The sequence below is a fragment of the Ceratotherium simum genome, chromosome 35, assembly GCF_057802395.1.
Source record: "Ceratotherium simum simum isolate JZ-2026a chromosome 35, ASM5780239v1, whole genome shotgun sequence".
NCBI lineage: Eukaryota > Metazoa > Chordata > Mammalia > Perissodactyla > Rhinocerotidae > Ceratotherium > Ceratotherium simum.
In genome coordinates, this window is record NC_141934.1 from 9108586 (window position 1) to 9220856 (window position 112271).

General features: G+C 46.8%; 3 protein-coding genes across 8 annotated transcripts; 1 reads left to right on the top strand and 2 right to left on the bottom strand.

The window, feature by feature from the left end:
- Positions 1-2060: 2060 nt before the first annotated feature.
- On the bottom strand, positions 2061-83257 carry NF2 (NF2, moesin-ezrin-radixin like (MERLIN) tumor suppressor). Of its 6 annotated transcripts, none has more exons than XM_087423987.1 (17): positions 82734-83254; positions 55076-55201; positions 53020-53142; positions 50891-50974; positions 42270-42338; positions 41315-41397; positions 38841-38916; positions 35866-36000; positions 32335-32409; positions 30225-30338; positions 27603-27725; positions 26633-26850; positions 25647-25752; positions 22325-22452; positions 20289-20454; positions 18822-18866; positions 3049-3087 (listed from the first exon to the last, which is right to left on the bottom strand). In XM_087423987.1, exons 1-16 carry the CDS (start codon positions 82845-82847, stop codon positions 18831-18833), a joined length of 1776 nt encoding a protein of 591 aa, XP_087280113.1. In that variant the 5' UTR covers positions 82848-83254; the 3' UTR covers positions 3049-3087; positions 18822-18830. The 6 variants fall into 6 exon arrangements, with proteins under 6 accessions (XP_087280112.1, XP_087280113.1, XP_014642492.1 ...); XM_014787006.2 differs by lacking the exon at positions 3049-3087 and adding an exon at positions 4841-7767; XM_087423986.1 differs by lacking the exon at positions 18822-18866 and having other exon boundaries at positions 2061-3087; positions 82734-83257.
- Positions 59410-59971, bottom strand: LOC106801718 (costars family protein ABRACL). The gene has a single exon (XM_014787008.2). It carries the CDS (start codon positions 59868-59870, stop codon positions 59625-59627), a length of 246 nt encoding a protein of 81 aa, XP_014642494.1. The 5' UTR covers positions 59871-59971; the 3' UTR covers positions 59410-59624.
- A 12823-nt stretch (positions 83258-96080) lies between the features above and the next one.
- Positions 96081-111766, top strand: NIPSNAP1 (nipsnap homolog 1). Its single transcript, XM_004429813.3, has 10 exons — positions 96081-96197; positions 102830-102957; positions 103132-103177; positions 103417-103511; positions 106868-106938; positions 107085-107225; positions 107550-107581; positions 107941-108035; positions 109197-109280; positions 110600-111766. The coding sequence occupies exons 1-10, from the start codon at positions 96100-96102 to the stop codon at positions 110662-110664; spliced, it is 855 nt and encodes a 284-aa protein (XP_004429870.1). The 5' UTR covers positions 96081-96099; the 3' UTR covers positions 110665-111766.
- Positions 111767-112271: the final 505 nt, after the last annotated feature.

Sequence of the window (112271 nt, forward strand, 5' to 3'; positions counted from 1 at the left end):
AGGGGAAGACACTCGCTCCATCTGGGAGCTGCTCCTTGCTTCCCCTTCTCAGTGTTTCCGGGGACCTTCCTGAGGCGGGGGAGCCCTGGTATCCCCAGCCGCTCTCCCCCTTTCATGGGAAAAGAGGAGGAGGAGAGAAAAGCCGTATTAATAAAAAAAAAAAATAGGATACTGCGATGAACTCCACAGCGTGTGCAGCTCAGAATAGCAATGTGCTTTCTCAAGGCAAACAGAACTCCCCAGGTGTTAATGCAAATTCACTCCAGTTAAGAAGAAAGAGGGTTGTTTCCCCCTTTGCTGGCTAATATGAAGGACTTAATAGATTCTGCCTCAGGAACTCGCTGGGGGCGGAAGGCTGGGGGAGGGATGCGGGCGTGGGCAAAGGGAGGTCCCCCGGGGCTTTAGGGCAGAACAACTGTCACGGCAGGCCTGGCTGACGTGCACCTCCTGCCACCCCATCCTCTACCTGGGCTGACGGGAGCTGCTCAGGAGGCGGCCGTGAAGCCGAGTGGCCACACCAGCCCCCTGCCCTGGTGCCTTCATGTTAACTCGGGGGCTGGCACAACTGGCCCTCCCCAATTTGTGCCAGAGGAGCGTGGGGCTAGGAGAAGGGATGGGGTGAGGCTGGCTGTCCATCAGGGCGCCTGGGTCAGTCCAGCTCGGGCCATGGCTGTCCCCGTGGGTTCCTGGGCCACTCACTCCTCTTTCGGCTTCCTGGAGAGTGAAACTGTTTTGACAGGGCGTGGGGAGACCAGCCTGAGGAATTCCTTTAGAAACATGACATTCCAAGACTGTTGGAACTGGAAGTGGCCTCAGAGTTCCTCTGGTCCAAACCCAACCTTCTGCAGCGGAGGACACAGAAGCCCAGAGTGGAAGGGACTTCCTCAAGCCCACTTAGCTGGAAGCAGGGAGCTGGAGGAACCAGAACCCAAGGCCCGCTCTCCTGAGTACAGGCTGGACACCTCAGTGGCCCTCTGTGGGACAGACAGTCGCGTCTGCCAGCCATGGCCCCTTCCTCCCATGGGGGGAGCCCTTCTTCATCCCAGGGCCCCCGGGCCAAGCTGCCAATTCCAAACCGCTCAGATTTTGCACCTATTTCCCTCAGAATTGTCCTCCACTGAAAATTACTCAGGGCCCAAGCTGGGCCATTGCTGGGGACCAGGGGGGACACCACGCGTGGACTGGGCTGTGGCAGGTATGTGCCGGGGGCCCCAGGAAGGTGGCTCGGGGTTCAGCTGGGGATAAAGGCAGACTTCAGGGAAATCCAGGGGGAATGTGGGCGGGAGTGAGGCTGTCCCCATCGGTCCACTTCACGGGTCTGAATTTAACTCCTCGCTCAGGGTAAACGGCACAGCAGGTGCCCGCAAAGACACCTCCTCAGACTTCGCTTTTGTTTACTGACTTAATTCCTTTAGATCAAAGGCTGCCCCTTCTTCCCGGAGCAGGCAGGCGGGGGAATTACATTATTTATATTGGAAATGGGCAAGACTCCACGGGGACTTCCTCCTTGTGCCTGATAAGAGAAAATCAGGTCATCGCCGTGCCTCCCTGGTGTCTGTCATTGGGTTTTTACAGCCCAGGTACCCACGGGCTCAGGGAAGAGCTGCAAGTGGAGAGCCCAGTGCTGCCCACCCAGACCCTCTCCCACCCTGAGCCTCCGGTAAATTATTGACCCATGCGGCGGGTATTAATGTGACAAAACCAGAACATCCTTTCCAGGCAGGCCCAGCCTGGGTTATCTATCATCTCCTGGGCTTTGCAGCTGGCACTGGGCAAACACAGCAAGGACAAACAGGCCAGATGCAGGTTCATTAAGCAACTGGTGCAGGTGGAGGTGATGGGGCCCACGGGGGGCGGGCCGCTGGCGGGCTTGGGCCCTCTGAGCCAGGGCTTCCTCTGGGTCACCACTGCTCTTTTCTCTGCTTCCTTCTGCCCCCTCCCCCGCCACATGCCCCTTCCCCAAAGGAAGCATCCAGAGAGCCACCCTCCCTGAGCAGCACTGTGCTGAGAGCTTTTGGGCATTATTAATCCCCACAAAACCTTATAAAACTCCTCTTTTAAGATTTTATTTATTTATTTTTTCCCCCAAAGCCCCAGTAGATAGTTGTATGTCATAGCTACACATCCTTCTAGTTTCTGTATGTGGGACACGGCCTCAGCATGGCCGGAGAAGTGGTGCGTCGGTGCATGCCCGGGATCCGAACCCGGGCCGCCAGCAGCGGAGCGCGCGCACTTAACCGCTAAGCCACGGGGCCGGCCCAAAACTCCTCTTTTAGATGAAGAAATCGCAGTGCCCAAAGCTTAGGTCACTTGCTGAGGATCACACAGCTGGCAAGTGGCTGAGCAGGGATATGAACCGAGGACTTTCTGAGCTCCAAGTCGGGAAGGGCCCTGTGCCCCTCACCTATGTGGTTTCCTCAGCCACCCCATGGCTGAGTGCAAAGAAAAGATTTCATGTATCTTCGCGAGGGCTTCTTCTATTACTTGTAAATAACGCTGCAAATTCTCACCCCTTTTTTCTTAGAAATCTGAGTACTTTTTGCATCTATTCTTCACGTTATCCTGACAACATTCCAGAGGTACTCAGAGGCATTACTGTCAACCCTCTTTACAGAGGGGGAAACAGATTTCAGGAAGCAAAGCGTCTGGCCCTGCAGGGAAGGGGAGCCAGGTGGCCCAGAGCAAGTGCAGCTTAGCGGAGGGCAAGGCGGGCTCTCGCTGCTCCAACTGTGGAGCACTTCGGGAGAGGTCTTGATTTCCTCAGCTCAGAAGCAACACACCAGGTGCTATTTTGGGGCTACCACCCCAGTGAGAAATGGGCATCAAGTGGTAATCGGCAGAGGAACAGTGGGGGTTCCTCTCTGAGTCAGCTCGGGTCCTCACGGTGCTGAAGAGCGGGCCGAGCTGTGTCCGTGTGAGCGAGCTCCGGACTCCCTAGCGGAGCTGGGACCTTGGCCGCAGCATCCTGCCGTAATGCAGTAATGACAGGCTGCCAGGGAGCCCCGCCGTGGCCGGGAGGGGAGAGGCATCTTGGCTGCCTGGGCTGTCTGAGGAGACAGAATACGCGGATGGCTTGACTTCTCTTCCCTAGACGTGCAAGAAATTGGATTAGACATGGTTGCAGCAATCTTCTAACCAATACCTTTCCCCTTGGAGTCCTGCTGCCAACTTGGCATTATACGAGGGTGGCTCCCCATCCGCTCCTCCAAAGCGAAGGCTTCTGGGGTGGGCAGCCCTGGGAACAGCTGCCAGGCACTCAGCTCTCAGGCGAGGGCCACAGGCAAAGGACGAAGTGCTAGCAGAGGCCAGAAGGAGCTACTCAGGGATCCCATGGGACCAGGCTGCAAACGCCACAATGAAGTGCTCAGGTCTGGCCAGCAGCTCTGAGTTTCCAGCACGGTCAAAACAAACTTAAAAGAAAGCAGAGGAGAACTCATCTGATCCCCAAATACCAGGCAGTATCATTAATTCTAATCCCACTGAATGGAGGCCTTGGGATCCACATGAGCATATTACTATCTTTTGGGGGTTGGGGGTTGGCTTTAAAAAGAAAAAGTCAGGTAAAAATATTGTCTGGACAGCTTCAAATGACCAGTATTTATGAAGTACTTTCTCTGGCTCACACTACGTAGAAAATCAAACGATTTCCAATCACTGAAAATAACACAATCTTGGGCCGGCCCCGTGGCTTAGCGGTTAAGTGTGCGCACTCCGCTGCTGGAGGCCCGGGTTCGGATCCCGGGTACGCACCGACGCACCGCTTCTCCGGCCATGCTGAGGCTGCGTCCCACATACAGCAACTAGAAGGATGTGCAACTATGACATACAACTATCTACTGGGGCTTTGGGGGAAAAATAGATAAATAAAATTATAAAAAAAAAATTAAAAAAAAAAGAAAATAACACAATCTACATTTAAGAAATGAAGCAGTTTCATATTTTATTTACCTAATAAAAATTAGTCTAGTTACTAATTCTATGAATTTAATACTAACAAAATATTGTTTACAAATTTTACAATTTTCTAATTTACCACTTCAAACATATCTTTCCAAAATATATAAAAAACTAGTTATAGTTAACTCAAACTCTTTTGGAGAATTTTGTGTATTTTGACAGTATTTTATTTTGCGTTATGTTCCTTATTGGCTTATAGAATGGAGATCTGAAATGTATTCTGACACGTGGCAGGCAGCACTGTGGTCCCTCAGAAGTCCTGATGACACATTGTGCCACCTGAATCTCTGATGTTTTAGGCGGCGTGATGTGGGGTAGAGTTGGCCTATAGTAATAGTTTTGGTTTTAATAAAGGACTTTTATCGATTAAAAACATAGAAACAAAATCAAAACCCATAAGCTCTGCAGCGGTTGTTCCCGACTTTAAGAGCGAATGTTGTGTGGCCCTGTGACAACAGCTGTACCTCATTTGTCCTGCAGACAGTGCCGGGGGCCCCAGTGGCCCCCGCACCCTCCAGCTCAGAATGAGGCAAAAACGCCTGGAGGGATTGCCCAGTCCGGCGCCCTAGTTTTCAGGTCAGAGGGTGTGAAGAGGAAACAGAGGCACCTGGACCTGGTCAGGGTCCTTTCCATGACCCCGTGTGCCCCCCAGGAAGAGGGAAGGGAGTTCCTAGGTGAGGGCATAGTAAGGGGTGCTATCATCAGCCCAGAAAAGGTGATCCTTTTACTACCAAAGACAGGGGGTTAGAGTTGAAGTCTGGGGCAGTCAAGGAGGGCAGAGACTCCATTTCCTCACAGAACCCACAAGAGGTGGCCGCACCACCCCGCCCGTCTTACTACCTCAATGGCCTGAGCAACAAGCAAACTGTGGAAGCCCAAGACAAACATTTTACAGCTTAAAATTTTTATTAAAACAATCACTTAAATTACAACAATCCCCCAGAATAGAAAATAGCCTTCCATGGTCCAGCCCTGACAGGAGACAGGACTTGGGCCCCAGAGAAGAAGTGCGGTTTGACATCTTTGAAAACAGATGGTGCTTCGCTGGAAGCCCAGGAGGGGCTCGGCCTGCCCCCTCCAGGGGCTGCGAGGCCCCAGCCCTGTCAGCAGCAACACTTAGTCACCGTCGCTGGTTGTCAGCCTCTGGACTTGCTGTTGTGATTTGAAAAAGAAAAGAGAGGGAGGGAGAGAAACCTGTCCCCGAGATTACAAAACACAGTCACTCAAGAAGTGTCCTATAATGCCACAGGGTGTTGTCTAGCAGGGCCTGGTGGGTACATGAATAATTGAGCAGATAGTACAGGTCAGAGCGCTGCTGGGGCCGAGGTGGGGCCTCGATCAGGATGAACGAGGTTGTGTTGGAACAGCTAAAGGCCAATGGCGCAGCCTCATGGAGTGTCACTAGCATGGTGCTTCTGCCCAAGAACCGTCAGACACGCATGTAATGAAATAATCACGGCCAGGGCCCTGCTTTCAATGGAGTTCAGAGGCTTCCGTACTTGATAAGCTCCCATGCCCTAAAAATGTTCACTTGAAAAGAACACAGTCATCTCAGCCACAGGAACAAGCCTCTGAAAACCAAGCTCTTCTTTCCTTCTTTCTCCTTCCAGTGGGGCTCAGGACCTTTCTAAGGGCCACCATCCTCTCCACCTATCCGACTTTGGGAGGTACCCGCCAGCTCTTGCCTCTAAGGAGCGCTGGAGTGATGCTGGCTGAGTGAGGTTCTGCCGGCCCTCTCGAGTCTGCTCCCCAGGCCTAAGGGTGCTCTTGCCATGGCTCAGACGCCAGCTGGCTCCCTTGTGGCCACACGGCTTGGCATTTCTCAGACTGCAGACATACCCACAGCAATTAAATAATAAAAAAACAAAGCCCAACAATGTTTTTATAAACCACCACCATGCTCCTGTGCCCACAGTCACTGTTACAGGTTGGGAGGAATGGAACTCGTCGTGGAAATTCAGGGATGGGTGGTGAGCCCGAGGAGACAGAGCCTCAACACCAGAGCCAGACCTCACATTATAACACCTAAGGACTGCTCCCCACCCATCACACTGAGACCACAGCTCAGGGGAAGAGGCCTTTGAGGAACAGGGAGACACAAGGGAACTCTCAGTCACAGCCATCCACGCTTAGTGTCCAGATGTGGAGTCCCACCCTACATGTCCTAAGGGGCTGGGGTGACACAGAGGGTTGGCTTCTGTGGGGCAAGGTGGCCTAAGAAGGTGATGGCAAGCCTGGGGCACTGTTTGTTGGGTCAGCCTGACCATGGAAAAAGGCAGCATCTCTGTGAGCCTTTCAGAGCCACACAGGATCACCAGAGACACCTCTGCTCTCAGGAGACCCCAGGCCCTCACACGTCTTCACGTAATAGGCATCTTTTCATGGGTTAAGACTTATCACTTGCCCTGCCTAACAGCCCCACTGGAAGGATCTGAGTAGCCCAGTAGGTCACAGCAGCACCACCAGCCATGGAGAAAAGAAAGGACAAGACAGTGGCCCCAAACCAAGGAGCGAGTGTGAGCCGTGGGTGGTCTGTGACCTGCTGCTGCCCAGCATGGTGGGGAGTCATGTGCCAGCCGGTGCAGAGCGGCAACTGTGACACCTGCAACTAGCTCGGAGGGGGAGGGCATGAAGGGACCCCACAAAGCCCACAAGGGGATACAAAATAAAGGGCCCTCTGGTGGATGAGGGCAACAGCAAAAGGAGGCCCAGGTACAATAAAGGGTTAGGAGGGTCTTGCTGGCACGTGGCCAGCAGGAAAGGTGATTCAGATCAGCAGCGCAGGCTGGGGCCAGTGGAGCTCGGTGTTCAGGCCAGAGAGAAGTACCTGTGGGGCCTCAGAGCCCTACGGAGCCCCCAGTCATGGCCGGGCTACCAGGTGCCAACTACAGCATGACTAGGGAGTCCCAGCCCGCCAGAGGCAGGGGAGGCTAAGGCTAAAAGGGGGTGGGAGAAACACGTGGGTCCCGCCTGCCACCCGGACCCTAGTCTGGGGCGGCAGGAGGAGGGCAGCTAGTGTTCTGTATGGAGCAGATTCCTACACGGCTGTACTGGCCTCCCAGCCCTTCTGCTGGCAGCCAGCCCTTCATCACAGCTTCTGCCTAGTCTTCCCCCAGTCAGAGCTGCCTTCCCCATTCCTACCAGCTGGCAGCAAGAGTGCTGCCTCGGGGGTGCCTGGGCCGAAGACCCGTCACTTGTCTTGTCATGAGCCGTGGGCAGGCTCTCCGATGATATGCAGCAGGCAGGCTGGCCACTCTGGGCCTGGGCTCGGGCAGGCCATGCTTCTCTGCATGCCAGTTCCTCACCAGAGGAGGAGATGAATGTTCTGGAGCCCTGGGGGATGAGGGTGGTGGCACCAGGCTCCTGGTCTCCAGGGGGCCTATGCACTTCATCCCTACAACCACTTCCCAGCCTGGGCTGGGGGGGTCAGGGCTGGACAGTAAGACACATACCCCAGGGTTCCTTTGACGAAGGAAGTATGGGATCCCACATTAGACAAGGAAAGACAAATACTTCTTAAAAAATGTAAAGACTCAGGTCAGGAGAACTAGAACCCCAGCAGAGAAATCTCTGCAGGGTCATAGTTCAAGGCAATTGCACATGAAGGGGGTTGGGCTCTCCACTCAGCTACGGAAAGTTCCAGAGCTCCCAGGGAAGCTCCCAGCCAGCCCACCTACGGATGGCTCCCACGGTGTCTGACCCATCCTGCTGGTGCTGGGAGCAGCAGAAGTGGCAGATCCTGGGTGGCTGGGTCACCTGCTAGAGCTCTTCAAAGAAGGCCACTCGGGACTTGGCGCTCTGCAAGGTGAGCTGCAAGGAAGCAGAGAAGAGGTTGAAAGAAGGACTAGATTTCTGTCTGTCACAACAGGATGCCCTCCTGCCTTGCGGACCAACCTCAAAGGTGGTTTGGAGTGAAAGGGAAGACAGTTCAAATAGATGTTCAAGAAGCTGGTGGGAAATCCCAAATAAGTTCCCAGATTTGCCCAAGAACTCAAATTAGGAGGTGACAAATGAGGACATGCCAGGAGGGATGGCCAGTGGGCAGAAGCATGTCAGCAAGAAGATGTCATCAATGTCACCTTTTCACAGAAGGCAGGAGATCCCCAGACATTTTAACAGTTCTCACATTCCCAGCTACAAGAGTCTAAGACGCCTCTGTGGTATGCTGTCTGCGTTGGTGCCAGCCTGGGGTGCGCATCCCCTCCAGGGCTCAGAGGACCAGCCTGCCAGCGCAAGCAACTCAGTCCTCATGCCCTGGGGATGCCACTGAGGCAAGGTGACACGGCCTCAGGCAAGGCAGGCCTGTGTCAGATGAGAAAGAGCTTGTCCCTCCCACTCCTGGTTCCCCAGGTGGCCTCAAAGCAGACTTGCCCATGGCAGCTGAGAGGGGACTTCCATCCATGAGCTGGGAGGCAACAGGCTTTCTAGGTGGGGCTGGTTCGGGCAGGGAGGACAGTGCACACGGGGCAGTACTCTGTCCAGAAACTGGAAGGCCTTCCCGGGGAGAACGGTGCCCTGAGAAGCACAGGGCTGGGAAGACGTGGGACGGAGAGGGAGGATCAGGGATCAAGCTCTTGGCATGGCAGAGAAGGCACTAGAGTTTGTGACCTCCTGGACTGCTGAACCCCAATTCCCCGACTCTGTGGGCCATTTCCCAGGAGATCAACAGACAGAAGCATCTGGCACAGGCACCCTCCAGTGCCCCGCTCCCTGCGCTACTTCTGAAATCAACCACATGGACGAGACCGTATGTTCCACATGCAGCTCTGGGACTTTGCAAAGGAGCGTTTTCAGGGAAGGGAGACACGGGGGACATACTGTTCATCTTCATATCCCCCAAACCACTTAGCTTAGTGCTTTGCACCTAGTAAGAGCTCAAACAACGTTGAGTGAATAAGCTATAGGCTAAAATGATAACAAAATGGTGAGATTCGTGGGAAAGGAAAAAGCTCCACACGGGGCTGAGAAGGCCTGGGCACTAATTCTGCTCTGTCACCAGTTTGCTGTGTGGCCTCAGTGGACACCCTTGACCTCTCTGAGCCTCTTTCCTCTGGAGTTAGACCATGGGGGCAGGCTAGATGCTCTGGCCCACTCCCTCAACCTCTGGCAGTCTCTGAAGCCAAAAAGTCCTCTGTACCATCCACGGCTCTCCAAAGGGCGGGGGAGGAAGACTGCAAACCGACCACTTCAGGATCAAAGACAGCCGGCATCAGTGTGCTCAAAATGAGACAGCTTGAGAGCCGGCTCTTTAAATCCTGCCAAATCTTTTGGCCTTGAAGTTCCCGACTAACAAGCTGAATGCAGGGAGGCATCTGAGCTGTTTTCTTCAGTAGAACCACTTTCAGAAGCCCTTTGGAAAGCCCCACTCTAATGTGAACGGAGAGAGCTTTCATTTCTTCACTGAAATGGAACTCCCTCTAGAAGGGAGCAGAGTTTGGATGGGCTTCTCCCTAAATGCAATCAGAGGAGAAGGGCCAGGAGTTACGTGCTCTGTGATAACGGGAACCAGGACGATGACTGGGAAATAAAGAAGAAAGAGAAGCACTGGAACAAAAATCCTCTTAAGGGAGAGTTTAAATCAGAGGGTGTGAAACCCGATGTCTCCGGTCAGGTTTCTCCCACACTCCCAGAGCAGACCTCAGGCGGGCTCCTCAGGGGACAGGTGACCTGCAGGGGACAGGGCCCTGCCCATAGCCCTTCCAAGCACTGAGTCACACACAGGCACAGCCAGACCGCCTGCCCTGAAGCCTCTCTGGGCCTCTGACCAGCTGGGTGGTCCTGGGCAGGTCACTTACTCACTCTGGCCTCAGTTCCCCACCATGAAGTAGGGGTGGTGGTGGCCCCTTCCTCACAGGGTGATGTGCAGCGTAACTGGGAAACACTGTGAAGCACTCAGCACTGTGCCGGGCACGTGATGAGAACTCAACAGCTGCTATTACTAATAGCAGCATCCCGCGTCATCCCCTTCCCCCAGCTCTGGCTCCTCTCCTTCCAGTCGGGGAGCAGGACAGAGTGCAGGCCAGAAGGGGGTGTAGGCGAAGGAAGGGTCACGTGCTGCGCTGGCCTTCACGGCCTCTGAGGCAGGGTGAGCAGATGCCCCCAAGAGGCCTGGCCACTTCCCCAGGCAGAAAGCCTGGGCTGAGGGGGCCTCCAAGAGCCTCCTGCCCATTTGTACAACGTTGGCTCCAAGAATTCCTGGATCCTCTACCCAAGCCGTGTGCTGGCTGTCCCCTCGAGGTGCCAGGGGAGGGTTTTGGCAGCTCTGGCAGCGCCAGATTTCAGTTACTTGAGCATGTGCTCATTGGGATGCAAAGCCCTCGTCAGGTGGGCAGGATGCTTCCCAGACCCCTACCCCACGCTGCACGGCAGCAGCTCAGCCTGACCTCTTATCTTGCAAGAGCAGAAGTTGTACGTCAGCCCAAGGAAAGGTGTGGAGCGAAGTCAAATACTCTGGCCATGCAGAAGGAGGAAAGCACCACAGCCTCGACAAGAGGAGAGAGTACCATGTCTTCTAAAATGGACTAGGCTGGGGGTTGGCCTGGTGGCACAGTGGTTGAGGTGGCTCAGCGGTTGAGTTTGCTCTGAGCTTCGGCAGCCCGGGGTTCAGGGGTTCGGATCCCCGGGGCAAACCTACACACCGCTCATCACGCCATGGTGTGGTAGCGTCCCATATACAAAGTAAAGGAAGACTGGCACAGATGTTAGCTCAGGGCCAATCTTCCTCACCAAAAAAATAATAACAATAATAAAAGGCACTAGGCTGTTAGAGGGACAGGCAGACCCACCGGAGGTGGCCAACATGGCCAAGAGCACTGGGAGCCTTCGGCCAGGGCCCTGCAGGCAGACCTGGCTGCCACCGCCCCCACCTTTTACCCATACTGTACATTTCTGGCGGTTCCAATTCCATTAGGAATCCTGTTGTCAGAGGAAATTGCTGCACGAGCTGACTGGCGGCAGCTGGAACCCTTCCAGTCACCACCACAGCCTCTGCCCGCATCCACCTCAGCAGCGCCCTTTATCTTAGACATCAAAATGTCCTCCTCCTGAGCTAGCCAGCGCTCCCTGTGCTCGTGCTGGAGAGCAGGCAGGGGAGGCAGGCAGTGAGAGGAGGGTCTGCAAAGGGAAGCCTTGGGCGTCTTCCCTCCAGGAGGGGACTCAGAAGCTCAGGAGCAGGGAGGTTTCCTAAAGAGAGGTCAGGGGATCCTCCCCTCGGGGCACTGCTGACAGCATCTGCCAGTTGTGCTCTGGCCTCTGCTCGGCCTCACACACCCACTGGGCAGGCTCCCCTCACCTGTGGGATCCTTTACCACCTGCTGAGTCTAGAAAGTTCACTGACTGTCACATTTACGGTACAGCTACAGGCGGGAGGTAGTCATAATAGAGAAGGCGAAATGGCACAAAGCTGGCCCTTCATAAAGTAAACTGCCTCTGTGGGTCTTCTTTATATACTCATGAAAATCAGCTAACATGTGTCCTGGTTTCCCCACCACCCTCCCACAGCCTAAGTGTACAAGCCCAGGTCAGTGTTTGGTCTGTCTTCTTGCTCAGTGACCGGCCTGGCTCTCTCTGCACTGCACAGCAAAGGGCCCACAGAGATGACCCGGCTAAGGCCCTCCCTCCTGCGATGTCACACTGTGAGAACTGAAGCCAGTCTCGTGAGTCCCACCCACCACCCTGCATTCCCTTTGGTGATCCAGCAATCTCCCTCTGCGCCCCTCAGCCTGACCTGCTGGGGGGTGGGGGCAGTACCTCCTGGAGGGAGAGAACTCCCCAAGTGCAGGGGGTGTGGGCTCTACAAACATACTGCCATGGCGTATCTCCAAGGTTGTCCAGGAAGAGGTCTCCTCTGAATTTCAGTAAGTGGTGAAGCAGAAAAGCCTTAGGACGCGGTAGACAAGCAGGGCTTCGCCGACAACGGCTGCATCATTCTGGGACCTGCCGAATCTGCTCCACCTTCTCTGAATCCTTCTGAGGACAAGTGGGCAGAGTTCTGCCCCAATGTGACTGGTGACTACATCTGCCATGCACTGTCCAAAATTCACACTGAATCCAGACCAGGGCCAACCACGGAGTCCTAGCTGTCGTGCCGGCTCCTGCAGGACGCGATAAACCCCATGGGCCCTGTGCAAAGCCTCCACCCCCAGTGCTCGTGCCAGTTCCCTAGGATGACTAAAAGAACACAAAGTTTGCTCATCAGGCACTGGGCTGACCCGCTTCTCTCTTCCAGCTGTCTGTTCACATCTGATTAAAATCAGCCGTGTGAATAATTCAGGAGGAATTAAGTTCTCTCTTGACTGAACCGGCTGTTCAAGTCTGTCACTAATCCAACTCCATTCTGAGGAAACAAACTTCCTTCTCTTTCTCTGCTGCGGAACTATATGGCTTGGTTTTTATCTTATGGGGGTTCTGATCCACCTGTTGGGCCTGGCCCCTTCTTCCTGCCCAGCATCAACAGATGCAGGCCTGGCAGAGCCACCTCTCCTGCTGCCCATTTCTCCATCAAACTGCCAGTTGTTTGTGACAGCCACCAGGCTGTGAAAGGGCAGGAGAGGGAGCCACTTGGCAGAGATAGACATCCTCATGCCACCCAACCTGTGTGTGGTGTGACCAAACGGACACATCCACCCAATCTGAGCTAGTTCAGATTTGGGAGACACATCTGTCTCCCGAAAAAGACAGGAGGCTGGCTCCTCTCAACCCTAGGAAGAAGCTGTATCCAGCAGGTGCTCCCTAACCCAAGTGTGCATGCAATATGCAGACTTAACTGGCTGCTGCTCACGGGGTGAGCACTTCACGTAGCCCACTGAGACACAAGGATCTGGCACCTGCCCACTCCTTGGCTCCAGGTCTAGAGACAGCACTCCTGGGAGGTACCTGTGCAAGCATGGGGCCCCCAATCCCTCCGGGCCTGCCCTGCGCTGGAAGGTTTCCAGCTGCAAGGGTCCTCCAGCATCATCCCCAGGAGTACCCCCTGCTGGGAAAACACAGCATGAGGCGGCTGCCAAAACTCGCTCCTTCCTGCTCTCCTCTAAAAGTCCTTTTGGGGGGATCGTTTCCCAAAGTGATGGGAGGGTAACTAAATGTATTCTGGCACAGAGCCTGCAGCAGCAAGGCTGCTTGATTAAGAATGAATTACACTTTCATCAGCACATAGAGAAAATTGATTCACAAGGCCGCATTGTGATAATCTTGTTCCTGAAGCAAATGGGGTGGTGTGGGGGTGGGCAGGACACAGAGCTACTTCGGCTATCAATGGCGAGAGAAAGGAAGCTCTACAATTAAGCTGAGCGAACGAAACTAATCAGAGAGCCAGGATTCCTCCGACTAGTCTCAGGGGGCCTCGCCTCAATCCACTCATCCCGAGGGAGAAGAAAGGAAGGTGGGAGGGGGCCATCTAATTCATCTTAAACAATAAGACCCATAACACCGAACCCATTTTAGATACTAACCTAATAACTCCAGGCACTGAGACTCTGCTTGTCCCATAAAAATGCAGTGGAATTGAAATGCAAGCCCTAAAATCATGTTATACTTCCTCCCCGCCACTACATATTGAAATGAAGGAGCGGGGGAGGGGGCAGATACAAAAGGACATGCAGATTCTCTGGCGCTGGGATCCACCGGGAGAAAGCCAGAAAGCCGACTCTGGAGCAGAAAGGTGCCAGCCAAATCCAGCAGCAGCAAATTCCCCCAGAATCTTTGGTTTGGAGTGTGATAAACATCCCCCCTTCCAAACCAGAGCCGAGGGGGCAGGGCCAGAGAAGGGGGATAGCCAGATGAGGCGTCTCGCCGTCTTGCTAGCGACAGCTTGCACCCAAATGCCACCTGGTGATGTGCACAGGGAGAGAGCTGTCCACATATTTATCCCTAAACAGAGGTGCGATGAAAGGCCAAGTCCATCCCAATTAACAAATCCGGTTTCATATTAGCTACTTTATCTGCTCTACAGAGAAATCTGCCAGGGAAAACCCAGAGGGTCCCTTTTGCATATTAATTCTTTTTTTTTAAATTTTATTTATTTATTTTTTCCCCCAAAGCCCCAGTAGATAGTTGTATGTCACAGCTGCACATCCTTCTAGTTGCTGTATGTGGGACGCGGCCTCAGCATGGCCAGAGAAGCGGAGCGTCGGTGCACGGCCGGGATCCAAACCCGGGCCGCCAGCAGCGGAGCGCACGCACTTAACCACTAAGCCACGGGGCCGCCCCTTGCATATTAATTCTTTAGGGACCCAAAACAGCAGAAAGATGCCTGGAAACTGATGTCTGCCCGTGTCTCGAGCTGCCTGTGTGATGCTGGCAGGGCCCTTTGCTACTCCGTTCCTCCACCTGGAAAATGGACTAACTGGCCTGATTCACCTCACTGAGCAGGTGGAGGCTAACTGACAGCTGCAGAGCACTCGGAGTGGCACCTTAGGAAGAAGGTGCAGATGTACTGATGGCGTTTTCAAACTACCAATATCAGCAGGGAAATCATGGCGAGGATCATAAGAGCAGGACCTCCCGCCCGCAGAATGAGTTTGCATCTCGGCTCTTCCCTCCCACTGTTGCAGGAACGAATCAGGTGCTGGGGGGAGAGCTGCACTGACACACATCTTCAGCGCTGAGGGATCAAATGGGATGTTTTACTGCATCCAACAAGGCCCAGGAATGTCCTCAGGCACTTCCAAATGGTCGTAAAATATCCTAGGAGGGCAGGCAGGTTTTGTAGGCTCCTCAGCGCCTCCCAAAGGGCAACTGCCTCACCGGGTGAGGTCTCCCAATCGAAAAGAGGGACAAAGAGGGACTGGGGTGTGGTCTTTTGGAAAAGAGGCTAGTAGAATCTTCTGTCTAGAGAGCTATGAAAAAGAAGAAAATGGTAAGCTCTCAACAGTTAAGAGGCACCTGGACACATAGTTTGAGTAAGGTAGGAGTGGCCTCAGGGAGGAGCCCAGGCGTCACACCCAGGAGAAGCGCTCCCTGAGACCAGCCATGCCTCCCGATGCCTTCCCTGTGCTCCCAGAGCCTGGGAAGAGCTTCTCTTTTGTGTGCTCTATGTCCACATCTGGTGCCCGTGCTGCTCCTTGCTAATCCTTGCTCCCCAGCCCACTCCCATTCCCCTTTCCTCTCCTCTCTCCCACCTCTGCCAAGTTCCAACACAACAAAGAGAAGGTTCTGGAGCCAGGGAGCCAGTGCACTGCCTTTTATGTCAGGGCAGAGGATGCTCCAACAAACAACGCCCAGTTTTCAAAGCAGGCAGAGCCACACGGGACCCGTAACCGGGGTCATGGGAGGGCTGAACACAGTAGCCACACACGCAGCATGAACTGTGCAGCAGCCCTCTTCAGGCAGGCAGTGCAGACCAGAGGGCACCAGGCACACTCTGGCCGTTTGCTTTAATTGCAGGAGCCGCCTTCCGCACATATTCAATCTCACCCTGTGATCTATCACTTGCCCAGGTGTTTTAAGTGTTCTACTTCATTTCGACAGCCCTGCATCTCCAAGGGAAGTCCGTGCAAACTGAAGATGACATTGGACTTTTATGTCTTCCTGATCCAAGACAGGTGGCTAGAGCTTCAGATAAACGTCAAGGCTCCTCATTCCTGTTCCTCCATCAGCGGAAACCACAGCTGGACCTTGATGGTTCAAACCATTTACTAATAAAACAAGCTTTCTAAGCTCTACGACCTCCATGATTCTCATCTGTCGATTTCCTTTGAAATCCCGTGCTCCCTCGGAGACCACAGGCACACAGATGACAAGTTAGCTGGCACTCAGACCAGCTCAGGTTTGGGAGTGAAATCTGTCCCTTGGGAGGGGATGAAAGCAAGACCCTGAAGGGCGCATGCTCCAGGACCCCACGTTCACCTCCAGAGTGCTGCACAGCTAAGCCACACCAGGCCACCGCTCACCTCACCAGCACAGTGGCTCTGAAGGCAAGAAGCCTGAGCCCAAGACACGCAGGCCCTCCTCACCCCAGCCCCACTGTCAGACCTCTCTCTCTCACTCAAAAGACTCAGATGCCAGGAACACACTTCGCTGTCGCTCCCCCTGAGAATGAAATGAATCCAGGTTCCCTAGGGCAGCGTTTGATCTTTTGATCGCTAGTGCCGCTCTGATTCAGATGCAAATGCCAAACCAGTTGCACTGATTATCGATTGGGGAAAAAAACAAAATGTGGGGAGTTAAGATTAGCAGGAGGAGGAAAATATACCCTTGCAAACCCAAATCAGATAGTAGAAGGAAACAGTGAAGTTAATTCTGGCCTTTTTAAAGTTTTTACCTCTAAACACAAGGAAATTAACACGATTAGTGGATATGCTTATCACAAATTGTGTACATAAATGTGGTGCGTCCCTCGCCACAGGCTCACAGGCAGATTTGTTTCTCTCTATATTTTTAAGCCCTTGCTGAGCTCTCACGGTGAACCAAGCGTTTCCTGGGCATTAACCCATTGAATCCTTATAGCAGTCCTGGGGAGTAAGGAGTATTTTTATTCACCTTTTACAGGTGAGGACACTGAGCCTTAAGAGAAAGTAAGAATTAGAGAGAGAGTAAGTGGCAGGGCAGCGGTAACCTCAGTTAACTGGACTGGACTGCCTCTCGGCATTCCCAAGGGAACATGGTAACCCCTGGAAACCCCAGGGTAAACCCTTGGCATTAGCTTAAGTGTCACTCAGCCCCCGAGGGTACGGCTCAGTCTGGTCAGACACTGAGACCTCTCCGGGGGCAGACTACTGAAAGCAAGGAGGAGGAATACGCCAGGGTCACGATAGGTAGGAGAATCATTCTTTCCTTGAAGAAATCTATGATCAAAAGACATTAAAAACAAAACAAAAATCAATGCAGGCTGGTTTGAACCAAGATTAATGAGCTTTCAGGACACTGGAAACTCTCCAGTTCACCACCAGCCTTTGCATCTCTCCTCCTGACTTTCTAGATGGAAGCCAGGTGCCCACACTTCCTAAGCCTGCAGGGGTTTCTCTTCAGGTAGGCTGACTCTGGCCCAGACTGCAGCAGGCACAACCCCAGAGCCACCCCAGCACAGGCAGGTGGCTGGTGGCCAGTCCTGGTCACTGGCCACAAGGACCACCAGAGGCTAGAAAATAGTAAGTGCATCAAACTTCACATGTAGCAAAAACTACCACTATTTAATGGAGTGAGGCTGCGGTGACTCTAGTCGATTAAAAGCCAAGTCCATGCTTTTATTAACCCTTGATTAATCAGAATTCTTGATTAACTGGAGCCTGGCAGCCTGCTTTGAAAACAAGTTCACATCAAGACACTAAAAAGAAAGGCTTCTGTATATGTTCTAGGAACAGGACAAATTTGACTACAAATCAAATCTCATTTGCCTATAATAACAGCTCAGTGAGAACTGACGGTCAAAATCAGGCCCCTGAAGAATTTAAATTTCAGACTCATTACAGAAAGAAGAGAGATGAAATCACATCAAGGTGGAACAGTACAGTCACAGGTAGGGAATATCTGACAGCGCAGGCTGAAACAAGGGATTTTCTGCTTGCCCCTGTGCTAGCCACAAAGTCCAGGAAACTAAAGTAGATCCATCCCGGGGTCCTCTGGGTGCCACTGGGTCACTGCTTGAGCAGATGATCCACCAGGCCTGCTCATTCTGATGCTGGCCATAACTGCCCTGCTCAGAGCATGCACAGCTCAGTGTTGGGATGTTCAATACCCACGTGTGGTCTGGAAGCTGAAGAAATAGGAGTCTGCTAAACAAAAGTGTCATGCACAAATTGGGGTTCATGCCATGGGTTCTTAGAACCACTGACAGCTCAAATCCATCTTATAACGAGATCCTTCTGGGACTTTAATAGCTAACCTCTCTTGCTTGGATAACAAGCACAAATATGATCTATCTCAAGCCAGATCTCACTTTTTGATAGAAAGCCTCCAATGAGCTTATTTATTCTAGTAGCAGAAACCATGGCAAGGACTCCAAAGGACACGTCCTCTGTGACTGTCGAGTGTTGGTGGCCTCACTGGCTTGGGTACTACTGGGGATTAGGCGAAGAGCAGAGGCAGGATGTTATGTTATTATTGGGCATAATAGACTCCACTGCCTAGGCATGTTGGGAGAATAATGAGCTGTTGCAGAAGGAAAACAGCAATCATTCAATTAATTCACTCAACAACCACTGACTGCCCATCTCCTGGGTGCCCGCGACTGCACCGTCCCAACGTGAGTTCACTCCAACCACAGCTCTGCCCCAGGCTGTGCAGGAGCTGAAGCAGAGACATCAGCTGAAGCTGACAGACAGACGGTCCACTGAGACTGACTACAAATCGGACCCCTGTGCTATTTATTTGCTTTACTTGAGAAGAAAATGGATGTGTACAGAAGGGGGAGACTGTAAAGGAAAATGAGCGAGCACGGGCAGCCCCTTAGAAGCTGCCAGGTATGCCCATGGGTCTTCAGAGGCTACCACCACATGAAAGGTATTGATCTTGAGTTAAAGACATCAGTCTTAAAAACACCCAAATTTACCCTGTTTCCATGCTAGGGTTATTCACCTAAGGAGTATACCACCAAGACAAAGGACTTTTAGACAAACCTGACTGGACAAGAAGCCATGACCTTCCCCAGCCCAACAATGACATGAGATGTGAAGGATGACCAGTCCTACAGCCCCGTGTACATGCTCTTCAGAATGAGGCAGCCTGCCAGACCCCTGGAGGCTGGTCTGGCCCCACACGGTAGACGCCTGCTCTCAGACTCAAAGCATGCTGCGGCCAGTACCCAGGTGCCACCTGCCCTCAGGAAGGCTTGGCATGGCCCAGGGACAGAGACAGGCAAGCTCATGCATGGGTTAGTATCACAGAGGGCAGTACCATCACCACATACAGAGTACCTGGGAATAACCTACTTTGAGGGCTCAAATGCAGATAGGTCTTCTGCCTTGGGCTTGAGGCTAAACCAGCAAAATAAAATGAAGAAAAACAAAAACATACCCTGTGATATCAACAATGCCACGTGTGCCATTTGCAAAACGCTCAGACAGGCCTGAAATTGTGACAAGTGACTTCATTTGTTTGTTTTTATGGCTTGGAAACGGGTCTTTCCAGCTTTCAGCACTCCAGGTGCCTGTGGCTGAGGGCCCAGCTCCCTGCAGCAGGGGCAGAGATGAAGCTGCTCTCAGTGCCCACGAGTCAGTGGGGGCCGGGGGGGCGGGGCCGAGGCAGCTCCTCCCAGGGCTGACTGGCTCACTGGCCCCGTCACCATCTTCCTCTCTGCTCACTGGCTGAGGCCTCACTTCAGCTCCCCCTTCGCTAACTGTTTAATAATTTGGTTTTGGAAGGGAAACTCAGTAAAGTACAGAAGCCAGAGCAAAGAAGAATGCGGAATGCGGAAAGATCTTTCCTTCTAGGTTATGCTATTAAAAGGAATTCTCTACCCGGTGCCAAGACAAACTGGAGTCAAGAGAGAGAATTCGGGGCTCCCAACTGTCCCATCAATGATGGCAGGTGGACACCGATCCCTGAGAGTTTTCAGATACAGCTTAACCACTGACAACAGATATTCCTTAAACTGGGAGACCATTTTAAAGACTAAGGTAAAGAGTAAAAATTAAACATACCTAAATGATCATTATTTAAACTCAATGAACCATCTTATCTTAATGACACCGATTTTACAGGTGTTAACCTGATCCGGGGCTATCAGTTTGGAGCAGACATCAACTGGCAACAGAGGACCTTTCTGCTTTGCCCAACATAACAGAAGAATACTCTGGGGCTGATATTTAGTACAGAATTTAACTTCCTCTAAAATGCTGAAACCTCAAAATATAAGTGGAGAGAGATGTGAACTGTTAGCAACATAAATGAAGTCATCTTTTAAAACATTAATGTTCTTCTAGATACTTCCTTTTAAGTATGAAAAAGTTAAAAATTCAGAATTTGGTTTCTAAATCAAGAACAGAATTATATGGTCCTTGCCACTTAAAAACACAAAGAGGCTAGAGGGAGAGTCCATTCTCGACAGCCTCCTTTTCATTTTGCTTTCTCATTAAGTAAGGCAGCTCCCTGGGCATAACTCCCCTTGGCCTAAAAGACAGAACTGCTTTACTGCTAAATGATGGATCAAAACCCGTCCTGTAACAGTGATTCATTTCATCAGAGCTTTTAACACAAGCTCCCCTTCCATCAAGCCAATGGGTTCATAGTCACTGGCAGATTAAATTCCCTTGCTGGCAGGAGTCAAAAAATTTCCTCAACTAAGTACACATAAAAAATGACAATAGTCTAATGATTCGGCTACCGAGGAAACCAGATGCCAACGTCACATTTCATTAATGACTGTCCTGATCAGCAAAAGATAAGAGACTTAGTACCTTTTTAATGGTATTGTGCTTGCTGCTGGTGCCGCCCCGGTCAGAGTTCTCGTTGTGCAGAATATCCAAGGCCGTCTCCCTCTCTTTGAGTTTCAAGGCCTCGATCTCAGTCTTGAGTTCATTGAGCTGCTCCTGCAGGTGCTTGCTCTTCTCCATATACTCCACTCTGTTGGCAAGAGGATACACGGCTTGGGCCAATAGTGAGACATATCAGAACTGAGATGCTCCAGACCCACAAGCTGCTCAGTGTGGGACCCAGGCTCTGAAGCCAGGGGTACGCGTCTTGACTCTGCCGCTCATGGGTCCTGCAGCTTGGGCCAGTCACTTAACTGCTCTGACTAAATCTGTTTCTTCATCCATAAAATAGGGATAATGATCACAGGGCTATGTAGGAAAGCCCTCTGTAAACCCTCATAAAGTGCTCTACAAATACCAGTTGTAACAGACAGCTCGTAGTTCTATACAAAAAACAACACATGAAACAAGCTTCCTGGCATCCAAAACAATCTCCTTGTCTCAATCCTTCTCGAAGAATTACCTCCATTCAAGTGACCTCTTCTGATAGGCCGTGGCCACACCTCTACTTGTTTTGGGACATCATCTCCTAAAGATGACAGAAGCTCACCCTGCCAACACCAGGAAGAAAAAGACCCCCAGTACCACCTGCAAGTAGATACACTGTATCTATGATGGTGAAGAGCTGGAGACCACCCTCAAAGCGTCCAACTACAAGGGCTTGGCCAGGCAAACCATGCAACACAAATGCCAAGGAACATTCTATAGTAATTTCCATGGCTACATGTGTATGGGTCATAAGTAAGAAAATACAAACTATAAAAAAGCAGGACACAGAATAGAGTGTGGCCTCACCCTGATCACAGCCACATAACACTTACTATGCCTGGACAGTGGTAAAAGGCTGGAAGGGGAACTCAGACAGCAGATATGACGGACAGCGACTCTGGCTCACTGGCTACTTATCTATACCCTCAGTATGCGAGCCCAAAGAGACACACAGCTCGACTCATGGTTGCCCACGCTGGGCTCTAAGAAGACACTTCCCCGAGAGGGTTATCCCAGGGTGCTAAACAAGGTGAAAGCACACAGGCTATAGAGTCAGCAAGGCGAGAGGCTGAACCCCCGCTCAGGTCTGTCCCTCATCAGCTGTGGGATGCTGGGTGAGTTCCTTAAATGCTCTAAATCTGGGTTTTCATTTATAAATGGAAACACTAAAACCTACCTTTCATGTCAGTCTGATGTTAGCTGGTGGGAATGAAATGAGACAAAAGCTGAAAAACCCTGGTGCCGAGGCACTCAGTACATGCCAGCTACTGTGATTCTCCTCTGGCAAGCCACAGCACAGCTGGTCGATTTCCCTATGGCTCTGAATTAGGGGACCTCGGTTAAACGTCCTCTGCAGTGGGATGCCTTTTCATCACGGATCCACTTCCAGTGACCACAAAACGAAGGAAGAAGACAGCTCAGCAAAAGCTGCTGTGAACAGGGCGTGCTGGGCTCAGCTCAGTGCTACTACATGCAGCGGGGCTGGCTCAGCTCGGCTGTTGCCCTGGCTGTTTGCTTTCCTCAGCCTCGAGCCTGAGTTTCTTCTCCTCCACCTTCATTCTAGACACAGGAACCACCACAGACCTCAGCCGCCAGAGAACACAACTAGGAAACATGTTCTATTACCAGCTTAGAACATTATCACATGCTCTATTACCATGTGAACAGCAGTCTGGCTGACTCGAGGACCCCTGACAATCAGTCTTATACTTTAGGTGAGGTTTTTGCGCCACTATAAACTCCAGGTCACCAATCAAGCATCATTTTTGTCCTGGAAGATTGAAAGCTGGTCTGTTGTCCTTCATTTCTGATTAGGAAATTCTTCCTCCAGTGGGTGAGAACAGAGCAAACCTTTGCAGGAGCTAGCGACAGGCTGCTGCGGCAACCCTCCACTTTCCCCAGATAAGATAGACTCACTCTAGTTCACCGCCTGCCCAAGCAGGGCACAGGGGAGGATGAAGGAGGCTACGTACTTTTCTTTCTCTATCTCCATGGAAAGCCGCTTCATGTCAGTATCTTTGAAGTCGAAAGACAGGCTGTCACCAATGAGGTTGAAGCTTGGTATGTCAGGAGGCAACGGCGCTGGAAGTGGGTTCATGGGCTATGAACGAGAAATCGATTAGGAGGTTCTGATTCTACAAGAACAGAGGGGCACTGCTGTGTTAGCACTGACCTTCCAACAGACGCAAAGGCAATAGGCATAGTGTGAGCCCTGTCTCCCAGTACCACCATGGGCTCCCGTCACAACTGTCACCCCTGTGTCTCCTCTCTTTAATCTTTCTATACTCGCTGCTGCCAGGTGATCAGCCCCAAAGATCCCAAATCCAGGCAAATCATTCCTCTCCCTTCAAGCCTCTAACTGTTCTTCACGCTCAGCCAAACTAAACACAACACCCACTCACTTCTTCACGAGGAAATACCCGGGCCCCATGCTAGGTAGGAGCTGGAGAGGCAGAGAACAAGACTGGGTCCCTGGCTCTGAGCAGCTGAAAGTCTTTTTCAGTAAACAGATGCATTTGCAGATCATCACAATTAAACAGGTAAACACTGTAGCCAGGGAGTGAACAGAGGCCGAGAAAGCTGGAAAAGGTATGCTAGAAGAGATGCTGCTTCTGGTGACATCCGAGGACATGCCAGAGGAGAAGGCTTGCCAGGCAAGAGGCTGGCACTGGGCAGCGCAGAGGGTGCTCGGCGAGAATGCCGAGTGCCTGCAGTGTCAGTGTGGAGAGGCAGGTGGGAGACTGGACTGGACCATAAAGAGCTCCCCTGAATGCTGAGGGGCTTGGATTCAGAAGATCAAGCCAGAGTGTGGCCTGAAGCAGAGGGTGAAGCAATTAGATTTGTTTTGAGGACTTTCTCATCCCAGAACAAAGTCATCTAAAATATGGCCCCAAACTACTCCTCCAGCTTCTTCCTCCATTTGCCCCACAAAATCGTCAATGTATCATTTGTTACCCCTTGGATCACTCTGCTGTCCCATCTCTGTCCCTTTGCTTAAACCATGCCTCCTCCCTATCCTCCATCTCTCTTCCAAGGTGCTTCTCAAATACTACGATTCCGCACCAAAACCTTTCTGGATCCGTCTTGGCCAGACGGCAACTCTTTTCTTTGCTGTGCATTAACACTGTGTTTCCGGTTCTGCAATGGCACTTCTCTAATGCCACCCCGTAAAAGAATCCTTTTTGGCTGTGTCTTCATCTTTCTACTGTTAGCAAGTTTCCTGAGGGCAGGATCTGCTTCTATTTCATCCTTGGATCCTTTACTGAGTCTAGGACAGTGTCTGGGAAAGAGCAGAGGCTCAGAGCATGCACTTGAGACAATAACAAGCCTGAGGCAGACTGCCTGTGTGGGTATCAAAGGTGGTGCTGAGAGGGGGCTTCTGGGGTACTACAACATTCTGTTTTCTGATCTGAGTGCTGGGTACATGGGTGTGTTAAGTCTGTGAAAATTCATCACGCTGTATAGTTACAATTTGGACACTTCTCTGTATGTATGTTATACATCATAAAAATGTCCGGAAAGGTGAGTGCCAGGTGCTGCACTACCTGAGAGCAGGCACTGGTATGACCTCTGTGGAGACCATCAGAATGGAAAATCTGACCATACAGCTCTATCTGTGAGAATTTACTCTACTATATCCACATGGACATGCAAAGATTTGTGTTCAGAGATGTTCAGAGCCGTTTTGTTCATAACTGCAAAAGAAAACAGACTAAACACCCATCCACAGGGGACTGGTTAGATGAATTATGATCCACCCATACAACGGAATATGATTAAAAAGCTGATATGGATGATCTCCTCCAGGATTGATTTATTGTTAGAACAATGTATAAAGTTTGCTGCAATGTATGTTTTCAAAACACACACATCTTGGGTGTCCAGCCCAAATGAGCCCTCGGATGATTCCAGTCCAGCTGCCATCTGCCTGCAACAGCCTCAAAGATCCTGAGGAAGGACCATCAGCCCAATCAACCCACCAAGCCATGAGAGAGAATAACAAATGGTTGTTTTGAGCTGCCTGGCTGGCTTGGGGTGGCTTGTCACACGGTAATAGATAACCAGAACAGATGACAATAGCAAACTGCTCACATTTCCCTCCATCTCAAACCCTGAGCTTATGCCTCTGTGCCCTGGGTGCCTCTTTACTGTGTGCATGTCTGTGTTGTGTGTGTGAACGTGCCGTGCGTGCATTTGTGCTGAGTGCACATTGGTGCACTTGCCTAGAATACCCTGTACCCTATCATCGCTTTCCCACCTGGCTAGTTCCTAGTCTCCCTTCAAGAGTCAGCTCAGGCACCATCCTGAGCCTCTCCTGCCCCTCAAGGCTGAGCTAAGGTCTCCTCTAGGCATCTGTACACCTGTCGATACAAAGGCTCTGCATCTGCCTGGTATTATATAGAACAGAACAGGTATGCAAAAATGTCTGCTGAACTGAACGCACAGAGGAAAGGAAGAGAAGAGGCTTCTCTATTCATTTTGTGACCCTATTTATTTATTTTTATTTATTTATTTTTTTGTGTGAGGAAGATCAGCCCTGAGCTAACATCCATGCTAATCCTCCTCTTTTTGCTGAGGAAGATGGGCTCTGAGCTAACATCTATTGCCAATCCTCCTCCTTTTTTCCCCAAAGCCCCAGTAGATAGTTGTATGTCATAGCTGCACATCCTGCTAGTTGCTGTATGTGGGATGTGGCCTCAGCGTGGCGGGAGAAGCGGTGCGTCGGTGCGCGCCCGGGGTCCGAACCCGGGCCGCCAGCAGCAGAGCGCGCGCACTTAACCGCTAAGCCACGGGGCCGGCCCCTGTGACCCTATTTAATCGAAGTTGGCCTCCTTGTCCCAAAATTGAGGTTGGAAGCTGGTTCATGCACGGCAGTAGTTCACTCTGAGTACACAGGCTGTCCCTGCCCAGAACTACAATGATGGCATATGGTATATACCAGTAGTTGAAGATTACATTCAGCTTGGCCTTGAGACGCTAGAGAGCAAATTCTCTTGAGGATAACTTGGGACTCTATTACTTACTTAGAATAACAAAAACATTTCAGAGCTGGAAAAGGCCCTGTTGCCTGTTCCCTCTGAAATCAGAGAGGTGACTAACTAGCCCAAGGCCAAATGGCAGACCAGGTGTTCTACCCAGTCCCTAACTGCAGGCTCTCTGCATCACTCATTGCACCATGTGTCTGCTTGAAGAGTCACCCTGAAGGCACCGCCAGGTGAACCGAAGGGCTGGGAGGAAAGGGAAGGTTATCAGGTCTTGAGCAGCTGCAGGCTGGTGGCCCCTACCCAGGCTCACCGGGTATGTGGGCTTGGTGGTGATTTCCAGGAGCTTTTGCTTGGCTCTTCGCTCGGCCTCGCGGGCTTCCTGCAGGTCCTGCTTCAGCTGATCTGCCTCCTTGGCCCTGCAAGGAAAGGAGTAGCTGTCAGCTCCACTGAAGATGACAGGTGGAAGAAAGAGACCCCTCTTCTCCCTTACGTACCTAGAGAGGAGGGACCCGGGTTAACCCTGAGGATGGCACCAGACCAAGCAAACAAGGATGGTGGAGGGCAAGGGGGACATTTACATGAAATCAGAACTTCCAAGCAAGGACAACATTCCCAGGTATTGTTCATTTAAACAGAGCCAAATGCTGTGGGGAATGTGCCAGTGTTTATCTGAAGGCCGCAGGACCAGAACAATCCAGAGCCTAGAGTAGTCTTTAAAAAGTACAGACTACAGGTCCATCCTTCAACCTGGTCGTGAGCTGGGGCCTCCTGGCCATAGAGAGAATCCTAGCCCTCCCCTCCCATCTGCCTCAGGAGCCTCAGCACCAAGGAAGGGCTGCAGGGAAGAGGGTGCCTAGTTTCTACTTTAAAGGTAAATAGCTGCTGTCTTCCCACAGGGCCCCTAAACAAAAAGGGAAAAGAACCACATATTTTAAATGTAAGAAGAGCCTTCTTACATCTCCTCAGCTAAAAGCAGCCTGTGGACATGCTTGAAGGTTTTCCTACAAACACAGCCATCAGAGGGACAGGGGCTTATCACAAAGGCACACGCGTGACCAGAGGTCCACTCGACAAGAGAACTGTGTTCCTGTGTCCTTCTGCAGGCTCCAGCCGCCAAACCAGATTAAGCACCAGTCCCCACCAACCTGTCAAAGGAGCCTCTCCCTTGCCCCAGAAGATGGAGAAGCAGCCTGAGGACAGCTGCAGTCAAGCTCTGCCTCAGGGCAGGGTTAGGACCAAGCGGCCCCTTGCCCTGGCCCCAGTGCCCAGGACCCCTACCTTCCCCCCATTTCTGACCTCCTCTCTGACTCCTCGGCCATCTTCAGTGCCAGCACCTCGGCCTCTAGCACCTTCTGCTCCATCAGGCGCTTCTCTTCCTCCGTGCGAATGGCTGTGGCCTTGATGCGCTGCATTTCCTGTTCGGCCTCTGCGGCCTTCTGTGCCAGGAGTTTTGCCTCCTCCTCAGTGATTTGGGCTTTTTCTGCCAACAGGTCAGCCGTCTCCTCAGACCGCATCTGGGGAGAAGAGTGCTGTCAGCTGGAACGGGGATCACGTGCCTGTTACCCCGCCCAGATCTGGCCTCAGACACTCAGGTCAGCAAGAAACAGAGTCTTGGGCTCCTTGGGGGCCCTGCCACTGAGTGTCCCCTCAGATGACACTCTGGCAACAGATGACAAGCCACACCCCTCAACTTTTCAGAAGGGCCCTTCAGGTTCCATTCATGGGAAGCAACAAGAAAGCACCTTTTTTACATACCCACCTGAGCTGAGGCTTATGCTTTATGAGGGAGAAAACCAACTTAACCGTTCTTCTTTCCCTTTAAATCAGCGGTTCAAAACCAGAGGAGAGTTTGCCCCCTGGGGGACATAGAACAATGTCTGGAGACCTTTTTTATTGTCACAAACTGGGGGGTGAGGTGGTGCTACTGGTGTCTAGTGGGCAGAGGCCAGGGACACTGCTAAACATCCTTCAATGCACAGGACAGCTCCTCCCACAAAGGATGATCTGACCCCGGTGTCTGTCGTGCCGAGGTTGAGGAGCCCTGCTTTAGAGGCAGCCACGGTGAAAGTGGATTCTGGCTGCACAAGAACTCAACCCAAATCTGCTTCTGCCAACACAGGGGGAAGAAAAGGCACTGATTTTTTTTTAAGCCGATATAAAGTGTCAAAGCAAATGTTGCTAATTCGTGGTCCTCAGGAGGCCTAACTCCAGAAAACTGAGGAAGTCCCCGTGTAGCTTCCTGAGACGCAGACCCCTCAAAAATCACCAGTGCTTCGTTGGCCATTGTTGCTTCTTCCTTCATCTGCAGCAGCCTCCTCTCCAACTCGTCCCTTGTGCGTTCAGCCTCCTCCCTCATCTGCTTCTCTCGAGCGAGGCGCTGCCGCTCCATCTGCGGGGGAACGAGAGCAGTCAGTCCCAGGGCTCAGGGCCTCTGGTGCCACAGGGATCCAAGAACGCTCCCCTTTGGAGACCCTTGTTTCTCTTTACTTTAAGTAGCCAGTGTCATTCTTGTCGCCACCACCCTCTGTCCTAAACCAGCTGTAGAGTTGAAAGCTGTGCTCCCTGAAAAAACAGCTAGTGGTGAATGAACAAACAACAAAAAACCAAGCCCAGTCTCTACTGGATTGAAGGAGGCATTCTCACACACTGTGCTGAAACGGCTACCTTGCCAATACGCCTTTTTGTTGGGAGACCTCACGTGACTCTGCCCTGTGGCTGACAGGACACAATGCAGGTTCCTTCTCCCTGAGATGGAGCCCCAGAAACACAGAGCTTTCTCATCTGGGTGGATGAGCCACCTTGCCATTTCTAATCCACATGGACCCCTCCCACATCTCTCATTTCATCAACAATAGCTCCCTTCTTGCCTCTGACCCACAGAGAAGATGGAATCATTCTGTGTGACGCATCAGTAGTTCACACATTGTGTTTTGCAGGGGGAAGCTGCAGCAGCCACAGCACAGACTCTCACAGCCTCACACGGAGGCAACTCCTGAGCCAGGCCTGCAACAAGAGGGAGCCAGGCAGGGAACACAGCCCACCGTCCTTAAGGCACCAGTAGAAAGCAGCCACCACCTCTCTTGCCTTCTGGATCACTGTATTAATTGGACCACATGCTGAGCTTAATAAGGGACACAAGCACAGGACAAGTGCTATTCTCTGTGATCCGAGGGTACTAACTGAGTTCAGAAAGCAGAAGCCAGAAGTGTCCACTGCACTACTTTCTTCCTTAAATAATTAAAGCACATTTAATTACTTATTTCTTGCTTCAATCTTCTCCCAAACAAAAGGTTTCTATGACTGTTGCTTTTTCTAAATACTAAGCCAAAAACAAATGCATTGAGACTCGAAGGAATAATGCAAAGAGAAGCAATAAAATAGCGTAAATTCTTCTTCAATTTTCCTCTTGCAGGTCAATGAAAAGCTTAGCCAATTTGTTCTCTAATTTCCATCATATTAAGATTTCCATTAGGTGGATTACTATAGCTCCATTATTCTCTGCTTGAAAAAAGTGCAGGCAATTCCCTTCTGTTCCCAGCATTGCACTTTCCCTGAGACCTCCACCCCAAGTAAAACGGACCTCCCGTCTGCCAAGTGGTTTAAGCTTACAGAGACTTTCGGGTACAACGTGTCCTTTGATCTGAGACAGAGAAGAGGTATGATTAGCTCCACTTGACAGATGAAAAAACTGAGCTCTGGAAGGTAAGCCATTCACTAACGTCACATACCAAGTGTGGCATCTGGCTCTAAGATCAGGGTCTGCACCACAGGCCCAACAGAGCCCCTGACCTGCGGTCTGCAGATGCTCGGGATGGCCTCTGCTGTTCTACAGGCAGTGCAGTTCTGGGCTGTGCTCATGCTACTGTCTGCCACAGCCCAAAGGCCTACACGCTCCTTGCTGTTTTCGGATCTCTCACTTCTAAGCTTTGCTCTCCTGAAAAGAAGTCAAAGAGGGCTCTTCTTTTAAGTTGCCATTATGACCCCATGCTGGCTCAGGACCATTTCTCTGTCCAACATAATCCGTTCCATCACCCCCAAATCATCCAAAGAGCACATCTATGGCCCACCGTCTCGGAAAGCAAAGAGATGGAGAGCTGAAAGCATACTGGATCAAACTGCACGTTTCATTCTAAGTCTCGGAGTACCCAAATCAGAGAGCTGCACACAGTCTAATTATTACACCTCTGGGCCTGCGAGTCCTGAGGGCAGCAGACTGCAGTTGCTGCCATTCTCTCTAGTGGTTCATCCAAAACCACAACTGATATTCTCAGCAGCGAGGCTCAGATTAGTTGTGTGGATTTCGGTGAGTCGAAAAGGTCTGTGAGTAGAAAACAATGATGCAGACCGTCTAGTCTGCTGATACGCGCTCCCCGCCCCTCCCGCTGCGGGCGACGTGTGGCTTGGGCTGACCTGCAGCAGGAAGTGCGGCCGGAGTCTAATTAGCATTCCAGCAGCGAGCACTGAAATGCCGCCATGCATTCCATCACCATCTAATTAGAAAAGGAGAAGGCCGGGCAAAGGAGACGGGAAGGCAAAAAGAGAGAAAGCCAGCTAGATGGACGAGAGGTGGATGGATGGATGGATGGATACACGCATGCTTGGCTATCTCTTCCCAAACCTGCATTCATCACACTTGACTTACTTCACTTAAGTGGAGAAATAACTAGACATGCTGCTTTTAGATATGGCCTTAGAGTTTACTCCTCATTTCCAGAGCTGACACCTCGCCAGCTGGGCATCAGCCAATAAAGACGCAACAGGGATAAAATAAGAGCAGGCATATCCATGGCCAAATGACTCCTGTCAGCCCATGACCACTCCCTACCTCCCCTCCCAGGCCAAAGCCCACAGACTGCTAACAACAGAAGTTCCAACACATCTTGCTCACCTGCTTTCTAGCCTTCTCCTCCCTGGCCTGGGCTTTCATCTGCTGAACTTCCAAAGAATCAGCCTTCCTTCTCCTCATAAAAAGGTCATGGTTCCCGATACATAGCTGGAGAATCTGTGGTCACAGAGGCAAGAGGTGTTAAGCTCACAAATTTACTTCACTGCCTATCAGCTGACCAGCACTACAGCATTTTGGTCTGAGGGCTCTTGTGGGCAACAGGAAATCTGAAGAGGAAAGCATGGAGGGAAACCCCAAAGCCCCGCCAATGGCCTCGAGTGCTCTCGGCTCTGGAGACAGGCAAAATGAGGGAGTCTCTGATGTGCCAAGCAGCAAAAAACACAAGCGAAGAGAGAAATTGATGAAACTTCAGCATGTCTTCCAGATGCACCTCCCTCTCCTAAGTCAGGAGGTGGCTCTGCAGAGCAGGGAGGAGAGGAAAGTTCATTCAATAGGTTGGGCTGGGTCAAGAGGTTATTCATGTGGAAAAAATAAAGCATATCCCTCCCTTATACCATATGCACAAATCAATTCCAGAAGGATGAAAGACTTAAATGTGAAGATCAAGCCCTTGAAACTTTTAGAAGAGAATATAGAATATCTTTATGATATAGGATAAGGAAAGATGGCAAGACACAAAAACCACCAATGATTAAGGAAAAGATATATACATTTGTCAACATTGAAATTAAAAATTTTTTGTTTGTCAAAACATTATAAAAAAGAGGAAAAATAAGCCACAAACTGGGAGAAGATATCACCAATACAGAAAACAACCAACCCAAGAGAAAAATAGCTAAAAGACATAAAATAAGTATTTGACAGAAGAGACAACAAGACTTGCCAATAAACATACAAAAAGGTGTTCAACCTCATTAGTAAATATAAAGATGCAAATTTAATATGACACTGAGATACCACTTTATATGCACAAGATTGGCAAAAAATTTAAAAAGCTGATAATACAATTGTGGAGGATATAAAGCAAAAGGAAGTCTCACTCCCCTACTGTTGGATCTGTAAATTAATTCACTTTCTTTGGAAAATGATGTGGCATCATCCTGAATTTGGACATATACTATAGCCCTGCACTTGCAGGGCTGTGTGTATATATTCTCTAAACTCTAGAGAAACTATTGCCCATGAACCAGGAGGCAGATACGAGAATGTTCGTAACAGCCTTTTTAAAATGGCACAAAATGGGCCGGCCCCGTGGCTTAGCGGGTAAGTGCGCACGCTCCACTGCAGGCAGCCCGGGTTCGATCCCGGGCGCGCACCGACGCACTGCTTCTCCTGCCATGCTGAGGCCGCGTCCCACATACAGCAACTAGAAGGATGTGCAGCTATGACCTACAACTATCTGCTGGGGCTTTGGGGGGAAATAAATAAATAAAATTAAAAATAAAATAAAATAAAATGGCACAGAAGTGGAAAGCACTTATGTCCATTAATAGGAGAATGAAAAAATACACACACACACATATATATCCATACAATGGAATACTATACAGCAGTGAAAATGAAGGGATCATATCTTTAAGAATCAACATAGATCTCAAAAAATAATGTGTGAAAAAGGCAAGTAATGAAAGAATACAGTTGACAGCACTTATACATAAATTTCAAAAACATACAAAACTTTATAGCATATTTTTTTTGCCATATATGAAATCAAGTTCTGATGAAAAGCAAGAGGATAATAAATATGCAGCATAGAATAATGATCCCCCTCAGGGAGGTGTGAGGGGAGAGAGCAGGGTGCCTACATGAGGGGTTTCAACAGTATTGGAAGCGTGCTATTTCTTAAAGCTGGGTAGTGGGCACATAGCTATTTATTTTTGTCATTCTTTATACCTTATACATAATCATACTTATCCTTTTATATATATGAAGTACTCCAATAAAAACAATTTTTAACAATTCCTCATCACAAAATTTAGGTTTGACTCTTTAGGTTAAGTCAAGAGAAGAGTCTTTCAAGGCCTATTGGAAAAGTGCGTACCAAGTGAGCTGTCATCTCACAAGATGTCATTCTCATACTCTTTCAGAAAGGGCATTCAACTTCTCAAAAGAAGTACAGTTATCAGTAATAAAAATCAGGGTCTCAACTTACCAGCTTATTAACACGAAGCTTTGAGGAATTAAATTTGAAGACATCAATTTTCTTATCCAATGGTTTAATAGTAAACTGAAAGAAGGAAGCAGAACAGTTTCAGTCTGACAGCCTAGAACGTTACCACCAACTGGGAGATTCCACAAAAGCAGCAACCACGCTGGCAGAGATCCAGCACAAGGCACAGTCTTGTCCTGCCTTCCTGGTGCCCAGGCACTAAACCATGGTGAATTATAAGTGTCTGTGTGTGCCACGTCTGGGGCTGTGGAAGTTCAGGATCCTGGAAGGTGTACTCTCAGCACCACCTTAGGCTTGGAAACCTGAAACAAGAACCCTTGACAGGCCCAACCTTGATGCCAACATTGTAGTGTCTAAGGCACAGCCCTGCCTTCAGGAAGCTCACAACCCAGCTGGAACTAGACTAACAACAGTCAATCACTCAAGAATTATATCATATAGTAGCACTCCATTGGTGGCACAAATCACTCATGTCCTGGGTGTTCAAAGCAGGTCTTGTAGTAGGAGGGGACTTCAGCTGGTATTAGACAAAGAATATGACAGAGAAGCTAAAAGGTAGGATGGAGGGGCATTCTGGACAGGGAGAGAAATAGAAATAAGGCAGAGACGGGGAAATGAGCACTGAGTGTCTGTGTGCGGGTTTGTTTAGCTCTTTGATGACTAAGACGATATCATGAGTTTAGACTTGGAGGAAGGCAAGGGTGGCTGGGGGTGGACAGTCAGAAGGGTTTAGATTTGATGTGACAGCATACAGGGAGTCATCACTCCAGATTTCTGAACATGGGGATTATTTGATGAAAGCTGTTAATAGAAGGAAGAAAGTAAAGTGTAAAGAAGAACAAACTAGAGCAGAAGAGGAAAACATAGTTCCTGAAATCAAAGGGAAGAGAAAGCGAATGGTAAGGATGGGGTGGTAGCTTAGTAGGAGAACCAGGGCCAGACCACTAGGCAGGGAAGCATATTAAGAACAAATGGCAACTGATGTTCCCAACCATTCCTGAGGAGACCAGCAGATCCTAGACTGCAAAGATGCACTTTAAGAAGGGATATCCAGGGCTGGCCCAGTGGTGCAGTGGTTAAGTTCGCACATTCCGCTCTGGAGGCCCAGGGTTCGCCGGTTCGGATCCTGGGCACAGACCTACGCAACACTCATCAAGCCGTGCTGAGGCGGCGTCCCACACAGAAGAGCTACAACTCTACAACTATGATACACAACTATGTACTGGGGCTTTGGGGAGAAAAAATAAATAAATAAATAATGATTACAAAATAAAAAGGGATATCCATTCCCAAGAAAGACCTGCTAAGCAGATAAATGTTTGGGAAGTTATATTCTTGGATATTTCTTTCACATGTTATATTGCCCAACAAGGAGTTAGCACACCAAGGACAGAAAATGATCCTTTGTTTAGCTTTTGGTCAAGTTAACTTAGAAGCAGTACTGTTCTTGTGTAGGCCGCTATTTGTGAATTTCGTGATCTTATTTTTGGCCTTGCTGTCAAACCCCAGAGCTGTCAGTGGGAAACCACAAGTAGTGGGGAAACCACAGGCTCTGCGCCATGCCAGGGCACACACACAAAGAATCAATGGATCACTTAAAATAAACCAACATTTCTGTTTTGACAGCACGGCTGTCATGCATAACTACCAAGACAACTTCCTATTATGTCAAGTCAGCTTGGGGCCCTCTTACAGCGTGAGTTATTGACATGATGCAACATGATGGCGCCTTGCCACAGGAGAGGGTATATGAGAGTTTATTGTGTCTAGGGGAGACTTTAATCCTTGGGTTCTGTGAATAACGAGTGTTTTGGGAACCTTTAGCACACAAATATGTGGATGTGCAGTAAACAGACTTTATGAAATTAGGGATGAAAAACTGCTGTACCGTGGCACACCTACTGCTTTAAGTCATGTGGAGCTTTCAATGGAAGTATTTTTTTTTATTTAATTTAATTTAATTTTATTTTTTCCCCCCAAAGCCCCAGTAGATAGTTCTATGTCATAGCTGCACATCCTTCCAGTTGCTGCATGTGGGATGTGGCCTCAGGATGGCCGGACAAGCGGTGCGTTGGTGCGCGCCCAGGATCCAAACCCGGGCCGCCAGCAGCGGTGCGCGCGCACTTAACAGCCAAGCCACCGGGTCGGCCCTCAACCGAAGTACTTTAAAAAAGAAATACCTAATCCTCATCTCCTGGGCTCCTTACAAAAATTTGAAAGCCAGAATGTTTTGAATTAAGAAACTCAATCTGTCTCATCAAGCATGGCAGAGTAGATCTCAACCACGTGTTGGAAACCAGGGGCCTGGTGTTCCTTTCCTTGAGTTGCTACGAGGAAAGAGAAAACAGGAAATCTGCTCAGGGGTGGGGGCTCTGCAGACAACAACATGAGCTGTCCCTGCCACTCCACACTCGGCGTCCCGGCTGTGCAGGCACCAGCGCATCGCTGAGGACCGTCCAGGCCTGCTCTCTCTCCCCGGTACCCTGTGCTCTCAGGGCTCATCCTCTGCGCCCCTCAGAAAAGCAGGAATGTGGCTTCAGGGAACCTGGAGCTCAGCCCCTGCTATTCCCCTCACTGATCACAGGTCACTTGATCCCTCTGCATCTCCGTCTTCTGATGTGACACAGAGACAACCAAAACAGGGCCCCTCCTCTTACAGCAGTGTTTTTGTGAAGACCGAATCATAAGCGGTGAAAGTGCTTGTAAGTGGAAAAGCACTATATCACCATCCTCCTCACCATCAGTCCCTTCCACTGCAGTTATGCATTACAGCAGCTGAAGTGTTACCTGACTCCAACTTCCTTGAGGGCTGAGACTGGATTTTCTAAATCTTTATTTCCCCTACGAAACCTAACACAAAGCAGATGCTCAACAATTCCTTTACAATTAACAAAGAATGAATGAATGAATGAATGAATGAATGAATACAGGGTTACAGCATTTGGGAAAGGTCACCATCCTGTATAGAAATATCTGAATTCTAGTACAGTGTTCACCCTAAATTATTCAAACTTTATTCTCAAATTCTTGTAAGCAGGTTAGCCTGATACCCTTATATCATTGCTGAGACACACACACACACACATATATATGGATATATATATATATATATATCCCCATCACACGTATCAAGCACTGGACAGAGGGAGAGGGTTTAACATATACCACACTTAAAATACAAAGAAAATTTCTCAACAGAAATAGAAAGCCAAGCAATAAGAAAATGTTACTTTCTGGTTTGTTTACACTTCCTTGGGGTTTAGTACTGACAAGTTGAACTTCCCAGCCTCTTGTTAGTCAGCAGGGGGGTTTAGTGAGGCTATTTGAAAATAGGATGCCCATACTGTTCTGTAAATACTATAAAAACCAACAACCAAAAAATCCAAAGCCTGAGAATTAAAGGATTTCATTGATAACAAGGAGAAGTCTGGCTGGGGATTGCTCCAGCAAGGAGAGATGGGGAAAGTCCTTCTGCTGGACCACTGGTGCATCTGCAGTACAGACATGTCCTACCTCCTTGTCACTGTATGAGATGTTTCGGATTTCATTCCACGGGAAGGAGATCTTGGGGGTCAGCCTGTTCTCAGGGTCATAGATGTGAAGCCCCAGAGCATCCACTCCAAGCAGCAGTTCTGTGCCCTTTTTATTCTGTAGATCCGATAAAGAACAGCCTCTGTCAGCTCCAGCTGAGGTTTGGGATTTGATCCAGCTTCCCAAAGAACCTGGCACACACCGTTACATATGACAAGTTTCAACAGGTCCCAACAGAAGTCACAGCTGTCTTGTAACCCAGGGGGCCTCCAGCTTCCTGAAGTGGGGCAGGCAGGGGCACAACCGTACTATTCTTGCGACTCATGTGTCCCGTAGAGGGATCCCTGAAGGCTTCTGTCACTGGCTTGATGGCTAATGCAGCAGCAATCTAGGCACTGTTATCTCTAATTAAGTAACCAGGTTTTCATGGATGTAGAATAAAAACCCGTAGGATTAAACGTTTCTTATGTTAAAAGCAAAGGCTGTTGGACTGCCAGAAAGAAACCTCTAAGTGCTGGGATCAGGTGGTCTTATTTTATGTTAAAATGTAGTCTCAATGTGATAAAGCAAGTATAGTAAAATGTTAACTGTAGAATCTAGGCAGTGGGTATATATGGGTATTCGCTGTAAAATTCTTTCAATCTTCCTGTATGTTTGAAACTTTTTATAATAAATTAAGAAAAAAAAATCAAAATAAATTGTATATAAATTATACCTCAATAGAGCTGTTTAAGAATTTAACCAATTAACCGTACGTGTGCTGTGGTTCTGACAGCGGTCCTGGTCAGCAGTCAAAGCAGCAAGAGGACAGAGCGCCAGGGGCCCCATGTCACTGACCCAGCTGTGGACCTGGAGGCCACATCCTTGCGCTGCAGGCCCATCCGCCTGCACTGGGGTCTGGCCCTTGTATGACAGTGGGAGGAAGCTCCCCGCACGAGGACCTGCAGCATCTGACCCCGTGTTGACAACAAGGAAATTGAACCAAGACTCAAGGGCAGGAAAACAGATCTGCAAACGGAGACGGTGGTCGGACTGTGATGAGAAGTACCAATCTAACAGCAGGCGTCAGATGGAGAAGTGAGCGCTCTGAGATAAATCTTTTTATTCCTTCTAACACTCCGAAGTCAGGTGCTATTATCAAACCATGAGAGAGATTCCTCTGTTCATCTGCAAAGCTCTTAATACTACCGCATTAACACAAATGAGGCTTTGTACTTTTAAAACCTATAGTACATTTTGGAAAACGAGATATTTCATTACGTTTCTGACTATCTAGTTTAAATTTTAAAAAGAAGTATGACCCAAGTGATTTCCCTTCATCCTCCTTTGAGGATGTTATTGTCTTCCTATCCCTGTCCTTGTCAACTACACGTGCTGCCACCTCTAACCCACCATCATTGGGACACAAGGATCCCAGGTTTTTTTCATTCTAAGACTTGACATTTTTTTAATCTCATTTTTTTATTAGGCATTTGGTCACCCAATCGCCATCTAGTTTTCACAGCTGCCTTCACGCCTCATATCGAACAAAATCATGCATTACTTAACCACTATATACGTCCACACCAGATTCTATCTTCACCCCAAATTCTCCTGCTCATAAATAAATAATGTAGAAACATCACATTCCCATCACAAATTTCAACATTTCCAGTTAAAAAAAAAGGTAGGGGGGTCCACACTCTGCCTCCTATCATTATGACTCCAACACTTCTAGAGAATAAACAGAGAGAGGTGGGGACTCAAGCAGCCCCTTCCAAACTGTTTTAAGCACATATCTTCCTTAGTTAATGGTGATATTTCAGGAACTTTAACACAAAGACACTAAAATATTCATTGTGCAATATAAGAAACACACACACAAAATAGTAGATTTTAGTCTGACTACTCTAGAAATATTTCCTAATAAACTGTCTTTCGAGGATTGTAGAACACTACTTTTCTAGAATCTAGGAGGTGGCATGTGGGGCAAGAACAGTTGTGTTCACAAAACCACAGAAATGTGTTAAATGTCTGACCTTAAAGAAACCAAACAATTAGCAAATACAAATTAATAAAACTTTAGAAAATAACCATCTGCATTATTATAGAAAATCTTCTAGGCACTTGTTTACTACAGGACATAACATAACTTGTCAGTGTGCCTTATTTTATGCAAAGTAATCCATTAAAAAATCTGTATTTAGAAAACAAATAAATATAAAGCTATCCTAGAATATTTAAAATGTTTCAATTTACCCAAATTCAATACAAAATTTATAGGAACCCCCAAAAGGAAAGAAAATCATAATTATGATAATAAAGGTGGACCACTGTGGATGGTTCTTTTAACATCTACTTATCCACAGTCTGGAACCAGCAATGAAATACGTTAATCATGTGAATTCCTTTGGAAGGAGCTACCCCTGCACTACATCCAGCAGCAGACCCTTGGGTGAAAGACGCTGGAAAGGCCAGACCAAAATAAGCGCCTGTCTGGTGCAGAAGCAGCCGGTTCCCAGAGGACAGTGGACTATTAATGGTCTGAATAGAAAAGCAATTAGCCTGCTATCGAGAACAAGAGTCCCCACCCAAACAAATCAGTAATCTATAAAAGCAGTTTTACTCTCCTTGTGCCCTGGGGCAAGAAAGTATTTACAGGTGCTCCCTGTGGGCTGAGATCTCAGAGAGCCAGAAATAATCAAACATTACTCTCAGAGCATTCAAACAGGTCTCTGCTGAGCACAGGACCAGACCCAAGTCCCCCGAGGCTCAACTGATACACAATTACCTAGGATCTAATTGAAGTCCAAAAATAGAAAATGAGGCTATAAGACCCTCTCCCCTTTCTCTTCTCTTCTTTACCACTGAACTGTTAAAGAGCCTACCACCCCGGAATGAAGAAGTAACCCATTTTAGTATTCTGCTCCTGATTCAGGCTGTTGATACACAGGGAACTTGGAGAGGGTTTAACATACCCGGATTGCAAAGTAGTTCACACCGTACATCTCCAGGTCTTGAGCTATCTTCAAATATTCCATTTCAGCTTCATCCCTGTGAGAAGAATGAAAGACACTGTCACTGGAGCGCAGGCACAGGCCAAGCTGAACGTTCGAACCTGCCAGAAGACGCAAGCCAGAGTAGATACCAGCAAAGCTCTTCCCAACCCCGAGTCTATTAAACACACCGAGGTCAAGCAGAATTTCCCATCCCCATAAAAAACAAGAGAACAGATTCATTACAGTGTCTCTTAGCTTCAATTTCATGCTTTGTCCTTGGTAAATGGTGACACCCGTCTCAAGTAATTCAAGAAAAGCAAGTGGTATGTCATCTTTTCTCAAATGGATTTTGATGTTCAAATTTTATTTAAGTTGTCGCTTTATAAACGTGTACTTCCTTCACCTAGAAGGTTTTGGTAACGAAACAACTCTCTCTGCAAGCTATCGGAGAGCTAGCTGCCTGATGTTATTTCTTCAGGTGTTGCTGGAGGTTAGGGCAAGAGCTATCTGGGCTGTAAAACCAAAGCCAGGTCACCTACTTCTAAGTTATGAGTCAAATTTAAAGTAAGCTCTTGAAGCAGCAATGACTTGCAGAAAACTCCTGAATAGGTATAGTATGGAAATATTTTAACTCAAGTTTCCCTATGACCTTGCCTTCTTCCCTCTCTTGGATCTCAAAATGCTCTCAAATGGATCTAAAAAATTTAACCTGAAAGAATGCCAAGTGCTGGCAAGCGGGTGGAGCAACTGGAAATCATACACAAGCTGTTATAAATTGGTACAATTACTCTGGAAAATTGTTTGACATTTTTTGTTGTTGTTTTTTTTTTTGGTGACGAAGATCGGCCCTGAGCTAACATCTGCCAATCCTCCTCTTTTTGCTGAGGAAGACCAGCCCTGGGCTAACATCCATGCCCATCTTCCTCTACTTCATATGGGATGCCGCCACAGCATGGCTTCACAAGCAGTGCGTCAGTGTGCGCCCAGGATCCGACCAGGCGATCCCCGGGCCGCTGCAGCAGAGCGTGCGCCACCGGGCCGGCCCCTGCTTGACATTATTTTTAAGAGTAAAAACCACGAGATGACCCGACAATCAAAATGTCCATCAATAGTAGAATACATAAATAATCTGTGGTTATTAATATGGTGGAATTCTCCATAGCAATGAAAATGGAAAAACTACCACTACACACCACAAACCCAAATCTCACAATATGATGCTGAGTAAAGGAAGTGAGACACAAAATACAGAAACTGTCTCATTGCTTTTATATAAAGTTTAAGACAGGCAACGCTAATCTATGGAGTTAGAAATCAGGAGAGTGGTTACCTTTGGGGAGCAAGAAGGGGGAGTGTGGGGGTCATGCGGTGTTTTGTCACCTGGTGTTACATGGTGCTTTCACTTTGTGATAATTTATCCAGCAGTATACTTATAACTTGTCCATTTTTCGGTATATATGTTATACTTTTTTAAAAATTGAAAAAAAAAGCATGTGACGAAGTTGATTTTTTTTTTTTTTTTGTGAGGAAGATCAGCCCTGTGCTAACATCTGCCAATCCTCCTCTTATTTTTGCTGAGGAAGACTGGCCGTGGGCTAACATCAATGCCCATCTTCCTCCACTTTATATGGGACACCACCACGGCATGGCTTGCCAAGCGGTGCGTTGGTGTGTGCCCGGGATCCGAACTGGCGAACCCTGGGCCGCCACAGCGGAGCACGCACCCAACCGCTTGTGCCACCGGGGCGGCCCCTGACGAAGTTGATTTAAAGAAGAGAAAAAAAGTTTAAAGGCTAATGAAAAGATGATCAATTCCTAAAATGATCCAGGAAATGCTAATTAATATTTAATACAAATTTTCACCTTTTAGATTACAAAAATTAGATTGATAAATACAAGTGTTGGGGAGAAAAGGGCGGGAAAGATACTCTCATACACTGCAGATGGGTATGTAAATAGGTACAACCTTTTTGGAGGGCAACTTGGTGGCACCTGTCAAAATGCAAAATGCTCACATCCTTTCACTTAGCAACTCTTCTAAAGAATCTACCCTCAGAACTACTCATGCAATTATATAACGATATAAGATTGCACACTGCAGAACATTTTGTAAAAGTGAAAAACCTGTAGCTACTCCAAATGCCATCAACAGAGGAATGGAGCAAAAGCTATGGGACTGCCACACAACAGAACTCTTAAAATGAAACTAAATTACCAGTGAATGCAGTAGGTCTGCACATCCTGACAGGCAGTAACTATCATGCCCACTTTATACCACATGCACTAGAAAAAGGACACACACAAAATTGAAGACCAGCATTACTCCCAGCTCCCCCCTTTTCTTTTTTATACGTCAGTACTGCATCTTGTTCAACAAGCACGTCCTAGTTTACAGTTCTGTTTTTTAAAAAAAGCTCATGAAGAAACATAAACCAATAACGAAGCAGCCTCACCTGGCTCGGCCTCGGTGCTCTGCGTACCAGGCTGTAATTCTCTCCTCCCACATTTCTGGAGTCATTTGATACAGATTTATTACCTACCAAAAAGTAGAGCAAAATAAAAAACCCCTACACAAAGACAGTTTTGGTATCGTTTGCCATTTTTATAATTATGCATCATTTTTACAAAACAGCAAAGCTATTTTTAAAAAGCCACATACAGGGAGCCAGTCACATGCAAAGGTGGACATGTAAACAAACATCATTCAATTTGAGTCTCAACTCGGAAAGCTGCACCATTACTTAGGCCCAGGTGTGCCCCTCGCCTGGCAGGGGCCCCTTTTTCCTGGGCTGTGAGACCCAGAGGAAGAGCTCAGTCAGGAGCAGTGCTCACTAATCCTGGGCGGGGCAGCCGGGCCAGGCTGTGCACGCTGCTGCCTTCGCTGCACAGAAGCTGTCAAATGAGCAGGTCAAGTCAGGGAAAGGTGAGGAGCAAGCCTTTATTACACATGACAGATGAGTGCAGCTATAAAATCGGAAGCAGCAAAAGGGAGGGAGGGCCTGCTTCTGCGGCTAATGAACAAGATGAACAACACCAAGGATTAAAAACTACAATGCCCACCCCCAACCCATCACTATCCACCCCTCACAGCTGCCAACAGCTCAGTTCCCCCGGCTGAACACACGCTGCTCCAAACTCCTCCCTGGGAATCACTGCAGCTCACCCATCTTTAAAGAAACAATCATTTACAGGCCATGCTAGTCCTGGCAACCCCAAACTAATTCCACGAACTTTTGCGTTTTAATATTCTTAACAGAGATTCCACACTCTTTACTCAAGATTGATTACAAAATATTTGTAAAAATGTTCTTGCCATATATTTCCAATATTCCTGCAAGTCCTTCAATTAGTTTTCTTGTAGACTACATATCTGCTATGTCTTCCCAAACAGGGAATTTGGTTTCTTACCCTTTTTGGAAGCAATTCCTCTTGGGCCAAAAATCCCCGCTTGTGAACAGAGGGGTCATAGTCCCCATACTGAAAGGAGAAGAAGGGGAGAGCAAGCGATTGAGATTCTCAAGAAAACTGCCATTTCTGAACCGGCTTGACTCAGTCTCATTCCCTCCCAGCTCTGGGGAGCAATTCAATTCTGATGACAAGTCAAGATTTCAACCTTGCTAGTTTGTTATCCTTGAATGAAAATACAAAGCTGATTACATCTATGAACAGAGCTGCATAATCTCCTAAGTGATGGATGGGTGATGCGCTAATAAGACTTTGACATTTATATAGAAATGTGGCTGAGTTTTCTAACTCTCAAAGAAAGCAGTCACTACCAAAACATTAGCTTTTGAAATGAAACAACACACACATCTGTGAAAGTTGTGATTAGCAACGTGTGATAAGAGTCCTACCTACAAATGCTTCTAAGTGGCTGGTAATTGGAGCTAACTGCTAGGTGGGAGCTGGGAATAATGCAGATAATATTTTTAATACCTTTCATTCAAGGCTCTGAAAAATGCTTTGGAAAAATCGGATGCCAACATTGTCATTCCTATTGTACAGACAAGGAAACGAGTAAAAGGTTAACTGATTTTCCTAAAGCCACAGAGCAAGTCACCAATGGGACCAGAAATGGGCCCTGCATTTTAATGCGTTCATTCAGGGACAACAATTTGGAAATTTATTTTATGATTTAAGAAAAAATATCCCTTTCTTTCCTAGAAAACTTACATCTGACCAGGAAATAATCAAAAATGATGGAATTTTTTAAAAGAAACTAACCATAAAACATATAGAACATAAAATCAAAGCCTATCTCTTGTCAATTAGAATCCAGGGGCTTTTCTTTTGATCAAAGCTCAGTATTTTGGTATAATCTTCTATAAACATTTATCCTTTTAGCTACTAACATTGAAAAAACAAAAGAACGGTCATGCACAAGGCTACTGGCTCTATGTACCACCAAATCGGGTCAGGACATGGCCCACTCTCTCATTTCCAAAAAGCCTCAAGTTAGATTTCTGGTGTGTTTTCCAACAGACACTCATGGGACCGAAAGGAGATGTTCATCATAAACTTGACATCATGTCTTATTCCCATACCACCATGCCTCATGAATTGATATTTTTTATGAATCTCATAATTATCTTGTGGATAGCAGAATTATATTGTACTGTTTTTTGAGCGTTAAAGGAATTAGTCAAATTTAAACATTTAAAATATGCCACAGTTTTTGTAACCCTGTCTAACTTGAAGGAGCTGGTTTCTCCTGATCTCTGAAAGGCCAGGGGATGCAATAAGGCAGCAACTGGTCTGAGCTTTGCCGGTGCTCTCTCGGAGGCAGCTGCAGAGCATAGGGAGAAGCCTGGCTCTGGAGGCCAGCTACTTAAGGTTCAGTCCCAGCTCTTTCACTTATTAGCTACAACCCTGAAAATTTTTGTCTCAGTTTTCTCAGCTGTAAAATGGGGATAATAACAGTATTCATCTTATAGGACTCTTGTGGAGATTAAATTAAATAATACCCATAAAATTTAAAAAACTATGCTTGACACAGAGCACTCAATACAACCTGATGTCAAAAGATAAAAACGCAGGTCGTGTCACCTCTCTCAGTCTGTTTTCTGATTTGTCAAATCAGAGCATTGGTCTTAGAGGATTTTGAAAGGAGTGGGGGGCTCTGGAATATCCCCGGAAGCCTTGAGTAAGGCACCCTCTCTCTAAACCTCAGCTTCCTCATTTGGAAAGCAAGGGTCACAATAGTGCCTGCCTCATAGCGGGTGATGAGTGTGGAGTGAGACAATCCAGGTAAGCATTTTGCATAAAGCCTGGCTCATAGTGAATGTCAAGTATTATTGTTACCCTCTGCGTTATTTATAATGACACTTGTCACTGTTTGCCTCTCTGATTTTTGAAGGGGTAGGCTGCTAAAGAAAGCCCTGTTAGTTGCATTTGCAAACCTTTCTACAGTGCTGACCAAACTAACGCAAAGGTAGGCAGATATGCAAAGTTGAAGTTGTAAATTCAGGTTCCAAAAGCTTGCAAAATTAACGATCCACATTATCACACTGAGCTCCCAGCTACTCCACTGATCAAATATGTTACATCTGAGCAATGCAGAGGCAGCAAAGACCCTGCTGAAAGCACTTCTCCACTGGACTAACTCCACTTACAACATAAAAGCCACCTTGATGTATATGTCTGCACTTAAATGTCTCTTTAAAAAAGAAAAGATGAAGAAAATCCTTCAGTTGTGGCAGTTGGTGAATATACGAGCAAGTCAGACCACTCCATAAATGGAGACGGCTGTTCGCGTCCTTTTATGTACAGATGCATTCTCATAATATAACCAGGGAGTGGATCTACTGTGAAGCTAATGAAGCCTGGGTTTCAGGTCTCTGCACCTGCATGGGCCAGTACTTAATTTATATTCATAATTTGGTATTCTTGCATTAAAAAGAACCCCCTAAGTTATATAAACTTCAGGCCCCACAAAACCTGGATCCACCCCTGATATAAACTAATTGAATTTAAATTCAAGGAGGAAGTTCACCACTTAGAAAACTCTTGGAGTCAATTCTTAGGTTAAACAGAGGCTCCTTCTGGATATTAAATACTTTCCTCTGCCTATACATATGGAAAATTAGACCAAATGCTCTGAACTGGATTTCACAAAACATTAATATTTGATCAATACATATATAGAATAAATAGTTAGATCCCTACCACATACCAGTCACTAAATTCCAGATGGATTAAAGACTTAAACCTGTGAATGAAAATCCATAAAAATAGCATAACAAAATATAGCAGAACATGTGTATAATAAAGGTGGGTGAAGCTATTCTAAAAGTCACTCAAAATATAAAAAGAAAAAAATTGACAGGGGCCGGCCCCGTGGCTTAGCGGTTAAGTGCGCGCGCTCCGCTACTGGCGGCCCGGGTTTGGATCCCGGGCACGCACCAACGCACCGCTTCTCCGGCCATGCTGAGGCCGCGTCCCACATACAGCAACTAGAAGGATGTGCAACTATGACATACAACTATCTACTGGGGCTTTGGGGAAAAAAAAAACGAGGAGGATTGGCAATAGATGTTAGCTCAGAGCCGGTCTTCCTCAGCAAAAAGAGGAGGATTAGCATGGATGTTAGCTCAGGGCTGACCTTCCTCACACACACCCAAAAAAAAAAAAAAAGAAAAAGATTGACAAGTCTGACATGTAAAAAATAGATAAAAGGTTAATATTCATAATATTCAAAGCTCCTATAAATTAATTAGAAAAAGATAACAATATAGTAGAAAAATGAGCAAGTTGTAAACACCTGATTCCCAGAGCAAAGAAATCCAAATGGCTAGTAAATCTAAGAAAAGATGCTCAGCCCCAATGGTAATCAAGGAAATGAAAACTTTTAAAAATCTATTTTTCTGTCAGATTAGCAAAAATTTAAAAGACTGATAGCATCCACTGTTGACGAAGATGTGGAAAAACAGGTATTCTCATACACTATTCTTAGAAGTTAAATTAGGATGACACTTTTGGAGGGCAATTTGGTCATATCTATTTAATTTTTTTATTTAGATAAAATTTACATACATAAAATTCACCACTTTAAACATATATCTCAGGGGGCTGGCTCTGTGGCGTAGCGGTTAAGTGTGTGCGCTCCACTGCTGGCACCCCAGGTTTGGATCCCGGGCGCCCACGGACACACCGCTTGTCAGGCCATGCTGTGGCGGCGTCCCATATAAAGTGGAGGAAGATGGGCACGGATATTAGCTCAGGGCCAGTCTTCCTCAGCAAAAAAGAGGAGGATTGGCACGGATATTAGTTGAGGGCTGATCTTCCTCACACACACACACTAAATAAATAAACAAAATTTAAAAATAAATAAATAAATAAACATATACTTCAGTGGTTTTTAGTATACTCAGTATACTAAGTATACTTTAGTATACCACTACCCAATTCCAGAATACTTTCATCACTCCAAAAAGAAATCCCATACACATTAGCAGTAACTCCTAATTTCCTCCTCCATCCATCCCCTAGCAACCACTAAATCTACTTTCTGTGTCTATGGATTTGCCTATTCCGGACATTCCACATAAATGGAATCACACAATATGCGGTCTTTTGTGTCTGGCTTCTTTCACTTAGCATTATTTAAATTTTAAATGTTCTTATCCTTCAATCCATTTATGCCATTTCTTGGTATCTATCATAGAGAAATACTGTTCACATATGCCCAAACAGGCATATTCAAGGATGTTCACTGCATCCATTTAAATTCTAGAAAAATAACAGAAAGAAAAACAAACCTGAATATCTACCAATAAAGAGGTATTTAAATAACCACAATCCCTCCTTTCTATGAAATATTGTTCAGTAGTTTAAAAAGATGAGGTGCGTCTATCTGACAGTTTCAAGTGAAAAGGGCGTGTTGTGCAGGGGTTCCTCTGGAGTAGCCACCCAGAAGTGGAATTTCAGGGACTCAGGGATTGTGTCTCCTTACCTGACTGGCCCCTACCACACCCATCACTCCCCAGAGGTTATGCCAACTCACAGTCCCTTCCAGCAAGTAAATGAGCTCAAACAGTGCTCCCATCCGATTCACTAATCCCTGTCAATCTTGTGGGTTTGAAATGTTACCTTATTCTTGCTATAACTTTTCTTTTTCTTGATTACTAGTGAGATTGAGCATCTTTTTGTATTTACTGACCATTCTTGTTTTCTCTTCTATAAAGTGCTTGTTGTTAGTACCCTGTGCACCATTTTTCTCCTGTCTTTTTCTTATAAACTTAAGAGTTCTTTATATTCAGGGATATATCTGCAATTCTACTTCTAGAAATCTACCTTAAGGGGAAAAAGCTTTTTGCACATGTACACAAGGAATCATATAAATGGATTTTCAGTAAAGCTCAGTTTATAATAAGGAAAAAGTAGAAACTAAACCTATCTCTCTCTCAGAAGGGGGATAGATAAATTAGGTTTATTCATCAATAGCTACCATACAGCAGTTAGAATCAATGAGCTACATCTACACATACAACATGATACATCTCAAAATTGATGTTGACTGAGAAAAAATATCAATTTGTAAAAGGATAACCCAAAGGGGGGGGGCATATGCAGAGTATAGCACCATTTATATCAACTTTAGCCTCCTGGATATTTTTAAGTCAGTGTCTTCCCATCTAACTGACCACTGCCTGAGGCATGAACCTCATAGTCTCTCACCAGGATGACCATCACAGCCTTCTAATAGGTCTCCCTGTTTCCAAACTCATCTTACTCCAATCTGTCCTTCACACAGCCACAAAAGGATCTGTCTAAAATACAAACCCTTCACTGGCTCTGCATAAAGTTAAGATCCTTTATGATCTGGTCCTCTGCAGACCTCTTCAGCCTCAACTTTTGCCACTCTCTACCTCTGCGGTACATATATCCAACTTCTTAACTAAATTGCCTTTTGACACTCTGTCCCTAATTTGCATCAAACAGTACTAAGAAGCACTAAGCCTCTCTCTCCCACTATTCTTTTCTCTCTCTGAACACTACAAGTTTGCTGGCCAGCACAGCAAGATTGGTAAATTACAAGCCATTCTCTCCCAAAGTCTTTTTTTTTTTTTTTTGTGAGGAAGATCAGTCCTGAGCTAACATCCATGCCAATCTTCCTGTTTTTGCTGAGGAAGACCAGCCCTGAGCTAACATCTATTGCCAATCCTCCTCCTTTTTTTCCCCAAAGCCCCAGTAGATAGTTGTATGTCATAGTTGCACATCCTCCTAGTTGCTGTATGTGGGATGCCGCCTCAGCGTGGCCGGAGAAGCGGTGCGTCAGTGCACGCCCAGGATCGGAATCCGAGCCACCAGTAGTGGAGCGCGGGCACTTAACCGCTAAGCCACGGGGCCGGCCCCCCTAAGTCATTTTTAATAAGAACACATTTCAAACACCAAATTGTCAATATAAAATCCAACAGGTGGCTTAAAATATTGCAAGATGGTTTGGCATGTCATGTGACTGGACAAAAAAACCCCAGCCCATACTTTTGATTCAAACATTACTTAAACTCCAACCAAGAAATATGGTTCTTGTTAACTGAACCATGTGATTAATATTTGTATTTATACTTCGAGGGTAATTGTTTCTTTATGCTTTGGAATTAACTGTGTCTGTATCATTCAAACAGCTGAAATCCTGTAATGAATACATTTGTGCATAATTACATTCCATGTGTTAATGAGCTCAATTCGCTTTCCCCTCCACACTTCTAAAGTTCCTTTCTGTTTCAGAAAGGTTGTGGAAGAAAACAAACTGAATATGATGGAAGGAACCAGTATGATTTACTGAAAAGTCTGATTAACATGGCCATTCATTCATTAAATGAATCTGGAATTTAGTAAGAGGCCGTGCGTGCTACCCACAGACCTCCCTCACCCGCTGGACAGCGAGGGGCAAGAGCAAAGTGCTGGGTTAGGCAACCAGACCCTAGGTTCTCATTCCCACTCTGCTCTCCAGTTCCGTTCTGCTTCAAGTCCCGTCCATCAAGAGGTAGCTACAAAATTCCACAAAAGAATTAACATAGAGTATTGTGACCATAGACAAATTACCAATCCTTTCTGAGCCTTAAATTCTTCATCTGCAAAACAGGCATATACTCTCAAGCCTTGGCTTACGGAACAGACTACACCGAGTATTGCACAAAATGATCATACATGAGCTTTGTAAAACAGTAAAAAACTACAGGCATGTAAGATCTTATTAATATTGTAATCAGAGATATCCTTTTAATATTAACCTAGAAACTAGAAACATGTTCTAATAATCCTTAGTTTCCCAAATGCAGACTTGAAGCCATAGATTACCTTTATTTGTAAGATCCTGAAAATTTACACCGGAAAAAACAGTTAGAACATCCTCCTCCATATGAACCACATATGCTGTCTGTGAATCACTTTCATCTCTAAATTAGTAGGGTCCAAATTAGTAGGGCTTTCCTACAGTGAAATCCGTTTAAGCAAACATCTGCTTGTTCCCTGAAAAGTTATTTTTTTCCACAAGTGGCCTTTGAATTTGTGGCGCAAAATCCATGCAAAGAAAATGTAGCCTTTGAGACTGAAGCCCTTCAAAGAGAGGTAGTGTCCTTGAGAGCCTGGGTCTCCTCTCAGCTGGGGAGAAAGCTGCTAAAAAGCAACTCGGTTCTGGGCCAGGAAGGGCTCGGATTTAATGAAAGTGACAACGACTGCTTCATCACTGTCAGGGCGATACTGACTGAAAGGACACGTTTTTCCTGTTATTAATATTCTTAATCAAAGCATAAAAGGAAGCATATGCTTTAGCTGAATCAAGGCCCATTTTCTGTTTTTTCAATTACTCATTTTTCTGGGCAGTGGAAAAGGGGAGGCACAAAATTCAATCCTAAAGCCATGAATTCTGCCCTTAGCTTTACCCAAGACTGTCCGGATGACCTTGGGCAAACTGCTGACAGCGGATACTCACTTTAGTGTCTGTATCTGTGACAGAGTCAACAACCCCCTCCCCAGGCCTGGTGTATACTGAGCAAATATTAGACGAGTCATCAAATGATTAAATTGATTCTGGTGCTTCTGTTAGTCTGATCAGCATGAATGGACTTTTTTTTTCTCTCCAAACGACAGGCCAATTACTTCCTGGCTTTGATCTGAACATGTATTAAGCTACCAAAAAAAGTGGGAGTATCTTATTAATTTTTATAACACTACAGGGAAATGGCTTTATGGACACCTTTAATTAAAAAGGAAAATAATAACTGGAAAGATTATGAAAAATAACTAAAGTAATGAAGATGTCTCAATTCTGAGGACATCTTCTTATGCTGCAGTGAAAGGGAGGAAGCAGAGGGACCAAGAGAAGGCGGTATGTGATCGAAGTGGGATCTCTGAGGGACATGAAGCACCCTGGGCCGTCTCTGTAGTTGGTCTTGTAAGAACACAGAAGACAAAAACACAAGACCAGTGGTCTCCCTCTCCACCACTGCCAATCCGCAGTGATTTCCCTGTGAATGACTTTCAGCTCACCAGACAGCTCAAGTGGGCTCAGTGGACAAAAGAGCCTGCAGTGCCCAGCCGTCAGCACTGCTAGCACACTCATCAGGGATGAATGAAGCGGAGTATTCTCTAGGGTGTGGCGTGGTCCCCACACAAGGGCCTGCTGGTCCTCAGAAGATGAGTTTGGAATGAGGACTGGGCCTTTCTGACCTAAAGGCCATGTCTCGCCAAAACTGAAGACCATAAGTTCATTTTTCCTGATTAATAAGAAAAGAGGTTGGTCCAGTGAATGTATTAACCACATGTGCACAACGAGATTACACAGAAAATTCATCAAGCTGTACACTTATCATTTGTATACACACACACACACACTCTCTCACACAAGATTATACAGAATCTGGGACAGTGATAGTGGTTCCGCCAGTCCACAAGTCCCACAACATCTCACTTTCTGGTGAAAATCTCTCTGCAGCCTAGAAAATTCAAAGAAACAGACGACTGGAGCAATCCCGTGACATGTATTTAATGCCCAGGAAGAATGCATTTTTCTTCTTTGAGCCTACCTTGGCCTGGACGGCATAGGAAGCCAGGAGCACAGAAGCCTCGGGAGGGCAGTAGATCTTCTCATCTAGAATCTGCTTCTTTACCTGAAAGGGGCAACAAGGGAGACATGACACCGTGTGCGTGGAAGTGAGCTGTGCAGGCTGGTCACAGCAGATGGCTGCAGGGTATTCTAATGAGGGCTGCCAAACCAGCCTGTTAATCATTTTCTGACACAGGGTACAATTTTTTTTACTGCTGCAGACAGGTTGGGAGTTCAGTCACTGGGAAGTTCCTGGTAAGATGACTGTGCATAAAAAACCCTTATCTCTTCTGTTCATGATCAGATGCTGAAGAGGAAAAACAATCTTCATGGTTAAACCAGAGACTGACATCTGGACTGTGACAGAACAGAGCTGTGAACTCGAGAAGTGTCAGGAGCAACTCTGGTGGTGATTGCAGCCTTGGCCCCTGCTGAGTACATGCAGCACTTGAGGAAATGCAGTCTACTTTCAAGTCTTAACACAAGATAACAAGTCAGCAAGGCCACTGAGTTATGACTGTAGAAAAAAACCATTACTTTCAATATGCTTGCTCTAAGGGAAAAGGAAGCAATAAAGTTTGATCGATTAAACTTTTAAGTACACGTGAGGTCCAGGAAATATAATTCTTAAGCCATAATGTTGAATTAACATGTCATTGCATTTAATTTCTTAGAACGGTGCGGGGTGTGACGTTTCAGACATAGAGGCAAGAGAGCCTTGTGAAGTGGGGGCTCACTGAAGTAAACATAGCAGGAAAGCCAACTCTCTTTTCACAGATGTCAACAGTCACCAGATTCATACAAGTAGTAAATTTTGCACTGCTCAGCCACGAAAACGCTCCAATATTTCAGTATGAGGGAAAATTAAGCCAAAGTCTTATGAGGGATGGGCACTGCTTCCAGGTACTTACAAGAAACCCATCTCTATAATGCTAGGACATTCTGGGGCCTGGGAAATCAAATGGTTTCATTTGAAGCAGCGCAACTTCCTAATCACTTAGTTTCTTTTCAAAGAAAAAAAAAGTCACACTACAGAAAAACTGAAAGGGATTCCCTTTGACCAGAAAATGTTAGGGGTGTAAGAATATGTATATATGTATGTATATGTATGTATGCACGTGTGTGTATATACACACACACCCACACACATTTTTTGTAAACTTTCTTTGTAAAAGAAATTATTTGGGGGGCTTTATTACATTTGCCTTAATATTTACTGAACACAATAATCTGAGGCTCAAACTAATCATAGGAGGACTACGTGACAGACTATATGTCTACTTCTGGGGAATCATGTCATTAACGCCCCTGCTGCAATCTCTTCTGCTACTGACAGTGGGCACCTTGAGTCACACAAGCAGCTCCAGCGCCAATCACTGTCACTAACTATGAAACTGGGGAAGTGCTCTGCTCAGGCACTAAGAACACAGGCAAAACCGACAGGGTTTTCATCCTCACACTAACCCCCCCTTCATTGTGCCCCCAGACGGTCAACTAGCTGTCTTTGAACCTATAATTGTGGATCGCCTAATTTCTTCAATTCGGTTGAGCAATTACTTATGGAATGCCTACTGTGCACTCAATGAGCCTTGCCTTTAAGGGGCTTACAATCTAACGAGGGAGTAAGGGAGAAACAAGACAATTACAGACAAAGAAGCATGATGTGTGAAGTTCCACATGCATGGAATTAACCAAGTGTCACCGGAGTTCTGAAGTCCTGCCTTAGAGAACAGATTTTGAATTTCTGGAAGAACTACTCTTTATAAGATTCTCTCTTTAGACTTCCTTTACAATTACTGACTACTTTTAAGTTAGTGAGAAGAAAACAGGATCCACCTTCAAAGAGGTTTCAAGTTAGGCTGCTACTTGTATCCATTCTTGCACCATCACATTTGTGCAACTTCATCTGACACCAATTCTCATCCCTCAAGTATAGTTCTATTCTGAAGTTTTTCCATTACAGAACCAAAGGGACTGACTTTCCAGAGGTGAAACATTTTCGCAATGTGAAGGCACTTGTGGTCAACTCCGAGGGCTTCCTCCAGGCTGCCTCTGCAGCCGTGCCCGGGTGAGACCTCTCAGAGTTAGGGGTAGCATGGACGGCTGTACCTGCAAGAAGAATAAATGTTGTGTGATCTCTTGAACCAGCTCCTCCTCGGCATTCTCAGGATAAAATTTGGCCAGGAAGTGAAAGGTGACCGGCTCTTCCTTTGAAACATCATGATCCAGCACCTGCAGAATTGCAAAGCAAAAGACAAACAACTCTATTGGCACCTCTTCCTCCCATGCCACCATCAAAGAACCTTTTGCAGGGAGGATATAAATATTTTTCCCCTCTAAATTCATCCCATTTCCCAAAATTTGTAATTCTTCAGTTTGAAGCTTTCACAAAGCCATCCATAACAAGAGGTAACATTCACTTCACATGGCGTTTCTGAACCCAATTAATCAATATCCCCGAGGGCTGATGGAGCTAAGATTATTAAGGAACAACTGTTCTCAAGGCCACAGAGATAGTTAAAAACTAGAAATTTATAACTCAAAGGTCTTGGGCACTACCCTTGAGGGTAGGCTGAAGGTTTTTTAATTTTCTGAAGTAGTGGAATCTTCCTTTATTCTTTTTTCTTGCCGCTGACTCCCAACATTTAGATCCACATTAGCATGGAGCTTAGAGATGATGAACTGGGATCTTTGTGAAATCATCTAAACATTAACTGAGCAACAGAAGTGAAACATGTCCATCGTGGCAACCCTTTGTTTCAAGGAACCTCTAGAGATGCCCCACAAAATACTTGAGCACAGTCAGTAAACCACACTGCCTTTAATCTTCTAACAATTTCATCCACCCACTAAAAAGCTTGAACCATCTGCTCTCCAGAATGAATTTCATTTCAGGACATAAACATGCCATGTGACAGGCTACAAGCCTCCATTAACATGTGTCATAATATATTTCCTTTGAGCAGCAGGTTCCATGGCTCCTGATGCCCCCAATCTACTATCCATTTGGCCAACACTCAGGTACGATTTAAAATTTACTTTGCTGAGAATCACAAAAAGACACAGAAAGTTTTGCTGTCTTTGATAGATAACTCTCTATTCTCCTGCCCAAATTCCAGGTGGCAGTGCCCAAGAGATTCAAAATAAACCTGATCTAAGACAATCTGGCTAACATTGGCACACCGTGGCACTTTGATGTTCACAATCATTGGGAATTAACATATGAAATTTATAACCAGCGGGGATTCCAACATGAAGATTCAGATTACTGTGCACATATGTAAACATACTTTGAACACTTGAGTTTAGAGTCAAACTGGTAAAAGATAGGGGGCTTTCACTGCTTATCACGCCCTGTAGTAGAAAATAAAATCAGGTAGGTAACTGCAGGGGGTACCATTTGGGATAAGAATTAGATATTGACTTACTTTGAGATTCTGGGGTCTTTTAGGAGTCACTGACAAAAGCATATGGCCCTGCTCTCCACTTTCTTCGTGGTTAGGTAGCAGGTAAACAGGTAAGTGTGCCCTGTGTGCACATATGAACCCACGCAGAGGGCAGTTCCCCTAGGCAATATCCATTTCTAAGCTACATTAGAACTGTTGGGATCCCAGACTTGTCTACCATGCTCAGAAGCCCCAGAAAATCTTGAGGACAAAATGGACATTCTTTCTTCACCATAGGGACCAGGGCACTCTTTATTCCTTAGATCATTAATGATTAAATTGAGTTGGGCCATGGTATTTCTCAAAAAGACTTTAAAAAAATTCCCTAAAGAACATGAGCCCCAAGAAAATCTTTCAAAGACATAAATCGAAAAAAAAAGATAATATAATAGTAATTTTTATTCATAAAGCCTGACTAGTGGTTCAATAGACTGAACAGCATAAAGCCAGAAGCAATCAGCCTGGTGACAATGAGTGAAGAAGCCAGGGATGGCAGCTGTTTAATTCTGGTTGGATCTGCCTGCCTAGGAGAGCCTGTGAGGGGCAGAAAGCCTGTGGCATCTCCAGGACCCACTTTCTGCATGACTTACTTCAGGACTTGCCCCATTCTCTACGATGTACCCGTAATGCCTCACGATGAGGAAATAAGCTAGGCATGTGCTCAGGGACAAACCAGAGTACACATCAGCCCCACTGGTTTCATCCAGTTCCAGCCCAACCTTCTTGTCCATTTTGAGCCAGGCCACGGTGTCCTTGATTGTGTACTGCAGTCCAAAGAACCAGGTTTCCCGAAGCCCCAGGGTCCGGCACACCAAATCAAATAGGTCCTTCCCTTTCCACTTCATCTGCAATATAACAAACCAACAGGGAAGGACATTGTGAGCAAAAGTCATAATCCACTCACACAAAAACCTTTTCTCTGGGCTCCCTTCTCCCAGATTCCAAAATGTGGGGATGACACTAAGACAGCTGACGAGCACAGAATTCCTAAATAATTTTAAAGCTTCCTACACAAAATCATGAGTGGGAAAATACCAATTAGAGCTTAATGGCGGCTTAATCACTGCAAAGCACACACAATACCTCCCTTGGACAGTTCCTTACAGATCTTAATATCCCCAAAGCTAATTTAGGAAAGCTAGTAAATAAGCACTCTCATTTAGGAGAGTCTAGCTTCTTGAGTTAACCCAGGGACATGGCTAGCTTCTAGGGACATTAATTTCCTTGAGATTTTGTCGTTGACTTTTTTTTTAAATCATGACTCTGCCCTTTGATAAAAGGCTAGTGTTTTTTTAAATTTAAAGACTGGGTTTACTAGAAGTTTTTTTAAAAAGCAATATAGGGGAGGAAATTGGAACCAAAGTCATAAATCATGAAGAAAAAGAACAATTAGAGACCAGTCAATCCAATTACAGGTCTCTCCTATCACGATGAGCAACTGAGGCCAAAGGGGCGGCGACGCACCCACAGTCACATGGAGCAATTTCAAACTCTAGGTATCTAAACCCAGGGGACGAATAGACACCAATACACTGCAATGTGCTTATCCTATAGCCTCACTTCCAAAAGGACCTGAAGCAAGGGCTGCTAAGCCCTTTCTTCACCTATTCAATCTTGTAGCTGGAAAAGCAAGTTCAACATCTTAATAGTGGAAGAAAATGCCCACCAGCTTAGTAAATGTTGCCACCTTGTGGTTTTCAAGTTAAATCACCCAGGATGTTCCCATACTACCTCTTAGCTGGTGCTCGCCCCCCAAATCCAATGGCCCTAAGTATCAGGTGGACATTCAAATGTACACCTGGGTACAGTTAATGAACACATAAGACACATCACAGAGATGGTGGTCATAATAAGAATAATCTTGGGATTCAAAGACAAGGTCGCCCGAGACTGGAACAGCAAGACCACTAGACTGCAGAAGCATCCATCCTTCTCCTGCCCTCATTAGAAATCTCCACCCAATGTCCTGGCACACTGAAGACGCATAATGAAAGGGAATGGTAAAAAATTTAGGGTTCAGACACTTGTTATAAAAGCTAGCAGGAAAAAAATAAGTTAGACCTCTAATATCTGATTGGCTTTTGCTAAAACCTGATTCTACAGGGGATTTTTCAAGTAGGCCTTCTATTTTTAAAATATGTGAATGAACAGTGTGTTCTCTATGAGGTGTTCAACAGCAAAGCCCATCCCTTCTCTGTGTTTACAGTCGAAGTCAAATTGCAAAGTAGCAACCTAGATGGAAGGACACCAAAGCCGCAGCAGACAAGTGGTTGGGATATGGATCGGCTTTGTCCTTCACCACGGCCTCTTCTCCTATATGTTCTTCTACCTCTGCCCTGTCCCCTCTCTGTGACTTTAGTGCGGCCCCTGGAACACTACAAAGGTTGAGGTCTTTATAAATTACTTTAAGTAGAATAAAATAAAATGACAAGTTTTATTTACTTTTTTTCTTTTTTTTGTGAAGAAGATCAGCCCTGAGCTAACATCTGCCAATCCTCCTCTTTTTGCTGAGGAAGACTGGCCCTGAGCTAACATCCATGCCCATCTTTCTCCACTTTGTATGGGACGCCGCCACAGCATGTCTTGCCAAGCAGTACGTCGGTGCGTGGCCGGGATCCGAACCAGTGAACCCTGGGCCGCCGCAGCAGAGTGCGTGCACTTAACCACTTGCACCACCGGGCCGGCCCCGAAAAGTTTTATTTTAAAAGATGATCTCCTTCCCTTTTTTTAAGACTTAATAGGGCCGGCCCTGTGGCTTAGCGGTTAAGTGCGCGCGCTCCGCTGCTGGCGGCCTGGGTTCGGATCCCGGGCGCGCACTGGCGCACCGCTTCTCCGGCCATGCTGAGGCCGCATCCCACATACAGCAACTAGAAGGATGCGCAGCTATGACATACAACTATCTACTGGGGCTTTGGGGAAAAAAAAGGAGGAGGACTGGCAATAGATGTTAGCTCAGAGCCGGTCTTCCTCAGCAAAAAGAGGAGGATTAGCATGGATGTTAGCTCAGGGCTGATCTTCCTCACAAAAAAAAAAAAAAAGACTTAATAATGCTTGTTGGCACTCCCATTTCCCAGTCTGACAATAGGACAAAGGGTTTTTTAATTCACAGCAGGTTTTAATTCCTACAGGCAGACTTCACTAAAGAAAAGTTGTTTTGGAAAACTAGAAGCTTCAGGATGCTGATTATCCTCTTGTCTCTATTTTAAGGCAGTACATAGTATATAAATTATAAATGACTACCTTGCTACAAGGTAATGTAACACTAAAGAACAGACATTAACTTGGAGAAGTTAAACACCCAAGGGCCAAGGAGATCAAGGTAACGATTCCCAATCTGCCATAACTCACGGCCATGGCCGGGCCGGGCTTTGGCATCAAGGGGCTGTCTGCGAGTGGGATGTGCAGTGCATGTAAACGAAAGCTGCGAAGCGAATGATGAGTGAATTTCCTGATTTGGGAGTTTAAATTCTCAAACATAATATTGTATCAGTGCAATTTTCCTACATTCCTTTCCACTTCTTTGTTTTTAAAATGCAAAATTATATTTATTGAATGCAAAGAGACAATGTCTTTGTTCTCATGGAGCTTGCAATAAAGTGAGGAGGGGGAAAAATTCTCACACCGATTCAGAATGCCCTACTTAGATTTTTAACTTTGACTCTAAGAATCGTAGTGTCAGAGCTGGAAATGAGCCTGAGTAATTTACCTACTGTAGACCCATCCCCTTTCTGTACAAATAAGGAAACTCAGTCACAGATTCTTTGGCAGCCTGCTAAAGCCCACAGTGGCCTTTTTCATGGTGATCTAAGGTAGGCATCCCCCCACCCAGTTCCTCAAGCGCCTCTTTTCCTGCTCTGTGGGATTCCTTTCAGCTTGCTCTCCACCAGCACTCCCCAGCCACCTTTTCCACAAGTAACGGGTGTCATAACACTGTTCTCCCACCCTGAAACAAAATCATTCTTGGAAGAGCCAGATATTGCTCCTTCACAGCTCAATGTGAATTAAAGCCTCTGCTACCTCTCTTTTATTCTTTCAACAAGTGTTACAGAGCATATCCTACATGCCAAGCAATGTTATACACTGAGGACACAAAATGGTGGCAGCACGGTCCCCACAGGAGACTCAAGCAAGGACCCAGGTCGGAAAGGGCTTTAGAGAACAAGTGAGAGTTAGATGAAGGAGAGAAGGAAATAAGTCTAAAAAAAAAAGAAAATCATGATATCTACAGTGAACTGCAAGTCATCTGGTAGAGCTGAAACAGACAGCCTGAACTCAGGAGGGGGCCTGGTGGGAATGGGGTGTGATGCAGGCCAGGTGGCTCGCCGTGGAGTCTTTGAAGACTCTTGGCAGAGGAGTGATGGGATCAGATCTGCATTCTGGAATGTTACCTGACAAAAGGATGGAGAATGGGTTGGAGGAAATCAAGAAGGACAGAAAGGAGGCGAACTCCTGCCTTCATGAAGGCAGTGGGAGGGAGAGAAAGCCTGAGAAATGGAAAAGAGGCAGAGTCACAGAACTGGTGCCTGAATGCCGGTGGGGACTGAAGGAGAAAGAATCAAGAGGGCTGCTCGCATCTCTGGCTTGAGCACCAGGTGGTTCCACTAAAATAGATATGGAATACAGGAGAAGTAGCAAGTTTCAGGGGAATAGATGAGCAATTAAGCTTTAGACAGGATAAGTTAAGGTGCCTGAGGAAACCAGGTAGAGATGACCTCCATACATATGACTTAAAGTCTTAGCTCTATTTATAAAAGAAAATGTTCTACCTTTAAGTAATTAAGAAGTTTTTCTTTTTGGTTAAATCTTAACCTCCAACATGTTGTTTACCTACATGAGGTTGTACTTTTCTTTTTTTTTTTTTTTTTTTTTAAGACAGTTACATGTTTTTATTACGTAAATGTTATAACGTTCCTTGTGGGAGCTGGTCTTCAGTTTACTTCTTGCTTTCACAGAATGTCAAGTATGTGTAGAAATTGTCTAAGAATGATTTATGAAACAAGCACTCTTGCACCCACACTAAAAAAAGCCTCAGTGCCTATATTTTCCAACCAGATTCCTGAGAAAAATGATAGGTTATATTTATTTTACAGTGTCATACATAAATTCTCTTTCAAGATATAAAAAAGGACAGACTTCTGAAATGAGTCTCCTTTTGTTTACAAAGTTCTATAAAAATACATAAAGTATGTTCATATGTTTGCCCTTTGACTTAATATTCCAGTTTACCAGCAACAAAAAATAACAATAAACAAAGATATGCAAACCACATTAATCTTGCAGCAATATAATGTCAACATCATCATGAACACCTTGCAGAAGTAGCTCTCCTGGGTATGTGACAATCTTCCTTCGTTTTGCAGCTTTGAGAGTTCCTACCAATGCTTCAAAGAGGTTGGCACATTTGTCGTCTTGGAAGAGGACCCCAAATTTCACACTTAACTTCCCATCAGCATTTTTTGAACCCAGACGATGAATTTCCTCCACTAAGAGGTTAACCTCGTGATCCACGTTCATTGCTGCTTCTCCGCCTCCTTTTCTTTTCCGATGAAAAACTGGTGCACGTCGGTGCCAACCCGGCTATCCTCTCCAGCGCACTAGGGAGGAAGAGCGAGGTTGTACTTTTCAACATGCCCTTCCCCAAATGTATGAGGCTTGCTTAGTCCTCCTAAGTTGGCTTTTTACTTCTTTACAGAAAAGAACCATTGGTCACAGTTGCTCCAGGTGGTTCTCAGGACACCCTGTGAAGGGAGGTCTTGGGATGTGAATGGGGCTTCCCTGGTGCTGGCTGACTCGTGGGTTCGTGACCATGCTCATCTTTATAGTTTCATCAGCGATCCACCGCACTGTGCTGATGCTGTGAAGTCATCTGAACATCTCCATAGATTGTAGGCACTTCAGAAGAAGAGCAACATCAGTCACCTCTCTGTTCCCCACAGTGCCCAGCCAAGGATATACACACAAGACACGGCAAACAATGGCCATCCAACGGATGACCTGACGCCTTCAAAAACCCAAGGCTCTAAAACTTACAGCAAAATTAACCCCCATTCATCCTTCAACAAATGTGATGAACAGACATTGTGCCCAAGCACCACCCGAGGTGCAGGGGATAAATGGGGGAAAAAAGAGACAGTCTCTGCTCTCACAGAGCAGGTCTAGGGCATGAATCAGGAACAGACAATCACCTCCCTCATCCCACACGTAAAAATCAACTCCAGGTGTGACTGTCAGCACTACAACACTTGTGAGTACCACAACAGGGCGACACCCAGGGGCTGTAGGGACCCACAGGAATGGACTCTCTATCTTGGAGGGGTGGGAAATGGCATCTACGCTGACTCTCCAGGTGGGGAAGGGGAGCCAAGCGAAGACTAGGCTTGGGGAAGGAGGAGTGAGCAGGGAAGTATGTTCCAGACAGAGGCATACGCAAAGGTCTAGAGGCAAAAAAGCTTAGATGGTCCTTGTAGGAAATGAAAGTATAGTAGTTCAGTTTAACTGGCAAATAGACTGGAGAATACTGCTATGCTTCCAAAAGGACCAAAACTAGAATCTAAAACCAATTCTTTGTCAACTGTCCATCTCTACCTCTCTCATGTGAAGCACAGAACACAGAAAGTTATCTGAGTAACTGTTTTCTCCTTTTTCCCAAAGATGGATGCCTCAGGACATTAGGGCATAATTCTTTCCAGGAACCAGTCTAAAAGGCATAGATAGGCAATGGTTATCTAACATAGGTAAGAGTCTCAGTGCTGTCACTGTGTGACCTTGGGCAAGTTATTGAACTTCCTTGTGCTTCTCAATGGGGATAATAAACAGAACCTGTCTTAGCAGACTCATCCAAGGATTAAGTGCATTAATATATTTAAAAAGCTTAAGACAGTGCTTGGCCCACAGTAAATACTCAATAAAGCGTAGTTATTATTCATTCTAACCCTGTCTCTTCTCCTTATATTCTTAAGTGGCCCTGTTTAAAGCCTCCAGTCCTGTCTCACTTCATGGATGATGGATGACAGATCAGAAAGGGCACCATTAATTCTCATCGAGCTAACCACGCTATCACTCATTTGAAAAACATTTATTGAGCACCCACTACGTTCTAGTCATTGTGCCTGGCACAAGAGATAAATGATGAATTCAGGACAAGAGACTGTCCCTATTCATGTCTGACAGGGAAGACAGGTAAATGGATAACGAAAACGCAACCTGGCAAATGCTAACAGAACAGAGTGCTTTGGGAATATGACTCGGGCCTGAGGTCTGGGGGGTGAGGGGCTTCACTGAGGAGACGCTGCCTGAGCTACGTCTCGAAAGCCAGCCGGTGGTTGCTCTCTCTGGTGAAGGGGCTGAAGAAAGGAAGGTCATGCCAGCCAGAGGGAACAGCATGTCTGCCGCTTGGGTCCAAGCTGTTGCAAAGCGAAGGAATGTTCTTTGCACTTTTCTAGGATCTGACAAGCAGCATAATTATGCTATCTGCAGTACTGAATGTTCAATGCAGCACTGAATATGCAGCTTCAGCCCCATGCGTGCGACAGTTCGGACTCTCCACAGTTGGGTAGGAACCAGGTTGCTCAGGCACTGGTTCTGAGCAGTCATGCATCCCATAACAATACCTGCCAGGTCTCTAAGAAGCCACAACCAGTGAGATGAGTCTCATGTTTATTTTTTTTATTAAAATATTTCCTTTTCTGACACCTGATCACACACAAGCCTTTCAGGCTTTGCACTTATATTACTTAAAGACCTTTTTGTTAGGGTTTGTAATTTTTCCTGAATAGACTGCCAAAAACAGAACAGCTCCTGGTTCTGATTCAACATTCATTTAAACCCATCTCCTTCCACTTGGCCCGAGTGTTCAAACTGCTCCACCGACACCAGTACAGCTCCTTGCCTCATCTCAGCCTAGTGGAGGAGAGGGAGGCTAAGATGCAGAGGCTCATTTTGCAGACAGAAAAAGGTGGAGGAAATGCGAAAGGTGATTTGAGAGGGAAGAAAGAGAGAAAGGAGCACAAATCTGGACTCCACAGTGAGTAAGCACCTGCTCCGCAGGCCTCGTCCTCAAGATGCCCTTCAAGCAAGGGGCTAATGACAGTGAGTCTGGAAGGAAGATGCTTCTTGCTTTGTGGCTGTGCTCTCCCATTACTTTACAGGCTGCAGTGCTATTTCACAGATATACACTTGTGCCTGTATCAAAGATAGATGTGTATGAACTTTATAAACAGGACTAAGTGCTGTCAGCTTGTTATTTTTTGTAGGGGCTGAATTTATGAGCTTTACCCAGAGTGAAGTAATTGTAATTTATCAACCTAGAATGTTTTAAGTAAATAGCACTAAGCACTTACCCTCCACAGCAGGAACGTAGCTGGAATGCAGCACTTTTCTGGGTGGGAGGCACTGGCACCAATAACCTACAGGGCTGATTGGGGTCTATTAACCAGGGAAGTGTTATGAATAACGTCCACAACAGTCATCTTACAACTGGCCAAGTTTAGGCTCATAACCTTAAAACTATGATTGTTTTTCGCTTTCCGTCTTCACAGTGCATTTCTCCCACTGCTTTCTTTGGGCCACGCAGCCATCGACAATCGAATCTCTCTCACTTGCTGATACAACCATGTAGGGTGAGTAAGAAACCAGCCACATGAGGAGAAAAGACCACAGCTAAGAAAAAGACAACTTTCCTCAAGGAAGAGAACCGAATTTGGCTGCCATATGTGAAATGCCTAAGAATCAGAACACACAGAGAAAAGTCGGCTTTACAGAGAAGACTCAAACCTGGAAAAAGCTACCGGAGAAGCAGCATTCTGTTTCACTGAGGTCTGGGTGACAAGATTATCAGCCACGCAAGGAATGCTATTTGACTGGCTGCCTCTCCACAGAAAATGAAAGACAACCAACGAACCCAGCATTTGCTTATCAGGGCTTCTTCTAATTAGCTCACAAGCTGCCCTAGCATTTGCCGTAAGAATTGTCAAAAGGTCAGCTCCCTTACAGAGAGAGCACCAGAAGGAAGTGCGCCTCCCCAGGCTCAGGACACGTGCTTACCGTTATCTCAGAAATGGAAAACCAAGGGCGACTGTGATTTCCCCTTCAACATTTATCCCTAACTGACTTTTGCAGTCACGGCTGGCCTGCAAGAACCGATTCATAGAAGACTGGAGAATTTAAGATGCTAATGGACCAGATCCAAACCAGATGTACAACTTTTATTTGTCCATTTTGAAACAACAGACACCAAATACTTCAATTTACAAGATAAACACAATGGAAAGAGTTATAAAAATGATTTTTCTGTGAAGTGAATAATGAGTTCTATTAAAATCTATTCTGGTTAATCAGAGATGATAAAAAAGTGCAATAGGGCTGGCCCCGTGGCTTGGTGGTTAAGTGCGCGCACTCCGATGCTGGCGGCCCGGGTTCGGATCCCGGGCGCGGACCGAGGCACCACTTCTCCGTCCATCCTGAGGCTGAGTCCCGCATACAGCAACTAGAGGGATGTGCAGCTATGACATACGACTATCTACTGGGGCTTTGGGGGAAAAAATAAATAAATAAAATCTTTAAAAAAATAAAAAATAAAAAAAATAAAAATAAAAAAGTGCAATAATGCCAGTGTAAAACCGACACTCCCCGATACAGGGTGTGGTATCACCATACCACAGAAGCAGGTTCTTGTGTCTCATGAACTTAAACTGCAAAACTATCGTGCCATTTCCGGTTGCAGTTAAAGGATGCACCACTCCTACTCGGCCATTATTTCTCAACATGAGGGAAAAGGGGATCCTCCAAATAGAAACAGGATTTTAGCAAAAAAAGAGATTCATTTCTCTACCCTACCAATCACGACCCCTACATCCCTTATCTAACTATGGGGAAAATCTCAGAAACCTGAAACCTCTTCTTTGCAAAAAAATTCCAACTTTAATTTCTTGCCCTGTCAGTTTCTGCCATTATCAAACACAGCAAGTAATTTTTCTCTCCCAGTCTTCCAGTCGTCTGTTAGTATGCCGAATCTATTTAAATTATTGGTTTCAAGGCCCTCCACCAATTACTTCCTCTCTCCTTCAACCAACTGCCCTCCTTGTTACAATCCAGCCTGCACCCTCCCAACTCAGCAAACCTATGTGCTTCCATTTATCCATAACCAGACCTTCCTAAGATCCATTCCTTTATCTCACCGCTGTCCCCTCCCCCATACAATACCAGGTACATGAGTCAGTATGTACTTTATATACACGGAAAAATGAGGTGTCTGTCTTTCCCCAAGATTCCTGTCTGTCCTCCAGTTCTGCAGATCACAAACTCCTTGAAGCCAAGGGCTACTACACACACACACACACACACACACACACACACACACACACACACACACCCTTTAATTCTCCCAGAACCCAAGCAGTGCTGCACAATCTGTGGCCACTCCATGAACGCTTGTGGTTGGCTGATGATGTTGATGATAATGATGATGATAACTAGATGAGGCTTCCGAGTAGAACAGTCTTCTAAGTAGTGATTGCAATGAAGCAAGAATTTATTACACTCCTTATTAAAATTCTAATTGCATAATTGGGCCTTAAGGTATATGTTTTCCCCCTTCGGTGACACATAGTGATTTCCTCTCTCTAAAAATACCTTGGCAAGGAAATCTAAATCTCAAAGAATCAACCAAGAAAAATTTCCACAGAACAAAAGAGTCTAGTAAGAAACAAATCATAGCACCTTGGGAAGCCACAAAATGGAGGTTTTTAAACTCCAATAAGTCTTTCAAAACAAAATGAATTACAGGTTTTTAGGGGAATACATTCCTTATGTGTGGAGCTTCTGGCACGTTTCCCGCTGAAGTGGAGAGAGGTCACGGCAGCAGCAGTGAACCCAGAGAGGGGACCTGTGTCCTAAACTACCCCCCTCTACCACACACAAGCCAAAACCTCGGGTGAGCCACACAGCTCAACTGGGCCTCAGTTTCTTCGCCTGTCAATCTCTTATGCCTCTTGCAATGCCCAGATTTTATGATGCTCCGAAAAAAAGACGAGGCGCTTCAAAGTCGGCTGACAGATGACAAAGCAAAAAGAAACAATACAGTGTGGTGCTACAAAAGCAATACAATCCCACAAAAGTAAAGAAGACAATCGCTGTCTTTGGAATTTGGCTCACAACATGAGAGCAATCATGGCCTTGTCAAATAGCTATAAAACACCCAAACCCGCTGTGTTGGCAAAGTCACTTAACCTCTCTGGGTCTCAGCTGCCACAACCGTCAAGTGGTCTTTCACGTTTAACACCCTCTGAGCCTAGAGCTTGAGACAGTTTTGCATAAACCATGTAGGACTTTTTTCATTGCTATAATAATTTTCTTTTAATCCTTTAACATCCCATTCCACATCTTAAAATCATTTTCAGGGGTGTAAATGACACTTAACATTTCATTTATGTGTGCTTTCTACATTCTTTTCCTTTACTCAGGTTCTGCTATTGCTATCGTGTTCCTTACTTCTAATAATCAAGAGGGGACTGTATGACAATGAACTCTCTAATGTAACAAAAAATGGTAATTACAATGCTGCTGAAAAATAGAAGCTTTTTAGCACCTAGCACGCTATTGATATTCAGCAATTATCAATGATGACAAATGTTTGAAATACTGAGAATAAAAATTCTGCAGAGAGCTACAAATGGGAAACAATAGTAAATTCAGTGCAGATAGATACAAAGCTAAATTTCACATGTCTAGGGCCGGCCCTGTGGCTTGGTGGTTAAGTGCGCGCGCTGCAATGCTGGTGGCCCGGGTTCGGATCCCGGGTGCGCATTGAGGCACCACTTCTTCGTCCATCCTGAGGCCGAGTCCCACATACAGCAACTAGAAGGATGTGCAGCTATGACATACAACTATCTACTGGGGCTTTGGGGGAAAAAATAAATAAATAAATAAAATTATAAATTTCACATGTCTAAATGTGAGGTAAAACTAGCAGACTATGAAATAACAATCCATGACTAAGTATCACCAAACCGAGTAATTCATCATGCCCTGGACATTGCAAAAATTGTAATTTGTATTTAAAAGTGCATTCCTTCAAAAAAGCTCCCAGCACAACAAAACTCAAACATAATCCACTCATGCAAACCAGCTCACGTAGAACCCAGACCCTAGCCCAGAAAGAAATTTTAAACATTCTCTTTCTAGCTCAATCTTTTGATTAAGTTTCACGGTCATCAATGATAAGGACACTGACTTGAACACATTGGAAGGTACAGTATGCGTGGGTAGGACTGGTAAAAATATCTGCAGATGGATGAGAACTACTGTGGGTTGAAGACTTTAACAAATTTATGAGACTGATTTCATCTCAAATCAATATGAGTAGGATGCTAGATAAATATACTGTTGGTGGATTTAAAACCACAGATCAGGGGGCCGGCCCGGTGGCGCAGGCGGTTGGGTGCGCGCGCTCCGCTGCGGCGGCCCGGGGTTCGCTGGTTCGGATCCCGGGCGCACACCGACGCACTGCTTGGCGAGCCATGCTGTGGCGGCGTCCCATATAAAGTGGAGGAAGATGGGCACGGATGTTAGCCCAGGGCCGTCTTCCTCAGCAAAAAAAAAAAGAGGAGGATTGGTGGATGTTAGCACAGGGCTGATCTCCTCACAAAAAAAAAAAAAAAAAACCATAGATCAGTTCAGATAAGTTTAGTAATTTCTCTGGGCTTCAGTTTTATCTGAAAATCAAATGATCAAAACTACTAAAAATTGGAGGCTAAAACTGGCAAGGTGGAGGGGAAAGCCATAAGTAACATAACTCACTAACGAAAGTTTCTGTGAATTTTCCAAAGCTAGGTCCAAATGCGGCAAGAAGCAAAAAGGACGGTAGTGAGAGTTGGAAGAGGAAAAGGCCTGACGACGCCTTTAGAAACGATGTGCTCTGACCCCACCTAGTGGTGCTGAGCGATTCCTGAACTGGGACCAGCACCTTCAGTCCCGGCACTGGTCACTGAAGATTTGATTAAAGATTTTTTTCCCCAAAGTCAGCACTAGTTTGGTAATAAATTTTTACGTGCTAAAAATATACTAAAACGTGGATTTAGAATCTAAATCAGACAAAGCACAGACAGGAGGATGGAACACATCATCCTGTAACAAACCAGAGAAGCCTCATCACTAGCTGGCTAAAAAGATTAGCAGTTCTGAGAAAATTCAATTCTGGATTTTTAAGACCTCAAACGCTTTAACTTCTGAAATAAAAAAAAACAAGCACCAAAAATGTTCTGGGACAAGAATGCAAACCTAGCACGAATAACTCAAGTCATTCAAAACAAAGAAAAGAGAAACATTTCAAAACGACACATTAGAGAGAAAAGAATGGAGAATAATCAACTATGAAAGAAATCAGAAAAGAATCCTGTTATCACAGTGGACATTAAGCTAAATAGAGATCAATTATATAGCACTTTACAAAAAAGAAGATCCCGGGCTGACCCCGTGGCTTGGTGGTTAAGTGCGCGCGCTCCGCTGCTGGCGGCCGGGGTTCGGATCCCGGGCGCCCACCAACGCACCGCTTGTCTGGCCATGCTGAGGCCGTGTCCCACATACAGCAACTAGAAGGATATACAACTATCTACTGGGACTTTGGGGGAAAAATAAATAAATAAATAAAATTATTAAAAAAAAAAAAAGATCCCTAAACAGGAATAAGAGGTAAGGTAAAGCTCATTATGTTTAAACTAATTATAGTCTACGGGGTCTACAATTACAAAGGCATGGATAACCCAAAGAAGGTTCAAAGAAAATGAAGGAGATGATTAAAGGAGAAAATTTCACAGTGCCTCTAGCATGAGCCTCTTCCTCTTTGTTCCCACACTCCCAACTCATGATAACATAAGAAGCTAATATTTACCAAGTGCTTACTATGGTCAGGCCCTGGGCTAAGTGCCTGTAAAGGTCCATCTCATTCATGCCTTGAAACAATCCTCTAAGAAAAATACTATTATTCTCCTCATTTTACAGATGTGGCAACTGAAGTTTAGAGAGGTAAGTCCAAGGGGAGCAGGTGGCAGTGGCAGGGCTTTACCCAGGCCAACCAAGCCCTGCTATCAGGACGCCAGCTCTTGTTCCCTAAGCAGTATTCTTCCCGTCCTCTACAAGATTTCTCTCACATCTACATGCTCAAATTCTGAGAGGACTTCCCACCTAAGAAGGAAATATGAAGGAGAGAGTTGTGCAATGAGCTTCTTCTGCCCAGATCACCTAAAATGGGATGTTAAAGCTGAGGGCCGGGACCGGCCAGGTGGCATAGTGGTTAAGCTCACACACTCCGTTTCAGCGGCCCAGGGTTCGCAGGTTCGGATCCCGGGCGTGGACCTACACACCACTCATCAAGCTGTGCTGTGGCAGCGTCCCACATACAAAATAGAGGAAGACTGGCACAGCTGTTAGCTCAGGGACAATCTTCCTCAAGCAAAAAGAGGAAGGTTGGAAACAGATGTTAGCTCAGGGCCAATCTTTCTCACCAAAAAAAAAGCTGAGGGCCTTTGAAATCAAGTTCTTCCCTCTCATTTTTCAGATGGAGAACTGAGGCCTGGGGGAAAGAACAGATGTGCCCAGTGTCACACAGAGGAGCTCAGCCTAGAAGCCAGGTGTTCAAACACCAGTTCAGGGTTCTCAATGGTTTTACACAAGTAACACTCTGACTGTGCACCAGGACCAGACACAGGAAAGTGTACTGACCTCCTGAGCCCAACTCTGGCCAGGCTTGACCCAAGAACTGCCTCCTGCTTGGCTGGCCTCGGGGCCTGAGGACTGGCTCTGGACCTTGGTACCTCCTGAATCTTTGGCCTAGGAGGTCTTCTGCTCATTCTTGATCACAGAAGACCCTGATCTCTGGCGTCGTCCTCCTAGTGCCCAGGCCTTTGGATTCACTAGACCCTTATACCTGTCTAGTTCTGTCCCAGCCCCTGGCTAGTTCAGGTTTCAGTGTAACACCTGGCCCAAAGCGGCTGTCTTCTAATTGGGCTCCTTGTTTCCAATCTCTCCCCATCCCCACTCCCAAACAGTCCAAATCATTCTGCATGCCAACCACTTTAAATCACTCTCCTGGTAAAAACCTCAAAGCTCCCCATTGCATCTGATGAATACAAGCTTCTTAATCTGGCCTTCAAGGGCCTCCAACATCTGGCCTGAACCTACCAATTCAAACACATCTCTCCCCTCTCCCTCTTCAAACCACAGGATCCCCATCCACTGCCTTTGCTCGAGCCACATCCACCGATCCATTGACAGGAATGTTCTTTTTTTTTGTGAGGAAGATCAGCCCTGAGCTAACATCCATGCTAATCCTCCTCTTTTTGCTGAGGAAGACCAGCTCTGAGCTAACATCTATTGCCAATCCTCCTCGTTTTTTTTTTCTCCAAAGCCCCAGCAGATAGTTGTATGTCACAGTTGCACATCCTTCTAGTTGCTGTATGTGGGACGCCGCCTCAGCATGGCCAGAGAAGCGGTGCGTTGGTGTGCGCCCGGGATCCGAACCCGGGCAGCCAGTAGCAGAGCACGCGCACTTAACTGCTAAGCCACGGGGCCAGCCCGACAGGAATGTTCTTTCCCTGCATTTGTGGACACAAACCTGCCTTCACAGCCAGGGGCAGGCATTGGGGCAGGGGTGCCCCATTCACCCCACTGCACAGTGATTCCTCTTTCTCTCTCAACAGTAACACACCCTCATTTGATATATATATACCCCTTTGTGTTATCTTTTCATGTGTGTCCTGTTTCTCTAACTAGATCATGACCACCTTGGAAAGCTAGGACTTTTCCCTCTTAATATCTTTCTGTGTGTCCAATGCCTTAAATACCGGCTGCTCCAAAAGTGAACTGCAGGGGATGTGGGGGATGGAGAGGGGGGTGGACTTTAACAAAGTCAGATAATTAACTTTCCAAGATTCATGAAAGGGTCTCAGAATAGAGAGGTCAACCAATTACTATCTGTGTGGACACACCAAATATTACGAGAAGACACCAGGTTGAATACAGGGAATATTCTGACCATACAGCATGTTAAATATGCAACTAGAAAATACTTAACTGTTACAAAATAAGTTTCACTTTAGGTCAAAGGCAAGGAATTCCAAGTAGATCATGGCAAGTGAAAAGGATTCACTTATGGAAAATGTCCATTTGATTCAAAAAGACAAATTAGACATCGAGGTAATGTGGCAGGGGCTGTCAGTCACATCATTCACCAGCCAAAAATTGAGGCCCACTGACAAGTCCACAAAATGGTTCTGAAATAGTATCTTACACCAAATGCAATAAATAAAATAATGCCATAGACAAACAGTTGTTGAGTTAGGAAGTTCTTTGAAAGATCTCAATTCTACTTTCTTTTTCCTGTTTACCAAATACTTAAGTTCTCTCCAGGTTTCTAACTTTTTCTCTCCTTTTTCTACTCGGAGCTTCCTATTCAGGTAGCATAGTATAGTAGAAAGAGGGCTGGACTGGCAGACAGATGACCTGTGTTCAAATCTCGGCCCCATGATTTAGTAGCTATGTGGTGGTCTTGGGCACAAAGAGGAGGGAAACACTTGAGCAGAGCCTAGAAGAAGGAGAACGCCTACGCCAGGAGACAAGTGAGAAAAGCATTGCAGACAAAGGGAACAGCCTACACAAAGGCAGCAGTGTGAAAAGAGCTTGGCACTTTCAAGAAAGAGCAACAACGACAATAGGCCCACAGCAAAGAGGGTAGGTGAGGAAGTGCAGGAGGCTGGGAAATGGAGCCAGATGATGAGGCCCTGCATTTCTTTCCTTTTACATGATAACCCTTACATGGAACTTACCTTGTGCCAGGTGCTACCCTAAGTATTTTACCAATAGAAATAATAACTCAATTTTAATCCCTGTAACAACCCTGTGCAGGAAGAATTATTACAATCCCCACCTTACAGATGAGGAAACAGAGGCATGTGAGAGGGTTAAGGAACTTGTCTAAGGTCACTCAGCGGGTTAGGGGCAGAACCAGGGATCAGGCTCCTGAGACCATGCTTGTAACCTCTAGGCTGTGCTGCCTCAACAGCCCCAACCAGAAAACTGGAGCCTGGGGCCGGCCCAGTGGCGCAGCGGTTAAGTGTGCACGCTTTGCTTTGACGGCCCGAGGGTTCGCAGGTTTGGATCCCAGGCGCGGACCGACGCACCACTTGTCAAGCCATGCTGTGGCGGTGTCCCAGATAAAGTAGAGGAAGATGGGCACGGATGTTAGCCCAGGGCCAATCTTCCTCAGCAAAAAGAGGAGGATTGGCATGGATGTTAGCTCAGGGCTAATCTTCCTCACACACACACAAAAAACTGGAGCCTGGGCTAATACCTACTCGACTTACTTGAAAGCCTCCTTGTGAGGTTCAAAGAAGCAACTGTTGGCCTCACTGATCATTACTGAGTTAGATGGTGTGCCCATCTATTCTCCCATTACCTACCTGCCCCTGTCCTTCTCTTTCTCTTTTGGAATAGACAATGGCTCCACTGGGACTTTAAGAAGCCTATTTACCCTGCCCAAGCCTCCATTTCCCCCTCTGAAAATGAAGCCAAAGACAGCATACATCCTAAATAGGTCTTGATAACTGCTAAGTCGTGTTCACTGCCAGATAGTTCAGAAACTATCTGCTGAATAAATAAACAAACGAGTCTCCATTGTGAGTGTCAAATGAGATAGTGTGATTAAAGCATTCAGCATGGTACCCGGCACACAATAACTGCTATTCCCTAGCCCCTCCTCCCACAAAAGAGCAGACATGGAGTCCAGGGGACGGCAGCACTGGTCAGTATATGCCCTGCTTCCTTCTTCACCAGCATGACTGCTTTCATCACTCACCCTTGATTGTCCATGTCCCAGATCTGCGGCACCCATGCCACCCACGAGCACTGCTTAAACCCCATGGGAGAGCCCAGTGATAAGGCAGAAACAGTCTTTCTTCTGAAATAAGAAGAAAAGTTTCTCAGTGCCCTCATATAGAATACTATTACTATACACAACCAAGCAATGAAATCACCACCACTGCCCTTCTGGAGTTTACATCCTAGAAGGGAATCATTTGCCTAAATCTTGAAGTGTCTAGGATTTCACATCTTACTGAAAATACCAGCGTTGTTCTTTCTGTTTTCCCCTTTCGAGAGCTTCTTCTGTGATGGACGACTTCATGTCCACTTGTATGTTGGAATGATCTGTAACACTGGTATTTAATCCAATCATAATCCCACTTGGGTATGTGAAAACATCTAGGATGCTAACCTACAGGAGAAAGTGGCTTTGTTTTCAATATGAGATGGTATTAGAATCTTTCACAACTCAATTTTGAGAAAATTTTTCAAATTTGGCTCTTCTTACTGATAGACTGAATTATCAGAGCAAAATTCCAACCTAGATAAGAAATAACCATTTAGCCTCCTGGCAAATTACTTTCAGCACCCACTTTCTCAAAATGACAAATATCAAACCTTTCAAGTGGAAAAATCCTCCAAAGCATCAAGCCAATTGTGCAATGCAGCAAATAGCGCAAGAAAGATTTTTTTCCCTATCTCTGCAGCAAAAAAGTCTGAACTTATTAGCATAAGGTAATATGATTCATATGTTAACTACCACTGGTGCTGAAATTGAGTCCTTCCTAGAAAGCCACCTACATTTGACCTCAATAAAGCCAAGAATTCCTCAAGTACCATTTCTCTTCTTTTTTTCAAAATGCATCTGCCATCTCCTTGCATTAGCACCTTCCTCAATTAACGTACAATATAAAAATAGGGCAAGAGAGTAAGACGAACAGCTTCTCAGAGATCTTAAATCCAACTAGCATTACTTTCGACAGAATATTTGAACATCGTTTACAAACACGTATTTTACTGGAAATTTGAGGTTCAATGAGATGCAATGGCTTGACAAATCACAACAGGGCAGTGCCCATGTTGACCCAAGGCTCCTACTTTAGGCCAATTAGTCCCTTCCTTTCTGCCCAGCACTACGCATTCCATGAATTCTTATAACAACCTTGTAGGGTCAGTAATATTAGTTCCATTTTACTGATGTGGAAACTGAGGTCCAGAGAGCATAAGTATCTTATCCAAGCTTTAAGTAGTTTAGCTGGAATTCAAGCTCAGGTCTGTCTTACTTCAAACCCTATGCACTTTCTACTACTGCTTTACTACTCAATGTGGTCCCTGGACCAGTAGCACTGGCATCACTTGAGCGCTTGTTAGAAATGCAGATTTCTCAGTCCTACCGCAGAACTACAGAATGAGAATCTGCATTTTACTAAGATCCTCAGGTCGTTTATTTGTAAAGTTTGAGAGACTCTACACTATAACACTCTGCCTCTCTGAATATGGCTACTATTATCCCTTTCTGTAGATCAGTGGTTCTCTATGTGGTCGTGGGGTGAGGGAGGAAAGGGGAGGGGAGGGTGATTTCCCCCCAGGGACACTTGACAATGTCTGAAGACATTTTTGGTTGTCACAACTGGGGTGGGGTAGTGGGTAGAGGCCAGAGATGCTGCTAAACATCCTAAAATGCACAGGACAGTCCCCCACCACGAAGAATTATCCAGCCAAAATGTCAATAGTGCCAAGGTTGAGAAATCCTGCTATTGCTGATAATACTGTCCATCCTCTTTGGGGTCTGTTTAAAGAAGAAAAAACAAGAAATTTTTCACGGCAAAATTATGGCTGAAGAAATATCATACAAAATTCCTTTCCCTATCGGTCAGTCTCAGTCCCTCACAACATTTATCAAATAGTAACTTAGATCAGGGGTCAGCAAAATATGGGCCATAAGACAAAACCAACCCACTGTTTGTTTTTGTGCAGTTTGAGAGCTAAGAATGATTTTTACATTTTTAAATCATTGAAAAAAAATTTTAATAACATTTCACCACTTGTGAAAATTATATGAAATCCAAATTTCAATGTCCATAAATAAAGTTTTATTGAAACAAAGTCGTGTCTATTATTTTTAATTTGAACAAAGGCTGCTTTTTTAAAAACAGCCTTATTGAGATATAATTCACATATTTTAAAATTCACCTATTTAAAGTGTATATCAATGGTTTTTTGCATATTGACAGAGTTGTGCAATCAACATCACAATTTTTTTTTTTTTTTTTGGTGAGGAAGATTGGTCTTGAGCTCACATCTGTGCCCACTTTCCTGCATTTTGTACGTGGGACACCACCACAGCATGGCTTGATGAGCAGTACGTAGGTCAGCGCCCAGGATCTGAACCTGTGAACCCCAGGCCACCAAAACGGAGTACGCAAACTCAACCACTACGCCACTGGGCCCGCCCCATCATAGTCAATTTTAGAACATTTTCACCACCTCAAAAAGAAACCTTGTACCCTTTAGCTGTCATGCCCCTATCCCCGCACCCCCTTTTCCCAGCCCTAAGCAACCACAAATCTACTTTCTATCTCTATCGATATCCCTAGTCTAGACTTGCATATGAATGGAATCATATGTGGTCTTTTGTGACTGGCTACTTTCACTTATCATAATGTTCTCAAGTTTCATGCATGTTGTAGCATGTATTGGTACTTCATTCCTTTTTATTGCCAGACAATATCCCATTGTACTGACATACCACATTTTTTTTTTTTTTAAGATTTTATTTATTTTATTTTTTCCCCCCAAAGCCCCAGTGGATAGTTGTATGTCGTAGCTGCACATCCTTCTAGTTGCTTTATGTGGGACTCGGCCTCAGGATGAACGGAGAAGCGGTGCCTCGATGCGCACCCGGGATCCGAACCCAGGCCACCAGCATCGCAGCGCGCGCACTTAACCACCAAGCCACGGGGCCGGCCCATACCACATTTTGTTTACCTACTCATCAGCTGATGGACATCTGGGTTGTTTCCACCTTTTGGCTATTACGAATAATGCTGCTATAAACATTCATGTACAAGTTTCTCTGTAGACCTATATTTTCACTTCTCTTGAGTAAATACCTATGAGTCAAATTGCTGGGTCATATGGTAACACTATGTTTACTATTTGAGGAACTGCCAGACTGTTTTCCAAAGTGGCTACACCATTTTACATTACTTTTTTTTTTTTTTATTAAATATTTATTTATTTATTTATTTTTCCCCCCAAAGCCCCAGTAGATAGCTGTATGTCACAGCTGCAAATCCTTCTAGCTGCTGTATGTGGGACGCACCCTCAGCATGGCGGGAGAAGCGGTGCGACGGTGCGCGCCCGGGATCCGAACCCGGGCCGCCAGCAGCGGAGTGCGCGCACTCAACCTCTAAGCCACGGGACCGGCCCATCCATTTTACATTACTATTAGCAGTGTATGAGGATTCCAATTTCTCCACATTCTCGCCAACACTTGGTATTATATGCCTTTTTTATTCTAGTCATCCTAGTGGTTGGCTCCCATTGTGGTGAAGTGGCATTTCATTGTAATTTTGATTTGTATTTCCCTGATGACTACTGATGTTGAGCATCTTTTCATGTACTTATTGGCCATTTCTATATCTTCCTTGGAGAAATGTCTATTCAGATCCTTTGTCCATTTTTTAATTGAGTTATTTGCCTGTTTATTACTGAGCTATAGGAGTTCTTTATATATTTTAGATATAAGATCCTTATCAGATAAGTGATTTACTAATATTTTTTCTTATCACCTTTTTGGTGTCCTTCAAACCACAAAAGTTTTTTATCTTGATGAGGTTAGTTTATCTATTTTTTTCTTTTGTTGCTCATGCTTTTGGTGTCATATGTAAGAATCCTATGCCAAATCCAAAGTCATGAAGATTTATTCCTATGTTTTCTTCTAACAGTATTATAGTTTTAGTTCTTACATTTAGGTCTTTGATCCATTTTGAGTTAATTTTTGTATGTGGTGTGAAGGAAGGATTCAACTTCATTCTTTTGCATGTGGCTTATCCAGTTGTCTCAGCACCAATTGGTAAAAAGATTATTCATTCTCCCAAAGAATGGTCTTGGCACCCTTGTCATAAATCAGTTAACCAAAGAAGTATGGGTTTATTTCTAGACTCTCAATTCTATTCCATTGATCTATATGTCTATCTTTATACCAGTACCACACTATCTTGATTATGATTGTTTTGCAGTAAGCATTGAAATCAGGAAGTGTGCATCTTCCTACTTTGTTCTTTTTCAAGATTGTTTCTTGGGTCTCTTGCAATTCCATATGAATTTTAGAATCAGTTCGTCAGTTTCTACAAAGTAAATTGGAATTCTGATAGGGATTGTGTTGAATGTATAGATCAACTTGGGGAATACTGCCATCTTAACAATGTTAAGTCTTATGATCCATGAGCAAGGAATGTTTTTCCATTTATTTAGATCATCTTTAACTTCTTTCAAAAATGTTTTATAATTTTCAGAGTATAAGTTTTGCACTTCTTTTGCCAAATTTATTCCCAAGTATTTTATACTTTTTGATGCTATTGTAAATAGAATTTTCTTAATTTCATTTTCATATTGTTCATTGCACAGATATAGAATTAGTTAATTTTTGTATATTAATCTTGTATTCTGTAACCTTGCTGAACTTGCTTATTAGTTCTAATAAATTTTCAGGGAATCCTTCAGAGTCTGTATATAATACCACATTATCCGCGAATAGAGATAATTCTACTTCTTCTTCCCAATACGTATGACTTTATTTTATTCTCTTGCCTAATTATCCTGGCTACAACCTCCAGTACAATGTTGAATAGAAGTGGCAAGAGTAGACATCCTTGTCTTGTTCCCGATCTTACGGAGGAAGCATCCAGTCTTTCACCATTAGGTAGGATATTAGCTATGGGTTTTTCACAGATGCTCTTTTTTTCTTTTTTTTGCTGAGGAAGATTAGCACTGAGCTAACATCTATGCCAATCTTCCTCTATTTTGCATGTGGGTCGCTGCCACAGCATAGCCAACAAGTGATGTAGGTCTGCGCCCAGGATCTGAACCAGTGAACCCAGGGTGCCGAAGTGGAGCGCGCCGAACCCAACCACAAGACCACAGAGCCAGCCTCCACACATGCTCTTTATCGGGTTGAGGAAGTCCCCTTTAATTCCTATTTTTGTTGAGTGTTTTCAATATAAAATGATGTTGGAGGGCAGGCCCCGTGGCTTAGCGGTTAAGTGCGCGCACTCTGCTACTGGCGGCCTGGGTTCGGATCCCGGGAGCGCACTGACGCACCACTTCTCCAGCCATGCTGAGGCCACGTCCCATATAAAGTAGAGGAAGATGGGCACGGATGTTAGCCCAGGGCCAGTCTTCCTCAGCAAAAAGAGAAGGATTGGCATGGATGTTAGCTGAGGGCTGGTCTTCCTCACCAAAAAATAAATAAATAAATAAATAAATAAAATGATGTTGGATTTTGTCAAGTGCTTTTTCTGCATCAATTGAGATGACCGTGGATTTTTGTTTTTTATTCTATTGGTATGATACATTAATTGATTTTCAGATGTTAAACCAACCTTGCATTCCTGGAATAAATCCCACTTAATTATGGTATATAATTCCTTTTATATGTTGCTGGATTCAGTTTGCTAGTATTTTTGTTATGGACTTTTGCTTCCATATTCATAAGATATATTGGTTTCTAGTTTTCTTGTCTGGTTTTGGTATCAAGGTAATGTTGGCCTCATAAAATGAATTAGAAAGTGGTCCCTCCTCTTCTATTCTTTTGGAAGAGTTTGTGAAGAATTGGTATTAATTGCTCTTGAAATATTTGGTAGAACTCAGTGGTGAAGCTCTCTGGACCTCTACTGGGTAGAGCCTGGGCTTTTCATTGTGGGTAGTATTTTTATTATTAATTTACTCTCTTCACTTGTTATAGGTCTATTCAGATTGCCTCTTTCTTCTCGAGTCAATTTTAGTAGTTAGCGTCTTTCTAGGAGTTTGTCTATTTCATTTAATTTATCTAATTATTTGGTGTACAACTGCCATTTTACTTTTTGTTTGCTATGTGTCTTATGTCTTTTTTTGTTTCTCTATTCCTCATTTACTACTTGCTTTTGCATTAAGTGAATATTTTCTAATAAAGCATGTGAACTTCTTTAATGATATTTTTCTACTATGTATTTAAGATTTTCTTTTTAAGTGGTTACTCTAGGGTTTACCATATAATCCTGACTTATTAGAATCAGTTTCAGATTTATGCTAGCTTAATTCCAATGATATATAGAAATGTTACTCCTATAGAGCCCTACTCTCTTTCCCTCTTTTTTTTTTTTTTTTTTGTGAGGAAGACTAGCCCTGAGCTAACATCTGTTGCCAATCCTCCTCTTCTTGCTGAGGAAGACTGGCAGCAGGCTAACATCGTGCCCCTCTTCCTCTACCTTATATGGGACCCCGCCACAGCATGGCTTGACAAGCAACATGTCTGTCCACGCCCAGGATCCGGACCCGTGAACCCCAGGACGCTGAAGCGGAGCACACAAACTTAACCACTACACCACCGGGTTGGCCCCCCTCTTTCCCTCTTTTTTGTAGTATCACTGTTATATATATTACATCTATTAAGGTTACAAACCCAACAATACGTTGTTATGGTTATTACTTTACCATCTATAGTCATTTCCTTAGCCCATTATAGCTTTGCTCCCACCCACCTCCTTTGCACTATTATTGGCAAGTATATTACATATATATTACATTTCTATACGTTATAGGCCCAACAGTATCACTTTTTAAATCAGTTAAGAGAGGGGCCGACCCCATGATGTAGCGGCTAAATGCATGCACTCCGCTGCTGGTGGCCCGGGGTCGGATCCCGGGCATGCACTAAGGCACCGCTTGTCAGGCCGTGCTGTGGCGGCATCCCATATAAAGCAGAGGAAGATGGGCACAGATGTTAGCCCAAGGTCAATCTTCCTCAGCAAAAAGAGGAGGATTGGTATGGATGTTAGCTCAGGGCTGATCTTCCTCACACACACACACACAAAATCAGTTAATTTATACTGATTGCGTATAATTAAATTATACGCATTTATACTATCTTTTATAATTATATAATCACCTTTACCAACGCTGTTTTTTTTCATGTGGATTTGAATTACTATCTGAGTTCACTTGCTTTCAGCCTGAAGAATTTCATTTAGTATTTCTTGTAAGGTAGATCTTTAAGCAAAAAATCTGTTTTTGTTTATCTGGGAAAGTCTTTATTTTACCTTCATTTTTGAAATGTCCTTTTCATCTACAGCCAGCTGTACTGGATAAAAGTTTCTTAGTTGACAAGTTTTCTCTTTGAGCATTTTGAAAATGTTATCCCACTGCCTCTGGCCTCTACAGTTTCTGCTGAGAAGTCAACTGTTAATCTTATTGGGGTTCACTTGTAAGTGCCAACTCATTTTTCTCTTGCTGCTTTCAAGATTTCCCCCTTGTCTCTGACTTTCAGCATTTTTAATATGACGTGTCTGCGAATCTCTTTGTGTTTATCCTCCTTGGAGTTCACCCAGCTTCCTGAATGTATAGGTTATTGTTTTTCAATAAATTTAGGAAGTTTCAGCCATTATCTTTTTGAATATTTGTTCTCTCTCCTTTCCTTCTGGTATTCCCATCACACATATGTTGGTAACAATGATCTCTCACATTTCTCTGAGGCTTTGTACATTTTTCTCCATTCTTTTTTCTCTCTACTCTTTGGCTTGCATAATCTCTATCAATCTATCTTAAAGTACACTGATTCTTTCTTCTGCCAGTTCAAATCTACTTGAACCCCTCTAGTGAATCTTTTATTTCAGTCATTGTACTTTCCAACTCCAGAATTTTAATTTGGCTCTTTTTTATAATTCCCATCTCTTTATTGATATTCTCTATTTGATGCAAAAAATATCTTTATACATTCCTTTACTTCTTTAATCATGCTTTCCTTTAGTTCTGTGAACATATTTATAATGTATACTTTGAAATTTTTTTGTTAAATCTGACATCTAGTAGCTCTCACAAGCAATTTCTGTTGCTAGATTTTTCCACCGTACGGATCATACTTCCCTGTTCCTTTGCATGCCTCATAATTTTTCATTGGAAACTAGACATTTTAGATAACATATTATAGCAACTCTGAGGACTGCCCCCCCGCTCCAGGGCTTATTATTATTATTTGCCTGTTTATTTGTTTAGTGACTGGCGAGACTGTTTTAGTGAAATCAATTTCCCTCATACAGTGTTAAGGCCTATGTTGTTGCTCCTCAGGGAGGTGCATCTCTGGGTATGCCCACAGTCACCCTGGATGACAGTGGTTTTAGCAGGGGTCTGTTCCTCTCCTTCCCTGATCATGCCCAGCTGTTAAACTCCACTCACTGTGGTATATTGTTCTATTATTTTCAACAATGCTCAGGGTGTAATTTGCTCTACAAAGTAATCCAATCAAAAGGTGGCTTTTTGAGGAAACAGTTTCTGAAATTAGTGTTTGATATTTGTTCTGACGCCAAGAGGGCTCTTCCCAGTTGTCTTATTCCCTGATTCTCTCCTGCAAACTACTTAGCCTACAGTCTAGGCTGTTATCTTCATTAGATCTACAAATGTCCTCCCAATTGTCTTTCACCAAAACCTCCACTGTTCCTGAGAGTACCCTTAAGCATAAACGTCTCTGCTTTGTTGCAAATGAAGTCACTACCTTTGGGAAGAGATTAGAAACCAAGGGTTTTAAAGCCTGCTTCTCCCTCCAGGCAAAATCTCTGAGCCCTTGGAGGAAGGGGGGATGGGGGACACACTAAACTGAAGTCTTTCCAGTTTGCCTCTCCTGGCTGGAACTACCATCTCACAAACTGAGGTTAGGGACAAGAACAACTGGGGTCCAGTATTCTCAGTGTGCCACCAGGGTACAGCCCCCATTCCATAAGTAGGAGCTGGGTGGAAGAAGCAAGTTCCATCTTTCAACTTCACACACCCAGGACTTAGCCTCAGCAACAAGTAGCCTTGGGCAAGATGAGAAGCTCTGAAGTCCTGCTCCTCCTGGGAAGAAAGCCATCTGACTGGGAGCCAGGAGTAGAGGGAGCCCTGTGTTCTGGGTTACAGCAGTCTAGAGTGGAATTTCTACCTTGCTGAGCTGGGAGCAGGGAGGGTGGTAGCAGTCTTGGTTCAAAGACCACAAACTCTCACCTTTCTTACCAAATTTTGATAGATTTTCTTTTTTTTCTTTTTTTTGTGAGGAAGATCAGCCCTGAGCTAACATCTGATGCCAATCTTCCTCTTCTTGCCGAGGAAGACTGGCCCTGGGCTAACATCCGTGCCCATCTTCCTCTACTTTATATCGGATGCCGTCACAGCATGGCTTGACAAGCGGTGCGTCGGTGCACGCCTGGGATCCGAACCTACAGACCCCAGGCCACTGCAGCAGAGCGTGAGCACTTAACCGCTGTGCCACCAGGCTGGCCCCTTGACAGATTTTCTTGAAAAGATGTTTCTTCACTTGATGTTTGCCCTTAGGACCATTTCCAGAGGGTTTAAATTATTGTTTTTTCAAATAATTTTTACCAGTTTTACAGGGGACCAGCTCAGTGGAGCTCCTCACGCTGTCCTGATGGAAGCTGACCCTGTCTAAGGCTGCTTTTGTGCTACATGGTAGAGCTGAAGAGGTGAGTAGTTGCAACCGATACCCTACAGCCCAAAAAGCTGAAAATAATTACTATGTGGCCCTTTACAGGAAAAGTTTGCCAACCCCTCACCTAGGTCACTGCTGCCAATGCCAATCCATAGACCACCCTTTGAGTAGCAAGGACCTAAACTACTTGAGAGGCAGTACTGTATTGGCTAAGAGCTTGATTCAAAACCTTACCTCACCATTTACTAGATATATGGTTTGGGGTACCTACCTCATTGGGTTGCTGTGAGAATTAAATGTATGAATGCCTGGCACTTAGAAAGTATTCAATATATGATAACTTATCATCATGATAGAAACTGTATGGAAAGTTTAAGACACCATCTCATTCCTCAAACAGTTTTTTTCCAGAAAATTTAAGTTTTGGAAAAGAGAAACAAGTACAGACTTTCCAATAAAACGACATGCAACGTTTAATACCAGGGGTACATAATATTATCTAATGAAGTAAAAACTCTATAGAGCTGGAGCTGAACCTGCCACTGAAAACTAGAATTCGCTACCACGGATGCTTCCAGTCTCTTGCAGTAACAATGAATGAAAACCTTCAAGAAGTGCTTCCAAACCCAAAATTGAAAAAAGCAGCAATTATCTTTAACTTGAGGATTTGGGCCTAGATGGTTCCTTCTGGTTCTAGCAGTCTCTACCTATACCCAGAGATGATATAAGCAGAATCCCTCAAGCTTCCACCTCGACTGTCACCGCGGCAAGGGCGCCCGGGTTGGTGGGGCCCGGCGAGGGGATTCTGGGCTACCCCTCTCCGCAGCCCGTCGGGGCTGCCGGCCGGTTACCTCGCAATTGAACTCCATCTCGGCGTCCATGGTAACGATCCGCACGGTGAACGTCTTGGGCTGCTTCCTCTTGAGTGAGCTGAAGCTCATGCGGGAAGCGATGGCCCCGGCCATGGCGCGGGGCTCAGGCCCGGGACCCTCGTGCCCCGAAGCCTGCGCTCTGGGCCTGTTAGCCCCCCTGGAGGAGCCGCACAGGCCTCAGAGCCACCATGGTGGCCGGCCGGCCGGCCCGGGAGCTGTCTGGGTGGCGCGGGCCCCCAGCGGCCAGCATGGACCGCGAGGACCCTGCCCCGGGAACGGAGAGGGGACTTGGGAGGCGGGCCCTGACGGCCGCGGGCAGGGAACGCGAGCGCGGACCGACGGGGCGGGTACGGCCCGGCGCTCCGGGACTCGGGCCGAGGACGCTGGGGACGCCCGTGTATCAGCCCCTAGACAGCGGCGGCCCAGACTCCGGGCGCCTCTCAGCGGCCGACGGAGGTCTCGGGGCCGCGCCGCAGCCGGGCGCGCACGTGCGCGCGTGGCTGTCACCGTCCTCACTCCGCGCACCCGCGGGAAGCGTCCCCTCCCCGCAGCCCCGGGCCTGCTCCCCGCCCCGCCCTCAGGCCCCCCAGATCGCTACACACAGCGCACCCTACCAGGCGGCCTCCGCCCAGACGCCACGGTTGGCTGAGAACTCTGAGGAAGGCGGGACTTTCCCTGCTCCGTCCAGCCTTCTTCAGAACGACTCCACCAATTGAAAGTTCCGCTCTGACCGGCGGCGGAGGCCTGGGCTCGGCGTTGAGTGGCTATAGCGGCAGTCACTCCGAACGCTTTTGTTCGTAGGGGTACGCCTACTCTAGCAAGGCTGGTTGAGGCGGCGGAGCCCGGCGCGCCTTTCCCGGGAAACCGCGTAGAGACTGGTCCAGGGGCGTGGGAGTTGGCCCCTATGGACCGAGTACGCGCCGTGTGTGGCGCCCCAGGACGTCGTGTTTCGGACACCCGGAGGCTAATCCTGTTTGGCATTTAATTAATTACATTTATTGACCTCTATGTTTCTCAAAAACTTTTGAGTCAGTTGTGGAGGCCGCTTAGGTTGCCAGCAGTCTCCTCCAGATCCTTCTGCCTCTCTTTAGGAGAAATATTACCAAAGGGGTGGGGGGTGAAAATTGTACCTACTTCATGGAGTTGTTGAGAAATTTAAGTGAGTTAATATATATAAAGCTTTAGAACGGTGGCTGGCGCATACTAGGTTGAATCCTATGAAATTGCTGTTTTTGTAGATCAAAAACGGCCGAAAAAGGGAAGCATTTTTTATTTTGTTCTCTGTGGTTTCCATTTTCGAACCATTAACGTGCATTTATTTTTTTTAAATGTCATCAAAGGTTATAACGTGTGTGTATGATGGGGGATTATAACTTTATGTACTTAAAAAATAAATTCTATTTTAAGATAATTGAATAAAGACAATTTCATGAGTTTTAACTGAACGGTAAGGGCTCCATGAGTGTTAACCCTCATTAGCATCGTCCCCACCCTACAGCTGAAGAAACAGAGGCTCAGCATGACAGAGCCACTTGCTCCCGGTCACCCAGATAATGAGAGGCCAAGCTGGGACCCAGGGCGATCCCACTGGGTATTACCACTGCACTGCCCTGCTTCCCTGGTTGTGGCTTCCAAATTGCTCCTGTTGCTGCCCGGAGAAATATGAACTACAGTTCTGGAGCACTCAGCAGACACTTGCTATAACTATGCTAATAGTATAAGTCTGGCTCTTCCCCATGGGCGCCTACAGCACCAGGAAGCACCAGCCAGGCCCCAGGAGTCACTTGCTGGCACGCTCAGCAGGGCTGCTGTGGTGGAACATTATGTCTGTCTACTGCTAGCAAATTCTCCCCACCAAAAGATTGTTCAGGGCAATATGGGCTTGGTGTGGGAGTGTCTTCATTTTCATCGCTTCAGTTCTTACTTGCAGGAGGGAGAATTGGATTCTCCTATAGTCTCCCTACAGGGACAAAAAATCAGGGTTTTAACCCAGGGCCAAGGCTGCTGACAGAAAATAAGAGGCTCTGGGAACCCACTGAGGAGTAGGAAGAGGAGGTGGATCACACAGCAGCTGCTAAAAATGATATTGATGGCCAGTAATAGCTCGCTTTTATGGAGAGCTTACTAGGTGCTAGGCACCGTGCTGATTGGCTAAACATGCCAAATTGAATGTTCCTGGGGGGACATCCAGACCTGGATGTCCATATGGGTCTGGATCTCAGAAGGGAAGCCAGGGCCAGAATTAAAATAGATGTGATGGAATATTATGCTGGCATTAAAAGTGCCATTCACAAAGAATAAACAGAGATGATAATAGTACCTACCAGATAAGGGTTTGAGAAGGAATAATTCAGATAGAGCTCGTTACGAAAGACCTGACACACAGACACCAGTTAAAATAAATATCTATTGAACGAATAAGTGAAGAATGTGAGGAAATACTATGGTCTCAACTATGGAAACAATATTAATAGCTACCATTTATTAAGTGCTTACCATCTAAGGTATTCTGCAAAGGGTTTTGCATGCTTTATTTCTTTTGATCTTTATCAAGATCCTATTTGGTACGTATTGTATTATATTCCTAGTTTATATATGAGGAACTTGGATAAAGCTGAAATTAAGTAATTTACTGAAAATCGTAATTGGTAGAACTGCAATCTGCATTCAGGACTGTTTTAATCCAGATCTTACCTGACTTACATGTCATTCCTCCATTCTTCCAGAAGATCAGTGGTTCTCAAAGTGAGGTCCCTTCCCTCCAGGGACATTTGGCAATGTCTGGAGATTTTTTTTCTGGTTGTCACAACTAGATGGTGCGCCTGTCCTCTATGGCTAAAGGCTAAGGATGCTGTTGGGGCCGGCCCAGTGGCGCAAGCGGTTGGGTGCACACGCTCTGCTGCCATGGCCCGGGGTTCGCCGGCTCAGATCCCGGGCGTGCACCGATGCACTGCTTGGCAAGCCATGCTGTGGCGGCGTCCCATATAGAAAAAAGTGGAGGAAGATGGGCACGGATGTTAGCCCAGGGCCAGTCTTCCTCAGCGAAAAATGAGGAGGATTGGCAGATGTTAGCACAGGGCTGATCTCCTCACAAAAAAAAAAAAAAAAAAAAGGCTAAGGATGCTGTTAAACATCCTACAATGCATAGGACAACCCCGCACAACAAAGAAGTATCCCACCCCAAGTGTCAATAGTGCCAAGATAAAGAAATCCTGCTGTAGAGCAATAGTTCCTTTTTTTTGAGTCAAAAACAATCTATTGAGAATCCAATGAAACCAGTGGACCCTTTCCTCAAACGAATGCACACATGCACAGAATTTTGCATATTGTTTTAGGAGATTCATGGAAAAACTCATCCAAGCACATCTATGAACCCCAGAATAAATCAGCTCATCCCCCAGATTAAATCAATTTATCCTCAATGCTACATGTTAGTTCTAGATTATGACCCCTCTGCCAAAAACTGGACTCCGTCGTTTTTGGCCACTTGCAGAATTACTTTTACTGCACATTAGCACAAAGACAGTGTCCCGCACTGAGGGTGTTATAAGAAACAGCCCTGAGGAACTCTGTCTTTACAGTAGAGATTTAGCTGACAAAGGTTCACACAGCATCCTTTCTATGAAGACCCATGAGAAAAACAACTCTTATGCCCCAGTACTTGTATTTCTCATGAGAGGCTGATTTGCTTTTTATTTTTTTAATAACTTTTATTGTGTTTTTCCTTCTTTTACAAGTAATCCATATGCATTATAAAAAGGAAACAAAAAACGGCAGATAAGCGGTGTGGTAGGCATAATTCTAAAATGTATCCCAATGACCCACAGCCTTGTATAATACTCCTCCTTGAGCATGGGCAAGACCTACGGATATGATGGGATATTATTCCTGTGATTATGTTACTTTATACGGCAAAAGGGATTTTTGCAGAAGTAATCCCTAATCAGTTCAGTTCATTAAAAGGGAGATTATTTTGGGTGGGGCTGACCTAATCAGGCGAACTCTTAAAAGGGGGTCTAGAGGTCCAGCATGATGGAGAGAGTCAGAGAGATGCATTCCTGCTGGCTTGGAAGAAAACAAATATCCACGTTGTGAAATGCCTATGGGGCCACATTGGAAGGAACTCTGGGTGGCCTCTGGGAATGGAGAGTGGTCCCCATCTGGCAGCTAGCAAGCAGAGGGACTTCAGTCCTACAACCACAAGCAGCCGAATTCTGCCAACAACCTGAATGAGCTAGGAGGAGAATCCTGAGTTCCAGATAAGAACTGTGATATGGCTGACACCTTAATTACAGCCTTGTGAAACCCTGAGCAGAAGATCATGCTAAACTATGCCCAGATTCCAGACCCGTGACACTGTGAGATAATAAATGTAATTACCACTAAATTTGTCATAACTTGTTACACGGTAATAGAAAACTGATACAAGCAGAAGGAAAAACAAATTTTAGCTTGCATAATCCACTGGCCCACTACTTTCATATAGTACATACTTTTTTGTGATTTGCTATTTTCTCATTCATTAATATATTATGAATATTTTCCCATATCATTAAGTATTCCATAATATAATTTTTGAAGAGCTGCATAGGATCCCATGTATGGGTGTAATTTTTTTTCTCTCTTACACAGAACCATGTTACCAATCGTGTTTCTTTCTTGGAGTTTGCTGTTAGGAAGCTCAGAGCCAAATTTGAAGTCAGCCTCTGACAATTGTAACTGGCCTTGCCTTATCTTTGGCTTCATCTTATTTTTCCTGCCCTTATGCCTCACTTTGCATTATTTCCCCACCCACTTACTGTTTATTTGTTGCACTAGCTGTATTTCCTTTTATGAAGTTATGGATCCCTTACTTACAGGTTTTTTTGTTTATTTATTTTTCTTAGGTCAATACTTTATATAACAAGTGTTTTTTACATATATATAATTTTTAAACTTTTTTTTAGAACTAATATTAGACTTAAAGTTTGCAAAAATAGTATTCTCTATATCCTCACTCAGCTTCCCCTAATGTTAGCATACCTACTTAATCACAGTACAATTATCAGAATCAAGAAATTAACATTGATACACTACTATTATCTAAAGTAAAGATCCTATTTAAATGTCACCAGTTTTTCTGCTACTGCCCTTTTCTGTTCCAAGATCCTATCCAGGATCCCACAAAGCCTTTGGTTATTTCTCTTTAGTCTCCTGCAGTCTGTAATAGTTTCTCAGTCTTTTTTTTTTTTTTTTAATGACCTTGACACTTTTAAAAAGAGTATCGGCCAAGTATCTGTTGAATTTCTCTCAACTCGGGCTTGTCTTGTTTTCTCATGACTGGACTGATGTTCTAGATGTATTTTTGTAAGCTGCACCACATTCCTGTTGGAGTGCGGTGGAGATAGAAACCAAACAAACTAAGAGGCTCTGGCCTGTCTGCAGCCTGAGGCTCGGGAGGTGACTTGAGTCATTAATCATCACCTGGCCCAGGTGAGCTGGGACCTAAGATTTCTGAGGCCATGGCCAGGACATGTTCCAAAGCCCTATCCTGAGGCACAGAGCCCGAATGACAGCAGGCTGCAGGCAACAACTCCTGTCTGAAATAACAGTGGGAAAGAGCCTAGACCACCAATTGCTAGTATTCATCCTGCTCCATTCAGTCCTGGAATTGAAGATCTTTGAACTTGCCTAGGATGTCGCTTGTGGTATTGGAGGCAAGCAAACCTGAGTTGGAATTTCTACTTCTCTGTGACCTTGGACAATTTAGCTTCTCTGAGTCTCAGTTACCTCATCTGTAAAAATGTGCATAATAATAAATGATGTGACATGTTTAAGAACTCCTCTTAAATAGGAATTAATATTTATTGAGCACCCTCTATGTCCAAGGTGCTGTGTGACCTCAAAAAGGTTTATATCATCTCTGGGCCTCCATTTCATCATCATTTAAAATGGGGAGAATAGGGGCCGGCCCGGTGGTGCAAGCAGCTAAGTGCGCGCACTCCGCTGTGGCGGCCCGGGGTTCGCTGGTTCGGATCCCGGGCGCGCACTGACGCACCACTTGGCAAGCCATGCTGTGGCAGCGTCCCATATAAAGTGGAGGAAGATGGGCATGGATGTTAGCCCAGGGCCAGTCTTCCTCAGCTAAAAAAGAGGAGGATTGGCAGATGTTAGCACAGGGCTGATCTTCCTCACAAAAAAAATAAATAAATAAAATAAAATGGGGAGAATAGGAAATGGGATTGTAAATAGCAACGCTTAACAGCACACATTTATTGACCTTTTACCAAGTGCTCATCTTCATACACGTGCATTCTCATTTAATTCTCATGATTAACTAGGTTATTATGCCCATTTGACAGTTTAGAAAACTGAGGTGCCCAATGGCCAAAGAACACGTAGCCTAATAGAGATAGAGTCCGGATCTAGCTCTGGGCCCATGATCTTCCAAGGATAGCGTGTTGCTGATAGCAAGGGGCCTTGTCTACAGTAAACACTGAAAAATGACTATTTTATGGCCTAAAATTCACGCTTATGCCTAATTTGCAATTTGCTGCTGTTTCTGTGTTCCTTACTGTGGTAGATACTTCTGGGTCTTGAGCTGACATTCTGTATTAGTTTCCAAAGCCTTCTATAACAAAATAACACAGACTGGCTGGCTGGGAACAACAGAAATGTATTGTCCCACAGTTCTGGAGGCCAGAAGTCCTGGATCCAGGTGTCAGCAGGGCCGTGCTCCCTCTGAAACCTGTAGGGGAGGATCTTTGGCATCTTCCAGCTTCTGGTGTCCCCAGATATTCGTTGGCTTGTGCAGCATCACGCCAACCTTCACACGGCGTTCTCCTGTGTCTCTTCACATCGTCTTCCCTCTGCACACATCTGTTGTTGTGTCCAGATTTCCCTTTTTCATAAGGACACCAGTCATACTGGATTAGGACCCACCCTAATGACCTCATTTTAACGTGATGACCTCTGTAAAGACCCTATTTCCAGGGCCGGCCCGTGGCTTAGTGGTTAAGTGCGTGCGCTCCGCTGCTGGCGGCCTGGGTTCGGATCCCTGGCGCGCACCGACGCACCACTTCTCCGGCCATGCTGAGACCGTGTCCCACATACAGCAACTAGAAGGATGTGCAACTATGACATACAACTATCTATTGGGGCTTTGGGGGAAAAATAAATAAATAAAATTATAAAAAAAAAAGAAAATCTTTAAGAAAAAAAAAAAGACTCTATTTCCAAATAAGGTCAGGTTCCGAGGTACTGGGGTTAGGACTTCAATATCTCTTTTTTAGGGGACACATATGGGAAAAACACTTGTGTGTTTCTCCTTTACTCTCACATTTACAATTCTTCTGACACCAAATAAATGGGTTTTCCACACCAAGCAATTCTCTGCAACACCAGCTGGGTGTTCTACAACTCAATTCAATTCCAACACTAACTAGAGTTAGTGCAGACCCCACAGGTTAAGGGCTCAGTCTCATGAGACTGTCCCCCCCAACCAATCACAAGTCCAGATTGTCATCTGTACTTCTGACTGACTGGCTATAAATTGAGGTTCCCATGACCTCTTCCCTGGATTTGATAATTTGCTAGAATGACTCACAGAACTCAGGGAAACACTTGGGTTTACTGGTTTATTATATAATAAAGGATACAGATGAACAGCCAGATGAAGAGACACAGAGGGTGAAGTCTGGAAGGGTCCGGTGAGCAGGAGTTTCTGTCCCCGTGGAGTTAGGGTGCACCACTTTCCAAGCACACGATGTGTTCACCAACCTGGCAGCTCTCTGAACCCCACACTTTTGGGATTTTTATGGAGGCTTCACGACGTAGGTATGATTGATCATTAACTCAATTTCTAGTCCTTCTCCCCTTCCAGGAGGATGGGAGTTAGGGCTAAAAGTTCCAAGCTTTTATTGATGGTTTGTTCTTTCCTGTGACCAGCCCTCATCCAGGAGCCCACCAAGCATTACCTTATTAGAACAAAAGATGTTCCTATCACCCAGGAAATTCCAAGGTATTTAGGAGGTTTGTGTCAGAAACCAGGGTCAACAACCAAATATTTGAACAAAAAGTGTTCCTGGTGCTTTTATCACTTAGGAAATTACAAGGGTTTTAGGAGCTCCGTGCCAGGAACCAGGGACAGAGACTAAATATATATTGTCTATTATTTCACAGGACACAAGTCAACCCACAACACTCCCCTTCCAGGAGCAGGCTCCAAGAGCCATATTTATGCCAAGATAGCTGGGAGGTCCAGGGAAGTTACATTTTTCAGGAAGGATGCCTTCTGTAAACTTCACATGATTCAAAACTTTGTATTCCAAGATCCTTTTTTCTCCATAGGAATGAATGTAAAGTGGGCAAGGAAATGCGCTCACACAGCTCATAAATCTACAACCACCTTACCCTATTTTTGCTTTTGCTTTTGCTTTGTATCTTTGCAGCATTATCTCTGCCTGCAGGCCCTGTCCTATATTAACAGGACCACCTGTCACGGAGGTGGCTGGTCTTCTTCGTGGTGTTTCATCACGTCCAATAACCACTCCAAAGATATTGATTTGGGGGCGTGTTTTTCAGCACTAGCATCTCTACTTCGTGAATCCTTGAATGATGTTGTCATAGCTTTTCTAAGTGGTTTATAATGACAATGAATGGCAAAAGAACAGCTCTATAGTCACGAAAAGCCTTTGCTAGAGTCCAAAGCATGCTAACAACAGTGTGATTTGCTCAATAATGATGCAGAATGTGGTCATTTCCCGGCTACAGTGGCGCCGCCTTGTGGCAGTAGCATAAACAGTTTATAATTCATTCCATCCCTACAGCTTTTTTTTTTTTTTTTTTTTTTTGGTGAGGAAGATCAGCCCTGAGCTAACATCCACGCCAATCCTCCTCTTTTTGCTGAGGAAGACTGGCCCTGAGCTAACATCCGTGCCGATCTTCCTCCACTTTATGTGGGACGCCGCCACAGCATGGCCTGAGAAGCAGTGCGTCGGTGCGCACCCGGGATCTGAACCCTGGCCACCAGCAGCGGAGTGCATGCACTTAACTGCTATGCCACGGGGCCGGCTCCCCTACAGCTTTGAAATTAATACCTAATGAGTTAAATTGTTTTCTTTTTCTGGCATTTGTATGATTTCCAATTTATACATGAAGTGACACTTCGTTAATGTTTTCACGTGGCACTGTGTCAAAGTCACATAATTCATGTCTGCATATGATGCATATTGCAGAAAGGCTGGGACTTGGCAGTGTGGCTCATGCCCCGGCTGAGACATAAAAGCTTCCTTATCCCTGTTGCTCCTGTTTGGGGTCCCATAGGAGCTGGGGGATGAAATTCTCAGACAGCACTTGGACCCGTGCACAAAAGCCCATCAATAAGGAGCGGGTGACACAGCCACAGCTGGGTAATTTGTCTCTTTGCTCTTCTGCAGCCCATTTGGTGATGATCTATTTGTCCTAGAGAATAGATGATGGCAGGTTTGTCCATATTTTACGCTTACGAACCTGCCTGCTCGTCTCTGCTTGGCTCTGCCCATCTGTCTTTGTCCCTGGTTCCTCTCATTTCATTTCACAGATTGGGCAGCAAGCCTTGGCAACAAGTTATGAAGGTGGATTCTATGAAGGCAGCATTGGGAAAGGAAGGGGGGAGGAGAAGAGATGGGTCAGCTCCCTGCAGAGAGGGGAGAAGTGGACAGGTTCAGGAGAAAGAGATGTCACAGACTCTTGGTGGGTGGGAAGGGACCTCAGAGAGGAAGGGGAGGGAGAGACCCTAGGACAAAAGACAATGATGCTGGGGAGTCCTGCTCATAGAAGATGGCTTGAAGAGCGGAGTCCAATCCCAATAATTAAGTTGGGCCTAGTGCAAAACCTAATTGTGGTTGCCAGCCTCCAAAATGGCCCCCATGACTCTCGTGTGTTGGTATTCACACCCTTATAAAGCCCCCTCCTACACTCAGCAGGGCTGACATGTGTAACCAATGGGACATGCAGAAATGACAGAGTGTGACTTCCAAAGCCAGGTCATAAAAGTCCTTGAAGGTTCCACCTTACTCTCTCTTGGATCATTCACCCCGAGGGAAGCCGGCTGCCATGTAGTGCATACACTCAAGCAGCATCTGGAGAAGCCCATGCGGCAAGGAAGCTGAGGCCCCCAGCTAAGAACCAGCACTAACTTGCCAGGCGTGTGAGCAACCCACCTTGGAAGCAGATCCCACAGCCCCAGTCAAGCCTTCAGAAGACCACAGCTCAAGCTGACATCCTGACTGCAACACTGTGGGAGACCTGGAGCCAGAACCAGCCCAGCTAACCACTTACTCCTCAATTCCCGACCCATTTGGAACAGTGTGAGATAATAAATGTTTATTGTTTCAAGCTGCTAAATTTGGGGGCAATTTATTCCACAGTAATTGGAAATGGTCTAATTCCTTATTTGTGGAATGTTGTCCAACATCTATCTGGTCTGCTGCCCAGAATGCACAGTCCATGGAGCAGGGACCCATTCATACCAAGCGCTCAGTTAACTGGCGTTGCATATCGCTGAGTGCCACAAAGACAGCCCCCCTGCCCCACTCCTTCAAGCAGGGTAAATGGCGTTAGTTAAACAAGGAAAAGATTCTGGGATGGAGTGGGTATGTATCCTGGGGAGAGAAATAGGGTTACAATTAGGATGACCAAACACCTCAGTTTCCCCAGGACAGAGGGATTTCCTGGGACGGGAGACTTTCAGTACCAAAACTGGGAAAGTCTGGGGTAAAGTGGAATGAGTTGGTCACCCTGGCTGGCTGGGATGGGGGTCTCGAAGCTGCACTTCCAGTGAGCTGCCACACTGTGGCTATGGCATGGGGACAGAGACCCATCTTCCATCTCTCCCAGTCAGCAGTGGGTTCATGCTTCTAGAGCCATCTAGTTTGATCTTCCTGCCCCATTTGACTGGAGGGAGATGGGAAAACGCTCTTGGAAATGCCTAGATCAGTGTGAGGAGGCTACAAGTCAGGCCTCCCTCCTTCCCAGCCGAGGTGGCTACAAACACCTAGAACTTGGTAAGGATTCTCACCCTAGACCAGGAAGTCCAGCCCCTCCCTGTCCAAGAGTCCTGGCTTTCAGTGGCTTCATTGCCAAATACCCTCTACCATATGGCCAATGAGTTTCTATGCAGCCTCTATTGTCATAATTGAGTGACAGGTCACCAAGGCTGCCCACTCCATTGTTAGAAAAGTATTCTTTGTACTGAGTGAGACGCTGCCTCCACGTAATCTCCACCCTCTGATTATATTCAATTGTGCTGAACAATTCAAACCCATTTCTTCCTGGCAGCCCATTCACATACTGTGCACACATCGCTTCCTCTGCCTAAGGTTCTCCTTGCCCTGCTCCCTTCTGAAAGCAAACTCTCTCTACTTATCCTTTAAAGCTTAGGTCCAAGGTTAGTCCTCTTGTGAGGCCCGATGGAGGTGGTCACTTCCACCTCTCCACGCCTGCTACAGTCAATTCCTAAGGGAAGGGCAGCGCCGCCACATGACACCAGTGACATCTTATTTGCTGTACTTCCGTCTGCCTATCTGGGCTTTTCCTGAGTGGCTGTCACTGGGAACCCTTCAATCACACTGATTTCCAGAATGAAGGGCTGGCTCCCTTTTGGTCCCTCTGACAACCCCAGGGAGCCGCTGGGCCCAGCTGTGTCTCTAAACCCTCTCTGTGCTCTCCCTTTTTTTTTTTTTTTTTGTAAGGAAGATTAGCCCTGAGCTAACATCTGTTGCTAATCCTCCTCTTTTTGCTGAGGAAGATTGGCCCTGGGCTAACATCTGTGCCCATCTTCCTCTACTTTATATGGGACACCATCATAGCATGGCTTAGACAGGCGGTGGGTTGGTCCGTGCCCGGGATCCGACCCTGTGAACCCCGGGCCTCCAAAGCAGAGTGCACGAACTTAACCGCTACGCCACAGGGCCAGCCCCTCTGTGCTCTTCTTTGTTAACACAGAGAGCAGGTCTCAGGCTCACAGCCCTCTGCCTGAGCTGCAAGGCAGCTGCCACATTGCTGTTTTCATTGCATTTATTTTGATGGCTCTGCCTGTTTATGACAATCGGTTCAGGTTTTCCATTTATCGTGATGATATACAGTTTCCTTTTTAAATAAATCATACAAATAATACATGTTCATAGCAACTTTAGAAAAAACAAGAAAAAAATCATAGTTCAAGCCTTACTTCCTTATAGACGTCAGTACTGACCCTCAAAGTCTATACAGGATCTCCTTTTCTCTTCTCCCTCCATTATAAGTCCTCATAGCTCCCCATACTTCTTCATAGCTTCTACTGCAGTTGGCAAAAATATTTTTGTGTCTATTTTTCGCTTATTCAGTAAATATTTAAAGTGTCAGGTAGGAGAGGTGAGGAGAGAGAGGCCTAAGGCATCTGCCCTGGAGGGGCTCAAAGTCAGTGCAGATTTCATTTTGTCTCCCCTGCCAGGTCTTAAGTCCCAAGAGGGCTGGGGCCTTGTTGTTCTGCCCACTTTTGGTGTTTCAGAGCTTAGCACAGGCTAAGAGTAGCCAGGCTGACTCAATATTTGCTGGAGGAATCTCAAAATTAAAGCCTGCCCTCCACTCCCCCACCCCAAGCGTGCCAGGAGGAAACCACAGGTCAGCGAGTGGACATCCTTTTCGGGGTCGTTCATGTACATTTCCACGTCCTTCTGGAAGCGATTAGGCCTCTGTGCCCCGCTGTGGAGTCTGCAGACTCTCTGCCCCTACTAAGTAGGGTCTCTGACCTAGGAGATTGTGCACTGAGAAGGGATTAGTTTAGAGGGCAGGCGAAAGAGCTGGGCAGAGCGGGAGGAGGGGGGCGGCCTCAGAAGGCCCAGGCAGAGATCGAAAGAGAAAAGGACATGACGCGGAGGGAAAGCGTCCCTGCAGCCCGGAGCCTTGTCCACCTGTCTTAAATTGTTAAGGAGTTTGTTCCTTTGATAATGAGATAAACACTGCCTGTGTACCCCTCCTCCCCAGAAAAACGCACGATTTCAGGGGGTTTTCTAACCCTCTGCTGCGCATCCTTGAATGCCCAGTTAAGAAGCCCTGGTGTCATTGTTCGATACTCCCATTTTACCGAAGTGGACACTGAGGCCCAGAGTGGGCAAAAGGCTTGCTCAAGGTCACAGAGCAAGTCAGTGCACAGCAGCAAGGGCTCAGAAGACAAGCACCCCAACTTCGCCCAGCATCTGCAGAATTTGGGGACTCACGGCGGCAACGCCCACACGACTGCGTGCAGACAGAGGCGGGCAAGCCGGTGGGGGCGGGGCTTACTCCCGCCCCGCCTCCGCCGCCGGGTTCGGGGGCGGGGCCTTCCTCCAACCTGCACGGCTCCAACATGGCTCCGCGGCTGTGCAGCATCTCTGCGGCGGCGCGGCGGCTGCTGGGGGGCCCGGGGCCCGGCGCCGGGAAGGTTGCGGCTGTAGTTGCAGCGCGGTGAGAGACGGGCCGGGCAGGGGCTGCGCGAGCGGGGGTGCAGGGGCAGGGGCCAGGGGATGGGCCTGGGGGATGGGCAGAGACTCAGGCTTGGAATCTCTGGGTTACTGGCGGGGGTGAGATCTAGGCCTGGGGAAGAGCTCTGGGCAAAGAATTGAGGAGATGGGAAAGGTATTCGCAGGGTCTTTGCCCTAGTGGGTAGCTGGCTCTGGGCGCAGAATGAAAGATGGGGTCAGTGGGAGGGGCAGATCCTGGGCCCTGGAGATTGGGAGCGGGCAGAGGGCAGTAGGAGGGGCCCCTCCCCCAGGCCTTTGCGGTGGTTGTGAGATAGCTAGCACCCACTGGGGGCTTCTAGGAGAGGCAGCTCCTCCCTCGGGAAGTTTTGGGGGAAGAGATACGGGGGGCACTGGGGGGTCTCCAAGGGCCGTGGCTGCACAGACCCTTTGCCCCCCAGCCCTGAACAGTACCGGTGGGACAAAGGAGGCCTGAGAAGGGATGGGAGTTGCCCAAGGTCACTCTCCCTGCTGTCGTGTGGCAGCACTAGGTCTGGACCCAGGTCTCCTGACACCCTGTGCTCTTTGCACCACAACTGGTGGCCTCTTGGGAGAGGGGGCTGGCTGGACCATGCGCTCAGCCTGGGCTTTTGTTTGGGCCCTGCTCTGGGCTGGGGCAGGGCTTAGCCTCCCTGACTGGCCCTGGGAGGCCCCTCCCTCATCCGCCTCCAGAGCACTGTGCTTCATCTCCGCACCTATCACCTTGTACACACTCCCTTGCCTGTCCCCCCACACTAGACCGTCATCTCTTTTTTTTTCTTTTTGAGGAAGATTGGCCCTGAGCTAACATCTGTTGCCAATCTTTCTCCTTCCCCCCTACCCCCAATGCCCCAGTAGATAGTTGTATGTCATAGTTGTGCATCCTTCTAGTTGCTCTATGTGGGATGCCTCCTCAGCATGGCTTGATGAGCGGTGCGAAGGTCTGCACCCAGGATGCGAACAGGCGAACCCTGGCCATGGAAGCGCTGTGTGCAAACTTAACCGCTACACCACCTGGCCAGCCCTGTCATCTCAGCCCCTGGCACAGGGCTCAGGACAGTGTATGCTCAAGAACATTTGCCAAAGAAGTGAGGACACCTGTCCCCCACAACCTGTGGAAAGGCAAGGGGGTCCCGCCTACCCAGCAGACCAGGTGTGAAGCTGCAGAGTTCTGTTAGACCTTGCCGTGAGGTGTTAGAGTGCTGCGCAGTGGCGCTTTTGGGCAGCTGGGAAAGAGGAGCTGGGCATGCGCCCCTTCCCCAGCTGCCCAATACTTCGAGAGAAAGCTGATATCTTGGAAAGAGCCTGGAGTTTGCCTGGCACCAGCAAATCTAACTCAGTCTTTCTTAGTGGGCTGACCTTGGTGAGTCATTTGGCCTCTTGAAGTCTCAGATTCCTCATTTGTAAAGTGGGGGTGATAAAATAGGATGTATCTTATAGGATTGTTAAGGATTAAAGAGGCCATGTATGTGAGGTGTCTAGCCCGCAGTGAACACAAAACAGATGTTGCCCCTTGCCCAAGCCTACGTCTCCAGCAATTTCTGCATGACTCCCTCAAATATCAGGGCTGAAAAGGCCTTTGGAAGGTCATCTTCTACGAGCCCCTTGTTTTCCAGATGAAATCCAGGCTGGGGGTGGGACCTCACTTTCCCAGGGTTACAGAATCAGTGGTAGAACCATTTGTGTGGCACATATCCGGAGGCCACAGAAGGAGCATGGGACTTAGAGACAGCCTGCTGCTCCTTACTGGCTTTGTAACCTTGGATGAGTCACTGGACTTCTGTGAACCTCAGTTTCCTTCTCTGTAAAGTGGGGATGGTGATCCCTGCTGGGGGTTTTTGCAGGATTGCTGTGAAGCCATTTGGATTAATACTTATCAAGCCCCTCAAGGACTACTTCACAGTTACTTACGCCCTGGTCCCACCCTGGATACCCAGGAACATCCTCTCCTGCTGACCCTCAGTCTGTTCCACGTCTCTCTGGAGTCACCAGAGGGGCCAGCAGCAGTCCTTCTGGCCTCTGAGGTTTACGGGCTGCTGGATTGGGGAAAGAGCATGGGCTTTGAAATCAGATGAACCTGGATTGGAATCCTCTTGGCTGTTGATTAACCGTCCGTGAATAAGGCATGGAACATCTCTGAGCCTCATTTTTCTCAAAAACATATTGTGAGGATTAGCTCTTAGCACATAGTAAGTGCTCAATAAACAGCAGTTACTGTTACTGCCGCACCAGTAATCTGGTTGTTCACAGAACTTTAATTCTTCTAGTGGAACTTATGGAACAATAAGCAGAAATGTGGCCCCTTTCTAAAGCCAGCCAACTCAAAACAGGAGAGTGTTTCAGAATGTGCATAGAGCCGAGCTTCCTAGCTTATGAATCTAGAACATTCTGGAGCAGTTTCATGTGGGGAGGCATCAGACTGTTGATCTCTATTGAGAGCACCAATGTGTCATCTACAGAAAAGTTCTCAGCTGGGACAAATATTTATTGAGCAACTCCCATGCCAAAAGCACTAGGTACCCTGGGGGATGGAAAGACATTAGCTAGTGGCTTCCGGTGTGGCTAGGGAGACAAGACATATTCATAGGAAAATGCTGAAAGGGCTGAGGGGAAATATGAGAAGTGTTTTTGTGGAAGGGGCTGAACTGGTCTAGCTGCGGCAGACGCTTCCCACAGATTGCACAAAGCTGTATTGTGTTTTTCTAGGCCTAAGAGGCATATAGTTGAGATACCAGAATCTTTGGCATTTCTGGGATGATTTACTGAGATAACACGAAAAAAAAAAAAAGGAAATTGGAACTGCTCTAGAGCAGTGATTCTCAAACTTGAGCATGCATCAGAATTCCCTGGTGGGCTTGTTAAAGCCCAGATTGCTAGGCCCACCCCCAGAGTTTCTGTGCAGTAGGTCTGGGATGGGGCCTGAGAATTTTTAACAAGTTGTCAGGTGATGCTAATGCTGTAGGTTTGAGAACCACAGGGATAGGGAGTCCTGGCTCTGCGGTCACCAAATTTAAAAGGGAATTGACTCTGGAAAGCTTGGCCAAGTAGATGAGAGCTCGAATTCCCGATGGAGACATCCAGCCTTTGTTTTGTAGGCAGTGGGGAGCCATAGAAGACTTCTAAGCAGAGGAATAGCATCACAAAAATGGCACTTTACAAAGATTGATGGGCAGATTAGGAAAAGTGGGGAAAGAGTAGGAGCCAGGAAATCAGTTAGGAAGTAGGAACAGTGATATTAGCTGCACTGCCATGTCAGGCCTTTTCTCTGAAAGGCCCATCCTGTTGCTCCTATTTTACAGATGAAGAAAATGAGGCTCAGAGAGATGAAGATTAGATCTTCTGGCCTGGGATTAGAACCCGGATTTGTCCAGAACCTGTGCTCTTAAGCACTAATTCTGCTGGTGGTGGTGGGGATGGAAAGGGCCTCTGAGCCCCGAGTCCACGCTCTGAGCCAAGGTCCACCCTCTCTGTCCTTTCTTACCTTCTAGCTTTCATCATTTTCATGCAGCTCTGCCTTAGCTCCCCCATCAATCCTTCATTCATTTCCTGAACGCAGACTGAGCGTGTGCCATGTGCCCAGCACTGTTCCAGGCACTGGGGATCCAGCAGGGATACAGGGGATAGACAAGATCCCTGTCCTCGTGGGGCTGCTTTTGAGACAATAAATAAGGCACATAATAAGCCAAAAATGATATAGTGTGTTAGAAGGAGCTACTGAAAAATAGAGAGCAGGGTGGGAGGGGTTGGTGAATTCAAGAGTAGGAGAATGTTGCGATTTCACTGAGAAAGTGAAATTGGAACTCTTGAAAATGTGAGCCTACAGATGCTGGCTTCAAGTTCAGCACCTACCCTGGGATCTTGGACATGTCCTGTCTTGGGTTTTACCCACAGAAAAGTTCTTTAGAGATAGGCTGCTCCACCCTGCTTATTTGACACATGGGGAAACTGAGGCCCACAGGCAGGAAAGATTAGAGAGTGGTGGGGAGAGACTGGAGCCCATCAGAGCTCCTGGACCCCCGTCACTCCTGCCCCCAGGCTGTCTCTCCAAGGCTGGGCGCTTGGCTGTTCATCTTGGTCAGTACTGATGTTAATAAATTACCTGAAGCCCAATTCTGGAGCAAAGGTCTTGGTTGACAAATAGTAGGAACTGCTCTCCTCCCTGCCACCACCCATCCAGGGAAAGCAGCCCTCTGCATTCAAACTGAAGGTCAGGTCCCTCTGCCACTGGCTTTGTTGAAAACACCTGGTTCTTCACAGTATCTGCATGATGCTGCCTAGGTCAGTGCCCGACCCAAGGTGGGAGCTGGCTTTAGAGGAAAGAGCTCTGGGTTGGTTCTTGCCTCAGCTCTGCCCCTGATTTGCCGTATGACCTTGGGCAGGTTCCTTTTTTTTTTTTTTGTGAGGAGATCAGCCCTGTGCTAACATCCGCCAATCCTCCTCTTTTTTTTTTTTTTGCTGAGGAAGACGGCCCTGAGCTAACATCTGTGCCCATCTTCCTCCACTTTATATGGGACGCCGCCACAGCATGGCCCGCCAAGCAGTGCGTCGGTGCGCGCCCGGGATCCGAACCAGCGAACCCCGGGCCGCCGCAGCGGAGCGCGCGCACTTAACCGCTTGCGCCACCGGGCCGGCCCTGGGCAGGTTCCTTAAACTCCCTGATCTTCTATTTTTTTTTTTTGTCTAGAAAATGGGGACACTAACAGTATAACACCAACACTATAACATCATTATATAGATTCAGCGGGATCATGCTATGGACAAGTTGATCACAGATTCCTGGCACAGAGGATGTCCTCAGCAAATGGTGTCTATAGCGAGGCTCCCTTACTCTGGTCCAAAAGTTTCACAGACCACACCACCCATATAATGATAATTGTCCTTCTGTTTCTTGTTAATGAAGCACATACATGCACAATGACAGAAAGCTTATGAATTCAGAAACACTTAAAATAATTTTTTTAGGGCCGGCTCCGTGGCTTAGCGGTTAAGTGCGCGCGCTCTGATGCTGGCAGCCCGGGTTCGGATCCCGGGCGCGCCCCGAGGCACCACTTCTCCATCCAACGCAAGGCCGAGTCCCACGTACAGCAACTAGAAGGATGTGAACCTATGACATACAACTATCTACTGGGGCTTTGGGGGGAAAAAAATGAATAAATAAAATCTTTAAAAAAAAATAAATAAATAAAATAAAATAATTTTTTTAGCTTTACAAAAAATTATAATGAATAAAGCAAAACTGAACCATCTCCCTCTCCCAGGTAAGCAGTATTAACAGTCTAGGACAGATCCATACTCATCTTTCTCTGTGCTCATACAAATGTGTCACCACTTGAAGATGCTTTTTTTATTTCATCAGTCCCAGTGGCTGCTCCATATTTTGGAGAAAAGTAATACTTTGATTTGCAAGACATTTATTCTAGCCACAGAAAAGGCTCAAAAAAGGAGAGGAGCTGCTGACAGGCCCCCCAGTGCCAGGCTCCCTGGCTAGAAACCATCCAGTGGAAGGCTTGCTTTTCAGGCCTGGCTGCAAGCTGATCCACTGCTGTTGAGCAAGATTTACAGCCTCTGGCAGCCTAAAAATAAGCCCCACCCCTGCTGGGACCTTGTACGGGAAGTGCAGTTGTGGTCTGGCAGGACCTGGTGGCAAGTCCCCCTGCTCTGAACAAGGCACATCATTCATTCATTCTCATAGCACCCTGCACAGGGCAGATATTTGTCAATTAAGTGTGGGCTGGAGGAATGAATGAAACTTGCCTTCCAATGCCTTTTACCCACTCTCTCTGCCTTTATCTGCCAAATCAGCCCTGGAGATTTGGAGACTGGCCAGATCACCTCTTCCTCTGGAGAGCTTGCCCAGACTGCCAGAGGCCGAGTTCAGGCTCGCTCACCTGGGCTCTCCCAGAGACCTCTGGCTGTAATGTGTTCCAGGGCCCATTTCTTCCAGCGGACTGTGACCTCTTTGAGGACGAAGCTTATTTGTCTTTGGCTCTCCATTTGTGGGGGCTGAAAGGGGCAGAGGCTAAGTGTAGTGGGAGCACTGGGGAGGACAGTGAGTGCAGCCTTCTTGTCAGAGGGGACAGAAATTGCAAAGAAGGCACAGAGTGAAAGAGCCTGGTGTGTTCAGGGAGGAGCATATCTGGAAGCAGGTTACACAGGTTTGAGGGAACACAGGAGGGGAGGCTGACAGTATAGGTTGAGCTGTCAAGGGCTTTGGACATTCAGCAAGGTGGTTTTGGGCTCGCTTTACCTCTTGGTGAGGGGCTGCAATTGTGTGGCCCAAGTGGAGGACCCTTTGGAAGGGGGTGAAGTGGAGGCAGGGAGGCTGGAGAGAGAGATAGGAGGTGGGGCTGCCTCTCTAGGCCTCCTGAGGCCCTGCAAAGCTTCAAGAAGCAAACTGGACAGCCAGGATCTCTGTAGAAAGGACCAGAGCTGCTCAGCTGGCTCCAATGACATGTCACGTTCTGGAGCCGCCATAGGATTCCATGGCCCCGTTCCCAGAAATGTGGGTCACCAGCCTAGGGGAGCAGGGCACCTGAGCCGATAGAAGAGCTGGGGCTTCCCCCACCCTGGCATGTCCCCTTGAACTCCTCTGTCCTGCAGCTTCTATTCCAAGGATAATGAAGGCAGCTGGTTCCGCTCCCTCTTTGTGCACAAGGTGGATCCCCGGAAGGATGCTCACTCCACCCTGCTGTCCAAGAAGGAGACCAGCAACCTCTACAAGATTCAGTGTGAGTGGCTGCTGAGCTGGCCAGCCTGCCCGCCCCTGGGGCCTCTGGGGGCCTGTAAAGCTCCAGCTGGGAGATGTCCTGAGAGCCCTGGCCCTATGGGGCTCCCCCAACCCCAGCTCCCTGCAGACACACACACCCTCTGCTTCACCTCCTGCTCTCTGTTCTCTATTGCAGTTCACAATGTGAAGCCTGAGTGTCTGGATGCCTACAACAGCCTGACGTGAGCATCTTCCTTCATCCGCCCATCCCAGCCCCTGCTTGGGTGGGGCACTCTGTTCCAGCCCCCTTCTCCTTGCAGAAATCCAAAGGATGTAGATTTCAGAGCTGGAAGTCCTAAGGATGTCTTGTCCAGCCTCTGCGTCTTAAAGATGGGAGACTGAGGGCCTGAGTTGGATCTCTTATCTCAGGGGCCCTGGTGGCTGGTATGAGCCCTCTCCCATCTCTGTGCCTCTCCCACAGAGAGGCTGTGCTGCCCAAGCTGCACCTGGATGAGGACTACCCCTGCTCGCTCGTGGGCAACTGGAACACGTGGTATGGGGAGCAGGATCAGGCAGGTGAGGGCCCCTCCCCCCAGTGCCACTGGCGCCCAGCCCAGGCCTCCGGCACCTCTCACCCCTGGCTGCCCTCCACTCCCTCCCCACAGCAGCACCCAGAGGGGTCTTCCTTTTTTTCCCCAAAGCCCCAGTAGATAGTTGTATGTCATAGTTGCACATCCTTCCAGTTGCTGTATGTGGGACGTGGCCTCAGCATGGCCAGACAAGCGGTGCGTCGGTGCGCGCCTGGGATCCAAACCTGGGCCACCAGTAGCGGAGTGCGCGCACTTAACCGCTAAGTCACAGGGCCGGCCCCCCAGAGGGGTCTTTCTAAATGCAGTCCTCATCGGCTCACTTCCCTGCTCAAACATCTGTGGTGGCTCCCCTCTGCCCTCAGCGTGGCCCATGAGGCTCTGTGAGTCCTTCCCTGCCCAGCCTCTGGCCTTATCTCACCATATCTTCCTTGCTTACTCTGCTGTCCCATCCAGGACTTTTTTCAGTTCTTTACATCGAGAGTTTCGCCCTCTAGTTCCAGACTATTGTTCATGCTGTTTCCTCTACCTGAAGCATTCTTTCTCCTGTGCCTGCTTTACCTGGCTCACACCTCTACTCATCTTTTATTTTGGCATAGACATCACCTCCTCCTGGAGGCCTCCCCTGATCTCCTCCACCCAAGCTGGGCCGGGTAGCTCCCCTGGCTCCCCAGCCCCCAGGACTTGTCTCTTCACAGCCCTGATCATGCGCCCCTGGAGTGTACTTGTCTGTCTCCCCAAATAGGTGGCAAGTTCTGGGAGGGCAGGGCCCCTGCCTGTCTTTCTTCACCACTGAATCCCCAGTATACAGCACATATTTGTGGAATAAACAGGGGCTCTTGTCTAAGTTGGCTCCTTATAGCTTCCCAGGGGTCCCCACAGCATATGCTATCGCACCCCAACATACCCACTCCCGTTGGCACCAGCTGCTAGGACCCACACATGAATTTGGTTGACCCACAGCGTCTCAGCAACTCCAAGGGGCCTTGACCTTTACACTTGTGCTGTCCAGGAGGGCAGCCACTAACCACATAGAGCTATTTCAATTTAAACTAAGTAAAATTAAATGAAATGAAAAATTCATCTCCTCAGTCACACTAGCCACATTTCAAGTGCCTACTGATAGAAACATATGGCTCCTGGCTACCATCTTGGACAGCACAGCTATAGAACATTTCCATCGTAGTAGAAAGTCCTTTTGGACAGTGCTGTTTAAACTGCACAGCACAAGGAGCTCCTCTGGAGCAGTCCTCATCGAGGGTCCTCGAAGCTTCCCTTGAACACTCCCAGCAATGGGGAGCTCACTCCCTTGTAAGCCAACCTATCTCATCCTTCAGCAGCCCTGATAATTGTATGTGTCTTTAAAAAAAGTCTGTGACCTGCAAATAGGTAGATTCCCTTAATCATTTATTCTGTTTCAGTAACAGACATTGACACATCGACAGGCAGGTAAGAAAAAAGCAAACTGTCCTCTGTTCCAGCCCCTACAGTTTTCCCATTTTAAGCCCAACTTACTCAGTTCCAGCCATACTCCTTGGATTCCCCTAAGTGTTTGCTAGTTGGGAAATGAACTTTGAGGAATGGATCCTAAATTTTTAAAGCATGTCCTACATTTTGTGTATCTTGAAGTGTTGTCCTGCAGGTTGAATCAGGTGGGGAGCAGACCCTCAGAGCCATCCCCTAGGAGTAGGGCTCAGGAATGTACACTTGAATGAATTTAATGAATTTAGGAACCGCTGGTCCACCTTCTAGAGGGACCACTATCATATCCTTGTGAGAAAGTTCTTTCTTCTCGTGAACCTAGGATGCCCTGCCCGTAACTCTTCTCTGTTGGGCCTCCAGTACTGGTTTAATCCCTCTACCTGGCCAGTATTCCTGGTCTTGGTAGACTTGCAACCATATAGTACTTTTTCTGTTTCCCTTGGGAAAGAGGCCTTTGAACCACAGGGTCAGAGCATTTTGCAGATGGGAAAATCAAGGCAGAGATGGAGTCAAAAAGCAGGCGAAGGACAGACTGAGGACGGGAAGTAACAGAGTCTGAGCTTCCAAACTGCTGCTCAGCTGACGGCTCTCAGCTCTGGCCTGCCCCATTGAGCCTCTCAGGACCTTTCTCCCCTGGGCCCAGCCATGCTCCCAAGGATGGCAAGACTTTCCTTTTTCTCTTCCATAGTAACTAGACTTCTTTATTATTGGAAGGTGTATTCGTTTCCTAGGGCCACCATAACAAAGTACCACAAACTGGGTGGCTGAAAACAACAAAAACCTATTCTTTCAAGTTCTGGAGCCCAGAGGTCTGAAATCAAAGTGTCACCGGGCCATGTCCCTCCAAAGGCTCCAGGGGAGAATCTTTTCTTGCCATTTCCAGCTTCTGGTGGTTGTCAGAAATCCTTGGTATTCCTTGGCTTGTAGGTGCATTGCTCCAATCTTCACTTCTGCTGTCACACAGCTAGCATTCTCCCTGTGTGTCTCTGTCTTCACATGATGTTCTCCTCTCTCTGTGTCTGTGTCCAGATCTCCCTCTTATAAGGACACTAGTCATTGGATTTAGGACCCAGCCAATATGACCTCATCTTAGCTTGATTACATCTATAAAGACCCTGTCTCCAAATAAGGTCACATTCTGAGGTTCTGGGTAGGCATGAACTTGGAGGCATGGGGGGACACTATTTAACCCAGTACAGAGGTTATGATAAAAAATTCAAACAGTACAAAGAGTTTTCAGTGCAATCCTCAGACCTCAGTTCTCTGCCTGAAGGGCATCTCCTCTCACAATCTCCTGGGTCTCCACCAAGAGATGGTGCATAGACCAGCATCTCTGGATATGTCTCTCTGCCCCTAAACACATGTGGTAGCATACCGTACATGCTGTTCTGTTGCTTGGTTTCTTTTTTTAATTGACTGTCTTGGAATATTCCATCTCAGCCCATCAGACCTACACACTCCTTTTGTCCAGCCTGTCCGTCATAGGCCTGGGGTCAGCTTTATGCATGCCACTGCTCCTAGGGTACAAGGACACATCTGATCTTCTTGGTGCTGTTTAAGGAAGTTTGGGTGGGAGCATTATTTCCATTTTCAAGATGAGGACATTGAGGCCTAGAGGGGTCAAAGACCACCTGGCAGAGCTGGAGTGCAAGCCTAGGTCTCCTGGGCTCGTGTCTGGGGTCTTCCCCTGCCCAGTGCTGCTCCCCACCAAGGCAAAGGGAACTCAGAGAGTCCTGGTGCTACAGGGGACCAGGCTGGAGACTGCCCCTGCTTACATACACACTCAAGCAGCCTTGGGGTAAGCAGGGCAGGGTCCCAGCGGCTCCCTGACCTGCACCTTCCACTCCCCCTGCTCCCCAACAGTGCACCTGTGGCGATTCTCAGGCGGCTACCCAGCCCTCATGGACTGCATGAACAAGCTAAAAAACAACAAGGTATGTTGGCATCCACTCGGCACACCTCTCTGGATAATGGTTCCGGCTCAGCCCTGTGCTGGGGGCTGCCTCCACCACCCCATGGGGCACACTGCTGGGGTGAGGGGCGCTTCCTGGCTGCCATGCCCAAACTGTCATACCTGCAGGAGTACCTGGAGTTCCGAAAGGAGCGGAGCCAGATGCTGCTGTCCAGGAGAAACCAGTTGCTCCTTGAGTTCAGCTTCTGGAATGAGCCACAGCCCAGAACAGGCCCCAACATCTATGAGCTGAGGACATACAAGCTCAAGGTGCTGCCCTCCCTCCCTCCAGATCCCTGCCTGCCTCCCACCTTCCATGTTGCAGTGCTGTTTAACAGGTACCTTGAGGTGGGCAGGCCCTGTGCCCTAGCACCTAGACTGGGGCTTCTTGCCCCTCCCTCCCTCTAGGCTCAGAACAGAGGTGTGTACGCACGTGTGCACACAAGCACACCCAGGTGTGAGTCAGGGCCCCTGAATGAGGCCAGGTGGCCCCTGAAGCTGGGGAGGCATGGCAGTTTCCCATCTCTGCCCAGCATGAGACTTGAAATCAGAGGTGGGGGCTCATTCCCATCCTCTCCTCTAATTCTCTTTCAGCCAGGAACCATGATCGAGTGGGGGAACAACTGGTGAGTGGCAGTATCGGGGGTTGGGGGGACCCTGCCCACCTGCCCCGCCAAGGCCCCTGGTGGGCCACCTTTCCCAGGGACATATGGCAAGGAACCCGGCATCCTCTGCCCCTCATGGATGCAGAAAAGAATCCAGCCAGGAGGTGAGGATCTTCTAGAGGATTGTGAGGCCTCCCCTGGTAGAACACCCAGCCAGCAGCTGCACCTCTGTCACCCCATCCCCTGATCATCTCTGAGAGCCAGGGGCCATATCTCAGGCTCCTCCCTTGAGGTGTGGCCGAGAAGTCAGCCTGAGGACACCTCAGAGGGCCCTTTGCACCAGCCCTGGCCTCTGCCCCATACTCTTCTGTCATCCCCAGGGCTCGGGCCATCAAGTACCGGCAGGAGAACCAGGAGGCAGTGGGCGGCTTCTTCTCACAGATAGGAGAGCTCTACGTCGTGCACCATCTCTGGGGTAGGCTGGGCACCATCCAGGAGCCCATGCTAGTCCCCTTTCTCTGTTGTCACTCTGCATAGACAATGCAAATACATTAGTGTCCTTGTGGAGTTTACACTCTAGCAGAGGGAGACACCACCTCAGACAAAAACTAACAAAAAGATAATTTCAGATTATTAAAAATAATAAAGATGGAGAAATGATGAAGAAAAACATGGGAACCTGCACTGGCTTGGATAGACAAAGAAGGCCTCTTTGAGGAGGTGAAATGTCAGCTCAGCTAAAGGATGAGAAGGAGCCAGCTGTGAATTGCTAGGGAAGGGTATTCTGAGTAGAGGGAACAACATGTGCAAAGGCCCTGTGGTGGGGAAAGGCCTTTGGCATTTTGAGGTGTGCAAAGGAGGCCGATATGAGTGTGGGGAAGAGTGTGAGGAGACGGGGACAAGCCAGATCAGGCTGGGCCTTGCAGGCAGTGGGGATGAGTTGGGATTTATTCTAAAGGCAATGGGAAGCTGCTGCAGCATTTTAAGCAGCATGCAATGACCTGATTTCTGTTCTAATGTGATTCTTCTGGCTGCCATGTGCTTTGCCGAGAGTGCTTTGTAGAGCGAGAGAGGAAGTGGGGCATCAGGAGATGGTTATACTAGTTCAGGCAGGAGAGGATGGTGGCATGGCCTAAGATGGTGGCAGTGAGGATGGTGAGAAGTCCACTGATTCGTTAGTCTGGAGGTAGAACCAATGGGACTTAGGGGTGAGTTGTCTGTGGGGCGAGGGAGGGAGAAGAGGACTCCAGAACTCCTAGACTCCTGCTTGAGCAGCTGTGTGTCACTTACTGAGACCCTACAGGAGTACATTAGAGGGGTCAGGAGTGTAATTTTGGTCCTCGGAAGTGTTACATTTGAGACGCTGACACATCCAAGTGTGGATGTCAGGTGGGCACTGGATATACGAATCTGGAGCCCGAGGGAGAGTTCTGGGCTGGAAATATGAATTTGGGAGTTGTCAACAAATGTACTGATTGGATGAGATTGTCAAAGCAGACAGTGTTTGCTAACAGTCTGAGGCATCAGTGGGGAAGAGACAGCAGGGCAGGGTTTGGGGCAGTGGGAGGAGGGCTCTGTGCTGAGCACAGGATGAAATCCTCTGTGCCCAAGGAATGATCCAGTGCCTTTCTCACAGCCTATAAAGACCTGCAGTCTCGAGAGGAGACTCGAAACGCTGCCTGGAGGAAGAGGGGCTGGGACGAAAATGTCTACTACACAGGTGAGTGCCTCCTTGGGGCGGAGGGGGCGTGGTCAGCCAGGCCCTTGGAGGTCATCTGCTAGGAGCCCTATCTGAGGATGGAATCCCCTCTGCAAGGAGATCTAGCTTCACTTGATTACCTCCAGTGATGGGGAACTCACTTTTAAGACAATTAATTAGTGAGTTTCCATCCTGGTGGCACATTCCACATGAGTCTTATGGCTGAGTGCTCTAGGGGATGATAACATAGCCAGGTAGACCCTGCCTCAGAGAAGTGGAGTAGCTGAGTGCACACTGTAACCTCAGGCATCATTCTTCACCTCACTGAGGCTGTTTCCTCATCAGTGAGATGGCAATGGTGATAGTGCCTCCTTCAGAGGGCTAGAGGGAGGATTCCAGAAACTAATTTATGAAAAGCGCTTCTCCCAGACTCTGGCACAGAGGAAGCACACAGCAGATTTTTTTGAGCAAGTTTTTTGCTCATAGTGTTTCCCACTTTGCTGGGATCCCTGAGAACCACCTGGAGTCAGTAGGTGTTGATTGAGCCCTCACTGTGTGCCAGGGACTGTGGTGGGCGGTGGCCGGAGCGTGGGCTCAGAGTGAACAGGAACCTGTCCCTGCCCTCGAGGAGCTGCCAGTTAAGCTTCCACACTTACCAGCTGGTGTGGGGGAGAATGCGACTCCTGAAGGAGTTAACCGGAGCCTCGCTCTTCAAAGTGTGGTCCTGAATGACAGTCTCAGCATACCTTGGAAGCTTGTTAGAAATGCCACATCTTAATCCCTTCCCCCCACCTGCTGAATCAGACAGAATCTGCACTTGAACAAGAATTGAAAGTAATATGTATGCACGGTCAAGTTTGAACAGCTCTGAGCAGGAGGAGTCTGACCTCCTGGGTGACCTTGAGCTGACCCCCTCTGGGCGGCAGCCTCCCCATCTGTAAAATGAGGCAGTGTTTTTCAAACCTCAGCTACTTGAGGTCATCACTACTGCTACAATTATTTTCTTGATACTTTTCTTTAAATCCCTGTACTTTATTCTTCACCTAGCCTTGTCCTAAGCAATAACATCTGTGAAATCACTTTTTATTATGCTAGTTGTTTTTTCACATACACAGGAAAATAAATATAATTCTGAAAATAAAAACAATGTTCATCTCATCACCACCTAAGTCCCCTCTTATCCCACAATTTGGGAAACCTGGCGCACTCCATGGGCCCTTCCAGGAGGGCAGTGGGGCTCTTCCTCTGTCAGCATCCCCGGCATCCTCCCTCTTCAAAGGCCAGTTTTGGGGGTTGGCTCGCCTCAGCCCTCTCCGTGACCTCTGCCTCTCTCTCCGCAGTCCCCCTAGTGCGACACATGGAGTCTCGGATCATGATCCCTTTGAAGATCTCGCCTCTCCAGTGATGTTGTGGCTGCCTCCACCTCCTTCCCCTTCTCCCTGAGGGAAGCCATGGACAGAAGAGCTCCCAGTCCTGCTGTCTTGGTTTTCTCTTGGATCTGAGAGGACTTGTGGGGGTAGTGCTCAGCTCATACAAGGGGGAGCTGGATGACAGGGTTCTGAGGACCTGCAGCTCTGCCAAGACCATTGCCACCTTCCCCGCCCCCCCTTCCCCAGTGCTGGAAGCAGTTTTTAATTTCTCTGAATGAAGAACAGCCACCTTTTATGTCTCCTGACATTTCCCCCTAAGATTCCTCAAGGCCACCAGTCCCTAATTATCACCAGGAAGTCCTCATCTTAGCTTTAGTTGCACAAAAGGTTGTGTGTCCAGTGGTTAGAGGTGGAGTGGGAAGGGAGGAGGTCAGACCAGGCCAAGCATTCAGGAATTCCCTGGTCTCCACTGGGGCACCCACTTGCTGAACAGTCTGAGCCAAGTCCTTCCTGATGGGAAAAAGCCTGGAACAGCTTCAAGAAGCAAAGGGGAAAACTCTCAAGTTAGCAAAGTCAGCAGGAGGTCCAATTATTCCACCCAGAAAGGCTAGGAAAAAGGATGGGAACCAGGAAGGATTTGGGGGCAGGAAACAGAATGGAATGGGAACCCAGAAGGTAGAACTTACAATTCAGAACTTGAGTTTGAACTGCAGAATGTGGAATACAGAGTTGGGAAGATAGAACAGAGGTGACAGAAGACTACTTGGGGAGAGGTTCCCAATACAGGACAGTTGGAGAGAGGCTCATCTGTTCTCCCTACATAATGAGGTTGAGAACTTTGAATGTGTAGTTCTAGCCCTTCAGTGCAGGGAGAGTCTTCTGCCCTCCTGTCTTCCCTCCTGCAGGCAAGGTACAAGCCAGGGCTTGTATTTCCCGCACTCTGCATTCCTTTTTCCCCTCTTCACAGTCTCCTCATTCTACTGGGCCACTGGGTGTGTGGAGTGGGGTCAGTGACTTTGGGGGCCTCCTCAGTGACCCCTACACCTCATGAACCTCTGGGTAGCTTGATTTCTGCCTCCTTGTTGGAAAAACTTGTGTTGGAGTTGCTGATGGAACCAATTAAATATTTACTATAAACCACAGTGTCTTTTCTTCATCTGCAAGGAACTTTGGCAGTTGCCTGGAGCAGAGCTGAGCAGAGGTGGCCAGCTTCCCGGTTCCTGGCTGATCTACCCCCCTGGAGGGTATTGTGTTCCCTGAGCTACTCTTCGGGAGGCTTCAGCCTCCTCCCATGGCAGAGGGAACTGCCCTGTTTAACCACAGATTCAGGACATCAGTGTTTCTCCCTCTAGATAAGTAGGATTTACACCAAAAGTCCTGACACCTGTCTGTACAGTTCATCCCAGGGGTAGAAAACACTTGAGGGTGTCAAATGCTGCATTAGAGTTGTGACTGCCCTTGGCAAATCGGGCCTAAAATAGGGGAAATTATTGATACTTCTGTGGGAAAACCAAGTGTAAGATGGGATTAATGCCCTCCCCAACTTGCTGCCCTCACTAGTGTGGGATGTTAGGGTGAATATGACAGTGGTTAAGAATCCCAGTTGTATGCCAGCCCCGATGGCCTAATGGTTGAAGTTCCA

Bases quoted from the DNA above. Each gene is read 5' to 3' on its own strand.
- LOC106801718 (XM_014787008.2), bottom strand. From the start codon at position 59,870: ATGAACGTGGATCACGAGGTTAACCTCTTAGTGGAGGAAATTCATCGT.
- NF2 (XM_087423986.1), bottom strand. From the start codon at position 82,847: ATGGCCGGGGCCATCGCTTCCCGCATGAGCTTCAGCTCACTCAAGAGG. The intron at 36,001-38,840 runs GTATGTTAAACC...TCGGATCTACAG, and splicing joins TGAACTACTTTGCAATCCGG to AATAAAAAGGGCACAGAACT. The intron at 26,851-27,602 runs GTGATTTTTGAG...TCTTCTCCCCAG, and splicing joins CAATGGCCAACGAAGCACTG to ATGCGGTCTGAGGAGACGGC.
- NIPSNAP1 (XM_004429813.3), top strand. From the start codon at position 96,100: ATGGCTCCGCGGCTGTGCAGCATCTCTGCGGCGGCGCGGCGGCTGCTG. The intron at 103,178-103,416 runs GTGAGCATCTTC...CCTCTCCCACAG, and splicing joins GATGCCTACAACAGCCTGAC to AGAGGCTGTGCTGCCCAAGC. The intron at 107,226-107,549 runs GTGCTGCCCTCC...ATTCTCTTTCAG, and splicing joins TGAGGACATACAAGCTCAAG to CCAGGAACCATGATCGAGTG.